This window comes from Xenopus laevis, chromosome 1S, assembly GCF_017654675.1.
Source record: "Xenopus laevis strain J_2021 chromosome 1S, Xenopus_laevis_v10.1, whole genome shotgun sequence".
Classification (NCBI taxonomy): domain Eukaryota; kingdom Metazoa; phylum Chordata; class Amphibia; order Anura; family Pipidae; genus Xenopus; species Xenopus laevis.
The window spans coordinates 172,437,292-172,581,470 of NC_054372.1; the positions used below are offsets into that span (position 1 = coordinate 172,437,292).

A 144,179-nucleotide genomic window follows, 5' to 3' on the forward strand; every position below is an offset into this window, starting at 1 on the left:
ATGTGGGGAAAAGTAGGTAGAACTGCAGCTTGTCTAGGGGCACATGCCACCCCTCCATCTATCTTCAGCCGTAAAATGTCAGACTTTCAGTAATGGCAGCAGAAGTGACACAATATATGAGGTGGATGTGGTGGGTATTGCCCAAGCCTGGGAAAGTTCTTCAGTGGAGCACATTTGTGGTCAGTAATCCTAGAGGGGGCACAATTCTGGGGTAACACTTAGCAGGGGGGAGGCAGGGAAGGAGGCCATTGGGGACATCACCGTGGGGGTTTAGTTCTCCTTTAAAGTCTTTGAGGAAGTCCGGAGTGACGAAACGCGTCAGATGGGGCTTAGTTACATATACAGGGTGCACCCAGGGAGAAACTTGCTGTGAGCAGAGAGATATGCCGGCATAAGTAATTGAACTCTTAATGCAGCAAACTGGGGAACCTCATGAAAACCTGGAAAGACCGATAAACGCCAATCTGCTTTGTTTTATGTGAGTGTAATTTTAAATCTATAGATGTAGATTAGTTTTTTTACACTATATGAAGGGCATTTTCCTTAGTAAATCCAGAGCGGAATCTGGATACAAACATTGAGGTGAAATATCTGAAAGGCACATTCGCACTTAAACATTTGTGAGTGTAAATCTTCCCTTGGTGTTGGATCACTAAAAGTAAAGGAAAAGTGTGACCATGATCCGCTGAATGAAGGAGTGGGTTTCACGTGAAATTGTGGTATTATAGAGTGTTCAGACAGAGAGGTGCTGAATAGATCACAATTTACTACACTATATTTTGACATTTTTGTTTCATTTTTTTCTGTCTTCTGAACTTCCTTGAGAAGTTATGTTTCTCAGTGTTTGAATTTGAAACTATGTGTATCATGTCTGATGAACTCTTCATGGATCCTGAAGACTGTTCTCTTAGACCATAAAGCTGCCAGGAAGCCAGCATTTGTTTTTTATAGTTTTTTTTAATTATTATTCTGATTATTTCTAGCTCTCAAATAGTGGTCACTGACCCCATCTAAAAACAAATACTCGGTATTGTAAGGCTACAAATTGTTATTGCTACATTTTATTGCTCATCTTTTTATTCAGGCCTCTCCTATTCATATTCCAGTCTCTTGTTTAAATCAATGCATGGTTGCTAGAGTAATTTGAACCCTAGCAACCAGATTGCTGAAACGGCAGACTGGAGAGCTGTTTAATAAAAAGCTTAATAATTCAAAAACCTTGAATAATAAAAAATGAAAACTGAATGCAAATTGTCACTCTACTTCACTCTACTTCATACTAAAAGTTAGTTGGTGAACAACCCCTTTAATATTGTAGACTTATATACTTATATACTTATATACTTATATACTTATATACTTTAGGGGCTAAGTCAGAACCTTGTCAAGGGGAACATTGGGTCTGACACTTCAGGCTTTAGGCAGGACAGAAGCCTCTGACTTTATCTTTGTGTGATAATATCATATTTCCATAGAGTGTCACCTTTATAATGTCACTAACAGAAGTGTGTTGGCATCTGTGTATCTGTACTTACTGTATCTACTGCTGATAAAGGTTGTGGCACATTTTCAGAAATAAACACATCTGGTTCCCTTTCAATGTTTCTGTTACCGTTGATCATTTACGTTCAGATGAAAGAAAGTCGTGAGTCTCGTGGTCCCTCCTACCCCTGTGACTATTTACTGACTCCTCTCAGCAGAGGTGTGTGAGCCAATAGCTACTCCTGACATCACATCTCCCCAGCTCATGTCTCATCCCTCAAACTAACGCTCCCAATTTTCAAGCACAACCAACTCATTATGGGGGGATAAACACTTTCTGAATTTTGAACCAAAACAAGCTGCAGTTATAGAATAAAAACAGAACACTAACTGTAATAATAAAATCACATAGAATACCAGTTTGTTAGGTGATCCCCTCACTCATTTTAATTACTAACCAGCTGGGGACAAGGGTATTTTTTTCACCACCTTATTCCACTTTCTTGGACATTTCCTGTGCTGGTGATGTTTATTACACTCAGTATTACACATGCGTCCAATTCAATAGGCTCAGGGAACCTGGTAACAGCAAGGAAGATGGTAGGATGACACTTAGAAGAAAGTACCAAAGCCGGTACTTTTTTCGAAGGAAAGGAGATACAGACCAGGGTGGTGGGTTAGCAAATAAAGTCAGTGGGGGAATGGCTAACCAATTGGTCCCTGAGATTTTACCTTTAAAAGTAAATAGATTAGATGATAGATATAGATAGATCGATGATAGATAGATAGATAGATAGATAGATAGATAGATAGATAGATAGATAGATAGATAGATAGATAGATAGATGATAGACAGACAGAGAGACAGACAGACAGACAGACAGACAGACAGACAGACAGACAGACAGACAGATAGATAGATAGATAGATAGATAGATAGATAATAGATAGATAATAGATAGATAAATAACTAGAGAGACAGACATAGATAGATAGATTAGATAGATACCAGGATAGATAGACAGACAGACAGACAGACAGATAGATGATAGATAGATAGATAGATAGATAGATAGATAGATAGATAGATAGATAGATAGATAGATAGATAGATAGATAGAGATAGATAGATAGATAGATAGATAGATAGATAGATAGATAGATAGAGTATTTTTAGATAGATGATAGATAGATAGATAGATAGATAGATAGATAGATAGATAGATAGATAGATAGATAGATAGATAGATAGATGCATAGATAAATAACTAGAGAGACAGACATAGATAGATAGATTAGATAGATACCAGGATAGATAGACAGACAGACAGACAGACAGACAGACAGACAGACAGATAGATGATAGATAGATAGATAGATAGATAGATAGATAGATAGATAGATAGATAGATAGATAGATAGATAGAGATAGATAGATAGAGAGAGAGAGAGAGAGAGAGAGAGAGAGAGAGAGAGAGATAGATAGATAGATAGATAGATAGATAGATAGATAGATAGATAGATCATGCCACAGGTGTTTCCAAGCCTGAAATTTAGACTCAGTCCCCTTTTTGGGAAATGCTGTTGGGTTACATATTGTGAAAACTGGACTATTAATGGTGTTCCCTGTCAGCTTGGGGAATGCAGCAACTTCCATAGGCCCCTTGGGTAGAACAGGGTGGTGACAATTAAATTTGTCAATATTATAGATTTTCATTTTAAAACATTGACCTGACAACCTTGTCCAAGCTGCAGTCTTACATAGATACATAGTAAGTCAGGTTGAAAAAAGAGACATGTCCATCAAGTTCAACCTTTATGCACCATATCCTGAATCAACCACTGACTAGATTGAGCTGAGCCATCATTGTCCTTATCTGGTGGGTCTTGAGACTCCTCTAGTGTATGTTCTCTTTGTGTCTGCATGGGGCCCTCTGAGTATTCTGGTTTCCTCCTGGCTCCTAATATGTTTGCCCATAGTATGTGTGAATGTGAAAGGGACTTTAGATTGTAAGCTCCACTGGGACAGGGACTGATTTGAGTGTTGTAAAGCACTATATAAGCAAATTAGTAACAGGCAAGATAAGGCAAGACTGAAAATGATTGCAGACAAAGTAAGTGATGTAGGTTCAGGACACAGGCAGGGCATGTAAGGTAAGTGTTACTGGACACAGGGAAAAGTCCACAGCATACAACGTAAAAGTCTATTGTATTTTGTAAATGAACCAGCGCTAAAAAGCTTGAGGATAGACAGAGGAGGAAATAAGTGTATATAGTGTAGTTATTTTTATTCTATAATACACCCTTCTGTGGGATCATACTCATGTGCTCTTTTATTTCACCTGCAGGGTCAATTTACCCTTTAACAAATCATTTAAAAATCAGTGACACCTCCTGGGGTTTGAGATTGGATACTCACAAACGTTTAAAAATCTGTAATCTTGATATATTCTAGCTCCACAGTTGCAAACACCAATAGTTCTGGAAAGATGTGCTCAAATAGTGTAAAATATTTTTAATAAATAGACGTGTATACACTTTAAATTCCCATTTAGTCAGTCACTCAGCAGTGTCCTGCTCCAGATTTCACTATGCCAAGTTGGTGATGGTGGAAGATAAAAGTCTATGCAAGGGTTAAGCAAGTTGAAGGTGAATCAAGCTGAATTCAGGGCAGGACTCAACCTGGACTCAACACCAAAGAATATCACCATTATCTTATGGGTTCCAAGACAATGACAGGGGAGGTGCTGCTCATGCGTTATGAAATACAGATGTTTGCCAGCTCGTGTATACATAACCAGTGCTTATAAATTCAATCATTCAGTAATTGGAAATATATATGTGTCAGCAGCTAAATCAGCTAAACACTTCAATAAAGATGCTTCTCAGGCGCCTCTTCTACATCTGCTTAATTACTCATATTAATTAAGTTTTTGCTTATTTAAGGCAGCTTAGTTTTTGTTTTCCTCTGCAGGGTTATAACCTAGATCAGAGCAGAATCAAAAAAAAAGGAGAAGGAAAGCTAGCAAAGCAGCTTATTGCCAATAGATTAGCCTCAATAGTGCAAGCTATAACACTATATTTATTCTGCAGAATGCTTTACCATACCTGAGTAAACAGCTCTAGAAGCTCTCTCTGTTTGTTTAGGATAGCAGCTGCCATATTATCTTGTTGTGACATCACTTCCTGCCTGAGTCTCTCTCAGCTCACTCATAACTCTGGGCTCAGATTACAGGGCGGAGGGAAAGAAGCAAATTGAGCATGCTCAAGCCCTAGCCCTGGAGGTTTATACTGAAAAACAAGAAGTCTGATACACAAGTCCATGAGTACACAATAGAAGGAAAGAAATGCAGTGTTTCTTTTGACAGGGGACTCAGAGCAGCATTACTTTGAGGGTTTACTGGTGTCTGATAAAGCTTACTTAATTAAATTTTTTCCTTCTCCTTTAAGGAGGCTTCAAAGAAGCACAAAGTACAGAACAGAATGTATTGATTTCTATATATATATATATATATATATATTATATATATATATATATATATATATATATATATATATATATATAGAAAATGGCAGAAAGGACCAGCACTCCGTGTTTCAAAAAAGTCAAAATGGTTTATTCAAAACTCACAGTGTCTCCAACGTTTCGACCCTCTTTGGGGTCTTTATCAAGGATCCTTGATAAAGACCCCAAAGAGGGTCGAAACGTTGGAGACACTGTGAGTTTTGAATAAACCATTTTGACTTTTTTGAAACACGGAGTGCTGGTCCTTTCTGCCATTTTCTATATAACCGTATTTGACCATGCACCCGGCATAAAAACGCATGTGAAGGAGTGCGGGTATTTTTCTGTAATCCTGCTATATATATATATATATATATATATATATATATATAATATATATATATATATATATATATATATATATATATATATATATAAATACATTCAATTTCAAAATGGAAAAATAGAATCAGTTTGCAACATATTTTGATGTGTTTCTATATTTTACCTCATTTGTTTAAACTGCATTCTATATCCCACAATACATCCCACTTCCTTATAAAGAGAACCTCATTTTTTAAATAAAAATATCGCTTAATAAAATACCAGGATAAATATAAAATCATGCAGAACTACCCATTACTTGTGGCTCACTCCAACCATACATAATATACTAATGGGGGATGCAAAATGTTTTGTTGGCACAAAAAACATTTACAAAGACCATTGCAAATGTTAGAGACAAAGGGGTCCGTTTACTAAATCGGGATAAAAATATTCGCACAAAATGTAGGCAAATTTGTCGCCAAATATGTTTTCGCCAGTTAACTAACCTGTGGTAAATATAAATTTGTGAATTTTATTGCGCAAAAATATTTTTTCGCCAGTTATCGCATTCGCTGAAAATAACTCTACGTATACATTAACGCCTGGTTTACTAAACAGCAAAATGTGCAAAAGACTTTACGCAAGAATATTTGCAAATTATTACCGCCACCTATGTAGTGGCGTAAAAGTATTTTCTCGCCAGAAAATTCTCAAGGGGCAGGAAATATCCCATAATACTTTTTTTTACCCATCATTCTTTTGGCTACATTAAACTGTGCATTTCTATGAAGCAAAGAGATTGACTGGTATCATTTCTTGTTCCTATGATTCTTTTGGCAGAAGGGTTTATATGATGCAGACATGTTTGATTGGTGTTACTCTGGTGATGTTGTTGGATGGTATAATCATCAGTCAATAACGTTTTTGAGTTTTGAAGATGCATTTCTGGCCGTAAATGTCACAGTAAAAATTGCCATAATAACCGCCATAAAACAAGACCATTTTATAGCATAAATATTCACAAAAATGTAATTTGTTGCCATAAAATTCACAATTCACTAAAATTACCGCTAACGTAAGCTGGTTCATTAAAGTAGTTACCGCAAGTGATCGCAATAACTTCTGAGCACATCGCTGCTTAGTAAACTTAGTCGCTGCGAATATTCTGGCGGAAAAATATTCTGAGCGATAACATGTGGAAACTTAAAGTCAGATTTACTAGCATTGGCCTTAGTTAATAAGTGAGACCCCATTGCCACTTGTTAGAAGTGTTGTATATATTAGTTTTCCTTTTACTTCCCTTTATTTTGGTTTCCTAGTGGGGCCACCCATAGGTGCATTCTCGGATCCCACTAGGCGGGGGCACTGCACTAATAAGTACCAGGTACCTAGTCTCTCCCAATACCACTGCAGAGTGGCTCAGGTTTGTCCCATTTCATCAGGTAAGTGCCCCATGCAGAGTGTAACACCAACAGAAGGGTTGTCAAAAGGGTTACACTTGTTTTGAATTTTATTCCAACACATTTCAAAAAAGTTGGGAAAGGGGCTACAAAAGACTTGTTGTGTAATGCTAAAAAAGGCGGATCCCAGAGAGGCTGGGCCTCCCAGATTAAAAATGGAGAGGCGTACAGGCCCGGATTTACAAACCGGCTGCCCCTAGGCAAGCTCTGCTCCTCGCCCCCTTCCCTTGCCGGTTCCCTCCCCCTCCACTGTCCCCTCCCCTTCCTGTTACGTCCCACTCCGCCTTGCCACAAATCCGGGCCTGGACGTGTACCCCACTCTGTGACACACAGTGCGGGGGGAAATATTGCCACAATTTATTAATAATTTTCCTCATTGTTAAATTGCAAAGAATTTGAGGATTTCGTCATCTACAGAACGTAATATCATTAAAAGATTCAGAGAATCTAGAAAAATCTCTAGAAAGTCAATATATGATGGGGGTGGTGTTTGGCCCTCAGGTGGCACTGCATTAAATCTGGATGCAATTCTGTAGTGGAAATCACTGTATCGGCTTAGTTGTAAAAACTAAAGGAAATAATTCCAAAGAATCATTTAGACTTATATGAGTTCTGTGACTCTAATACCAGAAGTCAAATATCTCAGTTTCTTCAATTGTAAAATGTTTCATGGGGGGGAGGGTTATCTGACATTCCCAAGACAATGGGCTTTTTCTTTTTCTTTTAAGAATGTCTATGCGTCCACTGGCTTAGTTAGTGATAGTTAGTTCTTGTTCGTTTCTATTTTATTTTACATATTACTTCATTGTAAGTTGTACATTCTGTATAATATGTCATTGTATTAATCTTCTTATTCTGCCTACTATTTGATTTTTATGGTTTGTTGTGAAAACCAAATAAAATATTTCAGATCGGAAATCACTGTATGGGCTCAGCGTGACAAGAAGCAGAAAACTGTACCGTTGTCTGACCCATCAAAATTTGAAATTCTTATTACGAATCGTGGATGCCACGTCCTCATGGATAATTTCTTGAAGAATTTTAAGCCTGATAAATGTCGAGGCTACAAAATTGTTTATTTATTGGTACTGTATCTTAGGTACAGGAATGTTTGTGGAGATTGCATAGGGCCAGGGTCTGTTTTAGTAAAGATGTCTGTATATATGCCTGTGAGTTGTTCTGCACAAGTGGTTCATGTATCTTGGCATTATTAAGACCTTGTCTTTAGTGACCAGTTGGATCTGAACACTTACAATGTTTAGTTTAGCGCTGTTCAGTTATGGGGCAGCCAGATGGGCAGACAGTATTTGAGACCCCAGGGAATGCTGCAGGTTGCCTATCTGGAACCGCACTCAGGGGTAACTCTTTATCCTTTGGCCAGCGCTGTACATCAGTCAGTTGCACTGGAAGCACCACATACTTTAGATCCTCCCAGAGACAATGTCAATGGCATCCAGGACTTACCTACCCTCTGCAAAGGGAACGAAAATTGTCAAGGCTTTATTCCAGCTTTATCTGATAGGGCCATACTGACTTACCTAGTTAGAAATGTGGCCCAGCCTTCAGTTAGCTAATAACATACTGGTAAAATCTTACTTCTTTGGTACAGGTATTGGACCTATTATCCAGAATGCTTGGGACCTGGTGTTTTCCGGATAACACATCTTTCCCTAATTTGGATTCAAGCAGGGTCGGACTGGGGGCTTGGGGCCCATCGGGGCTACTGGCCCAGGGCCCCCGCTCCGGCGCCCCTGCCGCTTAAGCGCCCCGCGTCTGTGCATACATGCGGTGCCAGGTTGTGCGTTTGCATGTCAGTTACCGCATTTTACCGCAACCCCCGACAAAGAGGGGTCACGCCACTGAGAAGCGGATCTGGGCTGGCGGGTCCCACAAGAGCCTGGGGCCCACCAGGTTTTTTCCCTGTGTCCCACCGGCCCAGTCCGACACTGGATTCAAGTCCACAAGAAAATTATGTAAACATTAAATAAACCCAATAGCCTGTTTTTTACATAAATACCTGTGCTGGGTTTATACTGTATATTATTATTAAAATGATTCTGGTCCCTGTTTAAGAAGGATACTTTCTATGAGGTTAACATCTGTTTATGGTTATGAAACATCTTCTGATAAACTCCAGGGAACCTCAATAATAATACATACAGGTATTTTAATTACGCTTACTGGGAGTTTCTATGAAACATTTTAATTAATCTTCAAGGGAACACTTGGCTTTGAGCTGTATCTGATGCCCTCTTACAGAAAGAGATTAATTCAGGATAGTACATCTTCTTGGAAGCAACCATTCTGCCATGGGTGGTGCTGCCTGGAGATACTATCCAGTACAAACAAATGGCAGAAAGTGGAGCTGGAACTGTATGTTCTGGTGGCAAAGGAAATTGGACAAATTGTGCCACCACCTTCTCAGCAGATAGTGCAGACAAGCTCAAACTCATCTCACATCTCATCAAATGAATACACGGCGGTAGCTGGTTCTGCCAGTGCTCAGTGTGTGCCCAGCTCAGGGATCTCTCTCTTGCCATTGCCTACAGCTGATTAAAGGAGAACTAAACCCTGTTTACAAATAAAGCTCAGCATGCTGCTACTTATGTCAAGAGCTACTTACCAATACCTTTCCTTTCTTCTGTTCTTCTGTTCAAGCATTCAAAAATTGAAGTTAAAAATATTGTAAAGCGCTTCGATATAATCCAGCATCCCTGTGCCATAGAAAATAACAAGTTGAGGCCTCACACATGCGCACTTTCAATACCCCAATATTGTCCATTGTATTGGGGAAAGATCTGTTTGGCCACCTCCATAAACAAGCAAATCTTTCAATGTGTGGCCAGCCTTACCCAGTGTATGGACCCATAGGTCTAATGGCCCTCATGGCTTCTGCCCCTACTGGTGCCTCATTTCTGTGTTGCTAGGTTAAAACCCATGTAGCATATTGGTACCTTATTTGCATACCCATTTCATTGGTGATGACCATATTCTGCATCACTATAACAAAGTGCTTTGCAGGGGGAGGTCCTTCCTCTTTGGCCTGCAGGAGTTGATCTGGTGGAGGTGTCCATTGAGCCTGGAGTCAACAAGGCCCCAGATGTGTTAGGCCCTAAAGAGACAACCCCTTTAGAGAAGTCGGGGTACAGGGACCCAGTAAACAAGGTTTAGCTAGTGTGCAGGATAGCCACTGTTATAGCACTCTTTAGAGAGAGTGAGTTAGTGAGCTTCATTTAGTAAGAGCAGCTTCAATCTCCACCAAGGATAGAAGGGAGTAGCTCTCCCACAGGCCCTGCTTTGTCTGTAGTAAGGGGCCCCAGTACTGACAAGGGAATCAAGTTATTGTTCTATCCCTGTTCCACGTCTGCCGTGAGGATCCGGCCAACATGAGGTACTGACACCCTGGAAGGTGTATTCTTTCAATTTCCCATGCTATTCCTTCAATGGTGCCATTTATGTTGTGTCTGCTACATCCTTCATTGTACCTGGCATTTATTAATCTACTTCACGTGTGAGTATTATCAATCCTGTGGTGCTTTATAATTGAATAAAGACTGTTCTATTGTTTTTCCAAGAACCCCATGCATCCTTTTTCTATTATTTTACACTTTTGGCAGTATAGAGTTGTAGTGCAACAACACCATCACATGCTCTTTCCACTTAGCTAAAGCCCATACTGGTGAAAGAGGGTCCAGTGTAGCCAGTGCTCTATCCCTCTAGTTGGTATTTGTCTATTTACACCAGATTAGGGTTACATCAGTATCAGACATGGCTGGCTTTTCTAAGTGGATATGAAGGTTCAACATTCAAATAACAGCGCTTAGTGGGATTGGGAAGATTCCTACAACTTATGTTTTATATATTCATACTTTTTTAAAACATGTATTAAAATACCTGCAGTCATATTACAACTATGTCTGACACCCTCAACAAAGCCCCAGTGGTACTGGCCATACGGATCCCCCCACACATATAACCTTTCCAATTTATAGATTTCTTCCTTTCCAAGTGCAACTATAAATTAGAAGGATTTAGACTCTGGGTTTGTGGTTTGAGTGCTCCCATTACAGTATTTATGTACACTACATAACACAATAATGGATTTTACAAGCCTGCCATCTAGTGGCATTATAAAACTAAACTCAGATTAATATTTATCAGAAATAAAAGGTTATTTGCAAAGAAGACAGAAACATTTTCCAGTAGTATTAGGCTATGGGCACACAGGCTGAAGGCTCCGGCTGTTGTCAGCTTACATATCTTTACAGGCTGAGGGAAGCAGATCTGCTCAGTGTCCCTGCTCCATTGATTTACAGTAGTTACATAGTTAAATCGGGTTAAAAAAAGACCAAAGTCCATCAAGTTCAACCCCTCCAAATGAAACCCAGTATCTATACACACACACACACTGGCACTGACCTCTCCATACACTCACATAAACTATTTATACTCATACATTAACTATATATTTAATATCACAATAGCCTTGGATATTACCTGTATGTCTGTCCAAAAAACCATCCAAGCCATTTTTTTTTTACCAGAGGAGCACAACAGTATATTGTATTTCCATAACTTTAGGACACTTTCATTTTTTGTTGTTACTGTTCCTTTAAATTGAGTTAAGGTGGCCATAGACATAGCGATCTGCTCGTTTGGCAATGTCAACAAATGAGCGGATCTCTCCTCGATATGCCCACATTGAAGTGGGCGATACTGGGCTGATCCGTTCAGAACGGTGGCCAAACTGGCAGTTGGATCACGGGACCACATCAACAAAAGGATGTGGCCGCGATCCGACGGGGGTTTTTTAACCTGCCCGATCAGCATCTGGCCGACTTTCATCCAGTTTGCTGCCCAGTTTTCCAATTTAGTCAAATCATTTTGCAAAGTGGCAGCATCCTGCATGGAACCTATAGTTCTGCACAATTTAGTATCATCTGCAAAAATAGAAACAGTACTTTCAATGCCCACCTCCAGGTCATTAATAAACAAGTTGAAAAGCAAGGGACCTAGTACAGAGCCCTGCGGTACTCCAATAACAACACTGGTCCAATTAGAAAATGTTCCATTTACCACCACTCTTTGTAGACTATCTTTTAGCCAGTTCTCTATCCAGGTACAAATACTATGTTCCAGGCCAACATTCCTTAATTTAACCAGTAACCTTCTGTGTGGCACTATATCAAATGCTTTAGCAAAGTCCAAGTAAATCACATCCACTGCCATCCCAGAATTGAGGTTCCTGCTTATCTTCTCATAAAAGGAAATTCAATTAGTCTGGCAAGATCTATTATACATAAAACCATGCTGGCACAAACTCATAGTATCTTTATTTGCAGTGAAGTCCAGTATCTTATCCCTTAATACCCCTTCGAAAAGCTTTCCTACCACTGACGTAAGACTAACCCGGCCAATAGCTTTGAGGTTGAGAATGGGATCCCTGCCAATCACAGAGCCAAGCTCATTTAGTACCCTGAAATAAATACCATCCAGTCTTGGACCTTTGTTTATCTTTTTCTTGTGCGTAAATCATGCAACATTAGTTGTATAAGGACTATTAAAAAGGAAACCTTTATCAACTGGTTCCTCATTTGTGTAGACAGATGAAAAATAACAGTTTAGAATCTCAGCTTTTTCTCTGTTCTCTGTTTTTCTCTGTTCTCATCAAACAGCTGACCTCCAACTGATATTAAGAGTCCTTTCCAGCTTCCGTTTTTATACACTATATGCATATTTAAAATAAAAGCTCAATTATTTTTACCTCTTGCTGCAATACCCTTTTCCATCTCAATTTTAGCTTGTCTGATAGCTTTTTCTGAATGGTTTTTTGGCCTTCTTGTACCTTGTAAAAGTTTCAGCTGTCCCAGCTAACTTGAAAGCCTTAAAAGTACGTATTTTCTTACCCACCTCAACACCAACACTATTAAACCACAACGATTTTGTTTTGCGACAATGTCCCAGGCTTACAAGGGGAATATACTGACATGTTTATTTACTAAGCAGCATTTTTAAGACTTCCCATTTTTGTTGTGTGTGAAAAGCATTTCCCACTTAATATGTTGCAAAAGTTTGCATATCTAAAAATTGGTGTTTTAGTTACTCCCTTATAAAGTTGTTTCTGCAACAGAATCTCAAAGGAGACCATGTTATGATCACTATTAGCTAAATGCTCACCCACACAAATGCTCGAGATGAGTTCAGTATTATTAGTTATTACAAGATCCAAAGGAGACTGATTCCTAGTAGGTTCTTGAACGAGCTGAAATAAAAAGTCATTCAGCATATTTACAAACCTACTAGCCTTTTCTTTCTTGGCAACCCCATTACCCCAGTCAATGTCTGGATAATTGAAGTCACCCGTAATAATAACTTGACCTAGTTGTGAAGCCGTTTCTATTTCTAAGAGTAGCTGGGCTTTCTACTCATCACTTATATGAGGTGGTTTGACACCAATGGTCATTTTCTTTATAACCTTTGGCCCAATTTTTACACACTCTTCTACCCTTTTTAATACCAGGAGACTTCAAAAGTCAGAAAGTAAAAGGTTAAAAAAAATCTTACATTTTTCCAAAAAATAAGAACCAATCCTGACGCGCTTCGTGTCTACCAAGGACACTTAGTCATAGGCTCCAAATGACTACGTGTCCTTGGTAGACACAAAACGCGTCAGGCCTTGGTTCTTAATTTTCGGAAAAATAAAATGTAAGCTTTTTTTAACATTTTACTATCTGACTCCGGCTTTACTTTTTCGGGAGTCCCAGGCTTGTGCCAGCCTCTTTTGAAGTCTCCTGGTATTTGCTCCCTTTGCTGAAGGTCTGGGGCATGTGCACCCGGGCCCACCATATACAGCGGTAAGCTCATTCAACACATCTAAACATAGCATATACTGGTTATATATTTGTAAAGTTTGTTCCCTTTTTAATACCTCTGTTTTAGCGATACCAATTAGATCATAATGTTTAGAGCATGAAATTCACTCTAGCTCTCCCATTTTACCTGACAAACTCTGTGAATTTTGCCAGTATACAGCAGTTACTACTTTTCTTTTTAAGATTTACATTACTTATCTTAAGTTAGTATTAGTTTGTTTTCCTTGTAACAGAAAGGCCTCCTTAGCAGCTAAACTGTATGCCCCCCCTCACTTCTCCCCCATGACCACTGCCCAGTCTATCCGAGCTTCCCCATAATTCTCTCGTTCACCCCCCTGCCTAACACTCCTCCAACCTCTTGGGCTATTCTTTCCTGTAGCACAGTGGACCCCCTTCAATTGAGGTGCAATCCATCATGACTATATAGATTGTACCCCAAGATAAAATCAGCCCAGTGCTCTAGAAACCCAAACCCTTCCTTCCTACACCAAAACTTGACCCACACATTTAGTTCCCTAAGCTCCAGCTGTCTTATTAAACTTACACGTGGCACAGGCAAAATTTCAGAAAAAATAACAGACCTTCCCATTGTATACAATAGAGGAGTCTGGGTTCACAGGCTCACTTAATAACTGCACGAATGGTTCAGCTCAATCTAGTCAGTGGCTGACTCAGGATATGATTCAAAAAGCTTTAATACAAATTAATGTAAACAAGGCTCCAGGGCCTGATGGCATACACCCCCGGGTTCTAAGAGAGCTTAGTTCAGTTTTAGACCAGCCCTTATTTCTGATTTTCTCAGATTCACTGTCATCTGGTATGGTGCCTATGGATTGGAGAAAAGCTGATGTTATTCCAATATTTAAAAAGGGATTACGATCTCAGCCTGGCAATTATAGGCCAGTAAGCTTGACATCTGTGGTGGGCAAATTATTTGAAGGCTTGTTAAGGGATCACATTCAAAATTTTGTCCTAATGAATGGCATTATGAGCAACAATCAGCATGGCTTTATGAAGGATAGGTCATGTCAGACGAATTTGATTGCATTTTATGATGTGGTAAGTAAGATTCTGGATAGTGGGGGGGCAGTAGATGTGATCTATTTGGATTTTGCCAAAGCGTTTGATACTGTGCCCCACAAACGACTGCTTTCTAAACTAAGGTCTGTTGGGCTTAATGAAGTCGTTTGCACGTGGATAGGAAACTGGCTACAGGATCGGGTACAGAGGGTGGTTGTTAATGGGACATTCTCTACTTGGAGTAAGGTTCTTAGTGGGGTCCCCCAGGGCTCAGTATTGGGTCCACTTTTATTTAACTTGTTCATTAATGACTTAGGGGAGGGTGTTGTAAGTAATGTATCAGTGTTTGCAGATGACACAAAATTATCCAGCCCAATTAATTCCATCCAGGATGTGGCATCCTTGCAACAGGATCTTGACAAACTGGCAATCTGGGCAGCTAAGTGGCAAATGAGATTCAATGTTGATAAATGTAAAGTCATGCACCTGGGATGTAAAAATATCCAAGCCACTTATACCCTTAATGGGACTGCACTAGGCAAATCCATTATGGAAAAGGACCTTGGAGTCCTTGTAGATGATAAACTTGGCTGTAGCAAGCAATGCCAGTCAGCAGCATCAAGGGCAAATAAGGTCTTGAGCTGTATTAAAAGGGGCATAGAGTCACGGGAGGAGGGGTCATTCTTCCACTGTATAGAGCACTTGTAAGGCCCCATCTAGAATATGCCGTACAGTTTTGGTCTCCATCACTCAAACAGGACATTATTGAATTAGAGAGGGTACAGAGAAGGGCAACTAAGCTGGTAAAAGGTATTGAAAATCTTAGCTATGAGGAAAGACTGGCCAAATTGGGGATGTTCACGCTGGAGAAGAGGCGCTTAAGGGGTGATATGATGACTATGTATAAATATATAAGGGGATCATATAACAATCTCTCTAATGCTTTATTTACCAGTAGGTCTTTCCAGCTGACACAAGGTCACCCATTCCGATTAGAAGAAAAGAGGTTCCGCCTAAATATTCGGAAGGGGTTTTTTACAGTGAGAGCTGTGAAGATGTGGAATTCTCTCCCTGAATCAGTTGTACAGGCTGATACATTAGATAGGTATAAGAAGGGGTTGGATGGCTTTTTAGTAAGTAAGGGAATACAGGGTTATGGGAAATAGCTCATAGTCCAAGTTGATCCAGGGACTAGTCCGATTGCCATTTTGGAGTCAGGAAGGAATTTTTCCCCCTCTAAGGCAAATTGGAGAGGCTTCAGATGGGTTTTTTTGCCTTCCTCTGGATCAACTGGCAGATAGGTAGTTAATAAACAAAAAAGGTTGAACTCGATGGACATGTGTCTTTTTTCAACCTTACTTACTATGTTACTATGTTCCCTTAATCTTAGAGTCTAGATACCTGAACTCACTCTTTAAGGTCTTCCATCTAAAATTAAGTTTGTTGTTCATACCAATATACCAAGACAGCTGGGTCATGCCCAGCCCCACCCAATAATTTGTATACCCAATCAACCACATGCCGAACACTGGCAGCAGGAAGACGGCAAACTGTTCGGTTGTAGTGATCCAGATGACAGGTTACCCTATTCACTTTCCTAATAATTGAATACCCTACAACCACAATCTGCCTGCCACTACTAGAGAAACTGGTCTCCTGTCAGAGATCAGTCCCACCTAGAACTGCTAATTCAGACTTCCCTTTCCTTTTGCCAACACTTGATTTTCTTACCGTCACCCAGCTAACTGCCTAATCATGCTGCTGCTGTTCTCCTCCCCCCAAACTATCTGAACCCACTAGGTCCTGCTAAGCGAGTGACTCCTCTCAAGATTGTCAATTGGCTGCAGTGTTGCAATTTGTTCCTCTAAGGCCCCAACACGAGCCTGTAAAGTGGCAATTTGCTCACATCCGCCACAGAAGTAAGCAGTTTTGAACTCTTGCTCCAAATCTGCTTACATATGGCAGTGCACTGGGTTGGCATCCAATGGTGGTGATGGCAGACACTTGCCAGCCCGATTGTGTGGTTATATTAGTCATAAATCCAGAAGCATCAACCACCACAAAGAACTGGACTGTGGCAGCGAAAGGAGACATTACAGTACAATGGATTCTTTAGTGTAATACATTTTATTTACAGAATAACAAAAAGTACATCACATTTAGTGCAAATGCAACTAATAGTATTAAGATTTACAGTTTTCTTTTTTGTAAACTTTCCACAGGCCTTTGTAAAAGAAAGCTTTTCGTGTAGCCTTCTCAATGCCGGACAGGTCAGCGCGGTCACATAAAAGTTGCCGGCTTCTTTGGAAGCAAGAGCCAAAAAAGTTCTTATCAAAAGTAACCAAACAACCAACATTCAAACTCTGTGGAGCTCAGGTTTTTTTTTTTTGCGGGTTTTTCACATAAAAAAAAAAAAAGCAACCTGAAATAATTTGTATTAAATCTATAAAAAAAAAAAGCTTGTGACGTAGTGATTACTTTCTGTGACTCCTTAGATGCTCGTTACCGCTGAGGCACTTCTACAGCTAACGACCAATGATACAGCTTATTTTGTGGCAAGGCAAATTTTAAATTAAAAAAAAAAAAGTGCGTTGTTGGGTGTTCCGCCAGACGACAATGGTGATTACAATAATCTGGACCTTTGTCCAAGCCCAAGGCAACAAAATCCATAGGTAGGTAGTCATTTCATCTTTCAAAAACGTTGGGACATTTGTACACAAAATTCTGATTATATACATCTGTTTCAATATATTCTTTCATAACTATCCATTTGGTATACAACAATTTGATATATATATATATTTGTAAATCTTTAATATTGGATGTACACGACGTGGATTTATTCTATTTGAATGTGGACGGCGACATCTGCTGAAACAAATGGAGAATTTTTATGGATGCGACACAATTGTAAATATTTAACAGCAAATTTGCTCTGTATTTTTGGGCCAACTTTCCTGCTGTATAATAAGAATAATAACTTTTTGATCTTATATCAAAACATGGCATTTGAAAAAAAACAATGGCTATAGAATCCAGAGAAATGTCAGGGTGATGCGCTGGCTCCATGCTGGGAATGGGAACCATGATTTTAAGGTGCCTAGGTGATTGGGGAGCCATGATAAATATACCCTGAACTAAAAAGCGACCTTGGTGGAAAGCTCTGTAGCCATTCCCTCGGGATGCAGTTGGTTGGTTTGAGCTACAGAAGATGACCCTACCTTGTGCATTACAAACCATAACCCATTCGTAGCCTTATAAAAACACTCCTGACCAATTCAATCATATATTAAAGGGATACTGTCATGGGAAAAAACATTTTTTTTTTCAAAATGCATCAGTTAATAGTGCTGCACCAGCAGAATTCTGCACTGAAATCCATTTCTCAAAAGAGCAAAGAGATTTTTTTTATATTCAATTTTGAAATCTGACATGGGGCTAAACATTTTGTCAATTTCCCAGCTGCCCCCAGTCATGTGACTTGTGCTCTGATAAACTTCAATCACTCTTTACTGCTGTACTGCAAGTTGGAGTGATATCACCCCCCTCCATTTCCCCCCCCCCAGCAGCCAAACAAAAGAACAATGGGAAGGTAACAGATAGCAGCTCCCTAACACAAGATAACAGCTGCCTGGTAGATCTAAGAACAACACTCAATAGTGAAAACCCATGTCCCACTGAGACACATTCAGTTACATTGAGAAGGAAAAACAGCAGCCTGCCAGAAAGCATTTCTCTCCTAAAGTGCAGCCACAAGTCACATGACCAGGGGTCAGCTGGGAAATTGACAAAATGTCTAGCCCCATGTCAGATTTCAAAATTGAATATAAAAAATCTGTTTGCTCTTTTGAGAAATGGATTTCAGTGCAGAATTCTGCTGGAGTAGCACTATTAACTGATGCGTTTTGAAAAAAAAAACATGTTTTCTGATGACAGGATCCCTTTAAGAATTCTAAAGTGGGGGCCGGCAATGACTTGTGTTTATATTCGCCAAATATTTAAGATCCAAGAATTCTTTGGAGCAGGCACTCAATAAAGGCGTTGAATCAAAGTGATATAGTTTATTGTGTCCACAGCCTTACACGTTTCGTGTTACAAACACTAAGTCATAGGCTAAGGTAAGTGTTTGTAACACGAAACGTGTAAGGCTGTGGACAAAATAAACTATTTCACTTTGATTCAACTGTCTGGTGGAAGATTGCCTTTATTGAGTGCCTGCTCCAAAGAATTTTAGTTTTGTCCGCTCCCCGCGATGAGGGCTCAGGGTAGTGCACCTGGGCCTCTTCCTTGTTGTGGTGAGTTACCATTTACTATTTGGAGACCCCACCTCTAGAATTAAAATACTCAAGATCCAAACAAAATTTCCATAACCCACTCCGGCTTTATGGAACAAGTTACATGTTCCTCAAGCCATTGGATGAAGCCTTGGGCCTTGCCTAACTGAACTACCAAAGCCAAAGAGACACGTTTGTCCACCCAAGTAGATTGCCATCTCCTCAAGAATTATTAACACTTTATTAACACAACTAAAAATACATTAGAAATATATAGATTTCTGGAAAAAAATAAAGCTTTCTTAGATTTTTTTGTTGTTGTTGATGATGATTTCCTCCTTCAGACGTCACGTCTTCATAGGAGAGACACCAGGAAAGGCATAGTCAAAGATTAGAACAGCCCTCAGATATTAATGAGAAGTTTTACAGAACCACGGAAAGGACTAGTGAGAAGATAGCCAAAAACTATTTTCTTTTTTTTTTTTTACAGCAAAACTGTCTGCTAAACAGTTTTGTTTTTTAACATGAAATGGCTGACGAGTTTTGTGCAGAAAGAGCATGGTGTATGTGCGTTTGGGGGAATCCTGCTCTTTAAATGCGCAAAACTAAAAACATTATGGCTTTATTAGTCATCCTTATTACATACCTGCATGGCGACAGGTTTCACTTACCAAACCCTCAACCCATTTGTATTTGTGACACTTGTTCTCCCATGAGCCATAAAAGCAAAGAAGCAGAGGAAAACTAAAGTGGGACTTGCGGCCGCACATTACGTTAGAATTACATACAGGTTCGGCGACAAGGGGTTTAAAAGTAGAAAAACAAAATAGAAAATTAAAAAAAAAACCCCCACAGCTAGTGTTTGACGTTCCCTCTTGTGTAAGTCTCCACCCTCCAATGATAAAACTAAATGTCTCAGTAGCAGAGGGTATTGAAACTCCCACTGAAATGGAAGGGCTTTCATTGTAGAGAGTTGGTAAAGGCTGTAGATTCCATGTCGTGTGATACTCTCTCATCCAGTGTGGAATGTTCATACCACCTTCATTTCACTGCAATTGGAACAGAACATCATTAGAGAGGGGATAAAGGCCAATATGTAAAAACACACAGAGGACCTATGTGCTACCAGGAAAGCCATCACTCTAAGTGCCTGGACTGTTCCTACTGAATCAAATGGGAAATGCAATGTTTTGGGTGATAATCGTGTAGTCAAGGGAATCCAAGCGGTGCTTCCATATCAAGGCAATACAAAGAGATCCATTGCTTTTTCCTGCTATTTTATGGCAGGATCATATGGCAATGCTCATTCTACAAGAGTCAGTTTTCAAGGATAACTAAATCGCCACCCTGAGATTTTAACCAATCTGAACTGATCTCTCTTGTGCTGCACATGCTCTTGGCTTGGGGATTGATGATATGGGGGTGCAGGGACTTTTAAGGGCAGGCAATGAAGTGGGAGCAGCTCTTAAAACTAATTTTTCTTCATTTCCACAGTTGTACCCTACAATAGTAAAGCCTTGTAGCCTAGTACAACATTATAATGTTACAGAGCTACGGTAGCCTATTAGAACATTATAATGTTACGGAGCGATATCATTATGTAGCCTAAAGAGAACATTATCATGTTACAGAACTAGATCAGCCTGTAGCCTATTACAACACTAGAATGTTAAAGAGCTATATCAATGTGCAGCCTATCAGAGCTTTATAACGTTACAGAGCTAGATCAAGTTCATACATGCAATTTCTGGACCCTCTCATAAGATTTTCCTGAAACTACATGAAGTAGCTCCACAGAACCAGCCCTGCATTCTTTTTTTAATGGCTGAAGCTGATAAACTATTGCTTTTAAAGGAGAATTTAACCCGTAGTTTAAAAAAACCCTCCCCTACCCTGGGTAGACCCCCCTCCCTTCTAACCCCCTAGGCAAATGCCCCTAATTTTTTAATTACCCCTCAGATTCTGGCCTCGGAGTTCACGGCAGCCATCTTCTTCTTCTCCGGTAATCTTTGTGCATTGACAGCATTTTCGACATATGCGCAGTTGGAGTAAATTTCCCGTCCTGAACAACCGAGCATGCGCTGAAAAGTCACGGACATTTCCAAAAATTTTTCAGAAATCTTGCGATTTTCGTGAATTTATTCCAAATGTGCATGTGTCGAAACTTCTGAAAAAGGCCGAAGAAAGAAGATGGCTGCCGTGAACTCCGAGGCCAGAATCTGCACGGGTGATTTAAAAATTAGGGGCACTTGCCGGGGGGGGGGGTGCTGGTAGGCTGGGGGGGTTGGAGGGAGGGGGGGGTCTAACCAGGGTAAGGGGAGGGTTTTTTTAAACTACAGGTTCAATTCTCCTTTAAGAGTATAATACAACTGTAATTTCCTTTGATGGTGAGTTAATCCAAGCTAACTAGATTTTTGTTACATATTTGCATGCGGAATATGCAATGTATTAAGTAGTAACCAAGGAAACACTCAAGCACGTGTCTTAAAAAAATAAAAGTTTTGGGTCCGTGTTGCTTTGGTGTTCAACAAAAACAAAATTCTCGTTTTAAACTATTCAGTAACTTAAAATCAATGAAAAATGCCCAAACATTTCAAACCAAATCTTACCAGGCAGCGGCTAGAAAAGAATAGACTTGCCAGCGGTTTTCTCTTGCACATATGATGTAAAGCGTTTCAGAAATTTAGGATATTCCCGCTTTGCTACCGCCCGAAGTACAGAGGCAGGAGCCCATCCTCCCGGATTAACTGAAAGCAGAAGGGTAAAACTGTGGTTACTCCACAAAGAACATCTGAAGCAAATATTTCATTTAAAAGGAAAGGTGCCATTTAATAAGCATTTAGTGTTCATGAATTTGATTGGCCCTGATAAAGCTCTTGCAGATATGTTCTACAGAGACTTTAGGGTGGTATAAAGTAATATTCCATACCCAATGTGAGGTACCGCAAGCAACAACATTGATATTCTGGAATGAAAGGGAGATCTGTATGGTCCTCTTACCATTAGCAACATATGTTATCTTGCACTGAATGTTGTCTCTGCTTATCTCTTTATTTCCTTCTGGTGGGCTGACCAGAGTCTGACAGATCAATGCGATATTTATTTTGGCACGAACACATCGGTTTAGCTGAAACAATATACAAAGAATGCCGATATTAGAATACAAAAGGGGTGTGCTAAATTCACTGGCAAATGATAAATGGAAACCAATCTGCGCAGTTTAGAGGTTAGTATCAGAGTATAGTTATACTTTATTGGGCCTAAAAAAGTGATATGTTAACGGTTTAAAGTAGGGATCCCCAACCTTTGGAACCGTGAGCAACATACAGAAGTAAAAGGAGTTGGGGAGCAATACAAGCATGAAAAATGTTCTTGGGGTGCCAAATAAGGGCTGTGATTGGCCATTTGGTAGCCCCTATGTGGATTGTCAACCTACATTGAGGCTCTGTTTGGCAGTGCACCTGGTTTTTATACAACCAAAACTTGCCTGGAATTCAAAAATAAGCACCAGCTTTCAGGCAACTTGGAGCAACATTCAAGGGGTCGGAGAGCAACATATTACTCATGAGCCACTGGTTGGGGATCACTGGTTTAAAGGAACAGTAACATCAAAAAATGAAAGTGTTTTAAAGGAATGACAATATTATGTAGTGTTGCCCTGCACTGGTAAAACTGATGTATTTGCTTCAGAAACTCTACTATAGTTTATATAAACAAGCTGCTGTGTAGCCATGGGGGCAGTGATTCAAGCACAGGTTACACAGTAGATAACAGATACGTTCTGAAGAATCCCACTGTTTACTGCAGCGCTTATCTGTTATCTACTGAGTATCCTGTGCTTGAATGGCTACACAGCAACTTGTTTATATAAACTATAGTAGAGTTTCTGATGCAAATACATCAGTTTTACCAGTGCGGCACAACACTACATTATATTGTCATTACTTTAAACCATTTTCATAATTTAATGTTACTGTTCCTTTAACTCTTCACTTTGCAGCATGCAAACCCAACAGAGTCCTAACTGACAAGGTGCCATTATAATGCAGTAATGCACTGGAACCAGCACTGTGGGTTCTGAGACTAATTTAAATCAATATGTGGAGAATCAATCCAAGCTGACTAAAGGGAACACAAGATTGGCCTTCTCATGAAGGACTTTGCTTATGTGGCGTACAGCAACTTTTTACACAAATACAGCCTGGCTGAGAGATACAACTGTTTTACTATTGAAGCACATTCTGAAAAGCTGCTCTGTTTGGGTTTCCCCACCAAGGGATAGACCTAGAAGCTACACAATCTACTACTTACAGGGGCATCGTCATGGTCAACTGAGAAGTTGCAGACGATCCAAGTGTCCATTTCATTCTCGCTGGCAGCTGGTACCATTCGAATAGCAGATAAATACAAAACATCCCGCTGGGAAGCAGGCCACACTCTCTGCAAAAGAACAAAAAGGTCAACTATTAAAGGAGAACTAAACCCTAAAATGAATAGGGCTAAAAATGCCATATTTTATATACTGAACCTATTGCACAAGGCTAAAGTTTCAGCTTGTCAATAGCAGCAATGATCCAGGACTTCAAACTTGTCACAGGGGGTCACCATCTTGGAAAGTGTCTGTGACACTCACATGCTCAGTGGGCTCTGAGCAGCTGTTGAGAAGCTGAGCTTAGGGGTCGTCACTAATTATCCAGCAGAAAATGAGGTTTGTCTGTAATATAAGCTGATGCTACAGGGCTGATTATTAAATTCTGATGCTAATTGCACTGGTTTTTGTGCTGCCATGTAGTAATCATCTGTATTAATTACTAATCAGCCTTATATTGTGACATTTCTATTCTATGTGTACTGTATATTGTGAGTGGGTCCCTAAGCTCAGTGAGTGACAGCAGCACAGAGCATGTGCAGTGAATCCTGCTGTTTTCCTGGCTTTGGGTCTTTTCTCCTCTTCGGGACTTCGGCTGTTCGGCACTTCCGCATTCAAGATTTTCGGCTTTTCGGCACTTCTGCATTCAGGACTTCGGAAGGAGGCGGCACGGCTTCGGGCTTCATCGCTGTCAAGGGGGCCCGATACACTCGTACCCCCTGTGCCCCCCTGATGGCGGCCCTGCCTACCTGCACATCACTAATATATATAACTTCTAAAATGCATCTATATAAATGGTGTTTTGTGATGTAACTTCTGTCACATGACACTTTAGAGTTCCATGACCAATATAATGGCACTGTCACTGTCATTTTTGTTTGCACTCTTCTATAAAAGGCGGTGTATTATTCTCTTTTTATATAATTTAACTGTGCCTTTCAGAACTACAAAACATTGTACAGCCGACACAAAACAACAGGGAATTGTGAAGTAGCCCCATGCCAGTGCCTTACTGGGGGAATGCTACAAAATTACCTTGTGCGTTTGGTATACGATGATTGCATTTGTAGATAACTTTTCAACAACGCGGAAATTTTCAATGGTTGCTGCAAAACAAATTCAGTGAATGTTATTTAGTAGTCAGAAGGTAAAAAACCCCACAGGATTGTTGAGAAATGAGATTTGCCTTACTTTCCCAGTCATTGCGCACATCAACGTTCCAGAAGTGCTGGCAGACCTCATGGCCAGTCACCCCTTTCACAGAATGCGTGGCCTTTAGGGGATCCAAGACGATTCCATTTTCTTCCACTTCTCTCCTATAAACCTGTTGGGAAACACCAAGTGGACAAAGTGAGAAAAGGTACTGAATGGTAAGGGGAAGATAAACCTAATTCATCTATTCAGACATCAAAAGAAAAGTTTGACAGACCGCAGGGTTCATTAACTCCGAAAAAGCCTCTTTGATCTCACCTTCATTTCCCCTTCTTCAACAACCAGCTGCCAGTTGGCATCACCCCCAACATCTTGCAGAGAATAAGTCATGTGATTCTGTACCATTTCTTCGACCTTTAAAATAAAAGAAGATGATGGATACTGAAGTGCTCAGATTAGATCGATATGACCACACAAAGTGGCATGTCAGATGCAAAACATGCTGCAGTCCAAACAGAACAAGGTTAAAAGGAGATTAAAGGAGGTTAAAGGAGAAATAAAGCTCAGCACTGAAATGGTCTAGACATGCTGCACCTATTGGATGGGTACAGAACATGCCCTAAAAAGGGGAAATTTACCTTTAAGTTAACTTTTAGGGTCAGGGCACACGAGCAGATTCGGGGACATTGGTCGCCCGGCGACAAATTTCCTATTCTTCGGGGCGACTAATCTCCCCGAACTGCCTCACGAGGAAACTTCGGGCGACTTCTGAAAACGAATAGCTCCGAGTGTCATCCGGCCGCCAATTTACATTTAAGATGGCAGGATGGTGTGCAGAAGTTGGCCAGAACCTGCCTAACCCACGGGTGTCAGGCAGGCCCGCACATCACTACTCCCCATGAAAATGTAGCATTTTTAGCCTTTAGTTCTCCTTTAACCTGTATAGTATTTGTTGCAAAAACCTGTATTAGTGAACTGTTAAGAGTAAACTGATCTCTATGATTTCATGCAAGCCACCATGTGTAGTCAAGGAAAATGGGCACATTTCAGAAGTGTGAAGTCTGCTCCCCCAGTGTTTGTACAACCAAGTGATGTACAACTGCCATATGCATTATTCAATTGCCATTCCAGGCAGTTACTTTATATTAGGGTTCTTAATAGTTTGGTATTATCTCTTCCATCATTCATTTTAGTTTCAACCAAGGATATAGGGTTAAAATGGAGTCATTACTCCTCACAGTTATACAGTACCTGAATCCTGAATCTGTGTTCATCTGAGGAACTGACTAGATCAGTGGGAGGAGGACAACTAGGGGGCTACCACAAAGACAAAGGAAAACAGGCTGGTGAGAAGAGACAGGGAACTGCACATGCTCTAAGCAACAGATAAGAGAACAGAGCGGAATAGAGAAATGAAGAAAATTAAGTGATGATGCCCTTGTGGTGGCCTTACAGGCTTAATCCATTGATACTTAAAGAAGAACTATCATGAAAATTTAATATAAGCTTCATCATACAGAAATAAGAAAATTTCTAAATACAATCAATTAAAAATCCTGTATCGTTTATCTTCACTCAGCATCTGTTTCTCTTTATTCTGTCTTCATGCAGGAGTTAGTTGTCAGATATTCGTTGACAGTTAGATCCAATAAATCTTATAGGGAGGCTCCTTTTGCCTAGATGATGTATTAGAGCTCACTCTATTATAATCACCAGATATCATGTCTCTCTACATGCAGGATTTGTGCAAAAGGCAGTTATTTTGTTAGATTTTTGTTTGTACTGGAATCAGTTCTTTGAAGGCCAGGAAAGGAAGCCCCCCTATAAAATATATTGGATCTAACTGTCAATGAATATCTGACACCCAACTGCTGCATAAAGACAGAATCATGAAAAAAAGATGCTGAGAGAGGGACAGTGAATATAAACTTGATTATTTCAAAAACAATGCAGAATATTTAATTGATTGTATTTAGAAAGTTTCTTATTTCCGTATGATGAAGCTTATATAAAATTTTCATTTTTGCGATATTTCTCCTTTAAAAACATAACTTATGCAAGAGATTTAACTAGCCGAAAGAGCTTGGTCTTGGGTGGAAAACCAGCTTACATGCTAATATTTTCTTCTTTAGAAAACGATTCTTTAGAAAACGGTTAGTTGGTTGCTATTGCAAACGACGAGGTTATAATTTACCGCCTAACTTTAGGAGTTAATGGGCTCAATGAGTCCTCCAGGCTTGCCGATGCTGCTAGGCCATCAATATCGTATGTCTCTTATATTTTGCAATTATACGTCAATTTTGCTCTGGTCTACTGAACAGGTCTTCAAAATAGACAATATTATATGTGCTTCAACCACCTTATTTAACTTTCTAGGTTGGGGGCAAAGCAGTCCTGAAACCCTTGCCAGGCGTTTGCATAGACATACAGGAAAAAAATACCGCTGCAGCACTTCTGAAAAAAGTGAAAACTTGAACTTATTAGGTCAAACAACCAGGCAACGTTTCGGGTTTACTCTTGCCCTTTCTCTACTGGTCTGGTGTACTGAACAGATCTTCTTGAAACCTTGTCACTCCAGCTGAACTACAAAACCAAAGCAACAGCCAACAGCTGAAAGTTGTAGTTTAGCAAAGGATAACAGGATGGAGCTCAAGGGCTCTACAGGAACAGCAAATAGAACATTACTTACTGCTTGGACAAATCTGTGACTGCCCACAGCTGTGTATGCTTCACTTGAAGGAAGAGAGGATGGCCAATGGGATCTGCCCTTTTCACTCTGAGACTTGGAAAGGAAAACATTTGTCAGGTTACAAATCAATTCAACAAACATGTACTGAACACAGATTCTGCTCTAAAGCTGGACATACATATATAGGAGCTTAGTTAAAGGGGAAGTAAAGTCTAAAATAGAATAATGCTAGAAATGCTGTATTTTGTATACTAAATAAACATGAACTTACTGTACCAAAAGCCCAATTAAATAAATAATTTATGCTTTCAAAATTGGCCACAGGGGGTCATCATCTTGTAACTTTGTTAAATATCTTTGCAAGACCAAGACTACGTGCATGCTCAGTGTGGTCTGGGCTTAAGTTGGGAGGGGTAAGTTTAGGGATTGTCATAAATTATCAAAACAGCACAAGTCAAATAATATCTGCCAGAAGCCGATACAGCAAGAAAAAATTCCAATATGCAGACTGCACTGGGTCTGTAGATCCGAATCTCTACATGGTCGCAGGCTGCTCTACAGGGAAACAAACAAAGCTGCTCAAGTTCTAGGAAGTAAGGTGGGGGGAGCTCCCCCTTGCTGTTTGAAAGTATCTCTGCAGAGCAGTTAGGGACCATCTGAAGTTTCCTATCGGCAGCAGTTAGAGCAAGTAATAGAAGGGAGAATTTCACTGCATACAGTCAGGTTTCTCAAAAAAATGGTAGACATTTTTAATTAAATTATATTGGAGATAGATTTTTTTTTTCATTAAAGAAAGTAAAAATTGGATTTAATTTTTTTGCCTTTACATCCCCTTTAAGTGTCCTTCTGTTATAACTGTTACATTTTGTAAAACAGGGCATTTTTTAAACTTCGAATTCAGCACCAAAGCAATGGATGGGGCATCTGGGGAATCAGGAGTAAAAGTAGATGGAATACTTATTTTCTGTTCTGAATACTCTCTGCATATTACAGAGGGTCACTCTTTGGGTGGGTGCAGGAGGTAATCTTGAAAAATAGTTTGGAAATATTTGCTTTAGGACCTTCCCTGGTCATTTTTACCACTTGTACGAGCATAAATAGTTTCTGCATAGAAGCAGTGTTAACAGTTACTGGATTATGAATATCATATCATACTTCATTTTTTGTATCTCAAACGATGTTGCATATCTCACTGTTCTCAATTTGTAACAAGAGAAAATGATTTAAAGGGATCCTGTCATCAGAAAACATGTTTTTTTCAAATCGCATCAGTTAATAGTGCTGCTCCAGCAGAATTCTGCACTGAAATCCATTTCTCAAAAGAACAAACCAGATTTTTTTAAATTCAATTTTGAAATCTGACATGGGGCTTGACATTTTGTCAATTTCCCAGCTGCCCCTGGTCATGTGACCTGGTCATTATTCTGAGTTTAGAAATACTATTAAAGCAATTCTAGGACTCCAATTCAATTATTAAGGAGCTGGAGGTTTGGCATTGCCACCATTTAACAAAATACAGTATAAAATAGCATTTTATGTGGATTCAACAAATACCTGTTCAATTTTGTCTTGCCTGTCCAAAGCAGCTTCAACTGCATCAAAGAATTCTTCTTCATTGATGAGGCTGTTGGGACCTTCCTGTCATAAAGCATAAAAGGAAGATAAGTTTAAGTACACACAACATACCATGGTTTGGAGCCAAATTTATATGTATCAATACAATGTATAGAATCACAGACACATTGCTTAATAGTGTACTGTACAATGATAGTAGGAATAGGCATAGCAACATTAGTAAGTACACAAAAACGTGTGTGTGTGTGTGTCTCTGATTGGCTCACTCACCAATACTTTCATAACTTTGGGTCAGGACCCAAAATTCGGCTGTTAAGGTTGAGTCTCCCTGACAGTGACATTTTACCAACATTTACATATAGTGATTAAAACAAGGTACTAATATTTGGGTCACAAAGCAAATTCTGCAACATAATATGGATCTTAGGAGAAAAACTGTTAAAGGGGACCCGTCACCCAAAAAAAATTATTCCAAATCTTATTTTATCACATTAGCCAAGCAAAATGAACTTTAATTACACTATATAAATTATTTGAATCTTGTTTCCTTCAGTCTGGGAATCATAATTATAACAAGCAGGCAGGAGCCATTTTGTGGACACTGCTTTTAAGGAAAGTCTTGTATCATCTCAGAATCTTGTTTGTGCACCAGAATGGGGGACCCGATATCCATTCCCATGTCCTGGTTACACAATTAAATGGTAAAGAGAACTGGGGGAATGTGTGGAGAGCAGTGACATCTAGGAAGTGCTGAATGGAAAGTGAAAGTTATTGTCTGCCCCGCCTCTATGCCCATGGCATAGAGGAGGGGCAGACAATATTTGATTGACAGCTGAGATTTTTAAATGAGCTTACAACAGCTATGAATGCTTAAATAAAAAATAGAAATTTGATTTCATGTTTAATTTGAAAAGGACTTTTATTACACAGATTTTTATGTCTGGATGACAGGTCCACTTTAAGAACCACTGTTCTACAGTAAAATGACTGTATTTGAGCCTCTCCCCCATTCGCAGACCAAAGCCGTGCAGGGAACCCGAGTATTGTGGTCAGTGTAAATGTTATGGTTTTGTCGCTCCTTACACCAGATAACATATTTTAGCCATGTATCACCAGTAGCAATATCAACAATCAATAACATCATATCTATACAGCCACGACTTTACATTTCCAAACGTGTTAACCTTTTAGGTGCCTCGGGGGGAAAAACAAACAAAACAGCCATAGGAAATCTATAGAAACAAGAAATACTTTACAATGTAGGAACAAAAGCCACTGCTTCAGTGTTCCAAAGTAAATCACACATTGAACTTTTGCATTTTCTCCTTAGATTGTCTCCACCTGCCCCATTACTTACTTTTCTGTCCTGCAGCGGGGGAAGCCTTTCTCTCTTGGCTAATCTTTTGCTAGAATGGGCCTTTAGCCATGGAAGGAAACTCATGGGTTCAGATTGTGCACTTCTGCTACCTCAAAAGTCGATTGTTTGGAATTTTCTTGCCAGAATCGAACATGCTAGGAGTCCGATAAGAACAGAAATTGTCGTCCCTGTCACATTTGCTTATTCAGGAACGCAATAGCCATGCGACCTTGCCATGAAAAACAGGAATACCAGCTCCTGGGTCCAGTAAGTTCATTTCTATAACAACCCTGTTCTCACAAACCAACGCTCCCAACACTCCCTCTATGAACTGCTACACACAAACAGGATTCCAAGCCCTTGTGTCTCAGGCACCTGAGTTGAAAATGCACTGCCCTGACAACCAGCACCACACAAAGAACTACAGCAAACAAGAAAAAACCCAGCTAATCTGCACAAAAACAACCAAAACGGCACTGCGTGGTTTTACCTGATCTTATCCAATACCATAGCTTAGAGGGATTTGCTCTTTTTGGCTTTAACTATTCAATAAAAGTGTTAGAAGCCTGTATAAGTTTTATTCAGGACCATGCACAGAGGCAAAGAAAAAAGTATGGTAACTAGTTATAAGACAAACACTACTAATCTAGTAAACAAACCTTAGCATTTTACTGTATGACTTTTTTTTCCAATGTCACTTATTAATAGAACATTCCAATATATATCCTATATGTGTGTTTATGGTGTACAGGAACATTATAGCAGGAGTAAGTAAATCCGTGTGTGGTCACAGTGAATGAGCAACTTTATGAAAACCCCTGCATTATATATATATATATATATATATAATTTCCACTGATTGATTGAAATATCACTACAAAATATATATGTTGCAACGTGAAGGCAGAAAACAAATGTGTGTACTGGTAATTCATGGTGAAGAATGCATTTATGTATTTAGAGGCCAGATCCTACACTCACTATATATTTCACCATTACAAGTCTGTAAAGTACCAATAAAATACATTTATGGAAAACTATAACAGTATATACCATCAGCAGATTTGGAAGAACAACTCTGTTACAGACTAAAAAGAAGGTCTACCTACCTGAGAGTGTGTAAGCTTTTACATGGGAAAGAACATTATCTGGATTACTTGGATCTAGGGTATGGTTTAAACTGATCCTACAGGAATAGTGGCAGGTATACACAGCAATATGTAGCTATTTCACTTCCCTGCACACCAGGGATCCTGTGAGTTGTAACTGTGAGAGTATAAGAGCAAGGAGCTATGAGGGTACCACTGCTACATTAAAAAAAAACAAAAAACAATCTGCCTTATCCCATACCTCATAATCTGGTCCACCGAAATGGGATTTCTTTTTGAGTTCAGTCATTGCACTTTTATAGGCTTCCTCTACTCGCCTTCTCTTCTCAACTTCCTAAAAGCAATAATGTTAAAGGCTGGTTGTGAGGAACATTGGATGGCAGCTTTACATATATTCAGAGCAATGCATTCTTTTCAGAGAAGAGAATATCATTACACTTACAAATAAATACAGTTGGTCTAAATGTCGAGAAAAAAAAAAAACAAAAAAAAAAAACCACGTGGCTGATACGAAATAAAATAGAATATAGAAATTGGTACCCGGCAGGAGATCATTATTTTTTACTATAGTAATATAGGGTCATTACATGCCGGCAGGTTTATTGGCTCCTGGCAAAATTGTATCTTGTCAATGAATATATTGTGTGAATTGAAAGGATTTGTAAGCTCCAATAAGTTAGGAGCTGATGATTAGTTTCTGTAAAGTGCTGACAGTATGTAGTTGCTATATAGTGAATAAAGTACACCGTATTGTAAATTATAAGGCTTTTAAGTCACCAAGGAGTTCCATGACCATATAAAAGCACAAGGCTGAAGAAAGGTCATGAAACTACAAGGTTACTTCTAATATCCTTATATTTTATAATAAGGGGTTCTTTATTTATTATAATACACAAGTCAGTAAATGACATCTATGAGCCGTTTATAAGGATCTAATTTACAGGATATTCATGGCTTTTGTGTATTATATGAAGATTATTTTGGAAATGTAAATAGAAGAGCTTCACCATGCCCCGTTTTATGTGTAGTGTGAAACACATGAAACGTTTTCTTTTGGTAGCACTCAAAATAAACATAAAAGCAAACCAAACGGACTGTAATTGACTGTATATAAGTTGTGGTGAATTCTATGAAGCCAAAGCCGCTTTCAAAAACTACAAGTCAATGCCAACATCTCACCTTATCAAGTCGTTTCTGCCAGCTGTCTTCTCTCTTTACCATGAGATCAATGCAATGCGACAGAGTAGACAATATCCCCGCGGTGGTAGCTTTAAATGTAATGGCTTCTCCTTTAAAGTCAATGCCATTGATGCCCTTTGGAGTCACATGCTGGAATACTAAAATACAAGATAAAGAAACATCATGAGATTGATAATACATTATTATACAAGATATTCTATTTTTATGATTATATCCTCTCTTTCGAGAGAGAGAGAGAGAGAGAGAGAGAGAGAGAGAGAGAGAGAGAGAGAGAGAGAGAGAGAGAGAGAGAGAGAGAGAGCGAGCTTATTGAACCCCAGACTGGGGTTGTGCACTGTGGCTCCAGTGATTGGAGCAGAACCATGACTGTATATTGTATTACATGGATTCCCATTGAAAAAAGACAATAGGTCACGTCTATTCTACAGTATGCCTGCAAAATCCTATGTATTGTCTTGGGGTGGTGCAAGGGATCTCTGGAAACAAGAAGATGGCAGTGCTGAAACAGAAAGTTTCCTGGTTGTATGGCTTTTTACAGAAAGCTATTGGCCAAGGATGAATAGGAAGCAATTTTCTTCACAGGGAGTCGCCTACAAATTAGCACCCACTTCTGAATTTGACTTTTATTATTCAGTAAGTATTTAAAACACAAAGTATAGCAGGCATACTTAAGCTGGCCATAGTTGTAAAGATTTTTAAAAGATCTTTTCGTTATCGTGAGACCACGATTATCTCGAAACAATTGTAAATGTACGATTTGTGCATCAACTAAAAGACCATTTCAAGCGAAATTGCCAGGAAAACTGAGGGTAGCTGCCTGTTTGGTTCTGTGAACAATGATAGATTGCACTGGGACCGATCGTGTGTGGCGTGTGCCGACATCTTTCATCCGGCTGAAATCGGTCGTTTGGTCGATCGGTCAGGTTTGATTTTGACCCGAGCGATCCCGCTGGAACCCAGGGCACATCGTAATCGGATCGTTTCGGCCATATGGCCGAACAATAAGATTACACCCGATATAGCCATGTTTGTTAATGGAATATCGGGGAAAGATCCGCTCGTTTGGCGATGTTGCCAAACGAGCGGATCTTTGCATCTATGGCCACCTTTAGACTGAAAAGCCTTGTTATATACTGCGGCTTTTCATTTGCTATGATTTTCTACTATCTGAACCAGCTACATTGCATCTGTGCAGTTACCCATAGAAGCTCCAATGGGATTTGACCGCTAGAGTTTCTAGAGCACGTACCAATAATCAATACCAAAAAAAAAAAAAGAATCATATGGTTATTGGTGCAGGTATAATGGCCAGCCAATCCCAACCAATATATATGCACTATGGATACATAGTGCCATTGCCCCAAAATATTATATTACACTAAAAACTTATAACTTGAATGACAGAGAAAATGATGTTAAAATACATCACTTTTAAATTATGCTTTAGAATGTCCAATTCTAAGCAACTTTTCAATCAGTCTTCAATATTTATTTGTTATAGTTTTTGAATTGCCTTCTTCTAAGTCTTTTCAGCTTTCAAACAGGGGTCACTGACCCCATTTAAAAAACAAATGCTCTGTAAGGCTACACATTTATGGTCATTGCTACTTTTTATTTCTCATTTTTCTATTCAGGTCTCTCTCTCCTTTTCATTTTCCAGTCTCTCATTCATATCATTGTCATTGCATGGTTGCTAGGCTTATTTGGACTCTAGCAACCATATGGCTGAAATTGTAAATTGAAGAGTTGCTGAATAAACTAAATAACTCAAAAGTCACAAATAATAAAAAATGAAACCTAATTGCAAATTGTCTCATAATATCACGCTCTACGTCATACTAAAAAGTATCTCAAAGGTGAACAACCCCTTTAAGTAATAAAAAGTCGCACACCACTCACAATACTATGTGATGCTATTCCATGAAAAAACAGTTACATCTGACAGTTGATGTTTCTTGCACATACAGAACTTCATTAAAAAAAAGCACATTAGACATCTCAAGTATTGAAACACATATAACAATCAATGTGTTATCACAATAAACGAAGAACGTACGTTTTTCTTTATTCCCAATACTTTTATGAATGCAATCTCCATTGGGATGGTTATGTAGAAAATCATCTTCGTCGTCTTCAACTACTGAACAAAAAGATAAGTGTTATTATACCTAGGTTTATAGGCTAAACATCAGCAATAGAAAGGATCCTGTCTTTTTGTACAGACACGGTCTGCAGCCCACAGAATGACAAGGGGCGAATAAATGACACTCAACTCAGAATTCACTGTATAGAAAACAAAAGAACAGAAGCACCCAAGCAAACAGACATGCTATTCTGCTATAGATATAAACTGGACTCTGATCCTACTAACAGAGCTGCTCACAAAGCCAGAGCTTGTGTAGACTCTCACTCACGCTTACACTACCAGGAACTACTCGGTTTTGTTACTACAGCCAATGATGGGTTGTATTAGTGCAGGTAATTTTTGCACAAAGAGGGTCCAATGTATTTCAGTTTCTGACTTGCACACCGGTCCAGACTGAGAATCTAAATAGGCCCTGGCATTTTAGGTACACAGAGGCCCAATCAGCCCATATAGAGGCCCAATCAGCCCTCACCAGTCCACTAAATACTGACTTTCTATGGGACCTTACAGCAGCCCCTCTGGCATTTGTCAGAAACCACAGATTGCCAGTCCGGGCTAGGGTTGCCACCTTTTCCCAAATGTTTTACCGGCTGGTGGGGGCGGGAACAAAAATGGGCGGTTAGTGACGTCAAAAGAGGCGGGACCGTGACACAAAAGGGGGCGTGGCTATGGCGCCAAGATTTTCAGACGGGGGACAAAGTCAGCAAAGCTAAGTTTACTGGGGATTGGGGGCAGGCTGAGGGGTCTTTTTGAAGGGTATTACAAATTTACAAATTTATAATACCGGCCACCGGCCGGGTGGCAACCCTAGTCCAGGCCTGCTTGCAGATCAGAAATAAACTCAGGGCCCCAGCAACACAAGGAAAGCATGCTAACCACAGAGCAAATTTTCATCCTAGCCAGTCATGATGTTCTGTGTTATTAATTCATAATACCCACGTAGAGTGCCCATACTCAGAAAAGCTCTTACAACTGGCAGCCGGCTTTGGACTTGTGGCAACTCATTTATATTTGTCAAAGCAATCTATAATAAAATATAACAGCAATGCATACAGCAGCTCTATCCGAGCAGTACAACTTAAAGGGAAACTATCGCGAAGATGAAAATGTAATATAAGCTTCAGCATACGGAAATAAGAAACTTTCTAAATACAATCAATTAAAAGTTCTGTACCGTTTCTGAAATAATCCAGTTCATCTTCACTATTCCTCACTCAGCATCTGTTTCTATATAGCTTACATTAAATTTTCATTTTCACAATAATTACCCTGTAATATTGACAGCAATGTTCCCCATTTTATCCCAGAGCCAGTCATTCTGGTGGCTTGCCTGAAATAGAACTTGTACTGAGCCGAAAGGTCGCCACTTAAATCATCTGTATAGCAAAGCACTGGATCACAAGAATCTTATTTTTAAAGCAAATACATCTAAATCTATTGGTAAGATGGAATCATTGAGCTCTCAGAGACCAATCAATTAACATTGCTTTTAGCTTTCTAAATATGGGCATTCCGAACGATGGGGGTTTATGGATTTCCCAGCAAACATACAGTACCTTTATCCCTTTCAAGCTCATCTTTGGAGACTGCATCCGCACACACATCGAAATATTTCTGCAGCGTGTCAACCTGTCTGCATAGGATGTCTCGGAAAGTCTCCATTTCTGCAAGTTTCTCTCGCAGGCTGTGTCCTTTCTACATGAAATAAGAACGCACGCTATCAGTATATAGATTACATTAGCCCCAACGGTCAACCCCTTTGAAATGTTGCCGACATAGGTATGTGCATCATGCATCTAAATGAATTGCTAATTAGCCTTGCAGGCTGTGGATTCCATATGTGTTCGGTTTTAAAGGGGTGAGGGGGCAATTCTAGTCTAAATCAAAACCAATTGTATACACGGTGATAAACAGAAGAGAAAAATGACATGTTGAAAAGTGAAATGCAAAATACGCCTTTTTTGTCTTTATTTCCTTTAAATACAGTGTAAAGAAAAGGCATGTATCTCATATACATAGGACATCTAGTGAATGTAAATGTGTATCAATTCACGAGTGGCAGCTGCCATATTGCTTGATGCTGCATACAGAATAAACAATAAACATCTAGATCATCATCTAAGGGCCATAAAGCTCTGGCTTAGCTACTGCACTGAAAAGAATGTACAATTTTCAGTCTGTAAAATACACAAATACAGCTAAAATATTCTTGCAATCATTATACAACACAAACATTTTGCATTACTGACCTTAAATGATGACGTGGATGTGGCAGAGTAACCGCTTGCACCAGACACAAGGGACACCATTGAGCCATGCCGCCGTAAACTGGACTCAGATCCATAGCCAGATTCAGACTATACAAAAAAAAAAAAAAAAAGGAAACGATCAGAAAAGAAAATGCAATCATCTTAACAGTACAAATTATGCAATTTAATCATATCTAACGGTACACTAGGCTTACAGAATTGCTTCTCTTCTACTCACAAGGTTCAGTTTGTAACCACTAAAGAATAACGATTGGTTGCTTATTGTGGCTGCAGCCTCTGGCTATTGCCTTCTATTTCTCAGCACTGAGTATTTTAATGTACAGTTTACTACATATCACATAAAGGTATGGAAGGCGGTTATCCAGAATGCTTGGGACCTAGGGTCTTCCAGATAACGAATCCTTCCGTAATTTGGATCTTCATACCTTAAGGGTAAGGCCACACCAGGAGATTCTGGGAGATTTTGTCGCCTGGCGACTAATCGCCTTGTCTTTTGAGCGACTATCTCCCCGAACTGCCTCAGCGTTTTTCCCCATAGGCTACAAAGTAAAGTCGCTCAAAAGACGAGGCAATTCCTCGCCAGGCGACAAAATCTCCCCGAATCTCCTCGTGTGGACTAGCCCTAAGTCTACTAGAAAATCATGTAAACAATAAATAAACCCAATAGGCTGGTTTTGCTTCCAATAAGGATTAATTATATCTTAGTTTGGATCAAGTACAAGGCACTATTTACTGTTACACAGAAAAATCGGATTATTTGGATAAAAAGGAGTCTATGGGAGACGGCCATTCTGTAATTCAGAGCTTTCTGGATAACGGATCCAATACCTGTACTGTATGCTATTTACTCTATCATGGGCCTGAAGCAGATGTCTTATTACCTATCATATTAATCATATACCGTGGAACTTTAATTTTACATCCCCTGATTTTAAGTTCTCGCATTTAACATAATACATTAATACATTTCCCTGATTTTACATTTTCCTGCATTTTACATAATTTTTTCTGGTTCCCTAAAAAAACGTAAAATGGGGGTTCTTCTGTATTCTAGGGAGATGCACAGTTGGGCAACAAAATAACAGTTAGTGAGACAGAGAGTTAAAAAGGTCCTTTTCCAAAAACATAATCTAAATCTGAGGAGCTTATTTGGGCATTAAGAAGTATTAGAGGTGTCAGCACTTTAGAGATACAAGTCTCCCATGTGCCATTCCCTCTGTGCCACTGATAGATTCTTGTCCCTGTTAGCAGAATATAATTTTCAATCAATGCAGTGAGTTCTATAAATTTATATTCATCTATCAAAGCCAAAACAATCAACATCCCATTTACTTATACAGATATTTTTCTGCATATGGAGCAGTCCTGTCTAGGAGGAGCAGCACTATAGACATCAATATAACATGTTGTATACAAAAAAAATACATAAGTTGTCTTTTTGCCAGATTCCTACTCAGTTTTACAATATTTTATTTAATTTTAATTTGATAGAAATCTACAAAGAGATATTTAACTATCAGAGCTGTACAATTGTGTTACTGTGTAACCTTAACTGCAAGCTATGATCCTCTCTTAAAAGGCATTATAGCTCAGAGTGGACACCGTGCTGTCCTCAGAAAGCTTAACGCTAGGCAAACTGGCATAAGTAGGATGAAAAGCCTTAATGCTTATGTATCTTGTCTTGCTAAGCACCTTTAGGCTGGTGCTATAATGACAACTAATTCTTCACACAATAACCCATTATACACAATGCAGCAGGGCCAGAACTAGGGGTAGACCGGCGCCTACAGAGCAGTGAGGATGAGGGCAAAGTAGCAATCGGGCAGACGCTGAGGTGCATCTTCTTGGTGTGTGGATGAGAGATTTGGATGTTCAAAAACACCCAAGTGCACCTTGAAGTGATCCAGGGCCTGGAAGTGGTTATCAGCAGATATGTTCAGATCCATTAGTGACAGGGGGGATTGGGTAGGCAATGGTGACAGTGGGGGATTTTGTGAGGTTGGACTGATTAAGTGCCGCATTAAGTAGTACTGCCTTACTTATTGGACCTGCTCTACAATCAAGTCACCATTTGGATTCTGTATGCAGATGCTAGCGCCTAATGCATTTGGGGTTCCCAGTCCGAAGAAGTTGCTGGACTGGTCAATATTGGGGTGACCACTTGGTTGTGAAGGCCACATGATTTTTGATGGTGGTCCTGTGTGATAGTAAGTTACTCTCAGCTGTAAACTGTGCACATATATGGTGATGTATACGCTTTTTACACTAGAATATAATCATTTTGCATATAGAGTGCTGTCCGTTCTTTTGTACTGATCGGATAACTGGAAACCTTGTTGGGACATATATATATATATATATATATATATATATATATATATATATATATATATATATATATATATATATATATATATATATATATATATATATATATATATATATATATATATATATATATAAATAAATTTGCAAAGTAGAAGCCGCACTAACAGGTCTTATGAAGAGGAAATCAAGTTTATTAGGCACGACACATCTTTATCACTGAGGACAGCACCCAGGCATCTCCGAATCCTGCTGAAAAAGGCCGAATCCTGGATTCGGTGCATCCCTAATATATACACATATATATTTATGTAATTTTGCCTCTTAACTACGTATACTGTTCAGTGTTCCATGCAGAAGAAGGCAAATACATCACAATCCGTGGAAAACCAAAACATATGGGGAGAGGTCACAACGGATGTTCTATTCCCCCAGAAGCGACGGCTGATAAAGACAAGTGCACATTTTTACTGCACCTAACCGGACGTGATTAACACTTTCTTAAGAGCAGAGGCCTGGGCCAGGAGACAATTCCAGCATCACCCTGAAAGCAATGGCTGAGGTCACTTCTATAATAAGAAGCTGAAGTAAGCATGAGCTGCAGGAAGAAGAGCTGAATGGCTGCCATCCAAATGAGCCATAAACCACATGCAGATGCACACTGACTGTCCGCTGGGGAAACTACAGCAGCCATCATGGAAGGAAAGTATTTCAGCACGGCTATGTTCACACCACCAACCCTCCAAACAATGGCTACCTACCTACAACTTTGAAAGCTGCTGATATAATGTGAAAGCTGTATTAGAACATCACCTACAGCAATGCCATTTGCCTGTTACTTGTATTGCATAAATTCCCTGGCTTTTAGCCGTAAACTAACAACTTCCAGCATCAATGCTGGCTCACAGCTGTGGATAAAAAAAAAACTAAATAAAAAACACAGGTGCAGGACTGGAAGAGCAACAAAATAAAATCACGAAAATGTATATGTTAGGGTTTCTATTTCAGTTGTCATTAACTTGTTGGTTGCAGTTCACTAAAGGCACATCACAGCTAGCCCATCTGTCATGAGCATGCACTGATCCCCAAAACCACAAGTGCCTCCCCTTCAGCTCTGCCGCTGGATTTAGGCAAGTATCCATTAGTTAGCTAGCATATCCATTAGTTTTTTCTACCATATAGGCTCCTCACTAAAGCACGCACCTTAGGCATGGGCCCACAGATGCTTATAAGCACCCACTAAATATTCACTGAATGTATACTGAACTGAATCTCAAACCTAATGTATAAAAAAAAATGCTTCATAAATTAAAAGAAACAGTCACCTTCCAGTTGCCCAGTGTTCTCTAGTTGCAATTGAGTGTTTGGATTAAGTTTGGCCAGTCATTTACTTGGCCAAATCGGACACCAATAAAAAAATCTCCTGTAGGGCTGTGGAGTTGGTAAATAAATCCTTCAACTCCGACTCCTTGGTTTATGGTACCCCCCGGCTCCTCGGTTTATGATACCACTGGCTCCTCTATTTTCAATATACTATACAGCAATTTCAATGCTATATGAATATGGTGTCTGCTTTTGGGAACAACCCAAAGGACTACAGGCTAGGAAGCTGATACGCAATCCTATTGGCCATCCAAGCCTGTAACTGCCAGGGCTGCATTTACATAGCGGGCACACCTAGGCCCACTGCCATTCGTCACCTGTGACCCCCCCCCCTTTATTCATGGAAATTTTCATAATCGGGACCTGAACAATGTGGATTGGGCATGGGAAATTTACAAAATTATTGTATCTTCTGCGCATCCCCAGTGTTTTTGAACCAATGTGGTTGGGCAGCATGCAGCCCCCCTAAAATCCTGCCGCCCTAGGCCCGGGCCTGGTAACTGAAAACATGAATGAGGAAACTGTTTGGGTCTAAATCTATAACTAGAAACTAGAAAACAGTCCTTAAACCTAAAGTTAAAAAAAATAAATAAATAAAAAAATTAAAACAACAAGTTTATAATAGTTTAGCTGGACAAAAGTGAAACAACTATGCACTGGGCTTTAGTTTTTTTTTCCATTACAATTTAAATTCATTAGGAGTATGAACATTTTTGCTGACTGAAATCGTCAACAATACTAATAAATAGATTTTTTTTTTAAGTGAATTCAAAACTGTCAATTTCATGTGACTTTAAAGCTCCGGCCAACTGAATGTGACAATTTGCTGTTCAAAGATGCAATTTTTCATATTTGAATATGCTGATTGATTCTTTTGTGGAAGGTTCAGTATGTGATTAAAGCCAAAAATTATGGACTTGGTTCCTCTCTATATTTGACTCCCCAACAAAGGAAGACAGAGGAAAGATGAAGAGTTTCACAAAAAAAAGAAGATATGTGATATAAGTGCATTTGCCCCTTACTTTACCAATGGGAATAATAGATAATTACTCCATGTTGTGGCCCATTACTCCACTGCTGTGAGATGCATTACAGTAAGGGACGTCACACCAAACATATGATCAGCCTTGTAGCTATATGTGTACTAGAGCTGACACTATCCAACCATCTGCAACACAACACCCAAGATCCCACATCTTTACACCCTGCTCACTACAGCATTACAATGTTTATTTGAAACACTCGCCCAAGACAGAAACATTTTTCAGCTGCATTTTCCACTGAACAGACTGCAATGACAAGTGGCCCCTTTCCGCACATGTGTAAATAGCACCCTACACTGCTTTCATGGCGTTTTAATGGAAAGGACAGCAAGAAATATACATAAACTAAAGATGTTGTGCATTTGCGTTCACTGTGATGGAGTCTTTATGTTGTGTGAGCTACATAATATATAACCGAAGGTATCCGTTAAAAAGTAGAAAAAATCGTTATTTAGACAATCATGTTGAGCTATACGCGTTTCGGGTCCATCTGACACTTAGTCATAAGCTTATGATTAAGCGTTAGATGCACATGAAACGCGAAAAGCTTAATAGGATTGTCTAAATAAAGATTTTTTTGTACTTTTTAACTGATACCTTCGGTCTGATCTGCATGTGAGTCTCAGAGCGCCCTATACCTTTTAAGCTTCTATACGGATTGACCGGCCCCTGAGCTGAGGGCCTGGGGCAGGAGCACCTGGGCCACTGCTTTACTTTGGTGAGTTTTCTACATTAAATAGACAGATTTGTGCTTGTATCTGCTTTTTTTTTACTACATAATATATACCCTTATGTTATGCACATGGCACCATGGAGTGCCCTGCCGAGCCACAGAACCTTCATTCCATCAACGTAAGGAAGAATGAAGTACAACAAGCTCTCTCTTTCACTTGGTTCTACCCCGGCCATCTATGTAACCACAAAAGCACACACGCTTAACATATCAGCAGGATACTCAACTGGCCGCTCCCCTAAATCTGCGAATAAATCAGTCTGAAAACAGAAAAGGTTTGAATAACTGGTCCAAATCTCAAAGAAAGGCAGGACATAATCCACAAACACTGCACAGTACTGGAACACATCATCATTAGCAATTTGCTTCACTCATACACCCGTCCCATGGCTCTACAGCAAACCTTGCCCAACACAGCCTTACTTAACCCCTTGTATGCCAGAATACAGCACAACAGTTTACATATGCATTAGTAAAAGACTGGCCGTTACCAGCCTTAGCCTTAGACCTGCTGCACTGCGTCACCTTCTCCAGCACTTTTGCGATCAACGCCTGATCCATGGTCCTGCAGGACGGTCAGAGCGATAAGAGAGGAGGAAAGATGCACATGAGTCCCACCCAGCGCTCTCAGCTCATCGCCGGCAGAATAGAGAATTAGTCTTGAAAAGGATGAATCTGAGGACACGGGTGAAACAGGCAGCACTCGCTCAATCTGTCAGCTTGAAATGGGTCAATAATTTTCAGGCAGAGGCTAATGGGAAACTCCTCTCTGATAGATTATTCACCACTTTTCTCCACAAACCACTGGTATAGGATTTACATTACACTTCTACTCACTGCCTTGTTTATTTCTCATTACACTTCTACTCTGCTGCTTCAAATGGCTTCACCATAATTGTGTGTGTGTGTGGGGGGGGGATTATGGAAATACAGCATTTAACTAACAGAAATGTGCTTCTTATTACCGATTCTTAAAAATTGCAAGACTGGGAAATTCTCCTAAAGATTAGTTTTAGCAAAAAACATTGGTATTCTGAGACATCTGTAAAGTTTTGTTTTGCAAAATAACCACAAGTCACAACGAAGCAGGCTGAACTCCCGGGCTAAATTCATTGGCACATTTGTACTCTTGTACAGTAGTGCAGTCTTGCATACGCCAAAAGCTCAAGTGTAGGCGCTCACTTCACAAAGAAATCCGAAGTCTTTATTTAAAGGTAACAGGCAATATGCCATTCATATCACTAAACACATAGAATAGGGTTACCAACTTCAGGATTTGACCTGGACAGCCTGGTTTTCAGAAGGGTTGCTTGGGTCAAGACAGTCTGCCCTGTCTCCAAACAAGGAAACCAGGCAGAAGCTCCCTTTATTGACATGGAGATCAGCCAATCGTTGATCGCCATGTCATAGCCCTGCCCCATGATGGCTCTTGCTTTTTATGCCAAATATGATGTATTTATGCGTGTCGATCAAACATATTTAAATGTCATTACAATATTTTCACTATAAAAGTAAAACTGACTGTAACTAGAGAACCCAACCCCTATGCTGAATTTAGCCTGGGAGTTCAGCCTTGGTTGTGACTTGTGGTAATTTTGCAAAACAGCCCTTTGCAGATTTCTCAGAATAACAAAGTTTTTGCCAAAACAGATTTTTAGGAGAATTTCATAGTCTTGCAATTTTTAAATATTATTAAGGAGTGCATTTCTACTACTCCATTGTACCATTTGTAGAACTCTTAACTCTTCTGCAGAATTAGCACAGAACTTGATGGAAAGGTGTGGGGGGGGCACAGAATTGCTAACACTTACAAATGGGAGTTGTAGTACAGGTATAGGACCTGTATCCAGAAGGCTTGGAGCCGGGGGTATTCTGGATAACAGATCTTTCCATTATTTGGATCTTCATACCTAACGTCTACTAGAAAATCAGGTAAACATTAAATAAACCCAATAGGCTGATTTTGCTTCCAATAAGGATTAATTATATCTTAGTTGGGATCAAGTATAAGGTACGGTTTTATTATTACAGAGAAAAGGGAAATCATTTTTTTGGATTATTTGGATGAAATGGAGTCTATGGGAGACGGCCTTTCTGTCATTCGGAGCTTTCTGGATAACGGGGGTGGGCACTATGCTGCCTATTCTGCATTTATATCTTCAGTATTTCGTCTTGCTCTGTTCACTTAATTATTTATGGAACAACAGAAAAGGGATGGGCTGAGACACTGGTGCTGAAAATCTCTAGTGTAAATGAATTGCAAGAAAAAAAAAAAAGTATGTAACTGTAAAATAGCATAGTTCATTTAGATGTAGTCATGAAGAAGAACTCCCAGCATTCTCTAACAGCCAATGCTGCAAATGACAAGCAGTGGGAGGGCTTCAAGCCACCTCCCACTCCACAAACAATGAAGTGGCTTTGCCTCAGTTTGCCCAGTGTGCCGCTCAAATGAGGACATGTTATTGCATTATTGATGGCCAGAGAGAGCAGAGTGGGTGCATTTCATAGTCCAGCTGCTAAAGGAAAGCCCCAGCTCTTTGAAGGAAAACAAGAAAGAGCAGTTTGCCTGAGCGGGGCCGGTGGGGCTCCCACGGAGCAATGTGCTGCAACAGCTGAGCTTCTTTTGGCAGCTGCACAACATGACACACCCTGAGCCAGCACATGCCGAGAGGCTGCAATCCATCCAGACACACAGCCAAACAGATGCTCACACTGGACTCATCACACGGACTCAAAGAATTGTTGTGATCCGAGCTGAACACTTGTGCACAATAACACTCACACAGCACCAACCACCCACATATTCCTATTTATATGGGCAGGAACAGCACTACACATGAGCACTGCGTTACCCCGTGTGGTCCCAGAGGAGAAACGGGGGGCCCTGCCTGAAAATCTGAGATTTGGAGAGAAGTCCTATATGATCTCATAAGGGGTATGCACCAAATCCACTATTTTGGATTCGGCCAAACCCTTGATTCCTTCGCGAAAGATTCGTCTGAATACCAAACCCTCATTTGCATATGCAAATTAGGGGTGGGAAGGGGAAAACGTTTTTTAACTTCCTTGTTTTGTGACAAAAAGTCACGCAACTTCCCTCCCCGCCCCTAATTTGCATATACAAATTAGGATTTGGATTCGTTTCGGCCGGGCAGAAGGATTCCTGCTGAAAAAGGCCGAATACCGAACCGAATCCTGGATTCGGTGCATGCCTAAATGTAAATAAAAGGTGCAAACTTTGCTATAGGTCCATTCACCTATATCAGAATAGACTGATCACCTGTTTGTATGCAAAGAGCTGGTTGGTACCTATGGGTTACTATCTGTGGCCAAACTTTACTCCTAGAAAACAAGTCAGGTGAGATTTTGGGGGTTAAAATAAATTTTTTATGGTAGATATTACCAAATGTTTGCAGTGTTTTCATTTATTGCACTCGTGTTGAGAAGGGGATATACTGTTCCTTTATCGAGAGCTTGGCAAAATACTGGCCTGCATAGATGAGTGGTTCAAAAAGTACCATGTGCAATAACTTCCAGAGTTTGCCAAAAATATGAGAGTGACTCAGTTGCTCAGATGAGACCAAAACAGAGCTTTTAAGCAAACATTTAAAGCGACGTGTGGTACTACCCATTCCACATTAAACACCATATCTATAACAATCTTATGCAGTTTTCCCAACAAGTCCCTTAACTTCTTATTAAGGTCAGTTAGGTCAGACCATAAAGGCCAATTATTCGACAATTCACTTAGTATGAAGGAGGCCACAAACATCCGCAGTACTGTGCTGCAACTTTTTATTCCAAATTCGACAACATGTTTCGAGTCGACAAGGACCTCGTTGACTCGAAACATGTTGTGGAATTTGGAATAAAAAGTTGCAGCACAGTACTGCGGATGTTTGTGGCCTCCTTCATACTAAGAGAATCGACCATATCTATAACATTACCGTACCTTCCAAAATTTTAGAAATATAAAGAGGGACAAAAAGATTTGCCGTGCAGCAAAATTGTTCTGACCACACCCATTTTGTGGCTTACCCCCTAATTACCATGTCCATTTTACAAAATTTGGCAGGTTATGACATTTTTAACACATTTCTGTGGTTTTTATGTGTTATTACAGTTTTGCTAATGAAGGGGATTTGCCCTTTCAACTGTGAGTCTAAGTTCTCCCTAGAGACCTGCTTATCTTAGATTGTTACAAAAGTATCTAAGTATCTTTTGGGCTCTCTGCCAAAAGCCAATTAAGTTAGAAATGTTGTATCTTTTTCTGGCTGTTCAGTGCAGGAGATCAAAGAGAAAGTTGGGATATTTCAGTAATAAACCTGTCAAAATCGGGACTGTCCCACGAAAAAATGGGACAGTTGGGAGGTATACATTATAGTGGTGGCAGCATGATGCTGCAGCTGGGCATCTAGAAGAATAAATGGTGCAATATACAGTGATACTTACAGCAATAGGACCTGTTTAAATGGCAGAAAAATTTAATGTTGGGCGTTCCACAGGACAATGATACTAAACACAAGGCCAAACTAACATTGGAGTTATTTTACAAACCCCTGATTTGATTACAAATAAGAAACTGTGGCTTTAAATGAAGTGAACACGCATCACCCAATTAAATCAAACAACCTGCACCACATCACTTGGAAAAAAAGGCCATAATCACCAAAGCTAGTACTGTACATACTTACACCAACATTCTTCCTATAGTTTTGGATATATAGAGGGTTGATAAGTATACAAGCTCAGCATACATTTTTTCCTGCTGCAAGCAACTCAACCATGCTGTGTGTTAGTACTGCATTGCATATTGCTGCTTCTTGCTGGAATCAGCCAATTACAGCATGGAAATATGTCACTCACAGCATAAGCAGTTGCAGACACCCAGAAAAAATATGCTAGGCTGAGGAATCTACGAATAAATTGTCAAATAATTCAAACTATTTTTTAACAAAAAAAAATTATACACCCACTACAGCAGGGGTGTCCAACCCGCGGCCCGCGGGCCCCATGCGGCCCGGAATGGAGATCCGTGCGGCCCAGCAGGAAGCGCAGGTCAGAGGAAAGGCACGCCTCCTCTCCCCACAGCTTTGCTGGCTGCAGCCTCTCTGTGCTGTGCGTGCGGTGCGTGTGACGTCAGCGCCGGCGCTCTGCGTATGACGTCACCGCCTGTGTTCTCCAGTATCCCCAACGGCTGCTAGCTGCTGCTAGCTAGCAGCCCGTGTTTTTGGCGCCAATTTCCTGGCTTTGCTGGGCCCTGCCCCCTCTTGTCTGGCAGCGTGATAAAAGGCACAGAGAGAGAGCAACTCCCAAAACTACGTGGCTCTTCTCCTGCCTAATGAAAGGCTAGCTTCAGCCTGCAGCTTACTGGCAAGTCTGGCACTCTTGCACTCCACAGCAACCAATTATTATTACCTCAGCTCCCCTGGTTCAGCACAATACACCTGCACAGTATTTTTACAGGTACAGAATTTTTTACTGTTTTAGTCTGGCTTAGTGCTTTGCATTTGACATGATAAATTTGGAAGTAGGGATTTGTGTAATAACACCCCTGGGCCATATACCTATTCCACAATTTTCTGGAATTATTATTTTCACTAAATTCAATGTGTGTAGGTCTGTAGGCTAATTAAAGAGCAGTGCAATAAATGAGAATTAATACAAAAATTAATTAAAAAGAAATGAATTCCCAAGCCCCCTGTGATTCCCAATAATCAATTGATTTGTTTTTTAAGATAATTAATTATGTGGTAAATGTACTTAATAGCTTATAAGTGCATTGCAATGAATTATCACTTCTTAATTAAATTCACAGTTCATAGTATCAAAAATAGAGAATTAATTTTGTAACTGAAAAATGAATTATAAATAAATTGTTTATTCAACTTCAAAAGTAGCCCAAACATAGCACAATATGTGCAGTGAAATAAATAATTTTTTATGAAAATACGCCAGTTACAAATTGGGCCTCTTTTAGTTACGCCCCTGGTGATGGTCAAGTCTGTACCTACCTTTATTGGAAAATTAGCAAAACAGTGAAAATTTAAAAAAAGGCATATTTTCACATACATTCATTTATTTTTTAGACTTTTTTTTTCCTGCAAATATTGAGCTATTTTTGGGCTACCTTTGAATGCCACTTGGCTAGTTTTGGGCTGGTTTTGAAAATTAGACCTGGCAACCCTGTTTGTATGCGATGTGTGCCATCCATGAACGGGCATTTTACATAGCATTCCCTTTTTTAAACAGTTATTTGTTCCTGTGAGGTGTCCACAGCTTCCTACAGCAGAAACACTGAGCTGATCAACCTGAAAGTGAGCGTTCGGTGGTTATTTGGAAAGGTAGGTAAGCATTTTTAAGTGGCACCTCTCCCATCGCCTGCTATGTTTTACATTTGGCAGCCATAAATGGTAATATAGTACATATTTTCCTTATAGCTCTTGCTATTCGTTCCCGTGCAGCTTCCTATAGCAGAAACACAGAGCTTATCATTTTTAACCTATCAACCTGCAAGTGAGCCTTGGTTGTTATTTAGAAGGCAGGTAAGCATTATTAAGTGGCACCTCATGCATCACCTGCTATGCTTTTTTACAGTTGGCAGCCATAATTGGTAAATATAGTCCCTATTTTTCTTCTAGCAAACTCTTGCTATTTGTTCCCATGTGGTGGTGTGCAGCTTCAAAGTGCAGAAAAATAGCAGTCATCAACCTCCTACTACAGTCCTGTTATTAGGAAAGGCAGGTAAGCAGTACATCTGCAGCACATTAAGTATTGCTAGCCATGCTTCACAATTAACAACATAATAAATATAGTCCCTATTTTTTTAAGCATGGCTTTCAGAATCTCTGAATCGAAAAAAGAACACAGAAAAAGAAAAGTTACAGAGTTACAGAGGAAGGAAGAGTGTTTAAAGAAAATTGGACAGAAGAGTACTTTTTTGTTGAGGCAAACAGTAAAGCACTCTGCTTAATTTGTGGTGAATATGTGCAAGTTTTCAAAGACTATAATTTAAAAAGGCATTATATGCAAAAACATGCTGCAAAATTCTCTGTGTATCAAGGAATGTGTCGTAAGGACAAAGCAATGGAACTTAAGAAAAGTCTGTCTTCTCAACAAAATTTATTTAAAAAAGTTATTACTCAGACAGAATCTATTGTAAAAGCTAGTTATGTGGTAACATATTTAATAGCAAAAAAATCAAAACCATTTACTGATGGTGAGTTTATTAAGCAATGTATGGAAAGTGTGGCAGACATAATTTGCCCTGAAAAAAAGGGGATATTTCTAAAATTAGTTTGTCTCACCAGACTATAGCCAGGCGAACAGAAGACATTGGAAAATCTGTTGAAAGATGTTTGAAGAGTAAAGCTGCTAAATTTAAATATTATGCTTTGGCAGTGGATGAAAGCACTGATGCTACAGATATGGCTCAACTTGCCATTTTTATGAGAGGTACTGATAATGAATATAATGTTACTGAAGAGATGGCTTCTTTAGTGCCATTAAAAGACACAACTAAATCAAGAGATTTATATGAAGCAGTAAAAAATATGTTAAATAGATATTCTCTGTCTTTTGTAAACATATCTGGTATAGTTACTGATGGTGCCCCAGCAATGGTAGGTAGAAGGGAGGGACTTGTAAAATTAATAGAAAATGATGCAATTGCTGCCAAAAACTCACATTTAATGAAGTATCATTGCATAGTACATCAAGAAAATTTATGTGCAAAAGCTTTAAAAATGGATAACCATGCAAATAGTGATAAAGGCTGTGAATTTCATAAGGGCCAAGGGCTTGAATCATCGCCAGTTCCAGGAATTTCTTAGAAGTATAGATGCTGACTGTGGTGATGTCATTTACTTCTCAGAAGTAAGATGGCTAAGTCGAGGCCAAATGTTGAAAAGATTTTATGATTTGCGACATGAAGTAAAGTCATTTATGGTATCAAAAGCAAAATGTGTGCCTGAACTTGATGATGAAAACTGGCTTACAGATTTAGCATTTTTAGTGGATTTGACCTCCCATTTGAATGACTTAAATATGCGTCTTCAAGGTAAAAACCAGCTTATCAACACAATGTTCCAAGGCATAACAGCATTCCAAACGAAACTAAAATTATGGGAAGATCAAATTAAGGCAAACAATTTTATGCATTTCAACACATTGGCCAAACGTTCCTGTGAACACTGAAAAATATGCAGCCTTGCTTTATGATTTGATACAAGAATTTGAAAAACGTTTTCAGGATTTCAGGGAAAATAAACAACATTTTGCTATATTTGCAACACCATTTTCAGTTGACATAAATATGTTACCTGCCAATTTTCAAATGGAATGCATTGAGCTGCAATCTGACTTTCAGCTTAAGGAAAAATTTGATCATGTGTCTTTACTGGACTTTTATAGGTCTTATCTTCCCAGAGATAAATATCCCTCACTGCACAACCATGCCTTATTCATGTCATCACTTTTTGGCAGCACCTATATTTGTGAGCAACTTTTTTCAAGAATGAAGCACACTAAGGGGCCGATTCATCAATAGTCGAATATCGAGGGTTAATTAACCCTCGATATTCGACTGGGAACTAAAATCGTTCGACTTCGAATATCGAAGTCGAACGATTTTGCGCAAATCCTGCGATCGATCGATCGAAGGATTTTTCGTTCGATCGAACGATTAAATCCTTCGAATCGAACGATTCGAAGGATTTGAATCCAACGATCGAAGGAAAATCCTTCGATCAAAAAATCACAGGCAAGCCTATGGGGACCTTCCCCATAGGCTAACATTGACTTCGGTAGGTTTTATCTACCGAAGTAGGTGGTCGAAGTATTTTTTAAAGAGACAGTACTTCGATTATCGAATGGTCGAACGATTTTTACTTCGAATCGTTCGAATCGTTCGAATTCGAACGAATTTAACCAATTCGATGGTCGAAGTACCCAAAAAATACTTCGAAATTCGAAGTTTTTTACATTCGAATTCTTCACTCGAATTTTGTAAATCTGCCCCTAAGAGTAAAATTAGAACCAAATTATCTGATGAGCACCTTGAAAATTCACTGAGAATTGCAACTACTTCAATGGAACCAGATATTGATGCATTAGTAGTTTATCAAACACAATGTCAAAAATCCCACTAGGATGGCTTAATTTGCTCTCTTTTCTTTTACTTTTTTGTAAACTTTACTCTTACAGTTATCTTTTTTGCATTGTAAAAACATATATTTGCTTCACATTGCATGTGTAGACAACTTAAGGAAAACTTTGACTATGTGTCTTTACTGGACTTTTATAGGTCCTATCTTCCCAGAGATAAATATCCCTCACTTCACAACCATGCCTTATTCCTGTCATCACTTTTTGGCAGCACCTATATTAGTGAGCAACTTTTTTCAAGAATGAAGCACACTAAGAGTAAAATTAGAACCAAATTATCTGATGAGCACCTTGAATATTCACTGAGAATTGCAACTACTTCTAATTTAATGCATCAATATCTGGTTCCATTGAGCAGTAGTTTATCAAGTCAAGTGCAATGTCAAAAATTCCATTAGGATGGTTTATTTTGCTCTCTTTTCTTATGAATGAAGAATGAAGCACACTAAGAGTAAAATTAGAACCAAATTATCTGATGAGCACCTTGAATATTCACGGAGAATTGCAACTACTTCAATGGAACCAGATATTGATGCATTAGTAGTTTATCAAACACAATCTCAAAAATCCCACTAGGATGGTTTAATTTGCTCTTTTCTTTTACTTTTTTTGTAACGTTTACCAGTAAGCTGCAGGCTGAAGCTAGCCTTTCATTAGGCAGGAGAAGAGCCATGTAGTTTTTGGAGTTGCTTGCCACAAAATTAGAACCAAATTATCTGATGAGCACCTTGAATATTCACTGAGAATTGCAACTACTTCTAATTTAATGCATCAATATTTGGTTCCATTGAGCAGTAGTTTATCAAGTCAAGTGCAATGTCAAAAATCCCATTAGGATGGTTTGTTTTGCTCTCTTTTCTTTTTTTTGTAAAACTTTACTTCTATCTTCTTTTTTGTGCATTGTACAACCATATATTTGCTTCACATTGCATGTGGAGAGAGAAAAGGAAAGTAAGTGAAAAAAAGAAAGAAATGAACAATTAATAAAAGGTATGGAGAAAATAAAAGAGTGAAATAACATGTTGTTGTTCTGTTTTTTGTCCAAACACATGATTAGCTGGCATAGTAAGCCTATTCCTAACAATATGACAGACTGAGGTGGTAATGATTATCATTACCGGGTAATCATTACCACCTCAGTCTGTTGTCTTGTTAGGAATAGGCTTACTATGCCAGGTTGTAACAATGTGGTGACCTAGGGCGGAGGGGGACTACCTATTGCCCAATTAGTAATCATATAGCAGAGAAGGTTGCTTTATATTTGTCCCATATTCCAGTGTATAGCTCAATATGGTTATCTAGCTGGTATTGTAGTTAATTTCTGTGTATTTCCTTTATTTTTATAAATCAAAAGTGTTGTGTATTTCATGTGCGGCCCCAGAAAATTTTTCTTCTTCAAATGTGGCCCAGGGAAGCCAAAAGGTTGGACACCCCTGCACTACAGTTAGGTAGGTTTTATAATAGTAAAGGTTCCCCTTTAAAATGTCAGATTAAATATATTTACAGAGAGCATATTTCTGTATTGTTATTGATCTTTACTTTTTTTTTCTACGACCACAAATCAATGTCACAATAAAAAAAAAAAAAACTGGGCATCAGCTCTTTGCAACAGAAATATTGATGGGTCTGCTTGTTTGCTTTGCCCTTAAGAGCCCTTGCACTGGCAGCTTCCAGAACCATGGAAAGCAGGAATACATGGCATAGGCTATTCTCTCATACCTTGCTGCCTGTTCATGGGAAAATAAAAGTAATCAATAGATGGACAGAAGTTAACCTGGTAAATGGATAACTCTTCTAATAAAATAGCAAACACTGTAATAATAAAAAAACTAATTCTGCAACTGTAATGGTTTTTGGGTCAAGTAAGTGGATATCAGTGCTAAGAATCACTGAAAATGCTCCCCTAAATGCATACAGTACATAATTACACGTGAATTATTTATTTTGCAAAAGATTTTAAATAATGAAGAGTAAAACCCACAATGCAGCACTAGAGGGAGCTAGAAGCCGAAGAGAACGTGCTCTTATGCTGAAGGTTATGGTTGGTCAAAGACCAAAAGTAACCCTTCTCTAAAACAAACCAAACCGGTTTCGCTAATTAGAGAAATTTAATTACAAATCATTTGTTCATACAAAACTGGGTTTTAACTTTTTTCAGTCACACAGTTCAAACAGAACATGCATAGAGCCAACGACGTATGGTAGAGAATGCTGTGATTTATCAACACTTCCATTGCAAGAGGTTAGCAAGCGTGTCAGTGATGGCAGCCATAGAACTCACAGATATAGTCAAAAGCAAACCAGTGCAGTCCTTTTATATTATTATATATGAAAATTAAACTCCTTGGAGTGCCCTCTGCTGTTCTGCTGGGCTCCCCCATTGAATCCAGTTACCCCCCATCTCTCACCACTTCTTTCCCCCTTCTCCTCCATTTCCTTCTCCTCCTCCTCCATTTCCTTCTCCTTCTTCTTTTCCTTCTTCTTCTTTTCCTTCTTCTGTTTCTCCTCCGTCTCCTGCTTCTTCTCCTCCGTCTCCTGCTTCTTCTCCTCCGTCTCCTGCTTCTTCTCCTCAGTCTCCTGCTTCTTCTCCTCCGTCTCCTGCTTCTTCTCCTCCGTCTCCTGCTTCTTCTCCTCCGTCTCCTGCTTCTTCTCCTCCGTCTCCTGCTTCTTCTCAGTCTTCCCTAGTAATCCCACACTTATACTCAAGAATAAGTATAAAGTTAATCAGGCTTTCCTTATTATTTAAATTATTGATGTAAGCATCTACCAACACTTCTCTGCTCATTTCTATTACTCCTGTCACACTGAACAATAAATTTGAGCTAGGAAGCATCAAGAGACCCTTCCTGCACAGTACATTTTAATAAGGTATATGGGTCTGTATATGTCCCTTCAACAGTATCAATGAGTGCGGTTTGTGTGCAAAACAGTGAGCACTAATAGTATAACTGATGTTTTAGCCTCAAATGCAATGGCTTCCACAGTTATTACTGAAAGTTTGGGATCACAAGTTTATTAAAGGGGACCCGTCACCAAAAAAAAATATTCAAAATCCTATTTTATCACATTAGTCAAGCAAAATTAACTTTAACTACACTATATAAATTATTTGAATCTTGTTTCCTTCAGTCTGGGATTTCAAAATTATAGCAAGCAGGAAGCAGCCATTTTGTGGACACTGTTATTAAGACAAGCCTTGCATCATCTCAGAATCTTGTTTGTGTACCAGAATAGGGGATCTGATGTCCATCCCCGTGACCTGGATACACAATTAAATGGTAAAGAGAACGGAAAGTGAAAGTAATTGTCTGCCCCGCCTCTATGCCTATGGCATAGAGGAGGGGCAGACAACATTTGATTGACAGCTATGAATGCTTTAATAAAAAATAGAAATTGGATTTCACGTTTAAATTTGAAAAGGACTTATTATACAGACTTTTGTGTCTGGGTGACAGGTCCACTTTAAATTCTACAAGACTGGTAACTTGATAGAATTATATACTTATCCCCAATGAAACAATGGTATGAAGGGCAATTTTAGAACTTTTTCTGCAGAGATTTCCTTTGGTAACTAATTTAAGTAGTACAGGTATGGGATTGGTTATCCAGAATGCTCAGGAGCTGGAGTTTTCTGTAGTTCGGGTCTTCATACCTTAAGTCTACTAGAAAATCAAGTAAACCTTAAATAAGACCAATCATCTGGTTTTGCTTTCAATAGGGATTCATTATATCTTCATTTGGATCAATACAAGGTGCTTTTTCTATTTTTAAAGAAAAAAGGAAATCATATTAAAAAATTTGGATTATTTGGATAAAATGGAGACTATGAGAGGTGGCCTTTACTTAATTCGGAGCTTTCTGGATAATGTGTTTCCGGATAATAGGTCCCATACCTATACTGGTGGATGAGAGTCTTATCAGCCTTAGGTAATATGAACCATACTACGAAACTAAAAGGGCACTGTGAAATAGTCAGTATTATTGTGCCAAATAGTTTGAGCTGTGTGTAAGCAGGTAATGGCTGACAAATACCTTTTCACATGATTAAGAGCTGGCAGCATCTGTTGGCTGGTGAGCTCATTAGCAGCTCTGTATTACTGCGCGGGTACCATGCAAGAGAAAGCCATGCAGGATCTGATGTTCACTAGGAAAGCTGATTAAACCCATAAAATCTGAATAAAGAATGATGCACCATGCATGTGACACTAGGGAATCAGTTTGGATCAGCAGTGGCGAATGACTGTCAGCCGGCAACTTTACCAGGTTATGCACATTAACACCTAAACTGTGCAAACTGTAATGATTACTTCCACAGCACAAGCCAGCTGCCCCTCATTTCTAGTAACAGTTCCTGGTTTTTGATGGTGCCCAGTTTTTAAAGAAGGACTAACATTAACATAAGAGATAAAATAGGACTGTGGCCAGTCTGCCATAGTTTGCATGTAGTGTACTTTGGCACAAAGCAGCAAAAGATATGGGACACTGTATGCACTGTACCTATAAACTATGTAAATGCAAAAACCTCTAACATAAAGAGGTGGTTCACCTTTAAATTAACTTTTCGAATGTTATAGAATGGCCAATTTTAAGCAACTTTTCAATTGGTCTTCATTATTCATTTCTTAGCGTTTTTGAATTATCTGCCTTCTTCCTCGGACTCTTTCAGCTTTCAAATGGGGGTCACTGATCCCATCTAAAAACAAATGCTCTGGGCAGAGACACAAGCTCAGATTTGGGGAGATTAGTCGACCATCGACAAATCACCTCTTCTTCGGGCAATTTCCTTCCCGCCGGCTACAATGTAAATCGGTGACGGGATGGCACTCTGATTTTTTTCCCCCGATGTTGCCCCACGAGGAAACTTCGGGCGACTTCGGAAAATGAAGCGCTCAGAGTGCCATCCCACCGGCGATTTACATTTTAGCCAGCGGAAGGCAGTTCAGGGAGATTAGTCAGCTGAAGAAGAGGTGATTTATCGCTGGGCGAATAATCTCCCCGAATTGGAGCATGTGTCTATGACTTGCCGCTACAAATGTATGGTTATTGCTACTTTTTATTGCTCATCATTCTATAAAGGCCTCTCCTATTCCCGTTTCTTATTCAAATCAATGCATGGTTGCTAGGGTAATTTGGACCCTAGCAACCAATTTGCTCAAATTGTAAACTGGAGTGCTGCTGAATAAAAAGCGAAATAACTCAAAAACCACAAATACTAAAAAATAAAAACCATTTGCAAAGTGTCTCAGAATATCACTCTCTACATCATACTAAAAGTTAACTCAGAGGTGAACAACCCTTTTAAGTGGAACCTTGAATAAATTAGTTAGCTGGCAGGGCCCCCTCTATCACATACCGCACACATAATGATATCAGTTATCCTGCATGATTTTCAGAGTCTACATGGTTTAGAGAGTGTAAGTAGAAGAGATCCACTCAGGCAACGGGGGAACATACAAACAAATTGCAGATAGTGCCCTGGCTGAAATAGAACCTAAACCCCAGAGCTGCAAGGCAGTAGTGCTAACCATTTGCACAGAGTAACGGAACATTATATATTAAATGCAAAGAGAACCCTTTCATTACTTGGTGTTACTGATCCTTTAATTCAACGATATCTGGCCTACCCCATGCAGAGGGAAGACAGTTCTGAGTCAGCGTTTGCAAAAACATTGAATTAGACCGTAGCAACTGCTGCTAAATAAAGAAAAATAAAAAGCACATGAAAGTGAGCACACTGAGTCATGGATGGGAAACTCTGCTCATTCAAGGATACAAGTGCCGTTGCTCAACACTCACCACTCCCTGACGTGCACTATTCATTAGTCACGTGGACACACAAAGATAACGAATAACCATTCCTTTTAGTACAGTCACTCATGTACTAGGGATTTCCTCCAGGAAGGGGGGTTACATCAGAGACAGCTACGCTCATCATTTACAGTCAGGCTTAGATTCATGTACAGAACAGCGGATAGCATGGCCAATAATGCACAGAAATGTTCAGTGTGTCCTTGATTGATTAAGTCATTTAAAGATGTCGAATATTGTAACACAAATGCAGATTTCCCCCTAACTGCAGCCAAATAAAATGCACTTCTTGTAGGGAAATGTACAAACTGTGTCATTGTGTTACAGTCTATAGCCAGATTAAGCCTGTAGACATCCCGTGTAAAAAAGGGAGTAAAACAGATTGAGTGTCTGTGGCATGGATTAGGGAGATTATCAGAGTTAAATCAATTCACGCAGATTTGTCATACTAACTAGGGTAGGATAAAAACGTATCATGGAAATGTGCACTATTTAGGACAGGGCTACACACACACACACACCTTAGGACAGGGCTACACATACACTTTAGGACAGGGCTACACACACATTTATAAACAGTGGGTACATTTGCACCTGGGCAATAACCCATAACAACCAATCAATGATTAGCTTTTTTCAGCCAGCTGCAGTTTGAGCACCGAAAGCAATCATCTGATTGGTTGCCACAGGTTACTGCCCAGGTCAGGGTCGGACTGGAGCCATGGGGGCTCACAACGAAGGGCTCTCCTGGCAGCCCCCGGAGGCCCCCTCCCGACCTCTAAACTTGAGTGCGCACGCATGCATGAAAAATGTGACAGAGCAGCCGGGGAAGCAGCTCTGGGCCGACCCTGGCCCAGGTGCAAAATTTATTCATAAATGAGCCCCAGTGTCCACAGGGATACCAGGAAAACTCTCGGTGGGCCCAAGTATCAGTGGGCCCTTATGCTAAAACATTTGCATAAAACATCATGGCCATTCCCTGTTTCTATGAGAACAAAGAGGCTAAATAGTTGGAATAATACATTATAGTATTAAGTAAAGAAGAGAGGTTTCCCCTAATGATATGGTACGCAGGAAAACTTTTCTGTAGTGATCTGTTAGGCATTTTCAATCGCTTGTGTCTGGTAACATTCCTTGTTGGAGTCCTCTGTTGTACGTACTCATATGATGCATTGTATTTTCATATAAGTGTATAGTGAGACCTGGATATTATGTACTTTGGCTCAGACCTACCCCCTCCTCTTCCCCCCCCCCCTTTTCAATTCTGTACCCCCCCCCCCCTGTTTTGCTTTTCTTCAGAAACCAATAAAAATATATTTCGAAAAAAAAAGAAGAGAGGTGAGTGAGAAGAAGAATAAAAGTACCGAGAGTGGGCCCCTGGCCTAAGGTTTTTTTTGGTTGGCCCCTGGTCTAGGGTTTTTGGGTGGGTCCCTGGTGTCATAGTCCAACACCACATACACAATGAATAGATTTCTATTTTCAAGCATCCTGTAGCTTTATTTCTAAAGGTTTCTTATGTCCCCATAGTAGGCCAAAAGCCTGAAAGGACATGGCAGACTGACACCTTTATAAAGTACTGTGTCACTGTTAAAGTTGTAGTGGTTTTGTGGCAAAATTCTCTTAATTGATTCTCAGCCCAATCAGTACGGCTTATGAAATAGGCTGTTTAATTCAGTATGGCAGTTTAGTATCCTCTGTTAGTACAGTATCTGTGTGTTCTGTATCAGGCTGGGTATGGCCATATTCTGTATTCTGATGTTTTCCGCTCAATTATAGTTGTGGACATGCACCATCGCCCTAAAACTAAAATTGTATCTAATTAAAGGGGTGGTTAAGCTTTCAGCTAACTTTTAGAAAGCTATAAAACATTCATTTTTTTTATAGCTTTTTAATTATTTGCCTTCTTCTAGCTCCATCCAGCTTTCAAATGGAGGTCACTGACACGGTCTAAAAACAAATGGTTTGTAAGGCTACACATTTATTGTTATTGCTGCAAACTGGAGAGCTTTTGAATAAAAAGCTAAATAACTCAAAAACCACAAATAATACAAAATGAAAGACAAATTGTCTCAGAATATCACTCTCTATAACATACTAAAAGTTCATTTAAAAGGTGAACAACCCCTTTAAAGAAAATATTATTTTAAGCAACCTCCCAATATACATTTGTAAATGGAATTGCAATTGAAACCAGTATCTAGCTGTCCCTTTCTGCACTGCTGGTTCTGTTTCTGTATCAGACTCTGCCTTTCAAGTATCAGCAGACGAATACTACCTTTGAGCATTTGATACAAGCTATACTTACTTTTAAAACAATTGAGAATACAGTTAGGCCCATAAATATTTGGACAGAGACAACTTTTTTCTAATTTTGGTTCTGTACATTACCACAATAAATTTCAAATGAAATGACCCAGATGCAGTTGAACTACAGACTTTCAGCTTTAATTCAGTGGGTTGAACAAAAAGATTGCATAAAAATGTGAGGAACTAAAGTCTTTTTTAACACAATCACTTCATTTTATGGGCTCAAAAGTAATTGGAAAAATTAAAAAACTGAAAATAAAACCCTTTGCTGGCAATGACGGCCTGAAGTCTTGAACTCATTGACATCACCAGATTCTGTGTTTCCTCCTTTTTAATGTTCTGCCAGGCCTTTACTGCAGCGGCTTTTAGATGCTGTTTGTTTGTTGGCCTTTCTGTCCAAAGTTTAGTCAATTTTTAAAATCTGGCCAATAGGATGGGGAATCGCACTGCCTCACTGTTTTATTAATTATATATTATTTATCTTTCCGCTTTATTCTGAGTCATTGGCACTTTTGCACTTATTTTGGGATCGGGTGCAATAGCCCTATCGGTTAGAAGCACAGAATTGGGGAATTATGGGGAATCCAAAGATTCCTGGGTCATTTTTTGTGCCGTTTGGACAGAAGACCCAGGAGACATGGCCATACACAGAGATCCACTTGTTTGGCGATTTTGCCAGATCTCACCCCAATATGCCCACCTTCAAGGTGGGGGATATCGGGCTGATCCCATTGTGGGCCCTAGGGCCCAATGATCGGATCATAATGAAAGGAATCAATGAACAGATGCGGTCCACGATCCGAAGGCCCCTGCTCGATATGTATCTGTCGGGAAGCCCATCGGAGAGCCCCACACAAGGGCCAATAAGCTGCAGACTCTGTCGGCAGCTTTTATCGGCCCATATATGGCCACCTTTAGCCTTTTTTAAGGCTTAAGGTGGCCATACGTGCACCAATATTATTGTACGAAACACATTTTCGTGCGATATTCGGTGCGGGTATGGTGGGAAACGAGCAGACCAACATGGGCAGAAGGCTTGGATATTGGTCGTCTCATCGATCGGCCCAGGCAGAAAATTTTCATTGAGCGCCTTTGAAGGCACCAGTCATCGGCCGCTGTGTTAGTGCTGAATCCTTTAGATACAGGTAGAATTCTGTTGTTTCTCCATGTATAGCGGAGTTTCAACACGTGTGTGTTGAAATGAACAATTTTTCTTGGAAAGATCTTTTTCAGGAAAGATTGTAATTGTAGGGTATATGGCCACCTTAAGTCATGCACACTTATCTGCACCCGTGGTGAATGGAGCACACGTAGGCTTCTAATAAAAACAAATGTTACCATATTGGTAATTTTTGTATATATCTTTGGCAATGTGTTTCATGGATTAGCTCAATTAGGCAGTGCAGCAGCTCTAACATGCTAAAAACATTAAGACAGTGCTTTGGAAGAAAAGAGAGAGAGAAATAACTGGCTTTAAAAAAAAAAAAGCTGAGCACTTTCGATCACTTCCATGAGAATCCTGGAACACAACCTTTAGGCCAACACTACCTTGTTTATTTTCTCTACACCACTTCAAAGTCAAACCTTTTGGCAGCCTCTGCTAACTGAAGAACTTCTGAAAGACAAACACACAGCAGAGAGCAGCCTGAAAGCAGAGCAAGCGGTGGAAGGCCTCCCCTGAGTGCTTTTAGAGTAGAGATGTTACAAGTAATGGATTGTCACACAAAGCTTCTGCTTCTGGCATATCCCGACAAAATATTCCGCCAGGTCCATTACTGACATTTTATAAAGGATTAGTTATATTACAGAGGATCAAGACCCAGCACTATGCATTTTATAGATATGTAAGGCACAGTATACATTATTTCATGCCGGTTATTTGAAGAGTCACATCCACCAAGCCTGGCGTTAGCAGCATTTTACTATTTATTCTAAGGGCAGCTCTTTGGTTGCTAGGGTATGCATTTACCCTTGTAACCAGGCAGTGGTTTGGATTGACTGGCCCAAGGGCCAAGCCAGTCAATAATAATAATAAAAATGTATGTTTCAGAGTATTATATAAATATGTATCTTTGCTTGCAAGTCAACTTGTCATTGTTGAAACTTTAAAAGATTATTGAAAAAAAAAAAATAATAAGAAAACTTGGTTGATGCAATGAAAGCAGATGCACTGTACCTATAAACTATGTCAATGCAAAAACCTCTAACTTAAATGGGCGGATCACCTTTAAATTAACTTTTAGTGTGTTATAGAATGGACATTTCGAAGCAACTTTTCAATTGGTCTTCATTATTAATTTTTAGATTTTTTTTAACCATTTGCCCTTTTCTTTGGATTCTTCTCAGCTTTTAAATAGGGACAACGGACCCCATCTAAAAACAAATGCTCTGTAAAGCTATACATTTATTGTTATTGCTACTTTTTATTACTCAACTTTCTATTCAGACCCTCTCCTATTCATATCCCAGTCTCTTATTTAAATCAGTGCATGGTTGCTATTCTCATTTGGACCCTAGCAACCAGACTGCTGACATTGCAACCTTAGGAAACCTCATCTAATAGTGCTATACACTAAGCAAAAAAAGGATCCCGACATTCATAAAATCCTCCCTGTGACAAGCACTCGGTTCCTATCAGAAACAAGATTTTTGCCGCTCCTCTACATAATCTCACATCACCCATAACAGCACAGTGCATTTTGGCTTTACCTTGTGTTGTTCAATAGAATCTATCCATCTTTGCCGATGATCTGGGTCTTGGGCACGGAGATACCACACACTGTCATTAACACTGATGTCGAAACGGCACTCATCGAATTCATGAGGCTAGGATAAGAGAAAGAGAACAGAAATGCCATTAAAAATACTGCCAAGGTCATGTGTAATCATTAAAGTATAAAAAGCAAATCTGTTCATGGAATATTCTGTAGCAATGCAGAAAAACACATATTCAAACAGAGCAAAGGATTAAAATTACACAATAAAAAATTGCAAAGTATAAAAATTCCACACACCAAAGAAATTTTAGTTCTAGAGTGGGAATATTGCAGCGTTTTTTGCCCATTACACTACACTTGACATGCTGACTTTAGAGGACCAAATGACACTTTGGCTGCTTTTCCCAAATGCACAGTGAACCCACTTCTTCCACTTCACCAGGGCAGATAACAGAAAAGCATAGACAAATGCGGATTTCTGTTGCAATGAAACTTACAAACGTTAAAACTACATACTAAAATACTATTTTAGGATTTACATTCCAAAATAATAATTCATTTTTTGGGGGTTTAAATTCTGACAAAGGCTCTAGTTCTACATAAGCGCACACAAACACATACAAAATCATATCCTACATTATGACATTAAGGGGCCATTTCACTAAGGGTCAAATATCGAGGGTTAATTAACCCTCGATATTCGACTAGGAATTAAAATAATTTGACTTCGAATATCGAAGTCGAAGGATTTAGCTCAGATAGTTCGATCGAACGATAATTCCTTCGATTGAATGATTAAATAATTCGAATTGAACGATTCGAAGGATTTTAATCCAACGATCGAAGGAATATCCTTTCGATCAAAAAAAGTTAGCCAAGCCTATGGGGACCTTCCCCATAGGCTAACATTGACTTCGGTAGCTTTTAGATGGCGAACTAGGGGGTCGAAGTTTTTTTTAAAGAGACAGTACTTCAACTATCGAATGGTCGAATAGTCAAACCATTTTTACTTCGAATCCTTCGATTCGAAGTCGTAGTCGAAGGTCGAAGTAGCCCAAAAAAACCTTCGAAATTCGAAGTTTTTTAACTTCGAATCCTTCACTCGAAGTTAGTGAATCGGCCCCTAAGTCTCAGCATTGTCTTCCCACACACACTGAATATATTTGAATGACAGAACACATTCGTCTCCAGAAAGGAACACATTTGCACAACAACGATGTACTTCTTACCCTTCAAAGAAATCTTAAGAGAGTTTTATATGGTCTCATACTGAGGAGGGGATTGTGGGTAAGAAGTATGAAAACAAGTTATTATAAAGACTATACATATAGAGGAGTTATAATCGTCAGGAGATCCGACAACGGAAAGGGCTTTGGGAAGCTCTGAAGACGTTGAAATATGTCTCCCAGCATTTCCTAGCTGGAGGGTTAAACTGGGAGTTATTTCTAGGTTTTAAACTAAACAAAAATATGCAGAGATAAACTGCAATTACCCAGAGATTAAACAGTGAAATCAATAATGTACCTTGTGGGCTGCTCTGTGAAGTCTACAACTGAAATGTTTGTTTGCTGCAAGCATACGTTCCTGATCACTTCAAGATACACTTTCCTAATAATCTCTCTTGCATTGTGTTCTCTGTTTTTCATTTGATCCCTACCAGTCTGCACAGTCTCAGCTCCCACTTCTCACATCTGTTTATTTTTGCTCGCAAGCGCCTCAGTGCAAAGGTTAAATGGTTCCTTGCAGGTTACAGCATGCAGACACTCATTTGGGGGCTCCTATAGCCACGTTAGTTATTACTTTTAGCAAATGCAAAATTCAGCAGGTATTCACAAAATATTTTGCTTGTAATCAAGCAGCTGCAAGGAGGCATTTAAAGGGGTGCTTCACCCAAAACCTGTTTTGTTTCCATACTGAAAGAAAATGTAATTCTAAGCAACATTTAACCCATTTCTCCAGTTTCTATCCATTCCTTTTCTTTTTCCTGACTACTCATACCATTGCAACACTGTATCAGTAGTCATCTCTTCCTATCGCTACAATGCCTTAAATGTTCGGTCATTAACAGACTTGCAAAAAAGAACAACAAGTATGCAAAGCATTGTGGGAACGATAGTTGTATCTAGAGGAGAGAATTCCTGATACACAGTTACTTTAGCCAGGCAAACCTAAGCTGGTCATACACATACCAATAACATTGTACAAAATAAGTATTGCTGTGTATGGTAGCCCTCCATTAATTCTCTTAAAATTTTAAAATTGTATGCCAATGCATGGTGTATCTGCAGGAAGAGAAGAGGAGCAGCATAAAGACAAGTGTGCGACCCTTTGGTACTATCTCTGTCTATTCAGTGTACCTAATATGTCTTAAGAAGGCAATAGCAAAGGACATTAATGCATTTACAAGTAACTTACTAGTAACTGTTACTTAACGTGTGTGTGTATATACACACACGATTTTTTCCCCAATCATTGTTATTAATATTTTTCAATTTTTGGGTGACCATCCCCATTTATCAGTGCCATGCCTTGAATTTAAGCAAAGAAAAAAAAAAAAGAAGAGACGTTTTTGACCGAGAGAGAGAGAGAGAGAGAGAGAGAGAGAGAGAGAGAGAGAGTTAACTGTAGATTAAATAAATATATATAAATATATAAGAGGATCTATAACAAGCCAACTAATGACTTCATAATTCAACAGCAAGTTTTTCTAGTGGACATCCCACTACTTTTTTTAAGTTGCTCCTCGTTGAGGTGGCCATACTGGCAGATTAGATAGTTTTAAGGTGTCTGATGCTTTTTCACCCGGTAACTAGAATTAAAACTCTTAGCGCAAAGCAGATCTTGATTTATTTTAATGTCAGTTAGGAACTTTTTTGCCCCCCTCCGAGGCAAATTGGAGTTGGCTTCAACTGGGATTTTGTTTTGCCTTCCTCTGTTTTATATACTGTAGACGTTAGGCAGGATTTACTAGACTGTTTGTATTTCCTCCTAGGTAACTAGGTTTAATACTAACACTATACATACATAAAGCACATAGCAACAGAATGCTTTGAATAATAAAAAAAAGGGTGAAGGGGCTGTGATTAAACTGGTTACTAAAACACACATTAAACTATATTCTGAGGTTTAGTCTGTATCATACAGACCACTCCATGGTGTTACCTCCTGCTTTTGTTGAGGTCAAATCAGGCTTCTGTCAGCAAAGCTATTTGAATACATCTGAAATGTACTGCCACCCAGTCTGCACAGACTCCGCATGGAAAGAGAACTCAAGCCGCAGCCTATTAGACGGCTCATCCTAGCATACAGGAAACCACAATTTGATATTGCAATTTACATTAATATAAGAAAAACAAGAATAAGGTTATGTAAAGAGCTGTTTAAATGAGAACCAGCCCATCATTTAGTAATAAATGGTATAGCACGTCAATAAAACAAATCAATTCAATAAACAAAGAATAGGATTAGATGGTGCTTCCCTGGGATGCTTTACAGCCTGGGCTTTCTTCTTTCAACAAATTAACGTCTCTAAAGGCTGTAGTTGATGGGCATCAGATAGGATCTATATTTAGTGTGGTTGGAATGCACTGGTACTGGATAACGATTGCTAGAATATCAACCATAAAGCAGGACAGAAGTGCTGCACCTTGAGAAGAAGAAGCTAGACAAATATCCAATCCATCAAGCACAACACCGACTATAAACATTGCCAAAAAAAAAAAAACAGGCGACTGCAACTCTCACCAGAATTTTTGCTTCTATGTTACACATGAGAGGACTGGTTATCATCAAGTGCAGCACTGCTTACTCTATAAATGTATGTAATTATAATAGTATCCATATACTGCAAGAATAAATTGCTGTTTCAGCATGCAGTTACTGAGTATTTTCACAGTATAATGAATGGCTACCCAACGCCTACCAATATTGATTTATGATGCAGAACCCTGTTTTTTTTTACACATAACTTATCTATACTGGTCTTTCAGACTACCATTTATTTCCTTTGCAATCAATTTTAAACTCTGCTGCTAGAAACCTCCTGCTCTCCCCTAAGGGAACCTTTTCGCTCCCTGATAAAATCGCTATCATTCTGCCTTTTAAAGGGGTGGTTCACCTTTAAGTTAACTTTTAGTATGTTATAAAATGGCTAATTTCCCTGCCCGCTTCAATGATTGTATTTTAAATGGACTAATAAAGCTACATTTGTTTCATTCAAGTTTGGTTTAGTTGCCGACTGCGGTCCGGTAAATTGATCCCTACTGCAATACATTGATGCTAGACGTTTGTTTCCATGGCCAGAGTGGATGAGAGTGATTAACTTTTAATTGTAGGCAACTTTTCAACTGGCCTTCATTTTTTTTTCTTTTTTATAGTCTTTGAGTTATTTGCCTTCTTCTCTTGACTCTTTCCAGCTTTCAAATGGGCTTCTAAAAAACAAATGCTCCTTAAGGCAAAACATTTATACTTATTGCTGCTTTTTTACTCATCTTTCAAATCAGGCCTCTCCTATTGATATTCGAGTCTCTTTTTCAAATCAATGCATAGTTGCTAGGGTAATTTGGGCACCAGCAACCAGACAGCTGAAACTGCAATCAAATAGCTGCGGAATAAAAATCTAAGTAACTAAAAAAAAACAAAACATTTTTTCTCTTGTGAGCCACATTCAAATACAAAAAAAGTTGGAGAGCAACATACACATGCAAAAAGTTCTTGGGGGTTCCAAATATGGGCTGTGAATTAAAAAATAAGCACCAGCTTTGAGGCCACTGGGAGCAACATCTTAGGGGTTGGTGAGCTCACGAGCCACAGGTTGGGGATCACTGCTCTACATCAAACGAAAAGTTAATTTAAAGGAAATGTTCAGTGTAAAAATAAAAACTGTGTATATATATATATATATAGGATGTGCAAAATAAAAAATGTATCTAATATAGTTAGTTAGCCAAAAATGTAATGTATAAAGGCTGGAGTGACTGGATGTCTAACATAATAACCAGAACACTACTAGACCCCATTTTGAACAGCAAAATGTCTTTCTACAACAGAAGTAGTGCATTCTGCCATATAAAATCGCAACCCTGAGACTTTAATACAAAGGGGTACTTATCTTGTCTTGAGCCTTGAAACTCTATAGACTTGAGTGATAAAGTAAGAGGAAGAAAACAAAGTCACAGGATTCCCAGGAAACAGATTTATTTCCAGCAGGAAATTTGTCTTTTATTTCAAAATACAAACAGGCAGGGGATGCAAAACAAAAAAATGCATAGTAACATATTCTACCATGTTGGGCACTCAACCATTGACTCCTGTTGTACAACACTGCTGTCTCATTTGTCCAGGGAAAACACCTGCAAACTTCTAAATCCCATAAGATAAATGTGGCAAGCTGCCAAGTCCACCCAAGTGCAGAGGGTCGCCTCCTGGGAAGGTGCTGCTGGCTGCACCCACAGATAAATCAGGTAGAGCAGAGCTACACAGAGGGAGAAAGAGTCCTAAGCAACAGAATTACCTGGAACTGGTGCAGTGAGTACTTTAAAGAAACAGTAACACCAAAAAATTAAAGTGTTTTAAAGTAATGAAAATATCATAAAGTAATGTTGTCTTGCACTGGTAAAACTGATGTGTTTGCTTCAGAAACACTACTATAGTTCATATGAACAAGCTGCTGTGTAGCAATGGCTATAAAAAGCTATATGGTACATGCTTAATAGTTGATAACAGATAACACGTTTATATGTTCTACAGCTTATCTGCTGTGTAACCTGAGCCTTTTCCTTTGAATGGCTGCCCCCATTGCTACACAGCAGCTTATTATAAATAATAGCAGTGTTTCTGAAGCAAACACACCAGTTTTACCAGTACAGGTCAACACTGCATTATATTATTACTTTAAAACACTTTAATTTTTTGATGTTACTATTCCTTTAAATTAGAGATGCTTTCGTCAGAAGGCTAGACATCTGCTAAGTACACCTTAAAAATGCATTTTCCTAAATAGCTATAGCAATTTAATTTTTTTTTTCAATGAAAAGGCTTTATTTATATAAAATAACAGTCCTACTAAGGAAGAGCTGTCCTACATGTGCCCATCATGTCCAAAAAAATCTAGTCAGTCAGTTTCTCCAATCACCACATGATGAGGGTCAGGACACACCTTTCTCAGAGCTTACTTAGAATCAACATCAGCCCTATCATCAAAACTAGGGATGGGCAAATTTTTTCGCCTAAAAAATGAGGTCCATAGACTTGTATGGCGTCCTGCGTCAAAAAAAAAGCTGCGCGTAAAAAATTTAAGACTTTAATGGGTGTCTGCGACATTTCGCCGGCGGCAAATTTTATGCGAAACGAAACGGGTCAAATTCGCCCATCCCTAATCAAAACAAATGCAGACTGAACATCACATTGCGTTGCCAGATTTCACTTTCACACCAAGGGCAAAAAACTAATCTGTGTATGGAGGTGTACTTCTATTTATGAGTGTAATTACGGTGACATCAGAAAAATAAGGCTTTTTTTATTTTCATATTGTAAACTAATCTTAATTTTCCAAGAATTCTGAATTGTCCCTTTGATTTATAAAATGTTTTGTGGCAGCAAAGAGTGGCAAATCTGCTGATCCAAAATTCCAGAATCCTTAGCATCTGGGCTGAATTACCTTGGATGGGAGTGGTGCAGGGGCAGCAGCTGGAAAGCCACTGTTTCCCCGTCAGACATTCTGCAGTCTCTGTGGGTTGCTTCCAAAAAAAAAAAAAAAACCTAACAGGAAGCTTTGTTCTTTCGTTAAACATGGCCAACATTAATCCCATCTTGTGTCACAGTCTACTTGTATTTAAACACCCAACAGCATGCGCTTCCTTCCTGAAACTGAACAAATTCATGGTTCTAAATCAAAAACAGTTAAAAGAAAAGTGCATGGCTGTGAAAAGCGAGACTGTGCTGTGCCCAACATCTGTTGACCTACAAAATACAAACAAAACATTTTATAATTTTTTTTTGCTTGCTCATCATTACATGGTCACAAACAACCCCAGTGCTGTTGGCGATACATAAAGATAATACAAAGCAAATCAAACTGTTTTTGTATAAAAACACTTCTGGGTGTTAATCCATACGGGGTTGCTCTAAAATACATTGCTTCCTGTGTAACAGGGACCAGGTTGTGGGCAGTAATTTAGTGCCCCCCTGGAACACAGTGAAAGGAGAAGGAAAGCTACGGAGGCATTTTATTGCCAATAGATTAGCTGCAATAGTGCAAGCTAGAATGCTATATTTATTCTGTAGAATGTTTTACTATACCTGAGTAAAAAGCTCTAGAAACTCTCTGTTTAGGATAGGAGCTGCAGTATAAATGTGGTGTGACATCACTTCCTGCCCGAGTCTCTCCCTGCTCTGGGCTCAGATTACAGTAGAGAAGGCAGGGGGTGGGGGAGAGGAGCAAACTGAGCATGCTCTTGCCCAGGGCAATGAGGTTTAAGCTGAAGGCAGGAAGTCTGATACAGAAGCCCATGTGTACACAATAGAAGGAAAGAAATGCAGTGTTTCTTTTGACAGGGGACTCAGAGCAACATTACTTTGGGGGTTTACTGGTATATTTAGATGGACCTTTCTGATAAGGCTTACTTAGTTTTAACCTTTCCTTCTCCTTGAAGTGCTATTTGCAACCTGCAATGTATATAATAGAACCCACTCCCTGGGTTGATCCACAGGTAACTTTTAATGTGCATTAATATTTTGAAGAGTAGTTTTTTTTTAGTGTCCATATCACTTCAATGTTCTAATGATTTCATTGTTTTAGTAATTGTTGCCACTTAGAGCCAATGCACAGAGAGAGCACTTGGGCCTAGTTGCATTGGCTCTAAGTGGCAACAATTACTAAAACAATGAAATCATTAGAACATTGAAGTGATATGGACACTAAAAAAAACCTACTCTTCAAAATATTAACGTACAATATCAAGGGTCGAAGTGAATTAGAGGGAATTTTCTAAGTAAAAAAATTCGAAATTCAAAGTAATTTTTTGGATACTTCGACTTCGAATTTACTTCGACTTCGATTTGAAGTAAAAATCGTTCGAATATTCGACCATCTAAGTACTGTCTCTTTAACAAAAACTTCGACTTCAATACTTCGCCCAACTTGAACCTGCCGAAGTGCTATGTTAGCCAATGGGGACCTGGCAGAGCATATTTCTAAGTTTTGGGTTTCAAAGGAAAATCGTACGACAAAATCGTTCGAATCGTACGATTCGAAGTACGATCGGAATGCGATCGTACGATGAATCTGCGAATTCAAATGTCGGAGGATTCTATTCGATGGTCGAATTTCAAAGTATTTTCCACTTTGAAATTCGACCCTTGATAAATCTGCCCCTAAACGTTAGTTGTTGATCAACCCAGGGAGTGGGTTCTTTATAAACAATGTGTTTCTGTACTGTAGACCTGTAGCACCAAGTTCCATTCTGGCCTTGACACAATTTATCAAAAATCTAATTTATTTTCCATGATTCAAATTTTTTTTGCATCCAAACTCACACATTCAAGTTATGTTTTTGAAAACTCGAATGTCTGTGAGGTAGTAAGAAATTTTTTTTTGAAAATTTGAATATAAAAATGTGATTTTTATCTGACAACTATCAATTCAAGTTTTAGGACATAATTTCGATCAAATGCTTTTTCCCTGTCGTTTTTCATGCAAGTTGTTGACATTCATATTTTTCTATAAACGTGCAAACGTTTAAAAGTCGGGTTTATCCGAGGAAGAAAACCCCTCACACAACTCACAAATTCGATTCTTGATAAATATGCCCCTAACTGTATGGAGTTTGCATGTTTACCTTGTGTCTGTGTGGGGTCCTCCCAATACTTCAAAAACTACAAGTAGATTGATGAAAATGAACCCTGTGATTTTACATGTTGTTCACTAGTAATGATGTCACAAAAGGGGCGTGGCGAGTAGGCGCAGCGTCTATAAAAGAAGAACCCGGAAGTCGGCATTTGACCCGGAGAGAAGAGCGCTAGGTCGGCCCAAACCCATCCGAACCGCGGTTCCCACCGGTATCGGGCCAGCCCACACATTACTATTGTTCACCAACCCCTTGGCAGTTGCTCTCAGTGGCCTCAAAGTAGGTGCTTATTTTTAAATTCCTGGCTTGGAGGAAAGTTTTGGTTGTATAAAAGCCAGGTTATTGCCAAATAGACCTTCTTGTGGGCTGCAAGTATACACAGAGACTTCCAAATAGACATTCACAGCCCTTATTTGGCAGCCCTAGGAACTTTTTCATGCTAGTGTTTAGGGATGCACCGAATCCACCATTTTAAATTCGGCTGAATATGCAAATTAGGATTCAGATTCGGTTCAGTGGGCAGAAGGATTCGCCCGAATCCTGCGCCTCCCTACTTGTGTTGCTCCTCAACTCTATTTACATTTGTCATGAAAAAAGTTGGGGGGACTCAAAATTTACCAATAAAGGTCCAACTTGTCGTGAAATTCAAAAAAAGTTCACAGCAAGCACAGGAACCCATAGCAACCAAATATAAGCTTTTATAATTCTAAGTCAAATGTGATACTGCAAGGGGTCTATATGCTCCACGTTACTGCATAAGCCAAGCTAGTGTAAAACAAACACTAGCCTAATGGGCAAATGCAAACATTAAGGCTTAATTATGGCAGAGGAGAAACAAGCCAAGCTAAGGTTTACATTACAAATGACGGTAATGGAAAATGTTCCAACTCCAAACACACCCAGCAAGGAATGGAGGATGTTTGCAAGGCAAAGATAGTGTCACATTCTACACAAATCAAACTGACAGTTTTATAACCAATCTACAGGCAGTTATCTATCAGAGTAATGCCATGTTCCTACAGCTACATAAAATTAGCAGCCACAACAATGCCACAATTACTCCGTTAACAAATGAGCCTTATGCAAATATTTACTTTTCAGGATTAAGAATGAAGTGTTACTGCCTACTATCAGCAAGCTAAAGAAACCAAGGGAGGGTGGTGTGAGCCCCAGGAATGCAGAAAATAAGATGGTAAGACTGTAAAATGCCATATAAAATACCATGCTATGTAGCTGCCAAGGACAGCTGGTTATGCACAGAGCAATCGGAGTTCATGCAAAAGCACACTGAATTATGGTCACTATGAAGTTGCAATAAAGTAATACTGCTTCCTAAAAACTCAATTTCTCCCCCTAAAGATTCTTAACCTGTTGGTGAGGACCCAAATATGTGTCACTATGCTGTCTAGGGTAGGTCACTATGAACCCACTTATTTTATTCCATAAAATCCAAAAAAACATTGTTCTAAATGTGATGAATTATATTTTCTTTGCCCGCCTGAAGACAGCAGCAGCACTGATGTCCTCTGATACGCTATGGAGGATCTGTCAGATTTCTTTCTGCTCTTCCCAAAATTCACCCCTCCCCCATTCATTATTTAATTGGTCACGTGATTACTGCTAAATGATCAGATTGCTCAGAATTCAGTGATTTAAAGTGATACTGACACAATGAAAGTAGGGTGTGCTTGTATGTGCAGAGGTACTTATAGGAACCCCGATGTAGAGTCCTGCAGGACAGGTACCCACAGGCTCCCACAAAAGTATTTTCAAGGGTGGAGGATTGGAACTAGCAGTGTTTTTTTTCAAAAGTAGCTCTATTCTGTTGTTCCTTCCTTCCTCCTACCCCCAATGCTGAAGTCCTTTATTGGTTTTGGGAAGGGCAGAAGGCAGAAATTCAGAAAAGGCGACACAGCGACGATCAATCGTGCTGCGCTTGTTTTCTCCACCCTGGGTATCTCCTTTAAGGAAGGCAGGGAGGAGAAATCGAGCTCTGCACGATGGATCTCCTGATCGCTTTCTGAAGAGGAAGCAAGCGGAGTTTCAGTAAGTTATTTCTTAATAAAGACTTTGCGATTTCAAAGTTTAATTTGTCTTGGTGTTTTTTTAATGTATACTAACAATTTCTAAAAAACTTTTTTTGATGTTACTGGTCCTTTAAGAGTACAGGTTGCTAAATTAGACCCAGACAAGACTCGCTTTGAAGCAGCCATTTAAATCTATCTTGGATTTCTCTATAAGGATAGGTATTCTGAAGGGTTACTAGTGGTAAGTACCCAGAAATACATTACTGAAAATGGATTATTTTAAATTGTCACTATGAACCCACTTATTTTATTCCATAAAATCCAAAAAAACATTGTTCTAAATGTGATGAATTATATTTTCTTTGCCCGCCTGAAGACAGCAGCAGCACTGATGTCCTCTGATACGCTATGGAGGATCTGTCAGATTTCTTTCTGCTCTTCCCAAAATTCACCCCTCCCCCATTCATTATTTAATTGGTCACGTGATTTCTGCTAAATGATCAGATTGCTCAGAATTCAGTGATTTAAAGTGATACTGACACAATGAAAGTAGGGTGTGCTTGTATGTGCAGAGGTACTTATAGGAACCCCGATGTAGAGTCCTGCAGGACAGGTACCCACAGGCTCCCACAAAAGTATTTTCAAGGGTGGAGGATTGGAACTAGCAGTGTTTTTTTTTTCAAAAGTAGCTCTATTCTGTTGTTCCTTCCTTCCTCCTACCCCCAATGCTGAAGTCCTTTATTGGTTTTGGGAAGGGCAGAAGGCAGAAATTCAGAAAAGGCGACACAGCGACGATCGATCGTGCTGCACTTGTTTTCTCCACCCTGGGTATCTCCTTTAAGGAAGGCAGGGAGGAGAAATCGAGCTCTGCACGATGGATCTCCTGATCGCTTTCTGAAGAGGAAGCAAGCGGAGTTTCAGTAAGTTATTTCTTAATAAAGACTTTGCGATTTCAAAGTTTAATTTGTCTTGGTGTTTTTTTAATGTATACTAACAATTTCTAAAAAACTTTTTTTGATGTTACTGGTCCTTTAAGAGTACAGGTTGCTAAATTAGACCCAGACAAGACTCGCTTTGAAGCAGCCATTTAAATCTATCTTGGATTTCTCTATAAGGATAGGTATTCTGAAGGGTTACTAGTGGTAAGTACCCAGAAATACATTACTGAAAATGGATTATTTTAAATTGATAAAGAGACTGTGCTCCAGGAACAAGCTCAGCAGAACAGGAAGTGGTCCACTACATAATTATTCAGTTAACCAATAACAGGAAAGTTGAGCCTCTGACTCATAACACCGCAAATGTGTTTTCACCTGAAGCATTCCTATTTCTTACAAAATTGCAACAGTCGAGTGGTTTATTTTTATGAACAGATAAATGCGTGATTAATTTAAATACAGCCCTCGATGCAGGATCACGCATGTGCTAGCTGTGTGCCTCAGCACATGGTAACACGGAGTCAAACACCCATTTTTTTCAATATGACTTTCGTTAAGAGCAGAAGAGGATGTTTGAAGCACAATGGAAACATCTCGGCTCAGGATACAAGCCAGTAAATGAATCCAAGAGCTGCACAGGAAGAGTCCTGCTTCCAGCACAATACTTGGACAGCAAAAGTGTGCGGCAATCCACACAGCGAGTATGCGAGTGTCGTAGGGTTAACTACTTGAGTTTGAAATAAAAGTTAAAGGGATCCTGTCATCGAAAAACATGTTTTTCTCAAAACGCATCAGTTAATAGTGCTACTCCAGCAGAATTCTGCACTGAAATCCATTTCTCCAAAGAGCAGATTGGCTGCTGGGGAGGAAAAAGGAGGGGGGTGATATCACTCCAACTTGCAGTACAGCAGTAAAGAGTGATTGAAGTTTATCAGAGCACAAGTCACATGACTTGGAGCAGCTGGGAAATTGACAATATGTCTAGCCCCATTTCAGATTTCAAAATTGAATATAAAAAAAATCTGTTTGCTCTTTTGAGAAATAGATTTCAGCGCAGAATTCTGCTGGAGCAGCATTATTAACTGATTCATTTTGAAAAAATTTTTTTTCCCATGACAGTATCCCTTCAATAGAAGTACACAGAATAGAAAATCCTGTTATTTTTTTCATATTGTTTGCCTTCATTCCCACAGAAGTAGGGATGCACCGAATCCAGGAGTCGGTTCGGCCTTTTTCAGCAGGATTCGTCCGAAACCGAATCCTAATTTGCATATGTAAATTAGGGGTGGGAAGGGAATTCGTGTGATTTTTCGTCAGAAAACAAGGAAGTAAAAAAATGTTTTCCTTTTCCTTTCCCGCCTCTAATTTGCATATGCAAATTAACATTCGGATTCGGTTCGGTATTTGGCTGAAACTTTCCCAAAGGATTCGGGGATTCGGCCGAATCCCAAATAGTGGATTCGGTGCATCCCTACACAGAAGCCAGTAGGAAATAGGGATCCCAGTACTTTTCAGGAAGCCTGACAAGTACCAGCATTAAAGGAATAGTAACACCAGAAAATTTAAAGTGCTTTGACGTAATTAAAATAGAATTTAGTGTTTCCCTGCACTGGTAAAAAACTGTTGTGTTTTGATCAAAAATACAACTAGCTTTTCTAAAAAATGTGCTGTGTAAACATGGGGCAGCCATTCAAGTCTCAGTTTACATAGCACATCACATTCTGCAGAATACCACTGTATTCTATTACAGAGCTTATCTGTAAGTAACCTGTGTCTTTTCTCCTTTTTCAGCCTAAATGACATCCCTCGTGGCTACACAACATATATATTCATATAAACTATAGTAGTCTTTCTAAAGCAAACACAAACTTTTACCAATGCAGGGCAACAGTACATTAAATTTTAATCACTTTAAAATGCTTTGCTTTTTGGGTGCTACTGTTCCTTTAAGTGGTTTACTCAAGTTTGTTTGCCAAGACAACTGGTAATGTTTTACCAGTTATACAATCAAACATTTCTCAGGGTTGATAAATTGGCAACTATAAGTCTGAGTGTTAATCCTGTTGGGTCATGTCTGTATTGTTATATTGCTGGATTGTTTTGAGTTTTTATTGTCATCTGAGTACAATAGAGGCCAAGCCCTTGTTGGCTTCTGGGGTTTTTGGCAGACAAGTTGATAACAATGGCTTTTCATGCAAGACTGAACTTATAAGTAGAGTGAGCAACACCTTTTAGTGAAACTAAACAAACGAAGAGGAAAGAATTATACATTCATCTATTAGTAATTACAGTACTTATCGTTAGTACTTTAATATTGGCTTCCCCAGCCACAAAGTGCTACAAATCAGCCTTTTAGATATACTGTCGATCCTGCCAGCATACTAACACTCCTACTAAAGTATTGCTCAAGCCCAGTGAATTCTGTAATGCCGAGGTTGTATTTTAACAGTTTCAGTCCAAGTTGAGAACACACAGGCAATGACAACAAAAACAGTGATTAAACCAAGGAAAGCATATAAATGGCACAAGGTGCACAATGTAGACCAAAATATGTACAGGGCTTCTCTTCTTTGCCTATTGTGTATCTTCTGCAAATAAGACGTACCAGCTTCTGCAAGAAGAATTCTAATAGGGCGTGTGAGATGAGAGCCAGCGGGGAACCGTGCAATGAGGGAAAATGCAGGGTGGCAAAAAGGGCCTGTTGGGAACACAGATAGATAGTTGGGGTCACTTACAAAGGACCTGGATGCAAGTGCTAAAGCACCAAGGGACACAAATTCGCATTTGTATTTTGGACCCTAACAACCAGATTGCTGAAATTGCAAACAGTAGAGTTGCTAAATAAAGAGAGCGGGTGCCAGTAACACCAAAAAATGAAAGTGTCCTAAAGTAATGAAAATATAATGTGCTGTTGCCCTGCTTTGGTAAACCTGGTGCGTTAGCTTCAGAAACTCTACTATACTTTATATAAACAAGCTGCTGTGTAGCCATGGTGGCAGCTATTCAAGTTGAAAAAGGAGAAAAGGCACAGGATACACAGCAGATAACAGATAAGCTCTGTAGTATACAATGAGATTCTTCAGAACTTGTCTGTTATCTACTCTGTGTCCTGTGCTTGAATGGCTGTCTCCATAGCTACACAGCAGCTGGTTTATATAAACTATAGTAGAGTTTCTGAAGCAAACACACCAGTTGTACCAGTGCAGGGCAACACCACATTATATTGTCATTCTTCAAAAACACTTTAATTTTTTGGTGTTACAGTTCCTTTAAGAATGTCGGCAGCACTGTAATGAAAAGAGAAGCACAGGTCTTTGAGCCCAGGATGCAAAGTGTGGGACAAGCCGCAAATGTGCAAAAAAAAAACCATGATGATCTTTGTCTGTATTTTGCACAATCCCCTTAGTAAATACGACCCAGTATTTCAGCCACCTGCCGTAATCATGACTGGGGTGACTTGTGGTAAATCTCATTATGGTAAATGGGAAGGACACCATGAGTTATCAGGCAACTTACGGAACCTAGGTCAGACACTTCAAAAGAAACATATTACTACATTCAATTCATAGCGTTTCCATTCAGTTAACAGAGTTGTTCACCTTCCAAATACTTTAGTTGAATTGTTTCCAGATTGCTTGCAGTAAACAAAGACTATTTCCAGTTGCTTTCCATTTTTTACCGTAATCTCAAAATTTAAGTTTAAAGTTTAATGTTCGTGTCTCCAATGTTTCAGTCTGACAGCTCAGTGATCAGGGAGCATCTGAACTGTTACAATTTGCTACATTTAGTTGATACAATTAATTATTACATTTCTCAGCAGTGTCTGCATAATATTAGCAACTATTGTATCAATTATAACAGCTGCCTTTTAAAGAGTTGTTCACCTTCCAAACACTTTTTTCAGTTCAGTTGTTTTCAGATTGTTCCCCAGAAATAAAGACTTTTTTCAATTACTTTCCATTATTTATTTTTTTACCGTCTTTCCAAAATCTAAGTTTAAAGTTGAATTTTCCAGTCCCTGATGTTTCAGTCGGGCAGCTCAGTAATTCAGATGCAGAATCTAAACGGTTACAATTTTGCAACATTTAGCCGATACTCAGCAGCTGTTATTAGCAACTATTGTATCAATTCTAATGCCTGCCTGTAATGAAACCCAGAGATTCTGATCAGCAGACAAAGATAAGAAATGTATCAACTAAATGTATCAATTTAGAACAGTTTACAGGGTCGGCGACCCCCAGAGCTGCTTTAGAAGGTGAAAAAAAGACACTTTACACTTCAATATTAGAAAAACGTTGGCACATAGAAGGGTTAGTTCACACGAGGAGATTCGGGGAGATTGTCGCATGGCGACTAATCGCCTCGTCTTCTGAGCGATAATCTCCCCGAACTGCCTCAGCATGTCTTCCCATAGGCTATAATGAAAAGTCACATGCGCTAAGCACACGCGGCGATGCGTTTGCCCGAAGTTGTCTCACGGAGCAAACTTCGGGCGACTTCAGAAAACGCATTGCTGCGTGTGCTTAGCGCAGGCGACTTTTCATTATAGCCTATGGGAAGACACGCTGAGGCAGTTCGGGGAGATTATCGCTCAGAAGACAAGGCGATTAGTCGCCAGGCGACAAAATCTCCCCGAATCTCCTCATGTGAACTAACCCTTAGATATAAAGTAATTGGAAAAAGTTATTTCTGGTGATCTATCTGAAAACAACGGGTTGTTTGAAGGTGAACAACCTCTTTAATGAAACTCAGGGATTCTGCTCAGCAGGGACAAAGATAACAAAATGTACCAACTAAATGTATCAATTTAGAATAGTTAAAGCATCGTGACCCCTCCCAGAGCAGCTTTAGAAGGCGAAAAATTAAACTTTTCAATTTGTGACCGTATTGAAGTGTAAAGAGTAATTGGAAAAAGTCTTTATTTCTGATGAACAATCTGAAACCAACTGAACCGGAAAAAGTGTTTGAAGGTGAACAACCCCTTTAAATTCAAAATGAAATTAGGGGCAGTGCATCAATATCCCATATATTTAAACTGCCACAGACTTCAAAGGGAAGGGCATAATTGCCATCTGGTTATTCTAATTGGAGGTGAGACTGCACATCTCACAGCACAATCTCCAGAGAGAGAATTCATACTGGTATAAATATCTTGGAATTCACAATACATTGTGGCAGCAATGCTCAAGGTCAAAAAGCAATGTTCTCAATACACCGTTCCATGCAGAGACAGCACTGATTACATACAGCTAGAGACAGTTGTGCACATACAACTCCTGGTAGCTACACGGATACTACTCAATAACAAAACACTTTCCGAACAGACATAACGTAGGGCCCCTAATTCTCACTAACGCCATAAAAAGAGAGTTACGCTTAAAAAAAAAACCCCTCGACCAGGTCTGGACTGAGAATTAAAATAGGCCCTGGCATTTCAGGTACACAGAGGCCCAAACAGCCCCCACCAGCCCACTAAATACTGACTTTCTATGGCACCTTATAGCAGCCCCTCTGGCATTTGCCAGAACCCACAGATTGCCAGTCCGGGCCTGCACCCGACCTACTATGATGTCACGGAAGGGGGCTGAGCATGCAAGTATATAAAAAGTATGAGGTCCAGGCAGAAGTTGGGCACTTAAGTTCAGCCTGCACCCGATGCGGCCTGCAAACTTTGTGCAGAAGTGGGCCCAAACCCGCCCCACCCCGCAAACTTCAGGTCATCACTAATGGGTACATCTATTAAAAAAAAATGTTTCTATCATGAAGCATGAATCAGATAAGTTGTTGCATTTAAACAGACATTTAACTATTTGGAGTGGGGATACACACAACCTACAGATATAGCAGATCCAATTCAAACTGCCATGTATGGAGAATGGGTAGCAAGTTGTTTACGACAGTTAGCATTGATGCTTTGCAATGCTGGGATCCTAGGTTTGTCTTTCCTTATCTTTTATTCCACTTCTTTTTACTCTGTTATTAAAAAATCTGAAATATGTTTGGTTATGGATATAGGTTTCAATTCTGTGGTCTGTAAAATAAACCAAGAAAAAATAAAGTAAAAAAAACAACATAAGGCACTATCAGCAAGGAGTTTGTAGGTTCTCCCTATGCTTCTGTGGGTTTTCTCTGGGTACCACAGTTTCTTAGAAAAAACCCCAAGGCACACAGGATCAATGCAAGCAAGCTGCCTTGCGTGTTTATTACTACGCTCCTCTACTGACCTGCTACTCAACTCTTCTCTCATTACCTCCTCACATGCTCGCATTAAAGACTTTGCAAGGGCTGCACCCCTCCTCTGGAACTCTCTCCCACGGTCTGTCCGACTTTCTCCCAACTTTTCTGCTTTCAAGAAATCTCTGAAAACGCACTTCTTTCGAGAAGCCTACCCTCACTCTGCTTAACTACCAAACGCAACACCACATACAACACCACATTTCTCACCCACTTACTTCGATCTTGTCCACTCCCACACCTTGTGTATTACTCCCTTCCCTTTAGACTGTATGCCTATGCATAGGGCCTTCCTCACCTCTTTGTACCTGTATTGATTGTGATGTTTGTTACTCCATATATTCTATATATGCAATTCATGTGATGTAGTTGTATAATCACATTTACTTTACAGTGCTACGCAATATGTTGGCGCTATATAAATACATGTTAATAAATAATAAAAGTGCAACATTTCGGGGTCACAACCCTTTGTTAAGTATACGGATCCACCAATAGTGGAACATCACATCCATTAGGTGTGCCTCCTCATTGTGTCAGTGATCCTGTGAAAAATCAGTGCAAGTATTCTTCAATGTAAAAAATTTTTTTCATCCATTAAAACCATGAAGATTATAAATAAAAAGAATGTTTTCTATAGATCCATTTTATCGTAAAAGGCGATAAAATGGATATATAGAAAACATATTCTTTCTCCGTGGATCTGGCACTGGGACCCCAAAGGGAAAGGGGCCCAGCAGGATTTTTCCTGGAGTCCTGGTGGCCCAATTGAAACCCGGACTGTAAGCTCCATTGGGGCAGGGACTGGTGTAAATTATGTATAGGTATGGGATCCATTATCCAGAAAGTTCAGAATTATGGACAAATAATTCTAGCTTTTAAAATGTTTTCCTTTCTCTCTGTAATACATTAGAACCTTGCACTTGATGGGTAACTAAGGTACATGAATCCATATTGGTGGCAAAAAATCCTATTTGGTTTATTCAAATCATTATTACAATTGTTTAAATGATTTTTAAGGTACGGTGATCCAAATTATGAATGCCTTAGCAGGAAAAACCCAGGCTAAGGGATACATAATTTGGATCACCATAGCAAGCATTCTCAATCATAGATCCTATACCTGTATAACCTCTATAAAGAGCTGCACAACATATTCAGCACTATTTAAAAAATAATAGTATAAAGATGACTTTCCTTGTAAACTGATTAACTTATGTACACAAATTTAAGGAGGAAATAAATACCATAACACGAGTACTGACATTTTTTCTTTAAAGGCAAATGGAAAGCCTTTTTTTTTTTTTTTTTTTTTTTAACAATAAAGTAGATGGTGTGAAAAACAAAACATAGCAAATGTATTTAGTTTTGCATAAGCAGCAACACTTCAACTACTATAATAATAATAACAACATCATCTATATAATGCATGTTCATTTTACCTATATACTGGCTCACAAATATCCTATCTCTCCAATGAATCAGCATCGAAAAAAATTCCAAATTAGTGCAATCTGGGCCATTAAATGTGGCCTAATTCGGTAAAGCTCTTCTAGTTTGGTTACCCTGGCCAACGAGCTTTAGAACTACAACAACCTGGATGTCATGGTTTATTTTGGGGCTGAGTGAAGGAGAAACGTGGCAGCTATCACAACTTCTAAACACACATTTTATGTGAATAAGGCTTCGATTTCAGGTCAAATATGTTGATAATAGAATGCAGACATCCAAAGCTTACCGTGATAACAGCTTTGCTAAGGCAAATGGATCCCCTGCAACCATACTCTGTCTCATCCTCGGATTTGTAGTAGCTTAATGTGTTGTTTTTAAGGACTACCCATCGATCCTGCCAGCCATGAATATAGTTGGTCCACTGAAAGGATTACAAAAAAAAAAAAAAAGTCATTACAATGTATGACATGCAACAAAAATTTACATATTTATGAGAGGAAATTAAAATGTGGCCTATGTGTGGAGTTACTACCAACAGCATAAAATGAATACGTATATGGATAATGAAAAAAATATATAATGCATTTGAAAAGCATTGTCACCAGAGAATACGAGCATCTGAACTCGGCAGATCAACTAGAAAAGGGATGTCCAACTTGCAATAGAGGATGCTGGGAGTTGTAGTGGTCAACTGATGCAAAGGGCATGTGGGAATTTTCTATCTAAAAAGTTATTACATATAATATTACCTACAGTTTCTGTGTGCCATAGTTAGCGAGTAAACAACATCTCTCTCTCCTGAACAAGCCCTGAGCAAGTTATGTCTGCGCATTCCAGCCTTTTTGGTAGTTTACTAGATTCCAAACTGCTGGTCCTTCCACATTCCAAGATTCCCTATCTTTAAAGGGGAACTATTGCAAAAATGAAAATTTAATATAAGCATCAGCATACTGAAATAAGAAACTTTTGAAATACAATCAAATACAGATTTGCATTGTTTCTGAAATAATCAAGTTTATCTTCACTATTACTCTCTAAGCATCTGTTTCTCTTCATTCTGTCTTCATGCAGCAGTTGGGTGTCAGATATTCATTGACAGTTAAATCCAATATATCTTATAGGGGTGTTCCCTTTCCTAGCAGATGTATTAGAGCTCACTCAAATAACTGATTCCAGTACAAACAAAATGTAACAAAATAACTGTCTTTGCACAAATTCTGCATGTAGAGAGACAGGATTTCTGGTGATTTTAATAAGGTGAGCTCTAATACATCTATTAGACAAAAGGAGCCCCCTTATAAGATATATTGGATCTAACGGTCAATGAATAGCTACGAGAGGAATAGTGAAGATAAACTTGATTATTTTAGAAACAGTAAAGAATATTTGATTGTATTTAGAAAGTTTCATATTTCAGTATAATGAAGCTAATAAAAGCTGCTTTGCCGCTGCTGACCCACAGTTACTATTTCAGTTTCAGACATCTCTTTATAAAGCCTTCAAAACTGCTGCGTGCACAAACCAGAGACCAGCGGTGAATTAAAAAGCAACTTTATTTCCCCAACATTTCTCCTCCTAACGCGTTTCGTGTGTTAACACACGTAGTCATAGGCTAGTCTGCTGACATCTAGACATTTACAGGGTAAAAAAAAGAAATAAAAAAAAGAGGCAAAACAGAAACACGAAGGATGTATAAAAACACAATATAGATTAAAGTTTCCTTATAATAGGTCTATCTCCGACATGCTAAAAGTTAATATAAAGGTGCACAGGCACATTAATACCATATTGCTAACACAAGAATTAGTCAGAAAGCAGATGCAATTGTGGGGCCCCAACTTAAAGGAGAACTAAACCCAAAAAATTAATATGGCTAAAACTGCCATGTTTTATTTACTGAACTTATTGCACCAGCCTACAGTTTCAGCTTGTAAATAGCAGCAATGATCCAGAACTTCAAACTTGTCACAGGAGGTCACCATCTTGGAAAGTGTCTGTGACACTCACATGCTCAGTGGGCTCTGAGCAGCTGTTGAGAAGCTAAGCTTAGGGGTTGTCACTAATTATCAAGCAGAAAATGAGGTTGGTATGTAATGTAAGCTGATGCTACAGGGCTGATTATTTGTATTAATTATCAGCATTATATTGTGATATTTCTTTTATATGTGTACTGTATATTGTGAGTGGGTCACTAAGCTCAGTAAATGACCGCAGCACAGAGCATGTGCAGTGAATCAGCAGAAAAGAAGATGGGGAGCTACTGGGGCATCTTTGTAGACACAGATCTTTACTGTTAAAGGGCTGTGGTTGCCTTGGGCTGGTACAGAAGCTCATAACATAATGTACAACATTTCTAGCTACTTCTTTAGTTTAACTTTCCTTGTCTTTTAATCAAGGAGAAAGACAAAGAAACAATGTCACACTAGCACTGTATGGAACGGTCATTGTGTTTTATAGTTACATAAATCTGATATTTTGTTTCCACTGAGTAGCATGGGTGCTCTAATAACAGTGTATATACAAGCATGAACAGCTGTGCGTCAAACTTTGAACACACCAATGTCCGGGGGGGGGGGGGGGTGATGTGTGGAATGATATTGAAACAAGCCACTGGGCTTTCTGGATAAGATCTACAGAAATTCTAATTACTTTTCCCTTCAGGATTCATTTGCTATAAACACAAGGGGATGGTTGCACAGGAAATCACAGAATAAAGGTATTAGAACCTGGACAGCGTGAGAGTGACTAGCAGGAACAGACTGAAAATGTTTCGCTCAGCTGTGCCTCTTTGGGCAACGATCCATGTGCCGTTTGGTTTTGGAAGAAAACATTACAATAATAGACATAGGATATCTGTGACTCAGATCCTATAATACAGTAAAGGGGAATCACAATGCTTGTGGCTCATGAGTGTGAATGTCGACAAAACAATGTGTCATGTTTTCACATGCATTACTGTATTTGTTTCACAACTGCTGCACAGATCAACTAATTGCCTTGTATTGCTGAACTAAACAACACAATGCCTGTGCTTTCCTATAATGACTGGCCTCAGGGAGTGTACAATCTTGTGGTTGCCATTTAAAGGACCAGTAACATCAAAAAATAAAAGTGTTTAAAAGTAATGAAAATACAATGCAGTGTTGCCTTGCACTGGTAAAACTTAAGAAACACTACAATTGTTTATATAAATAAGATGCTGTGTAGCAATGGGGGCAGCCATTCAAAGGAGAATAGGCTTAGGTTACACAGCAGATAGCAGATAATCTCTGTCTAATGGTGTTATCTTTTATCCATTATTTAACCTGTGCCATATAGCCATTTTTCAAATTCCGCCATTGCTCCACAGCAGCTTGTTTATATGAACTATAGTAGTGTTTCTGTAGCAAACAGATCAGTTTTACCAGTGCAGGGCAACACTACATGATATTTTCATTACTTTAAAACACTTTCATTTTTTGGGGTTACTGTTCCTTTAACAAGGAAAAGATTATGGCTGAAGGCAAAGGGCTATATAGCCCCATGGTTCCCAAAAAAATCCTCCTTCCTACAGTCCACAAAAAGTTGCTTGATAATTTTCATGCTCTGGGCGGGTAAGGAAAACTTGCAGTGTGCAGAGGATGTCGAAGCCATGAAAGGAGCCATAGCTACAGACCCAAAGCCACAAATTCAGTTCTACTGAACACCAATGTGTTTTATTTTTTTATTTTATAAAATCCATGACCACCAATGTATTATTTTAATACTCTACAGTCCCTGCCACCAATGTTTTTAGGGCCCCAATGTTTCTTTTTAACTAGTAAGAAGGGGCCATGACCACCAATGTTTTTTTTTTTTTAAACTTTTATGGGGGGGGGCTTGGCGCCAATTTTTTTTTTTTTTTTAACTTACAGGGGTGTCCTGGTCACCAATTATTATTATTTTTTTTTTTTTAACTTTTAGAGGGGGTCCTGACACCAATGTTTTTTTTTAACTTTTAATGGGGCCCTGAGCATCAATACTTTTTATAACTTGTGTGTGTGGGGGGGGGGTTAGCATTTTTTGAGCCGATGTCTGTGTGGCCTTTTAACTGTGGTGTGGGCAGGATCTGGGGTGGGTGGTGCCCAGAAAATTTTGTTGTACGGGGCCCCATGATTTCTAATGGCGGCCCTGATAAGGACACGGGGATTTAGAGTTTTTAACTTGAGGAGGAGAGCTATCTTCCGCTACAATAGTAATAGTAAGCGCTGAGAATAGTAAGCGGCAGACAGATATTGCTTTCAGTAGCAATTACATTTACAATGAACTAAAAGCTTGTAATTATGAATGTGAAAATTGCATAAAAATGTATTTTTCCCCCATTAGGCAAAATTGTATTTTTTAGGATAAGAGTTCCTATACAAAGAAAAATTTAATGTACAAATGGCTTAAGGCAGGAGTGATGTTTTGGGTGTAACTAAAAAAACAAAACAAAAACTGTCACTACAATTTCAGCTAGGAGGAAAAAATTTGTTCTGAAAACCAGTTAGCTAGGGTAGGAAGCAGTTCTGTTTATTTTATCAAGTACAGTCCTCTTTGTACAAGCCCCCAGGGAAGTGTGTTTTGGCAGAAACGTTAAATATAACTTTCTATACGACTCACATATTAAAAAAGACATACATTTAATATAGTAGGGCTTAGCTATGACTGTAAAATGTACAATATATAAATACACACATCTACATTCCCACAAGTCTCAGTAAGGGAAATATCTGAAAATCCCAAGTATTCAACTAAAATAAAACGCTATGCTATGCTTTTGGTGTCAGAGCATTCACAAGGTTCTGATGATAAGCTGCTTTCTAAACAGTTGGGCGAATAACAAATGGTCTAATCCAAGTGAGGCTTTCCTATAGACAACCAACAAAAATATTTTTTCAGAAACTTTGATAAATGCTGAAAGCCAGCCACATTTTGGAGATTGGTTACAATGGTTTATGACACTTCAGAGTAAGTGAAAACTTTGTAGGTGAAAATGCAAAACTTTTACTTTAAAAAAAGTGGCTCTACATAAATATTCACAGTTCACACACTTTTGTTTCTAAATAAGAATGAAGAAACTTGTACAGAGGATAAAAAGCCAAAATTCTGTTTTTACAATTTCCAGAAATTCAGAGCCTATCTGGGGCCAACTTAAACTGCTACAGTAAAATACAAAAATACTTCCATATTATGACTTTTCCGTTTTCTGAAATCCTGACTTCATAGTCCTATTCCAGTTGTTCATATACATAATTTATTTTTGAGGTCAACCTAAAATTTTTCTACCCTGGCTACAATCAACACAGACTACAATCAACACGCTCATGCTGTGAGTCACTGGCAGATATCATATGAACTAAATGGCAGATTAAATGGCAGATTCCAGTAATTTGTAAAGGTGGCCATACAATATTGCCAAACATGCAGATCTTGCCCCTGATATGTCCACCTCCTGATGGGATTTTTAAACCGGACTCTGAATCTGATTTGACATTTGGCCCATTTTCAGACAGATATTGATCGAGTAGGCCAATCGGAGGGCCCCCATAAGCTGCCGTCTCAGTCCATTAGCAGCTTCTTTTTTTAGTCGCTCTATGGCCACCATAAAGGAAAACTACACTAGCAATGTAGGTCTCTATAAAAATATATGGCATAAAACAGCTCATATGTAAAACCCTGTCTGATCTGAAGCAACCATTTTCATAAAAATATACTTGTTTAGTAGTATGTACAATTGGGTAATCCTAATAAGAAAATTGCCATTTTTAGAACGAAGGGCTACAATTTACAGTGCACACAACCAAACCATAAATTTGAGGTCACATGAGCCAATTGGACAAAGTTCTGTCTTTTGCTTGCAAACTTCTTCCTGTTACAGTAAGAGCTGCAGTATTTGTGAGACAACATCATCAGGGGTAACAAACGATGGGGGACTATCTAGGGTAGAAGTAGGGGCTTTTCTTATTGGTGGAGGGTTTATTTCTCATTTAATTCAACCATTCAAGTTTAAAAAAAAAAATAAAAACTAAGAAAAATAGCTGGTATGTGAAAAATAATCATTAAACATTCACTATAGTTTAGTGAACATTTTATAAAAGTTCCCAGCCTTTGCATATCCTTTACTATCTTGTCAATCTATTTTTTTATTACAGGTATAGCATCTGTTATCCAGAATGCTTGGGACCCTGGGCTTTCTGGAAAAGGGATCTTTCCGTAATTTGGATCTTCATACCTTAAGCCTGCTAGAAAATAATTTAAACATTAAATAAATCAAATAGGCTGGTTTTGCCTCCAATAAGGATTAATTATATGTTAGTTTGGATCTAGTACAGGGTACTGCTTATTTATTACAGAGAAAAAGGAAATTCTTGTTTAAAATTTGGATTATTCGGCTAAAATGAAGTCTATGGGAGACAACCTTTTCATAATTTGGAGCTTTCTGGATAACAGGTTTCCAGATTACAAGGTTCAATACCTATACTTGCAAAAATGGATTGGCAAAATATTAAAGGATATGGAAAGGCTGGGAAATGTGTGTGCTGCTTTTTAATCTATAGAACACACCAAAGCACTTTGTAATGTACATGAGTTATTTTTCTCAAGGCTTTGCATAATAGACCAGCTTTTTCTATAGAACAATTGTGCAGGGAATTATCCCACCTTTTATTTTTCTCTGGGTCTCACACCTTCACTCTCCAGCACAACTGCCGAATGTCCTTGCAAGGAATGGGATCGCAATTTGCTATGTGTGTGAATGAAGCTGTTCTATTATCATCATCATCACCATTTATTTATATAGCGCCAGCGAGCTATGCAGTAGTTTACATTAGTTCATAACAGGGGTTTTCCAATAACTTTTACAAGTAAGGGTTACAGAATAAAAATTGGATCAGATGTGCCCTGCTCACAATATTATGCCAATCATGTTAAACAAAATAATTAATGTACATTATAAAGTGTTAATGTAAAGAGCGTAAAGAATCAAAAATGGCATACTTGTTTTCAGGAAATACGTATATATCATATTATAAAATGATACTGAATTTCAGTGTTTTAAATAAAACTATCACAGAGATGGTTTCAATGACAGATTGCAGTTATGCAGTAAAGTGAGAAGACAGATCAAGTGGCTACTTTTGCAAGGAACTATATTATCTATAGGGTAGTGCCACGGACCATGAACTAAGCAGCTCTTGCCGTATACTGAACGATCTTGAACTACTTCACAGCATCACAGACACACCCAAGTGGGCTTGACACATTCCAAGAGAACTATGAGGACAGCTGATTATTTCCAACTGTGAAAGGGAAGGGCCTGTGTCTTTCCTAGAACAATACGCCTATATTATCCATTCATCATGAACAAGGCCAAAACACCCTGCACAGTATTAAGTAAGGATTACCCAAAAGGTTGCTCTTAATAGACAAGTCTCGATTTGTAACCCTACAGTAAAGGGGGTGAAACCTAGATTTACAGTGCTAATAGGATGTGTGTATGGATATGTCGCAAGTCTTTCCCCACTGTATTTCATCATACCAATTGCTTGAATAGTTATTAGGACACTAGACAATTGCATAAGGTAGTGCTGAAACTTCAAGTCTGGCCTCTAATCTGTGAAATACACGTGTTTACAGTATAGTAATTTTAAGACGATCTATATTATAAATGATATGCTTATAAACACTGCGTTCTTATGTCAGAATGTGTCACTTAGAATTTAAAGAGGCATGCACAGTAATGCAACATACAGCTGCTTCTCTTTCATGTGGTCTTTTTACCGCTGCCATCCACAGCACCAATTCTCCCCCCCACCCCAAAAAAATATGCCTGATATAGGCCACCTGTAGGTAATGAAGAGATAGCTCCCTGAAGAGACACATTTAGGGCCCTTACACATGGGCGTTTTGAGGTGCGCTCCCCTGCGTTCCAGTTTCATGTGTTCTGCCGCAGGGGAGCGCAGGAGTAAACGCACGCCATTACTGTCAAGGGGGCTGTACACAGACACATGTAAGCACCGAACGCAAGTTGAGACACAGCATGTTGCATTTTACCTGCGTTCGTCGATTACATGCATCTGTGTGAGTACAGCCCCCTTGACAGTAATGGCGTGCGTTTACTTCTGCACTCCCCTGCGGCTGAACGCATGAAACTGGAACACAGGGGAGCGCAGCTCAAATGCAGGTGTGTAAGGGCCCTAAAATACAAACAGCGGTTGATTATAATGCAGAACTATGTGACCAGTATAATATATGGTCATGTAACTCCTCTGTGAGAATGAGTATCTTATAGTAAGGGATATATTAACCACTATACAATACATAATTGTCACTAAGTTATAATAATAATACAATAATATAAAAAAACAAGAGATGGATAAAGAGCACCTTGGGCAGTTAATTGCCCCCACCCTTACAATAACATTCATAATGATAACTTACTGAAAGGGCACCGGAGATGTAGTCCATTTGTGTTAGTGACTCTGTAGGTGACTAAGTGAGTTTAGGAAGGAAATGGGTGGGGTGGGAAAGGGACTATGAGAGTGCTGGTACTTAATAATAATACTAATAATAATAATAATATTAATAGACAAAGTAGTAACCAGGTGTGAACTAAGTCTCTTGCCCTCCCCTGTAAATACATCCTCAAACGTAGAAGGCAGGATAATCTTTTTTGCCCAGTGCAGCATTGATTGGATCAGTTACTTGTGCCACAATCAGACATCAGCAAATGAGCTTCTCCTGACAAAGCAGCAGTCCAATATCCAAGTGGATCTCACCTGTCACTTTCAGCAGCTTCAAACCATAAGCCTAAAGGCTCCTTTGTGGTTAGACAGACCAATGCTTTAGATCTGGGGTCCCCAACTTTTTTTACCCTGTGAGCAACATTCAGACGTAAAAGGAGTTGGGGAGTAACACAAACGTGAAAAATGTTCCAGAGGAAGCCAAATAAGGGCTGTGATCTGGGGTCTGGCAGCCTAAAGGAGGCTCTGTTTGGCAGTACAACTGGTTTTTATGCAACTTAATGTTCAAGCCAATAATTGAAAAATAAGCACCTACTTTGAGGCCAGTGGGAGCAACATCCAAGGGGTTGGTCTATAACACGTTGCTCATGAGCCACTGGTTGGTGTCCACTGCTTTAGATGAAACATGTGACTGACTGGTGACTTTGGGCCCTGGATTACCCCCTAAAATGCTAATAATAAACTGAAAGACTGTTGCAATCTCTTAACTATATGGGGGAACATTTAGTTATATAAGTTGTGCTTATATTTTACATTAGTGGGAACAAAGCTCTGTATGGTCACAAAATGACTAATTATTTGGCCACCAAAAAACACTTGAAATTTTCCTTTGAGGTTCTAAGGCCCAATGATCGGATCATAATGCCGCCAACACGGGCAGTCGGATCTCGGGAACACATCAACGAATAGATGCGGCCGCAATCCGAAGGGATTTTTGATCCTGCCTGATCGACATCTAAGCCAACTTTTGCCCAGATATCGATCGGGAAAGCCCGACGGAGGGACCTACACATGAGCCGATAAGCTGCCGACTCAGTAAGCCATGTATGGCCACCTTTAGAATTACTGTGATTACTCTGAACCAAACATCTCAGAGATATGGGTGCTTTTAAGAAGTCAGTAAGTCTTTTGCACCTTAAGGTGGTCGTATACGAACAGAATTAAAGGAGAAGGAAAGTGATAAAAATGTAATATTATCATCATGCTTCTGCCTCCCTAACCGCAATAGTAGTTCATCTGGATGAGCATGCAAGTGTTGAAAGTGAGCCCTCTCTTCGTTAGATAGTGGTCGCCATTTTCTCACCGCATCTCCTGCATATTGTGCATGTGCAAAGATTTAGGGAGGGAGTCTGTGCAGGACAGTGTTTAGTGTAGTGATAGAAACAATAGGGGCAACATCCGATTGGACACTGTGATTAAATGGGCAGGCTTACAAGCTCAAGACTTTCAGCATGTACAAGCTGAATATGCTAAGTCAGAAAGAAAAAAAAAAAACAGCAGCAGCTCAACATGTACGCATGTGTTTGCCCAGGGAAATCTCTATTAGGGGAGAAAGGAAAGCAGCGCTGGATTGAAACAGGTACTTTGTTGCAGGACCAGACTTTGCCATTTCATAGGCAAACTGAGCAACAGGACACTGAGCTGGGGGGAATATGTGAGAGACTATAATAAGACTGAGATTTGTAGTGAATGTTGTTTAGAGACTTTCCTTCTTCTTTAAAATGCCAATTTGGACCCTTCTGACAAATTTGGCAGCTTATCTGTTTGTGAATGGGACCCAAGATCGGTCAAATAGACAAGTTTGATTCTCCTAACTGTCGAACTGTTTCACATCTGCTTGTTGACGCAGTCCTCGTTCTGACCGCTGATTTAGCAGCATTTATAATACAAACATTGGCCCAAGGGCCAAACAATCAGGTCAGCCAGAAATTTCTCATCTCAATGCTGGCATATGGGTGAAAGATCTGCTCATTTGGCAACCTCATCAAACGAGCAGATCTTATAATGCAGTGATCCCCAACCAGTGGCTCATGAGCAACATGATGCTCACCAACCTCTTGGCTGCAGCTCACAGTGGCCTCAAAGCAGGTGCTTATTTTTGAATTCTTGGCTTGGAGGCAACTTTTTGTTCCATAAAAAACATTTTACTGCCAAACAGTCTTCTGCCCGCTGCCAGGTCAGACAGGGGGTACTAAATAGCCAATTACACCTCATATTAGGTATCCCCAGGAACTTTTTGCATGCTTATGTTGCTCTCCAACCTTTTTTACATCTGAATGTTGCTCACGGGTGAAAAAGGTTGGAAACCCCTGTTATAATGTATGGCCACCATTAAACAGAACTTTACAGAGGCACCAGTGAGGCTTGGGAGGGTTTGTACCAGCAGAAAGGTGATAAAGACGCTGTATTTCAAAGTACTATAACGTTTAGAGAGTAAGTCATTATTTTCACTTATGCCAGGCTTGCATTTTATTTTAATGAAAGGCTACACATGGACAGATATTCTTCATTCTTATTCCTTGGCCTCAAACAGAACTGCTGCTCACAGACACCATGTAACAAAGGGTGAATTTAATTAAGTATTCACCACCTATCTACAGCATGCAGTCCAAGACAGATGGCACACGATACCCTGAAATATTATGCCTGCACTTTGCATATGCAATGCAACTAAAGTGGTCACTAAACCTCTCCTACTTCTGTGTATGAGCCCTTCTGTGTTGTTTATTTACACTCCTGGGCTAGCAGCAGGCTCAGCAACAGAACCTTAGTGACAGCTAGTCTGCCTTTCTGATGCCCTGCTATTGATCACAGTTTGAGTGGTGACAGGCAAGGCATTCATCGAACACAACATGTACATTGTTAGAAAGAAAGCGAAGAATTGCTTTAAACCGACACTACTTGAGCTAAGGTGGCCATACACGGATAGATCCGCTCGTTTGGCGATGTCGCCAAACGAGCGGATCTCCCTCCGATATGCCCACCTTGAGGTGGGCAATATCGGGCTGATCCGATCGTGGGCCCTAGGGCCCAACGATCGGATCCTAGCGTTCGCCAAACGGGCGGTCGGATCGCGGGACCGCATCAACGAACAGATGCGGCCGCGATCCGACGGGATTTTTAACCCCATCCGATCGAGATCTGGCCGACTTTCGGCCAGATCTCGATCGGGGAAGCCCGTCGGGGGCCCCCATACACGGGCCAATAAGCTGCCGACTTGGTCTGTCAGCAGCTTTTATCGGCCCGTGTATGGCCACCTTTAGTGTGCAACAAAAGTACAATATAACAGAACATAACCTGCACTTTGAGCTTTTATCATACTTTGCCTCCCAAGGGGTACGTGTGATATTGGCCAAATGACCCATGGCCCCTCCCCTGAGCCCAACAAAGCAGCGCATAGCTTACTGGTGACAAGTATATACACAATGATACATCTTCACCCATGACTGCTCCAATGGCTAGGTAACTTTGGGTTACTTCCCATACTAATGGCCTCAAGCTAAATTACATAGGAAATTTTGTTAAATATAAACTGGAATCACCATTTACTGGCAGGTTGAAATAAAGGTCAGCAAAAGCGAGCCCGGTTGCCCTTACAGGGGTTGTTCACCTTTTAGTTAACTTTTAGTATATTATAGAATGCTAAGCAAATATCCAATTTGTCTTCATTTTTTAGTTTTATGTCTTTGCCTTTTACACATTTGCTAATAGAGCTTTTTATTACTCATCTTTCTATTCAGGCCCTCTCCTATTCATATTCCAGTCTCTTATTAAAGGAGAACTACACCTTAAAAATTAATGTGGCTAAAAATGCCATATTTTATATACTGAACTTATTGCACCAGCCTAAAGTTTCAGCTTGTCAATAGCAGCAATGATCCAGGACTTCAAACTTGTCACTGGGGGACACCATCTTGGAAAGTGTCTGTGACACTCACATGCTCAGTGGGCTCTGAGCAGCTGTTGAGAAGCTAAGCTTAGGGATCGTCACATATGATCAAGCAGAAAATGAGGGTTGTCTATAATATAAGCTGATGCTACAGAACTGATTATTTAATGCTGATGCTAATTGTACTGGTTCCTGTGCTACCATGTAATAATTATCTGTATTAATTACTAATCAGACTTATATTGTGACATTTCTATTCTATGTGTTCTGTTAATTGTGAGTGGGTCCCTAAGCTCAGTAAGTGACAGCAGCACAGAGCATTTGCAGTGAATCAGTAGAAAAGAAGATGATGAGCTAATGGGGCATCTTTGGAGACACAGATCTTCCCTGCTAAAGGGCTGTGGTTGCCTTGGGCTGGTACAGAAACCCAAAACATAATGTACAACATTTCTAGCAACTTCTTTAGTTAGGCTTTAGTTCTCCTTTAAAAGTAATAAATGGTTGCTAGGGTAGTTTGGATCCTAGCAACCAAATAGCAGAAATTACAAACTGAAGAGCTGCTGAATAAAAAGCTTAATAACCCAAAAAGCATTTATAGTATGAAAACAGATGGCAAACTCTCAGGACATTGCTCTCTACATCATACTAAAAGGCAAAGAAATAAAGATATTTATTCTCTGCCCACAATATTAAAGCTGTTTCTTTCTACCACTCAGGCTGTCACTGGGAGATACTGGGAGTTGTCCATTGAAAACAGTTGTAAGTCTATCAGACGTCTTAAATGCATATAATGAGTGATAACAGGAAAGTTGAGAAATGAAAGTTGAATGAGCCCTGCACAGCTTCAGATCAGGGAGTGTAGTATGGCTGCTGAGTGACCGAGAAATCAAGAGCATAAACGCGGTCACTAGAAATGCCCGACAGCTTTCAGGGGACTGGCAACCTGCGAGTCTGACTCCAGAGACCGCTGTAGGTATGAAAACACGGGGCTGACTTGTCTCATTCGCTTCTACAAGTGCTGAAGACCTGCTGCAACTCCCAGCAGGAATACGTGGAACAGGGAACGCCGGGTGTTGCTGTCAAAACCCAGAGCGGCCGGGATGGAGCTGCAATACAACTGACTTACCTTAGACAGGACTCCACATCGCTCAACCGGCGGCCCGGACTCAGGCTCCTGGTCTTCCTCCGAACCCGAGGAGTTCCAGCTCTGATTATCCGACATGAGAAGGGACACGGCAAAGCACCGGGCGGGATAAGAAAAGCAAGTTTCCCTTGCACCGCTCTACGTGACACAGGCACACACCCGGAGATCAGGGGGAAAGCTCCGTGTAAGAAACCCGGATGTATAAGCACCGACAGCTGAGCTCAGAGACCAGCAGTCGAGCTCACAAACCCACCATCTTCCTTCTGGAGAGGTTACCGCCCCAAATGAAGGCGGAGACAGCAGGCTGACACCTAAGGCCGGAGCCACGCCCATGACATATACAGGCTCCTCCCGGAAGGCATGATCTTGGAGTGTTTACGTTGACGTGTCAGACTCCGCCTCTATAGACACCTGTCACGTTGTTAGGCAACACTCATTCTAGATTCATTTTGTGCGCAGAACGCTGCGCCTACGGCACGCGTTTTAGGACATGATCAGGAGAAAACACGCTCCTGCATGCGCTCTCTTAACCCTTTAAGTGCCAGCAGAATTTCACGTTTCTGGTACGCGAAATGCCAGACGTTTTTTAAGCATTTGGTACTTGTTCAGTTTAACAAGGTTTTTCTGTAGGAAAACCTCCATGAAACTGGGAAAATGATATATTGTTTTTTTCGTTATAAATTGGACTTTGACATGCAAGTGTAATTTTGCAACTTTTCTGGAGATTTAGTGTGTATTTTGGGTGAAATATGTAAAAAAAAATTATTAAAAAAAAGTATATCTTGAGTTTTTTTTTTCCACAGAAAAGTTAATTTTACGAGCATTTTTTTTGTGTTTGTAAAAGCCGTGATCCTGCCAAGTCCAACGATACCAAATATGTATCAGTAACCCACTTTTTTTGTCCAGCAGTAACCCCCAAACTAAATCAGCATTTTCTAGAATTTTACACCAAACTTTACAACAAAGTAGATAAGCACATGTAACAGTTGATGCAGCATAACTTATATGTACATTTAAATTATCCCTTCAAGTTTGGTATTTTTAGAAACAACAGACCTTCAGGTTTCTAGGGGTGCTGTATTTTTTTCTCAAAATTCAAATACATTTTACCAGTGCATCATGAAATTTAGAGCTTTTTTGTTGCATTTTTAGTTTTTCTCTAAAATGTAAACTTAGACGCAGGATCAAATGTAAATCTGACAAAACAACACTGTTATAAATGTTGTAACCACAGACAATTTGAAAGACAAACTTCTCATGAATAAAACAATACCCCATATGTATGGATACACATAGAGACGCAGCCACCAAACACCCCAAAACAGGAGCAATGCATAAGGGCAATTGCAGTTGAAAATCTGGGGGCTGCGCTCTATGTGTACTACTTGCGGTTTTTCCATCTAAACACCCCCAAAATGTGAAATAACCCCCACAAACCATACATTACCGAAAAGTACACTTCTTCAGCTATTCAAAGATGCCATTCTTGCTTTTCTACATGGAGAATTGTGGCCGCAGTCCTTCGTAGAAGTCCGAGACTTGGTCTGAAATAAAGGAAAAAAGATATACAAAGCTAGATTTCTCCCTAAGTATCCATGGTAACTACCAAAAACCTGCTCAATAACAATCTGCAAGTCCCCCTGAATGAAATGATACCCCATATGTATGGATACACATAGAGACGCAGCCACCAAACACCCCAAAACAGGAGCAATGCATAAGGGCAATTGCAGTTGAAAATCTGGGGGCTGCGCTCTATGTGTAGTACTTGCAGTTTTTCAGTCTAAACACCCCCAGACTCTGAAATTACCCCCACAAACCATACATTACCGAAAAGTACACTTCTTCAGCTATTCAAAGATGCCATTCTCGCTTTTCTACATGGAGAATTGTGGCCGCAGTCCTTCGTAGAAGTCCGAGACTTGGTCTGAAATAAAGGAAAAAAGATATACAAAGCTAGATTTCTCCCTAAGTATCCATGGTAACTACCAAAAACCTGCTCAATAACAATCTGCAAGTCCCCCTGAATGAAATGATACCCCATATGTATGGATACACATAGAGACGCAGCCACCAAACACCCCAAAACAGGAGCAATGCATAAGGGCAATTGCAGTTGAAAATCTGGGGGCTGCGCTCTATGTGTAGTACTTGCAGTTTTTCAGTCTAAACACCCCCAGACTCTGAAATTACCCCCACAAACCATATATTACCGTAAAGTACACTTCTTCAGCTATTCAAAGATGCCATTCTTGCTTTTCTACACGGAGAATTGTGGCCGCAGTCCTTCGTAGAAGTCCGAGACTTGGTCTGAAATAAAGGAAAAAAGATATACAAAGCTAGCCAGTTCCTTGGGCAGTCCTCTGCGGTTACGCCTAACAGTGCCACAACCTGGGGTGTCCAACCAGTAAAGGGTTCTGAATAAGGGGATGCTTGTGTAAAAGTTATCCACGTATAAGTGGTAACCTTGGCCCAACAGTGGAGTTATGAGCTCCCAGACAATTTTACCACTGACAGTCAAGTCAAGGGGACAGCCGGGGGGGTCCAAATTAGTTTCCTTTCCCTCGTAGATCATGAAAAAACTAGTATAGCCCGTGCTGCTTTCACAGAGTTTGTAAAATTTCATCCCATATCGAGCACGCTTACTAGGGATGTATTGGTGAAATTTTAGGCGCCCTTTGAAGAGCAAAAGGGACTCGTCCACACATATATTTTGGGAGGGGGAGTAGACCTCTGTGAAGCGCAGAGACAGGCTATCTATAAGGGGCCTCAATTTGTAAAGCCTGTCCTGACCGGGCTCATTAGGGGGAACAGCCGCTGCATTGTCGTTAAAATGAAAAAACCGCAGTAAAATTTGATAACGGTTTCTTGGCATAACAGCTGAAAAAAGAGGGATGGAAAGGACTGTAGTGGTATCCCAGTATGAAGCTAAGGTGTTGCATTCTACGTGTCCCATTGCCAATGTGAGAGCCAGGAATCTTTTGATTTCATTTACAGTAGTGGGATACCACGCCTGGGCTCTTGAATATCCTGGTATAGGGTGGCTGGCAAGATACTGCTCAGCGTATACATTTGTATAGTGGACCATGTCCTGTAGGATGGACTCTGTGATAAAAAGATTGAAGAAATCTATGATTTCAAAGTTAGTGGTGTCCACCTTGACGCCCGTGACTGCATTGAATGGGGGAATTTCGGGGGCATAATTACAGGGATGCCCCTAAACAGGCGCTCCAACTGCTGCATCACCACTACCCTCACCCTCTTCTACCTCCATGGGTGCATCTGGCACACTGCCACCAGCCTCTGCCTCTTCCTCTGCTTCTTCAGCAGTAAGTGTGCTGCCACTACTAGCCTCTGCGCTAATAGTGCTGCTATCACCAATCTCTGATTCATCAGTAGAGTCATCAGATGGGACATACTCCGAATCAGAATTGCTAAATTCCTCTGAGCTGGAGTCCTCACAATACCTAGCCGCTTCTGCAGCGGTATAAAACCGTTTGGCCATTGTGCCAGAAAAATACAGACCACTGCAAAACTAGTAACAACTGCAAAGCTAGCAATCAATAGGCAAAGCAAGAAGCTCCTAAATCCAATCCAGCAAGATTTGACCAACTGCTAATACAAACAACCAGAGGAAAAAAAAAAAGAAGGCAGCAAGATCTGACCAACAGGTAACCACTGCTAAAACAAACAACCAGAAGAAAAAGAAAAAAAAGAAGGCAGCAAGATCTGACCAACAGTTAACCCCTGCTAAAACAAACAACCAGAAGAAAAAGAAAAAAAAGAAGGCAGCAAGATCTGACCAACAGTTAACCCCTGCTAAAACAAACAACCAGAAGAAAAAAAAAAAGAAGGCAGCAAGATCTGACCAACAGTTAACCACTGCTAAACAAACAACCAGAAAAAAAAAAAAAAGAAGGCAACAAGATTTGACCAACAGTTAACCCCTGCTAAAATAAACAACAAGAATAAAAAAAAAAAGAAGGCAGCAAGATTTGACCAACAGTTAACCCTTGCTAATACAAACACCAAGAAGAAGAAAAAAAAAGAAGGCAGCAAGATTTGACCAACAGTTAACCCCTGCTAATACAAACAATCAGAAGAAAAAAAAACCTAGAACTTGAACTCCTAAACCCTTCCGGAAATCTACAGAATAGATTACAGACAAGACACTGCACGTGCCTAAAATCAAAAAGAACCTTTTGGGGAGGCACTAAACAAGCAAACAGGGCAAAGGAACAGTCTGGAATAAAATCACCCAAAGCACTAAAACCAACAGCTATTGGAATGAAATCAGGGGCCAGAAACCTAGACCAACCAGCGTCACTGCAAACACAACTTTTTTTGGGGCACTAAACAAGTAGCAAAGGGCAATGCAAATGAAAAACAGAATAAAACAACAAAATGTAATAAAAATCAGCTAAAGCAATAAAAACCAACAGCTATTGGAATGAAATCGGGGGCCAGAAACCTAGACCAACCAGCGTCACTGAAAAGGCAAACTTTTTTGGGGGCACTAAACAAGCAGCAAAGGGCAAAGCAGAATAAAACAACAAAATATAATAAAAATCAGCTAAGACAATAAAAATAACAGCTATTGGAATGAAATTGGTGGTTAGAAACCTTGATCCACCAACGTCACTGTAAAGGCAAACTTTTTACTGGTAATAACAGGCAACAAACAGCAAATAAAAGTGAAAATGCAATATAATAGATATAAAACACAAAGCAACAATGAAAATGGTAAAAAAAACTGCAAAAATACAATAAAATAAAGCAGATAATTATAGAACAAGAGTAGAAATAAAGTTTTAGCAAAAAAAAAAAAACAACTACTAAAGAAAGCAAAGAAAGAAAGAAAAGAAAAGAAGTATAGGGGAAAGAAAAAGTGTATAAGTGTGAGTGTGTGTGTGTGTGTGAGTGTGAGTGTGTGCTTGGCAAAGATGCCTGTAAGTGTGTGAGTGTACAAAAGTGTGCTAAATGAGAAAGACAGAAGAAAAAAAACAAAACAAATTTAGAGAGATTAGAAGGAAACAAGTAAAATAAACAATGTAAGGGTGTTGTAGTTCAGCTCACTGAATCCAAGGCAGGCAATCAAGGCGACCAAACCAGCAGGAGAACCGCAGGAAGGCAGCAGGAGGGCTCCAACAGACACATGTGCGCAGTAGGAGTGAAAGGGGAGGCGTCAGGAGGGCTGGATTTATTTGGGCAGCCAGAGCGCGTCACAGCCATGCGCCCTGCATGCGCCCTGCACTCCTATTGGTTCCAGCGACGATCGGTGGGGAGACCGGTAAGCATGACCGGTTTTGCTCATTGCCTACGGGGTTCTGCAACGATGTAACGTGCGCTTTCGGTTTTAAATCCAACCGCAGCGCACTGGAACCCGGAAGTGCTGGAGATCGTAGAATCTACGATCTGTGGCACTTTGGTCCTTTGACCCACAGAACGTAGATTCTACGATCTGTGGCACTTAAAGGGCTTAAAGAAGAAGTATGAAAGTATGCAGACTCGTCTTTTATTCTACTCTCTTATCCGAAGAAACTGCAGCCACACCTCCATGCTGCCCACATTTGCTGTTGCAATCTCCCTCCCTCATTACAAAAGCCCTCCCTCCTCAGCCCTCCTTCCTCAGACCTCAGCTCGTAAGCCAGGCCAGGGCCGGAACTAGGGGTAGGCAGAGTAGGCACGTGCCTAGGGCGCAAAGCTGGGGGAGCGCCAGGCACGTACCTGCTCTGTCGCCTACCCGTGTCCGGTCCCGTCTCTCCCAGACTGCCGAGTGTAACTTTTCCGAAAATGCGCTTCTGCGCATGCGTGCTGGAGTGCAGTTATGCGCGCACTGAGCCCGGGTTGGCCCGGCTCTGAGCCAGGCTGATAGTTGAGGAGGGAGGGCTTTTGTAATGACGACAAAGGAGGGAGGTCTGAGGACCGAGGAGGGTTTGCTGAGAAATGAGCCACGAGGGGGTTTAGTGCAACTGCAAATGCCCCTCTTTTGACAGTTAAACCCGCAGTCCCTCGTTTGCACTGGAAAGTCCAGTTTTTCTCTGCACTGAACAGCCAGAAAAAGAAACAAAGTTTCTAACTTATTTGGCTTTCGGCAGAGAACCCAGAACAGCCACAACGGAAGATAAGATCCATCTGTAACAATTCAAATGTATCTAGATAAACAAATAAGTAATTCTAACAATATAAGACAGGTCCTTCGGGAAAAGATAGATTCACGGCTTAAAGGGCAATTCATCTTCATTAGCAAAACTGTAATAACTGAAAAAATCCACAGAAATATGTTTATAATCAGCCAAATTTTGTAAAATGAACATGGTAATTAGGGGGTGTGGCTACAAAAGGGGCGTGGTCGAACACATTTCACCACACTATGCGCGGCAACTTTTTTTGTCCCTCTTTTTATTTCCAAAACGTTGGGAGGTGTGACTGCAGTTTCTTCGGATAACAGTAGAATAAAAGACGAGCCTGCATACTTCTTCTTTACGAGAGCGCATGCAGAAGCAGGTGTTCTCCTGATGATGTCCTAAAATGCATTCCATATGTGCTTGGCATTAGGATTCATGTTTAAAGAAACCCAAAATCAGGAGCACTCACCGGATTTGTCCTCCCTCCGTGCTACCACCTACAACCCACAGTGTCGGACTGGGATGCCAGGGGTCCACCAGAAAACCTTAGACTGTGGGCCCACTTTCCAAACTTTTATTCCTTCTCTCCTCACTCAACCTCTTTATTCTCCTAGTCTTTTATATCTACTTACTATATTGTTTCATTATAAAGCATTTTTTCCCATAAAGAAATAGGGATTGACCATGAAATAGACCAAATGTTTAGAAGCAAGAGGGCCCACTGACACCTGGGCCCACCGGGAGTTTTCCTGGTATCCCTGTGGGGAAACTGGCTGGTCTTTGATATGTTCCTGAAGTCTCCTTGATTTTAATGAAATCAAAAAAGGATTATTTTTAAGAGATTTTGTCCCACTGGCGCTTCATTCACGTGCAGCATATGTCTTAAGTGGCAAAAAATATGTTTTTTGCCTAATAAAAGAAAATGTCACTCCAAAGAAGTAGAACTGGCATTACTGACAAATGACAAAGTACCAATGTCTATCTGGAGAGATTTCTGGAGATGTTGGCCTTGGCAACCAATCAGCAATTAGATTTAAAAAGCCATCTTTATGTTAGAAAACAAAAGCAAAGATCTGATTGGTTGCCATGGGCAACATCTTCAGGAATCTCTCCAGATATTTATCTCCAATGTTAGTAAACATGCCCCTATGTTTTAACACTCTGTTCTGATCAATGGGGTGGTGTAGCTAGCTGTTCCAGAGTTGCTATGGTGGCTGTCAGGGAAGGGGTTATAAATTACATACTAAAAGAAACTACCCCTTAAAAAATATGCTATGTTGCCAATGTAAATTATTTTTAAAACGTCACTTGATAGAGGCATAAATCAATCAATGCACTTTCATGTAGAGGAAAAGTGACAGGTCTGTATTTATTTATTTATAGGCACAGAGGGCCTATGGTGCCTATACGTATATGAAAAAAAAACTATGAAAAAGTAAATCAAAAATACCCTCAAATGATGGTTGAGGGGGACGATAGTGGGAGGTCCAGTGCTTGGGTCACACCAGCCAGAAATACATTACAGAATAAGGATGCTACAGTGCTACAGACAGAAGTGCTGGAGTGCTAAAGAAGGCAAATTGCACCCTATAAGACCAATACAGGACCTTATCTTTGGCAGGTGCAGTCTTGCATACATACAGTGGCGTAACTGGCCTAGAACAAGAATGTACCTTTATCAAACCCCTGGACCCTCCCTGTATCTGCAATCAAAATACCTGCAGCTGGCACCCATTTTACATTTTCAAGGAATCATGTTCAACATTTCAAAAGGCAACACTGCACACAGAATACATGCAGCTCATTGCTCTTCATTCAAGGGGCACAAAGAATTGCACATCCGGGCACACCATACAGTTCAAAGTGAAAAGTGTAAAAATAAGTGTGCTTATTGTGCTTGTTTTTCACTTTACCACTTGTCCCCCTTTTTTTTGTTAATCATCCATGGTGTATCTGGCAAATGTTACAGCTTGATTTTCCCAGGTAGACAGCACCACACATCCAGTCAATTTTCTTAAAAAAGCCTTTATTGGCAAAAGGGCTTTAATAGGACAGAAATACAGCGACGTTTCAGGCCGACAGCCTTTCCTCAAGCTGGTTACAGCTTGGCCCACTTTGCATAGCAGATAAGAGGTAAGCTGTTTAGAATACAATTTAGAGAAGAGCATTACTGCCCAAAACTATGCTGCAGAGACATTTATCCATTCAAGTATACAGTTATAAGATCTATTATACAGTATGCTTGGGACCTCGGTTTTTTCGGATTGGGGATCTTTCCATAATTTGGGTCACCATACCTTAAGGCTGCTAAAAATCTTTTAAACATTAAATAAACCCAATTGTTTTGCCACAAATATGGATTCATGCAACTTAATTAGGATCCAGTACACTTTTATTATTATAGAGACAAAGTAAATTATTTAAACATAGAATTATTTGCTTAAAACTGACTCTATGGAAGATAGCCTTCTGGCTTTCTGGACAATGGGTTTCCAAATAAGGGATTCAATTCTTATACTTAATAGATATTCACTTTTCTGTTTTACTGACCCGTTAATTGATATCTAAGGCTAAGAAAATTTTTCATTTGAACTGGTATAAGTTAAGAGAAAGGTAAATTGCACTCATGTTCATGGCAAGTATTATTGTTTTCAAATAAAGTAGATGATCAGTGTATCTGCAGTATTGTGCATTGGGACCTACTGTGGACTATGCTGGAGCATTGTAAATATGTAATTAAAATATTTTGAAGATTTATTATTAGTAGTGTTTCTCTTGTACTGACCAGAATGTCACTTTGGTACAATAGCAGACAGCGACGATTGATAATTACAATTCCCTGAACTCATGAAAGAAATTGTTCCATCCAATATAATTCTGGTATAAATGGTAATGAAATTCTCATTAAAAAGTAATATCAGCTGTTTTTATTATGATCTATTTTCTTAATTAAAGGTGATTAAAACCACCTACATTAACTTTTTAGCAGCCAAATAACTAGTTATTGGGCCCCACAGAAAGATTATAGGTCCCCCTAAACTTTGGGAAGAAGACATTTTCCATAAACTGCTGCTTATCAGTCACTGGGCCACTTGCTGTTCCTGGGGCCCCCAGCAGTTGCAGGGTCTGTTTCCTGTATTGTCAATATATATATGTGCTATATGTTCTATAAAAGTAATTAAACCTGGATAATAGTGACCATAATGTGATCTCATTTAATGTCTGGTGCAAAAAACAAATATACATTGGGGCAAAAAAAAACATGAATTTCAAAAAAGCTAATTTTAGTGCTTTGAGGGCTGCCCTTCAGAGCATAGATTAGTGCATTATGTTTTCAGCTAAAAACACAGAACAGAAATGGTTGTCATTTAAAATTATATTAAATTGTTACTGTTCTCAATTTATTTCCTTAAGGAGTAAATGTAGAAGCACTAAGAATCACCCTATGTGGTTTAAAATAGCAGTAAAGAAGTTAATAGGAAAGATGAGAAAGGCATTTAAAAACTACAAGTCTGTTGGGACAAAAGCTGCATTTAATGACTATAAACACTATAATAAATGTTGTAAAACAGCATTTCGGAAGGGAAAGAAAAGAAATGAGGAGTGTATTACGGCTGAGGCTAAGACTAACCCCAAAAAGTTTTTAAGTATATTAATAGTAAAAAGAAGTGGGTTGAGAGTGTTGCTCCCTTAAATAATGGTACTAGTATTGTTGTAACAGATACAGAATAGGCAAATGTGCTAAATCAGTTCTTTTCTTCAGTGTATACAATAGAGGAGTCTGCGTTCCCAGGCTCACTTCATAGCTGTAATTATGGCTGAGCTCTGTCAAGTCAGTGGCTGACTCATGATATTCATAAAGCTTTAATAAAACTTAATGTAAACAAGGCGCCAGGGCCTGATGGTATACACTCCTGGGTTCTACGAGAGTTTAGTTCAGTTTTAGACTGGCCCCTATTTCTGATTTTCTCAGATTTGCTATGTTATGGTACCTATGGGCTGGAGAAAAGCTGATGTCATTCCAGTATTTAAAAAGGGATTACGATCTCAGCCTGGCAATTATAGGCCACTAAGTTTGACAATTATTTGAAGGCTTGTTAAGGTATCACATTCAACATTTGTCCTAGTGAATGGCATAATGAGCAGCAATCATCATGGCTTCATGAAGGATAGGTCATGTCAGACAAAATTTGATTGCTTTTATGATGAGGTAAGTAAGATGCTGGACAATGGGGGGGGCAGTAGATCTATTTAGATTTTGCCAAAGCGTTTGATACTGTGCCCCACAAACAACTGCTTTCTAAACTATGTCTGTTAGGCTTAATAAAGTTGTTTGCACATGGATAGGAAACTTGCTACAGGATCGGGTACAGAGGGTGGTTGTTAATGGTACATTCTCTACTTGGAGTAAGGTTCTTAGTGGGGTCCCTCAGGGTTCGGAATTGGGTCCACTTCTATTCAACTTGTTCATAAATGACTTAGGGGAGGGTATTGTAGTATTGAAGTAATGTATCAGTGTTTGCAGATGACACAAAACTATCCAGCCCAATTAATTCCATCCAGTATGTGGCATCCTTGCAACATGATCTTGACAAACTGGCAATCTGGGCAGCTAAGTGGCAAATGAGATTCAATCTTGATAAATGTAAAGTCATGCACCTGGGATGTAAAAATATCCAAGCCACTTTTACCATTAATGGGACTGCACTAGTCAAATCAATCCAGCTGTATTAAAAGGGGCACTGATTAATGGGGGGAGGAGTTCATTCTCCACTGTATAGATCATTTGGTCTCCATTACTCAAACAGGACATTATTGAATTAGGGAGGGTACAGAGAAGGGCAACTAAGCAGATAAAAGGTATGGAAAATCTTAGCTATGAGGAAAGACTGGCCAAATTGGGGTTGTTAATGCTGGAGAAGAGGCGCTTGCTCTTAAAGGTAAACTATATCCCCCAAACAATGTCTCTATAAAAAGATATTGCATAAAACAGCTCATATGTAAAACCCTGCTTCATGTAAACAAACCATTTTCATAATAATATACTTTTCTAGTAGTAGGTGCTATTGGGTAATCATAAATAGAAAATTGCCATTTTAAAAAATAAGGGCCGCCCCCTGGGATTGTACAATTCACTGTGCACACAAACAAACTATACTTCTTCGGTCACATGAACCAATTAACAGACAGAGTTGTGTCTTTTGCTTCAACACTTCTTCCTGTTACAGTTAGAGCTGCAGTATTTGAGACAGCACACAGACCACCACAAAATGGGTGTTCAACGCAAGAGATGTAAAAGGGCAATATTTACTTAAATATATATTCCAGTTTGGTAAGATTCTTTAATATGCCACTTAATATGATATAAACTATCTGTTGCTTAAGTATTCATTTATAATAATCTCTCTAAAGCTTTATTTACCAATAGATCTTTCCAGCTGACACGAGGTTACACATTTCGATTAGAAGAAAAGAGGTGCCCCACAAAGTTGGCCATGATATTTCCAGATCTATCGGACAGTTAGATGTGGAAAGCCGAAAGGGACATTGACACACATCATGTGGGAATGTCCGAAGATAAAACCCTACTGGGCAGCAATTAAACAGCTACTTCCTAATTTTACAGACATGATAATTACTGATTCAGCCACGTTTTTCTTGTTGCACAATAACCCAATGCCTACTGCTCAATACAAAAGCTCTATTATCTCAACTTTGATAAATGTGGCCAAGGCTTTGATTCCCAGATACTGAAGGTCTGAGAGGATTCCATCAGTTAAAGAATGGGCCCTTCAAATCCAGGAAAAATATAAATTTGAGAGACTTAAAACCCCCAAAAGTAAACAACACCAGGAAGACAGGTTCAAACAGAAATGGAGTCATTGGCTTATGTTCACCATGTCTCAGGACTATGTAGCCCTTACAAGCTAAGGGAATTACTAAGAAACAAATTGGTATACTTAAGCTATGGTTAAAGGGGAAAAATAAAATGAATAGATAAAAACCAAAACATAAACCCATTATCATGCTCTTGCATACCCAGTGACCTCCCCCCCTGTAGTGTAACTGCTTATGACTTCATAACACTTCGAGGTACAAAATGTGTGTTTGATATTATTTATTGTTACAAAAGTGTTTTGTTTAAAATTTTCTTTATTTGTTCTCTCTATTATTTTATATTCTTTTGTCACCGCTTTTCACATTCATCTTGTGAGTTGTTCAAGACTAAGACCATAGCGAAATTATATGTAATATTGTGTAACATGCTGCACGACTTGTGGAGTGCAAAAGTACTTGAGGATTTGCTTGATGTTGAGCTACAAAATAAAGAATTTTATAAAAAAGAAGAAAAGAGGTGCTGCCTAAATAATCGGAAGGGTTTTTTTTTACAGTGAGAGCTGTGAAGATGTGGAATTCTCTCCCTGAATCAGTGGTACAGGCTGATACATTAGATAGCTTTAAGAAGGGGTTGGCCGGAATTTTAGCAAGTGAGGGAATACAGGGTTATGGAAGATAGCTCATAGTACAAGTTGAACCAGGGACTGGTCCGACTGCCATTTTGGAGTAAATTTTTTTCCCCTCTGAGGCAAATTGGAGAGGCTTCAAATGGTTTCTTTTGCCTTCCTCTGGATCAACTAGCATTTTATTAGGCATGTTAAATAGAGTTAAAAGTTTGAACTTGATGGACGTGTCTTTTTTCAAACTAATAGACTATGTTACTATGTATTTTTCGGACTGGTGCAGGCAAGTATAGTTTGTTTTTTCTCACATTTTACGTTTTCCTGGATCTTACATTGATTTTTTGTGGCCCTGGGAAACTGTAAAAGAGAAATTCTATTGTAATATGCTTTGCTGTGTAGCAAAACTCTGCCAGAACCCGTTGCATTTTTAAATGGGATACATATTTTATCCTACTTAATCTGAGCTCTGGGAAAGGATTTCCTGTTAATGATACGCTTAAAATATTGAATCAAGGTGAATTGGAAGGATGGAATGGTAACCGTGCCCAGACCACTAGAATATCATTTTTTAGGAAAACATTGCAGACTGCTGTTCTTTCTGTTGCTATTCCAATAATAATCTTTTATTGAGTAGGGGAGGAGGGGCTGTAGATTATGTTACAGATGTTATCCTGTGGAAATACTCACTTTGAAGAAAATAACTTGCCAGGTTTACAGAATGATTTTGAGTGCTTGGATCCTATAGGAGTTTTGGTACCTGCAGAAGTCCCTCAGTGCAGGCAGGATTGTAGATGTGGGTTGAATTAACCTGCTTTTTACAGTGGGTTTCCAAAAAAATCAATCCACACTTGAGTCCCAAATACAATATATTTGCAATACAGCATAAGGGCAAACACTTCCAAGTTTTTCTTCTGTCTGTGCAGCTGACAAACCATTTAATTAAGGTTTTCTTAAACCAGTTCAAATAATTAGATGGCTGGTTAATCGACGGAGACTAGAACTTGTGAATGTAAACAAAGCTCTAGGACTGGTTGGTCCCAGGGTACTAAAAGAACTCTGCTCTGTGATTTGTAAACCTCTTTACCTTAACTTCCTGGATTCTTAGATATCTGGCATGGTGGCGAGAGATTGGAAAATTGCTAATGAGGTGACATTATGCAAGGAAAGCCGTTCTCAGCCTGAAAACTATAGGCCTGAAAAGATGACATCAGAGGTAGGAAAGCTTTTTTAGGGGATAATAGGAAATAAGAGGTGTCTCAGGATTAATGTAGCCATATGCAGGTCAACTCTAATATTTAAATCCGATCCTTGCGGAGGCCTGTATAGCGGTTCCTAGTTTTGGGGATGAAATCTGGGTACTGGTGTTGTACTGGTGTTGCTTTGTATGCCCTTAGACTTGCCCTGAGGGACCATACATTCACTGAAGTATATGTGGTAAGATTGGAATTGGCTAACCTACGTGGCCAGAACTATGCATGTACGAACACTGATGCCACTGATTTTTATAAGTAAATATTAATCTAGTTATTTTGTGATTTTGCATTTTGGTTCTTATTAATTAGGGTTGCTGAATGAGGCCACACCCCTGACCAGCTCAAAACCTGCCCATGATTCCCCAAAACCTCACCTCTTTTGCAATAAACTCAACTCTTTATCAATTTATTGCACGTGTTGTCTGGCAACATGTGGCCTGGAAAGAGACCATTGGGGAAAGGGTTTGTAACTTACTCGTATATTAGGAGCCTTGGAAGTGGTGGGTACACTCAACCGAAACAAAAAGCTAGTTCAATATACAGTATGTTTGAAAACAGAGGTCACATTCTCAAATATTGGGGACTCAAAACATTTTTGCTGTGGGGCCGATGAACTATAACTGAACTGTAACAGAAAAATTATGCCACAGCATTTACATTGTAAATTATTTATATTCAAATTTTCTACCTGCAAAATTATTGATCCAGCATGATTACTTGTTAAGGAAACAATAAATCAGCATACTAATAGTTCATTAGTGCAGCATGAAACCTTTCAAGGCCCTGCCCGATGGGAGTCAAGAGCAGAGGACATGTGGATTGCTCTCGCTTTCCTGGCATTCAGGCAGAGGATATATCTGTTTATGAAACTGTACAGGCTGAGCACTTTGGCTAAAAGCTTTGTTTATATCTTCTGCTCAGATTGGCTTCTACTCATTTCGGTGTTATATTGCTCTGTTTTGTGTTCTGATGGATGGGTCTTATTTTTGAAAGCAATCTTAAACTTCCATCTGGGCTTTGTTGTGTTTAAACCTTGTGTATTTCCCTTTATGCTGTACATATTCCTCTCTTGCCATTGTTTTAATACTGAGATATTTTCCACTGCTGATTTTCTACTTGGCAACTTTAACTAATGAAAGCTTAACTATTTTAATGCAGGGCCTTAGTCAGTGCCCAGATTTTCACTGGTTTTCTCTTGGTTCAATTGTAATGGTTATATCACCCATGAAGCAGGCTGTTCCATTGTGACGTCAAAATAATCCATTCATAACTTGGGATGTTGTACCTTGTGTAAGGTAAGATTAAAGAGAGCACTGGCACTTTCAGGTAATCACAGGCCACCAGCCCTCCTACATTACAACAGACAGATAATTCAACATATCCCCATTAACATATTATACCTCCCAACATTTTGGAAGTAAAAAGAGGGACAAAAAATTTTTTTCCGCATGTAGCGCAGCAATTTTTTGACCTCACCCCTTTCTGTGGCCACACCCCCTAATTACCATGTTTGTTTTACAAAATTTGGCAGGTTATGAAAGTTTGAAAATATTTCTCCTTATCTAAACTGTGTTTTTGTGTCTCAAAATTGTTACAAAGTATCTTATTTGCACCTGTTAACTGTTCTGGGCTCTCTGCTAAAAGCCAATTAAGTGAGAAACTTTGTTTCTTTTTCTGGCTGTTCATTGGAGAGAAAAGAGGGACTTCCCAGTACAAATGAGGGACTGCAGGTTGAGCTGTCAAAAGAGGGACTGTCCCTCCGAAAAAGGGACAGTTGGGAGGTATGACATTTTACAGGATTAATAAGAAAAAAAGTATAGCTGATATACATGACACATTACCATATTACAACCTCAGCACATTTCAATAGGCAGATTACCACAATCAGGTAATAGTGTGAGGATTAAAGCACACAGTTTTTTCCATGGCAGACATTTTAGATACATGTAATCTGCTCACTGAGGAGGGACAAATGACAGCACATACAAGGGGGGTTAGGGAAAGTCCATTAAGGCAAAGGTTCTGCTCAGTGTGTGGCTATGGTTTTCATACAGAAGTTAGCTGGTCAGGAACTATTTATTACTTGATTAGAACCTAATAAACAGCAAAACATACAAACTTATATGTTGCACTCCTGGTCAGTATATTGGTACAATCCTATATGAATCTTCCTGTAAGGAGTTTAACCTTTTACAGATCAAAGACATTTGGTGAATATTCACATATTTAAGTTAACTGTGTTACAATTGCTTTAGGCCAAACTGACAGTCAGAGTTCCAGAACAATGTTCACTTAATGACAATGTTGCACATATGAAAATGAATTCAGAGTGCGAGGGTAAGGTAAGAGAGAAGTAATTCCATTTATTGCAGGGAGCTGAAAGACAATAGGAACATTCTCTTAGTCCTGCACATGGGAACTGGTGCATCAAGTAAAAGTTTCTAAACTAAATAAACATATATACTTCTATACAAGCAATTCAGTATGCAGGTCATATAACATTATGCTGTTTTAACAATACTGTTCTGGAAATACAAATAACATAGCAATTCTATAAATATCATAGTGTGGCTTTTATGAAACAGTATTCTTTATATGAGACAACATAAAGGATCTGTAATCAGCATAAACTACCGTGCAACATGTGCACTGATTCTGTCTGTCTGCTTTAGTTCACTGCAGGCTGTGTTTGCTGTCGACAGTATTAAACTACTTTGCAGTGGCATATAAACAGTTTTTAACAAGTTTATAAAACATTTAACTAAGGATCACAACCTGAAAGACAATAGGAACATTCTCTTAGTCCTGCACATGGGAACTGGTGCATCAGGTAAAAGTTCCTATCTTGGCTGTGCACATTAGTTCCCTCTGCAGTAGCAAAGCAGGAAGTGTTCCTGGAAAATACAGTCTTACAGGAAACAAATATAAGTAAGTGCTGAACTTGTTCTATTGCACAAATTTTATTAGGGGGTGCTTAACTTTATACCTCTTACAACAATGTATAGTGAATGTATAGTGACTAGTGTAGGCTTCAGGATGGCAGAAAAGATCAATAAATGTTTTTATCTACTTTTTATCTACTTTTTATGGTTGTATGAAAGGTACCATATAGATGTTGGAGTGGATGGTGGTGCTTTTTATCATTTGATGACATATAATTCACTGGCACTGAACAATGGGTGCAGGCATTCACCCATGTTGTATATTTACTAGTGCTCTACAAAAGGAGCTTCATGCACCACATTGCTGACTGTTCACTGCCACCTGCACATTTAATACTTGTTTATCGCAGATCTCTCCTGCACTTATAGGCTGTGCCAGACTCCTCTTCCCTCAGCTTCCCTTTCTCAAATTCACATTCACTCCCCTACAATCTCTCTGCCACTTTGACCAGAGGTAGGAGGAGGCAGAATTAAGCATGATATTTCCAATGGCTGATAATTCCAAATGTAAAATGCAATTAGTCCTACACTACTCAGAGCTTTGATGTGCTCCATCTGTATCTTTGGCTCTAGTCATTCTTTGTTTTTCCAGTATGCTCTCTACTATAGCACATGGGGCATTTTGTCAACTAGTGTTATTGGCTAGAAAAGAATCTTCAGTCAAAACATATCTCTCACCACTTAAGCGTTTTATAAGGACTCCACGTGCATTGGCTGGGCACTTGCTAATTAGAGGACTGACGGGTGTTTTGTCCACACTTGTTTTCCAAAAGAAGGCAGTCGAGGACACATTGCACTGTGTACTAATGTCTATGAAGTTGCAGGTATGTGGATACAGAAGCAGGTACAGGCATGTGTTCTTTAAGCTGGCCATAGATGCAAAGATCCGATCGTTCGAATCCTCGAACGATCGGACTTCCCCATCTCCTGACCTGCCACTAACCATTCAGATCAAATAAAGTAGAAAAGAACAGATAAACCGATGTTCTGCCCCTGACAGCAATCGTACGAAAGTTATGTCTGACAAAAGCTAGTGACAGTCTCCCTCTGAAAATCGCAGGATTGGTAATACATGCAGGGATATTATCGGCAGCCGACAATTTTTTAACCTGTCCGATCGACCAAACAACCGATCTCTGTGGGACGAAAAATGTCGGGACTCTCCACACACAGCCTGAAAATCGTACAAATCCTCGATTCGTACGATCGGATATTTGCGTCAGCTTAAGACTTCTTCAGTTCAGCCCCACTTGTGGTCCAGGATTTGGTCAGACTCACTCCTTACCTGAAAACAAGGTTACAGACTTATACAAAAATTGTCGTAAGAGCCACTCTAAGGGCTAGTCCACACGGGGAGATAGCGACGCATTTGCGGTCGCGGCGACAAAGCGCCGCGACAGTCGCCGCGACCGGCGCAGGCGACAGTTTTGTATGGGCGCCTATGTAAAAACGCCTGTGCTAACCACACGAGGCGATGCGCTTTTCAACAGTCGCCTGAAAATGCCTCGCCAGGCTTTTTCAGGCGACTGTTGAAAAGCGCATCGCCTCGTGTGGTTAGCACAGGCGTTTTTACATAGGCGCCCATACAAAACTGTCGCCTGCGCCGGTCGCGGCGACTGTCGCGGCGCTTTGTCGCCGCGACCGCAAACGCGTCGCTATCTCCCCGTGTGGACTAGCCCTAAAGGTGGCCATAGACACACAGCTCCTATGGTACGAATCGAGGATTCGTACGATTTTTGGATCGTGTGTCGCGTGTGCCGACATATTTCGTCCAGCGGAGCCCATGGCACATCGTAATCGGATCAGATTATCCCAGATATAGCCATGCTCGTTAATGGCATATCGGGGAAGGATCCGCTCGTTTGGCGATGTTGCCAAACGAGCGGATCTTTGCGTCTATGGCCACCTTTATAGTTCAATGAGTTTGAGGATCAGTACAAAACAATTCTCCTTCAAATATCATCCTAATCACTTATTTGGGCTTGAGCCACTGCTTTGAGTCTTCCAGTTTGGCAAAATGAATTCAACTTTATGTAGCACTAAAAAGTAAAATCCCACAAATATCTTCTCTTTCAGCCATAATTTAAATTTCTCATGTGTATGTGCTTCTTAGAAATCATTTTGGGCTAAGTTATGCACTCAACCCGACTGTAACGGATCTGACTGCTGAGCTTGTCTGACAGACTGCTTTGTAATTCCACTTGAGAAGCCTCAATTGTTCTGACATCTGATTTTGTGCGTTAGACATCTTACCCTGCAGTGTATCTGTGTGCTGGCAACGAATCTCTCTGTGTTGTGAAAGGGCAATCAGATACATTTGTGGAAGAAAAATAATAGAAACAAGAAGTACTGAAGGTAGGAAAGCTAGCAGGAAAGGCAGGCCAGAATATGTTCTCCTCAGAAATAATCAGGGTCACAGAGGAAATACTCAGCCGTTTGCTTAAACCTTTGCTTGTTTTTATTGGTAGTTAAAATAAATATTACACTGAATGAATTAGGGTTGAACTACACAAGGGATTTCCGTTAAGAGTCAGCCTGCAAAATGTCACTTTGAGGGCATGTCACATGCCGTGCTTTAGTTGCATGTTCCAGTTCTGTTTTCTCTAGACCAAGTATTTGGGTTCCCATTCAGTTTAAGGTGGGTTCTGGTGATTCCTTTTGATACAGCGGCATTTCTTTTGCAATAGACAATAGTAATTGAAATGTGTCTGGAATGGGACCTGTTATCCAGAATGCTTGGGACCTTGGGTTTTCCAGATAATGGATCCTTCTGTAATTTGGATCTTTATACCGTAAAGTGATATTGACACTAAAAAATTTTTCCCCAAAATATTAATCTACATCAAAAGTTACCTATAGGTCATGTTGATCATTTTTCGCTGATAGTTCTGCTTTTGTCTATTGCAAAAGAAATGAAGTTCCTAAACCTGACTGTTTTGCCAACCTGACTGTCCCTTCTTAAACTGTCAATTAGAGTTTCTAATGCTAACGGACTCCTGCTGCACAAATATGGCAGCCCCCCTCATAGAGGAACAGGGTAGGAAGAAAGGTAATGTAAAAGCATCAGGCAAATACAGTACATATATGGCAAAATTATTAATAGCATTCAAAGACAATGTTATGGTAGAAAAAGGTTATTTTCTGATGTCAGTATCTCTTTAAGTCTAAATCATGTAAACATTAAATAAACCCCAAAAGCTGGTTTTGCTTCCAATAAGGATTGTCATACTGTATCTTAGTTTGGATCAAGTACACGGTACTGTTTTATTATTACATTGAAGAAGGAAAGAAAAGGAAACTTTTAAAAATTTGGAATATTTGATCAAAATGGAGTGTATGGTAGATAACCTGCCCATAATTTGATGCTTTCTGGTTTCCAGTTAACAGATCCCATACTTGTATTACTACTACAACTAATACAAGCAGTATTTGTCTCTTCTTTATTTTTCTCTGCACTGCTGGTTCTGACTATAGCAGAAGTTGCCTGATTAACAGCCCTATAAAGAAATATGCAACATATCGCTGGAAATGGGAGTCATGATTAGAGAAGAGCAGATTTCTGCCATGGTGTTTCAAGAGCCAGAATATTAGCTATTTAGAAATAACTGACTGCTTTAATAAATAATTAACAGCCCTAATGGAGTCTATGGGAGACGGCCATTCCGTAATTAGGAGTTTTCTGTAACGGGTCACATACCTGTTCCCAGAAACTCAACTTTTTCAAGCACATTCCACACAGTTTTTGCACAATTTCATCTACTCTGGTTTAATTTGCTGCTGATGCGTGTGCACTGGTGAGTAGTGATGAGCGAAGGTTTCGCCACAAAAAGATACCCATAGAATCCAATGGGTGAAAAAAATTGTTGCACATCAAAAAAAAATTGTTCCCCATAGACTTCAATGCATTTGGTGAAATTTTCATCATTCCACAATTTTTTTGCCGAAACAGGTCACATTCACCCATCACTACTGTTGAGTGTACTTGCTATTCTCCATAGAAAAATATGTATATATTTATAAAAAATTTTTTATGCATGACTAATGTTCCCACGTTTATTTTCACAATGTAATTGAGAACTTTTTTCATATTAAAAACAACAAATAAAATCAATTTCTTTCAAATGCAGGTTTTATATTTTCTGCCAGCAAGCTTTCTCTTCCTTCTTTCATCTCTTTCAGTTAGAAGAAAGCCTGCGCTGTTGCCTTGTTCTCCATTTGGCAATGTGTTGCCTGTACCTCATACTATTTGTGCTGTGAAGCATCACATTAGCATTTTTGGGTTTTAGCAGTGCCTGATCTCTTTTTATGTACATTAAAAGCTAATGCAATTCTTTGTTACCGAAGGGGAATCACAAATAGCGATGTGGGGATTTGAATGCAAATGCTGCACAATAATGTGCAGGCAAATGGAGCACAATAATGTGCAGGCAAAAGGAATATAATCACAGTTTAGAATTAGAGTTCTGCTTTGGTTTTCTCTTAAAGGAACAGTAACACAAAAAAATTAATGTGTTTAAAAGTGATGTACTGATGCCCTTCACTGATAGAACTGGTCTGTTTGCTTCAGAAACACTACTGTTGTGTATATAAATACTACTGTGTAGCAATGACGGCAATTAAAATAGGGCTAAATGTACAGGTTAAACAGTGGGTAACAGATTAGCTCTGTAGAACACCATTATATTCTATAGAGAGAGATTTGGTAGACCATATGTACACCTGTTTTTTATGCAATTAAAACTTTTCTCCAACCCTGGATTAGCTTTGAGGTCACTGAGAGCAACACCCAAGGGGTTTGTGAGCAACATGTTACTCACAAGCCACTGGTTGGGGATCACTGCTTTTAGGTAACTGTTAGTATTTATCATTTTTGCGTCATGCTAAAAGTTAATTGAGGTGAATTACCTCTTTAAATAGAATTATAAAGAATTAAAGAATACTTTAAAGAATTAAGATGCTGTATTGGTAGAACATTCCATCTATGTGTATTTTTATTTTTTAAATATGTTTGGAACTGGCATATTCCTTTGCTTGGTAGAGGACATCTTGAAAATGTTCTATAGGCAGTAATCACAACTATCACTAGAGGCCCAATTGCTATAATATCATTCTGTTCAAGAGTGTTCAACCTGTTGTGAACTGATGTCCAGTGTACTGTAGTTTATATTGTGCTAAAGCTGATTTCTAAGTGATCCAGTATTTCAACTAATCTAAAATAAAGGATGTCATGCCATAGACTTTCAAAATGATCTACTGTATATTTGAAATATTCCCAGAGAGAACTTTCAAGATATACATTAGTGAAGTCAAATTCATTTTTTTGCCACTATTTTTTCACAAACCTGAATCCTATCACTCTAGTCTTACCTGTGCCCTTTATCATGAAGGAGAGGATCTCATATTTACTGCAAATTTGATCCCAGGTTATGAGCTAAATATTTGCAAAATGGATAACAAGCAAGAAGCAGAGATTGCTCCCAGCAATGAAGCCTTTCAGTCCAGGATGGGTCTCAATGACAACAAAGCTAGGATGGAAGGGCAGGATAAGAATAATGGATGCAACCAAGGTAAGTGGAATAACTATAAATATGTTTAGACTGCATAGTTGCACAGATGATAATTCACTGATTTGTGTCTTTACCCAGTTTCATAGGTTTCCTTTTCAGACATAGCTGTCTTCCTGCTTTTGCTGTTACGCATGTATAAATGGATGTTATTATAGTTAATGGATTCTTAGGCTTAGTACAGTTATGTGTCTTGCAAGTCATAAAACCTTATTTAAATATTTCACTAACAAGGATGATTTCAATCACAAATTCTTAAACCATGAGTTGGGACCCAAAAAGGTGTCCCTTGCAGTTTAGGAAGGATTTTAATGATCCCCATGAATACAGCAAAATGCAGGTCATTACTGTTTAAAAATCTAGTCACACAATGACAACAAATTCCTGTGGGTGTTAGTTTGTTAGGGGTTTGTAGGTTCTGCAGAAAGTGCAGCTGACTTTACTGTTCTTTCCAATGATCCCCTCTGCTGCCCTGGGCCTGTGCAGTACAGAAAATCCCAGACAATCTCTGTACTGCTCATTTGACACAGGGGATCTTAGAAGAATAACTGAAGTGAAGATGACTCTATAGAACATACCTTGGGCCAGTGCATCCCAGTCTAGCAATTAGAATCACAAGCAAATTGTCATTCTCGCAGTGATTTTTGAGTTTAGCTTTTTGAGTATCATGCTGCTATCTGTTGAAGCATAATAAGGCCAGTAGGCAGGGCAATGCCATTACAAAAACAAGGAAGTCTACAAGGGAGTAAGTGATTACTTTATTCAATATTAAAGAATTACCAGATAAAATATCTTACTTTTCTCAAATATAATTAACAAAACACCCTGAAATTGAATGAAATTGCAGTTTATAGATCATAGTAAGGGCTCTTACAGACAAGCGTTTTTACCTGCGCTCCCCTGCATTTTGGTTTCATGCGTTCAGACGCAGCCAGGGGAGCACAGGAGTAGACGCAGCATGTTGCATTTTACCTGCATTCTGCGCTTACATGCATCTGTGTGAGTACAGCCACATTGAAAATAATTCAGTGCGTCTACTCCTGCGCTCCCCCTGCGGCTGAACTCATGAAACCAGAACGCAAGGGGAGCTCAGGTAAAAACGCTCGCCTGTAAGAGCCCTTAGACTTTATTTTGTATGCAGTTATGCTGGACATTTATTCATGCTAATCTAATGAATGTATCTGTATACTATAGGGCTCAACATTTTATGACAATGAACTAAAGAAAGACTAGCAAGTTAACCAGTGTATTGAAAAGATGATGCAACAATAATTGCAGGTGACCGGCCTGCAAATAGAGAAAGCTCAGATTCAGGTATTTTTGCATCAGTCACATTGCCCAGTTTGCTACGTCGTGACCTGACCATCAACTTTATAGAGCTTTATCATCATATCACAATCAAATGACGATATGACCCAAAGAAGACTATAGGGTCATTGGGCAGGCTGGGGGCAGATAACTCTTTTGGAGGCCTACAATTGGCCTGTGGGCCTCCAGGTGAACAAACATGATCTGGTAGGTGTATTTGTCTCATGCCTTCAATGGCAATTTAATAATTTGCTTCCCTGTTTTTTTGACAGATTCAGATTTCTGTTTGTTCTTCCTTAGACAAGACTGTCTTATCTATTCCTTCCTAAAGCTGGCCATGGACTTAAAGATCCGCTTGTTTGGCCACATCGCCAAACGAGCGGATCTTTCCCCGATATGCCACTAAAGGTGGCCATAGACGCAAAGATCCGCTCGTTTGGCAACATCGCCAAACGAGCGGATCTTTCCCCGATATGCCATTAACAAGCATGGCTATATCAGGGGTAATCTGATTGTTCGGCCGTATGGCCGAACGATCCGATTACGATACGCAATGGGCTCCGGCGGGATCGGTCGGGTCAAAATCAACCCTGGCCGATCTCCGCCGGATGAAAGATGTCGGCACACGCCACACACGATCAGATTATGATATGCCAAGGGGCTCCGACGGGGTAAAAATCAAACCTTCCCGATCGATATCGTGCCCAGATATCGATCGGGAAGACCTGTCGGAAGCCCCCATACACGGGCAGATAAGCTGTCAAATTGGTCTAAACGACCGATATCGGCAGCTTCATCTGCCCATGTATGGCCACCTTAAATGTTAGACAAATACAAGAGTCCTCTGCACTCAACCCATTATCAATATATTTAAGACAGAGACATTTTGTGCATACTTAATAAAAATAATTAAGCAATTGAATTCTTAATGAATCAAATGAAAATTGAGCATAGGACTGGCCAGATGTGGGATGACTTTGACGTAGTTGGCCAGCTTAAATATATTGCAATATATGGACAAATGATTCCTGTTTTGTTTAAAGGTTAAGGCATTTTTCAGTAGCAGTATGCACAAAAGGTCTCTGTCTTAAATATATTGATAATGGGTTGAGTGCAGAGGACTCTTGTGTTTGACTATATGTATTTTGTGGTCACAGCCTCATTGCACCCCGCCTAATGTTTTTTAAAAATTAGTGGTGAGCAGAACTTTCTCTTGTTTTTTACACCTTAACTGTTAGATCATCCACAGGTATGACTAAGTACCAGATAAAGGAATGCTAATTAAAAAGTATTGTCATGTCATTGGGATCCATTTTTTTTTCAGAATACTCAGTTTTTGACAGTACTACCACCTGAAAGTCCTGACCTCTTTGAATGTTTCCAGCAAATCTTAGTAGGTGAGGTCTATAAGTGTGGGCTTCTTTATTACGAAAAATTATCTGTTTGGGGGGAAAAAACTGTAATTCACAGGATATCAGGTCCTGGATATAACACACAACTGATTTTTAGATAGTATCCCTTTTTGGATGAAGAAGTCAAGAGCAGCCACTGCTCCTTTGCATTTCATGTTGTTCCAATTACTTGAGCTTGTGGCCTGAACAAACAATAGGAATGCATCCATAGTGCATATTACCCTTCATACCTTGCCCATGCAGTTGGCCTGTCGTCTGATCAGCAAAAATGTGGAAGCTTAACACACAGTAGCTTTAGAACAATGTATGCTTCCATTTCTTGCAATTCACAGTTAGTATCCAATAAGTAACTGCTTGAATTTAATATACAATCAGAGGCAAGACTCGGGTACAATGTTCAGATTAAACAGTAACACTAGAAATTAATGTTCCTCAGAGAACCGAGTTAGAACCAAAGCATATCTTAGAATTTCATTTTTAGGTGTCCTTTACATTTGATGAAAGCTGAAAATACCCCCCCCCTATTTTTAAATATAGATTATATATACTTTATTTACATATAAATGTATATGTAAACATATTGGTATATTTTTTTTTCACAGGGAGCCATAGCTATCTGTGTTTATGTTTTGAAGCTGTTGGCTCTGCCAGGTCCTTGATCTGTGCAGCACAGATGCTTAAAGGAACAGTTCAGTGTGAAAATAAAAACTGGGTAAATAGATAGGCTGTGCAAAATAAAAAATGTTTGTAATATAGTTAGTTAGCCAAAAATGTAATATATAAAGGCTGGAGTGAACAGATGTCTAATAAAACAGCCAGAATCCAACTTCCTGCTTTTCAGCTCTATAACTCTGAGCTAGTCAGCGACTTGAAGGGGGGCCACATGGTACATTTCTGTTCACTGAGTTTGCAATTGATCCTCAGCATTCAGCTCAGATTCAAAAGCAACAGATATGACCCATGTGGCCTCCCCTCAAGTCTCTGATTGGTTACTGCCTGGTAACCACGGTAACCAGTCAGTGTAAACCAAGAGAGCTGAAAAGCAGGAAGTAGAGTCCTGACTGACATGTTATACATCAAATCTCTCCAGCCTTTATACATTACATTTTTGGCTAACTAACTATATTAGAAACATTTTTTATTTTGCACAGCCTGTCTATTTACACAGTTTTTATTTTTATACTGAACAATTCCTTTAAAGCAACAGTAACACAAAAAAGTGTCTTATATGCATTTAAATTGAATGTGCTGTTATTGTGCACTGGTAAAAGTTATATATTTTTTGGTAGTTTATATAAATAAGATTTATAGCCATGGGGCAGCCATTCAAGCTGAACTGGGGCAAAAGACTTATGTTTACAAAGCAAAAAGCAGATATGTTTTGTAGATAGTTTAATAAGTTTAGTTGTTACACGGGAAGATTAAAGCTAATGCCACACAGGGGCTGAAAATGTCCAGTGTATTTCAGCAGTCCAATTTCAGCACTGGTGTGGTACTGGCCAAATGGACCCAGTACCTTTCATGGTTCTTTACTAGTGATAGGCAAATTTGGGGCGTTTCACTTCTAAACGGCGAAAAATTCACGAAACGGTGCCGGCATTTTGTTTTCGCCCGTCTTTTTGGACGCGGGTGTCCGTTATTGATGTCGGCGTCTGTTTTTTTGGACGCAGGCGAATTTTTCGCAAATTTATTCGCCGGCGGCAAATCGCAGGAATTCACAGCGAATTTGCGCCTGGCGAATAAATTCGCCCATCACTATTCTTTACAGGACCGCAGATCAAAAATATCAATCAGCTGCTCATGGTTACTTGTAAACAAACATCTGGTTGCAGTGGCTTGCTAGACTGGACCAAACTTTATGAATCTATTCCATAACCCTCTTATTCTTTAGTAATTAGATAACTGACACATTTAGTGGGTTAAGAGTAATGTGTGTAATGGGCAAATTTGCCCCATTTCAAAAGCCAGTAGCAACAGATCAGAGATTTGATTTCTTCGTCTGACATGCAGTATCCCACAGCTACCCACTGACTGGCTGAGCTTCTGCACTGGGCACAGTCACATGGATGTTGGTTATTTCAACATAAATCTCAGAAAGAAACATGAGGTGAGCATTCCTTGGCAATCATAACTTCCACATCACTGAAGTAAAGGGAAAGTGAAGAAGGGTATTTTAATCCCTGCATTTCTCCCTGCCAACCATAAATATGTGTAGCATGATAATGTCTTGCCTCTTTAGATTTAGATTTTAGAATGTTGCCTGTTTGGAATTCACTAATATGGTCATTTTACAACAAGATGTTGCAAAATAAAGTTGTTTGCATATTTTTAAATCATGAGACTGTCCCATAAACTACGCCTATAAACATTGTCATTGTTTGCTAAGTTGATCCAAGAGAGAAATCCTTCAGTATTAGAAAAGGCTGTAGGTTCTACTTTCACCTGTTTAAAACGTCTTGATAACCCTGGACTCAATATTGCAGTGTGGCAGAACTTAATGACAATGATTATGTTAAAAATATATGCTGATGTGATTTGGGGACTGTGCATACCAACTGGAATGGCCATGTATTCTATGTAGCTGTTATTCTACAGGATTTTGGATCTACACTTAGGAAATCTCAGTTATATTTCCGTACATTTTTCATGTACCCCTGGTTTTTGTCAAGTGTGTAGTCTGTTTTTTTTTTGTACTATATTTGATGTCAAATTGATTGGATCCCTCTTACATCTAAGGTCTATGTCTCATAGAGTGTTAAAGGGGAACTAAAGCCTAACTAAAGAAGGAGCTAGAAATGTTGCATATTATATTTTGGGCTTCTGTACCAGCCCAAGGCAACCACAGCCCTTTAGCAGTGAAGATCTGTGTCTCCAAAGATGTCCCAGTAGTTTCCCATCTTCTTTTCTGCTGATTCACTGCACATGCTCTGTGCTGCTGTCACTTACTGAGCTTAGGGACCCACTCACAATATACAGTACACATAGAATAGAAATGTCACAATATAAGGCTGTTTAGTAATTAATACAAATAATTACTACATGGCAGCACAGAAACCAGTGCAATTAGCATCACAATTTATTAATCAGCCCTGTAGCATCAACTTATATTACAGGCCAACCTCGTTTTCTGCTTGATAATTTGTGACAACCCCTAAACTTAGCTTCTTAACAGCTGCTCAGAGCACACATGTGAGCATGTGAGTGTTGCAGTCAGTTTCCAAGATGGTGACCCCCTGTGACAAGTTTAAAGTCCTGCTATCGAGAAGCTGAAACTTTAGGCTGGTGTAATTAGTTCAGTATATAAAATATGAAATTTTTAACCATATCCATTTTTGGGGTTTAGTTCTCCTTTAAGACATCTGCCTTCCATAGGCCACTCTGTTGTTTAATTCTGGAGCACTATATTGTAAAAAATGTACTAGACATAATACATGTTTTTTGGTTGTTGTTACCTGCAAAAGAGGAATGTTGCACTCACCCTTATTCATTTTAAACCATTAGGTAGGGGTGAACTGAAGGCATGACCACAAGAGGTCCCCTGCACCCACCTATTATCAAGGATATTAAGACATTTTGTGCATTAAGCTGATAAAAATGTCCTCCTCTATAAACAAAACGGGGATTGTTTGTACATATATTCCATTAAATTCAAGCTAATTACATCAAAGTTACCTTCAGTCTGGCCAGTGCTAGACTCACTTTCATCAGGTTCATTAAGAATTCTGTTGCTTCATTATACAAGTTTTACCTGCTGTATTGCTTTCTGAGGTTAAAACTCCCAAATGGTTGCCCTTTTCTTGGCCACCACTGGGTTCACCTGACTGTAGTTAATGTCCTTGATGATGGGACCTATTTCTTTGTGTGAATTTTGTGGTCCTACCCTCATTGCACCCCCCACCTAATGGTTTAAAATTGTTTAGTGGTGAGCACCACATTCCCTTTTTGCTATAGCGGCAGTGGCAAGCTTCATGTTGCAATAATCTGCTCATTTAATCCAGAAATTACCAGAAAGATGGTAGGTACACAATAAATATACCCTATCTGCCATACTTTACATAATGCTGCTCATGGTTTTCAAGCACATATATATTATTCAATTGTATCACAGTAGGCTAGGGATGCACCGAATCCAGGTTCGGGATTCGGCCTTTTTCAACAGGATTCGGATTTGGCTTGAATCCTTCTGCCCGGCCGAACCGAATCCAAATTTGCATATGCAAATTAGGGGCAGGGAGGGAAATTGTGTGACTTTTTGTCAGAAAACAAGGAAGTAGAAAATGTTTTTCCCTTCCCACCCCTAATTTGCATATGCAAATTAGGGTTCGGATTCGGTTCGATATTCGGCCGAATCTTTTGCGAAGGATTCGGGGGTCCGGCCGAATACAAAAAAGTGGATTCGGTGCATCCCTACAGTAGGCCTCATTTAAAGTGCCTTAAGCAAGTTGCAAAGTGCCAAAATAAAAGGACCCCATCCTAATGCAGTGCTATCTACTTACAGTGGTGCTACACAAGGCCATGCCATGAAACATGCTCTTGCTTGCCCATCTTTCAGACATAATAATAAGGGAGCACTTGGGAGTAAAATTGCTATGCACAGTAGCTCATACATTGACCATTAGCAAGAAATGGAGATGGAATCCTTTCTATATTGATGCATTATATATCTGTAAAAGTAACAATAAACATCAAGAAATTCTTAGTTGTGTTACTATCCTGTAATATGAAATGTAATACATTTTGTTTTTTGTCCAACTCTTCAAAGCCTTTGTTATTTGTTTTTCAACAGACCTTGTAATTATGTGGCATAAAGGGTGTCAATAGGAATTTGGAAAAATGGCCTTCTATGTGGCTTCCTTAAATGACCAGCTGTTTACACAATAACATTAAAGTTAAAGCTGAAGGGCTTATATTAGATCTCACTCAACCTTCTTAAAGATTCTAAATGGGCAGTCATCAGTCTGTGGTCATGCTTATGTCAGGAGCTTTTCTAAGGAAAGCATGAGACTGTTGGACATCATGCGCTTGTCCTGGAATGCATGAAATGTGTAAAACAAGACTAATGAGGTAATCTGTTTGCTTAGTACAAAAACAACTCAAAATTATCTTCATGTTATGTCTGTGAATAATTACAAAGCAGTGCCAGTTATCAGAGATGATATGGCAGCATCTCCTCGTGTGAGTGGATACAACTATAAAAAAGGCTCTCCAGATAGATTTTTGTTTTACAAAGCTTATAAACAGGGCATACATTGTATGTCCTTTAGGGCAGAGACAGACGAGAAGATTCTGGGAGATTTAGTCGCCCAGCGACAAATCGCCTTTTCTTCGGGCGACTAATCTTCCCCAACTGACTCCCAGCCGGCCAGAATCTAAATCACCGGCGGGATGGCACTCGAAGTGCTTCATACTCCGAAGTGCCTGCAACAAGTGACTAAACACAATTGCTCTACACCTTTTGATGCAGGGCAAGAAAGGAATCCTGAAGCAACCACCTGGAAGTGCCGGTAGCTCCAGAATTCATCTGCATCAATAGACAGAGTAGTGTTAGATTCAGAACGGGAGTCAGGAAGGACAGAGCGGCACCAAGTGCAACTATATGGAAGTACAATTTTGACACAAGTACCTTTAAAGAATGGGGTTTAACATGCACCTACAGATTAAAAGGATAACCAACAATATAAATTATGGGGCACATTTATCAAGGGTCGAATTTCGAAGTTAAAAAACTTCGAAATTCAACCATCGAATTGGGCAATTTCGATAGTCGAACTTTTGAATTTTTTGGCCGTTTTCGGTCGAAGTAAAATCGTTCGAATCGATCAATCGATTTTCAAAAAAACTTCGACTTTTTAAAACGCAGCCAAATTTTGGCTCTAGGTTCTAAGAGGTCCCCATAGGCTAACATAGCAATTCGACAGGTTTCAAGTGGCGAAATGTCGAAGTCGAAGTTTTTTAAAGAGACAGTATTCGAATATTCAAAGTATTTTCAATTTGAACCGGTCGTAGTCAAATTTGTCCTATTTGATGGTCGAAATTTGAAATTTTTTAATTCGAAAATTCACTTCGACCTTTGATAAATCTGCCCCTAAGTGTCCTGTATGCCCACTCCTGGGCTCCCACACGTAATTAAAGAAAACTGTGTATTTAACTGCACCATCCTCTGGGAATCTGCAACTAACCTGTGGAATTCTCTGTTTAGGATAGTCCATACCTTCTAAAACTGAACTTTTATATGTCATTTAAAGTATTGATTATGGGGTCAAGAGCTGAAAAAAAATTATAAAGATTAAAATTGAGATAATTTTGCTACTTTATCAAAGTGTAAGTGGTGGGGCAGGTTTGGCAGTTGCAATAATCCTGACCAGAAAGTAATAATACAATACAGCCCTACGTGCTTCACCTTATCAAAGTCATCGACTGGATAGAGATTCTCATGTCATGGTAGGCAGAATACCAGTAGGGCTATAGTAAAGCTATAAGTCATTAATAGTCAGGCAAACCATGCTGCAACTTGCGAGGACCCTACCTATATCCAAAGGCCCGGGCCTGGGGCGGCAAAATTTTAGGGCTGCCCAGCCGCATCCTAAAGTGTATGGGGAACGCATCGTTCCCCATCGCTATGACGCACACTTGCGCGGGGAGGGGTACCAATATCATTCGCTGGGACCCAGAGGCCTAGGGGCACCCGGGAGAGAAATTTGGCGCTGCATATATCTGTTCCTAAGCCACGAGACTTTGGCCTCAAAGGAATGACTGTTGTCAGTAGGTATGCACCGAATCCAGGATTCGGTTCGGGATTTGGCCAGGATTCGGCCTTTTTCAGCAGGATTCGGATTTGGCCGAATCCTTCTGCTCAACTGAATCCGAATACTAATTTGCATATGCAAATTAGGGGCGGGGAGGGAAAACGTGTGACTTTTTGTCAGAAAACAAGGAAGTAAAAAATATTTTCCCCTTCCCACCCCTAATTTTGCATATTCGGTTCGGCATTCGGCGAATCTTTCATGAAGGATTCGGGGTTCGGCCGAATCCAAAATAGTGGATTCGGTGCATCCCTAGTTGTCAGCAAGCTATAGCCACTACAATTTGTGCCCTTTAACCAGCCTACTTAAACCTATTGCTGGTAATGTATAATGCCCTGGAAGTCTTATCCACCTTGCATCAATCACAAAATAAAAGCACCAACATGCGTTTCCCCCACAGCACCTCGGGCTTTGTCAAGCAAGATTTATTAAAAGTATTCATTGATTATTAGTGGCATACTCCTCATTTATGTTCAATTCTATTAAATTAGACATTGGAAGAGGAGCTGATTCTCGGAAATGCTAATGTGTGCCTCTTTAAATATCAAAATCCTTTTGGTCATATTATAGGGGTAGATATAAAAAGAATGAACTCCGGGATTTAAATTGCAAAATTGAAATTATAGGTAACATGCCTACAGCATTTGTCATTAGTCACAAAATGTTATGTCCTTTAGTTTACCTCCTGCGTCAAAATCATTTCTCATTGGTGTATCTTGTGGTTGCTGATCTACTGGAAAGCCAGGTGCAGCCATGCACTCACATTGTGATTTTGTGATATACCATACAATGAATCTGTTTATGATTGCAAGTTCTCCCTTTGCTCGTGGTTCTCAGTGGCAGGAAACTGCTTGTAATGTGCTTATATCCATATTTATATTATTACCCTGGTTAGATTGAAATTGCATGTTCCTTTCAGGGGAGGAGAACATTACTGAGTTTTCAAGAGAGCAGTTTCAGCAGGTTATTATGGCAGGCATATGATGAGAACAGAATGATCAAAGCAGTATCTGAAAGTGGAGGCTTTGTTATCAAATACAAAGTAAGCACAGAAACAGTACCCACTTTGATTATTGCAGTCGATGGAAGAAAGATGGGCGTATTTTGGCTAGATTCTGTTTTTAATAATTACAGAAATTGAGAACAGTATTGATACAGTTTTAAAAGCAAAAGTAGGTTTCACTGTCCCAGTGCCAGTATTTTATAGTCTGTGGCTTCAGTCTTGCTTTGGTAAAGAAGCCAGTTATATTATTATCACATATTAATTTGAAGTGTAAAAAAATTAGTAGTACGCAGTTCAGTAATCCTCAAACTCACCATCATCAGAGCTGTTTTGTGCACTGTTGGTTTTAAACGTTGAAACAATTTAGCAGAAGCCAGCTGACTAACAGACCTGTGTAGCAGCATGCAAGTTTTTTAAGGATAAGAGGTTGCCTGGAGGAGAGCTGACTTCTGCTATATTATTTCAAGAAACCAGAACCAGCAGTGCAAAAATGTACTAACCAATATTGGTTTCAATAGAAATTACATATATAGGGGGCCCATTTTCTTAGCTCGAGTGAAGGAATAAAAAACTTCGAATTTCGAATGTTTTTTTTGGCTTTTTCGACCATTGAATGGGTTACTTCGACCTTCGACTACGACTTTGAATCGAACGAAAAATCGTTCGTCTATGCAACCATTCGATAGTCGAAGTACTGTCTCTTTAAGAAAAAACTTCGACCCCCTAGTTCGCCACCTAAAAGCTACCAAAGTCAATGTTAGCCTATGGGGAAGGTCACCATAGGCTTTGCTAGCTTTTTTTGGTCGAACAAAAATCGTTCAATCGATGGATTAAAATCCTTCTAATCGAACGATTCGAAGGATTTAATCTGTACGAATATCGCTAAATCCTTCGACTTCGATATTCGAAGTCGAAGGATTTTACGTCGACAGTCGAATATCGAGGGTTAATTAACCCTCGATATTCGACCTTAAGTAAATTTGCCCCATAATGTTAATAATTTATGATCATTTAAATGTATTGTGGAATTTTGATTGGAATTACATTTTCTTTCATTAGACACAATGAAGAGTACAGTTCTGCCCCCCCCCCACAAAATTGTTTTTTTTTCTTATTCAGAAAGAGGGTTACAAAAAATATGCAACAACTGGCAATTTTATTTAGTAATCATTAATATATTTGCCATATTTTCTCACTGTAAAAAAAACCCTTCTGAATAATTTGCTCACCATAGATGTCAAATCTATTGGCCTATAATTGCCAGGCTGAGATTGTAATCCCTTTTTAAATATTGGAATAACATCAGCTTTTCTCCAATCCTCATTCACGGGGTCCTTGCTCCCCGACTTCCACACTAGAGGTTCTGGTCCCTGTAGGGCAAACTGCCTTTAATGTTAAAACACTTTTGTTTTTCATGTTACTGTTCCTTTAAATAATGTTCAGAAACATGGTAACAGGAGAAAGAGAAGCTGGATTGCAGAAAACAAGACTGTGGGAAAAGGCTGAATAAAGTAGTGTGGGCCAGCCCGATACCCGTGGGTCAGGCGGGTTCACTAGAATCAAATCGACGGCGCCCGGCGGGAGTGCTTCGTTTTCCGAAGTCGTCTGAAGTTTCCTCGTGAGGAGTTCGGAAACAACAGACTTAATGAGCATGCCATCTGTAGTAATTATATAAGGTTGAACCTGGGTCTACATATCAATGGTTAGTGAAGGGGTATCTTAATAAATCTATACATCATCTGCATGCAAGTGATATTTATTGCCAAATGAATGGATGTAGCCTTCCAAAGAGAGAGACAGTGAACAACAAAGTGCCTGTAAGAAAGGTAACATAAAAAAACAAACAAATATAAAGGTATTGTAGAAATGATACCTATATTGGCTAACAATAAAAATACATTGCACGCTTTCGGAGCACCAAGGCCCATTTGTCCGGCAGGGAAAGGCACATTATAAAGACATATATTCTGTTAGCTTAGTGAAAAGTTTTCATGGGCAATAAGCACTGATGGGCAAAACTTACAGATAGATAAAGATAACTTGTAGAGATAATAGATGTAATTAGGATGGGTTGTAAATAGTCCAGGGTTCTGGAGTCAGTCAAGGTCACATAGTGTTACTTGAAACCTGACCCTAACTTAAGGTCCTGTCTAAAGCTGGCCATAGATGCAAAGATCCGATCGTACGAATCATCGTACGATCGGACTTTCCCATCTCCCGACCCGCCACTAACCATTCAGATCAAAGTCTTACCAGTCAGATTAGTTAAAGAACAGATCAGCAATGTTCTGCCCCTGACAGCAATCGTACGAAATCTATGTCCAACCAAAGCTAGTGACAGTCTCCCACTGAAAATCGTACAATCGGCAATACACGCAGAGATATTATCGGCAGCCGACAGAAATTTTCTAACCTGTCCGATCGACCAAACGACCGATCTCCGCCGGACGAAAAATGTCGGGACTCTCCACACACGTTCCGAAAATCGTACGAATCCTCAATTCGTACGATCAGATCTTTGCGTCTCTGGCCAGCTTTAGGGAGCTAGCACACGGTCAGATTCGGGGAGATATAGTCGCCTGGTGACAAATCGCCTCTTCTTCTTTGATTTCCGAAGTTGCCCGAAGTTTCCTCGTGAGGCAACTTCAGACAACTTTGGAAATCGAAGTGCCGCTAGTGCATTGGCGCTGGCATTTTCTCATTATAGCAGGTGGATGGCAGGGGGAAGGCAGTTCGGGGAGATTGTCTCCCCGCAGAAGAGGCGATTAGTCGCCATGCGACTAAATCTCCCCGAATCTGCCCGTGTGCTAGCTCCCTTAATGTGTTAAAATAATTCCATACATTTGAATTCATAGATCTTCCTTTCCCTATTCAGTTTTAAAGTTCCATTTTAGAATTAAAGTCTGAAGACTGTGATTTAGATTGCAGAAGTGTTGCCCCACTGGTTTGGTCTTAATCTTATGTCAGTGATGACCCATACTTGTGTGTAGTTTTTGCCCTGTTTCTCCAATGTGTAGGCCTCCTGTACATCACCTAGTACATGTAATCATGTATACCACATTGGATGAAGCACATTTTTTGTTTTTTTTTTAGAAAAAGGTAAGAATAGAACTGTGAGGTAGTTCAACTGCATATACAACGGGAATGGAAAATAAAAAATAGAACATGTAGCAGTATTAAAGATAGAGGAAGGAATGCAGGTGATTACATAAGAGAAGTGTCCTGTTGCCATGGCAAGGTGGAGACCATTTGCAACTCCATGTAAGTAGTGTGCAGGTCAAAAGTCAGATGGTATAGGGTTTAGCAGATTGTGGGTGCATTATTTACTACTGCATTTAATATGCGGCTATCAGGGTTGCAGCTTTTTCTTGCCATTTTGCAAAATCTTTGTACATTTATGATACAATGGAATGGCTTATTAATAATTTGCGGTCCCTTTTAGAGCCTTTAGATATGTGATAGACACACATAAAGAACTTCACAGTGGTTTCACAAAATTCTATTTCTTCTTTGGGCCACCTGCTGATCCTCACATACTGTGATTAATTTGACTTTTTTGTCCACTTATGCAATGAAATATGACCAAACATGACAAGTAATCAGTTGACAGAAGCTGACACAAGTCACATGAAAAACAGGAAGTAGAAATGCAAAGTAAACAATAAAGCATTTGTATATCAACTGTGACATTCTGAATATTTTCATTTGAAGATTACACTTTCCACACAGTTAACACCAATTTATTGATTTATATTTAAAATAGAGATAGCCACAGCTTTAGTTGTTTATTTTATTGTTACCCATTGCAGATTTCCCCTCTTGTCTTATTTGGACCTTTGCCTTTTACCATCTTGCCCTGCTATGTATCTCCTTTGTCTCATAGTCCCTTCCCAGAGACTATTATCCCCACTGTTACTATAGGCACCATCTCCCCCTACTATACCTGCTATCCCACAGTCACAGTCCCTTCCCTACAGACTATTATCCCACTGTTACTATAGGCACCATCTCTCCTTACTATACCTGCTATCCCACAGTCACACTCCCTTCCCTACAGACTATTATCCCACTGTTACTATAGGCACCATCTCTCCCTACTATACCTGCTATCCCACAGTCACAGTCCCTTCCCAGAGACTATTATCCACTGTTACTATAGGCACCATCTCTCCCTACTATACCTGCTATCCCACAGTCACACTCCCTTCCCAGAGACTATTATCCACTGTTACTATAGGCACCATCTCCCCCTACTATACCTGCTATCCCACAGTCACAGTCCCTTCCCTACAGACTATTATCCCACTGTTACTATAGGCACCATCTCTCCCTACTATACCTGCTATCCCACAGTCACACTCCCTTCCCAGAGACTATTATCCACTGTTACTATAGACACCATCTCTCCCTACTATACCTGCTATCCCACAGTCACACTCCCTTCCCAGAGACTATTATCCAACTGTTATTATAGACACCATCTCTCCCTACTATACCTGCTATCCCACAGCCACACTCCCCTCCCAGAGACTATTATCCACTGTTACTATAGGCACCATCTCTCCCTACTATACCTGCTATCCCACAGTCACACTCCCTTCCCAGAGACTATTATCCCACTGTTATTATAGACACCATCTCTCCCTACTATACCTGCTATCCCACAGTCACACTCCCTTCCCTACAGACTATTATCCCACTGTTACTATAGGCACCATCTCTCCCTACTATACCTGCTATCCCTTAGTCACACTCCCTTCCCAGAGACTATTATCCCACTGTTACTATAGGCACCATCTCTCCCTACTATACCTGCTATCCCACAGCCACACTCCCTTTCCAGAGACTATTATCCCACTGTTACTATAGGCAATGAATTAAACTTTTGGGATCACATTACGGTTTAAAAATATCTTCTTGTATTTTTCAAATTTCCCTATTTTAACTTTTTTAGAAACTGTGTCTGCTGGTGCACTGAGCATGGTCACTATATCTTCTTTGTCACATATTAATTACATGCTGGCAGCTGTAATCCGTACTGTGGGTACAGCAGTTTGCCTCATTTATACTTACCAGGAATATTCTATTACAGTCTTTCTTACCTACTGTATAATATGAGCTTTAGTATAAGCCCAGAATTGTTCCCCATTGATTACACTTGTGGTTCAGGCAATTTTCACTGGAAATGCTGGCTACGTTTCTGAAAACTGTCACTGGGATCCACAAGTGCACCAATGGGTCTGGGCAATTGCCACTGAAATCAGTGAGGAATTAGCCCTGATATTTTGTTGCATGTCCAGGACAAATCACCCTTGTTATGCAGTGTGACATTACAATACTTTTTTCCTTCCATTAACGCAGGGGCCCCCAACCTTTTTTTTACCTGTGAGCAACATTCAAATGTAGCAAGAGTTGGGGAGGAAAACAATCATGAAAAAGTCCCTTGGGGTACCAAATAAGGGCTGTGATTGGCTATTTGGTAGCCCCTATGTGGGCTGGCAGCCTACAAGAGGCTCTACTTGGCATTATACTTAGTTTTTATGGAATTAAAACTTGCCTCCAAGCCTGGAATCCAAAAAATAATCACCTGCTTTGAGGACACAGAGCAACATCCAAGGGATTGGAGAGCAACATGTTGCTCACGAGCTACTGGTTGGGGATCACTGCATTAAGGTATTGCTCCAAACACAATGGTGGCAAAAGTTTGCAGTGACCCAATGGACAATACAGAATTGACAGGCAAGCCAATAAGAACTTTATTAAAGGCTTGCCAATTAGTATTCTTTAGTATTTAGCTACCTAAGTTGTTACAGCAACAAAGATATTGCTCCCCTTATATTTAAAATTGGTGTCAGTTCCCAAAGTGGATCTGAATAATTGGAGAGGAAAAGAGATTTTAACAGTTGTCTGCTTAAATAACTATAGTATAATGTGGTTAATTTGCCTCCAATGTACAAACTTGCTTATAAAATGTTATAAACACTTTTGTGGGATTACAGTGTAAGTGGGGTTGATTTGGGGTTTAGTGTTTAGGCTGCTCAGTGCTCAAACTGCCCTATATTGCTCCATGTGCCTTTACCCCAAATGTTTTATTTTCTGCTTTACGGGGTATTTCACTTTTTTTGTTAACAGTTAATGGGTAATTCAAAGCAACTTTTAGTTTTTTGTTTTTTTAATTATTTTTCTTCTTCTTCTATTTCCAGCTTTCGAATGGGAAATCACTGATCCCATCTAAAAACAAATGCTCTGTATATTATACTACCCATTAACAGTTATTGCTACTTTTTATTACTCATCTCTCTATTCTCTATTCCTATTCATATTCCATATTTCATATTGCTCCGGTAATATGGACCCTAGCAGCTAGATTGTTGAAATAGCAAACTGGACAAAAGCTGCATAAAAAGCTAAATAACTGAAAAACAACAAATAATAAAAAATTAAAACCAGTTGCAAATTCATAATATCACTCTCAACATTATACTCAAAGGTGATCAACCCATTTAATGAAAATTTCCATCAAACTTCTACATTCCTTTCTGGTTATTATTTTATCTCAGCAGAACAATACATCAATAGATAAAGTGATAAAACTTTATGTAAATATTTTGTAGAAACCTTGGGCTCTTATCTCCTCCCTTCCCAAACACATCGCAATTGCTTCATGCTGTGTCTATAGCTATGCAAAGGGTTGGCATCTCCATAAATCTCAGTCTGCAAATCACCGATAAGAGACCAGAGAATGCTGAACATAACTGTACAAATGTTAATGCTTTAAAATTCTATTTACTCTGTCAAAATGTTACAATGAATAACATATGACTATGAAGATTTAAATTCATCCAGGTCATGATATATCTAATATGAGTAATTAAAAAAAATAAATAACATAGGCAGTATGTTTGGATTCTAGGTACCTGGCATGGAAAAGTAACAGAGAAAATGTTAAAAGCTCTCGGAATTACGACTTGTGCAGACCTCTACCAGGAGAGGGCACTGCTCTCTTCTCTGAGACGTCATGGCAGAATTTTGTACTCTACACTATACTACTATATCACTGGGGCTTGATTCAATGCATGTAGAAAGGTAAGTGTTTTCTGTGGCTGTGTCCACAGGATTCCATCAGTCTTTCTCTTTGGTTTGTCAGTGCAAGGCCAGAGACTATTATCCACTGTTACTATAGGCACCATCTCTCCCTACTATACCTGCTATCCCACAGTCACACTCCCTTCCCAGAGACTATTATCCACTGTTACTATAGACACCATCTCTCCCTACTATACCTGCTATCCCACAGTCACACTCCCTTCCCAGAGACTATTATCCCACTGTTACTATAGGCACCATCTCTCCCTACTATACCTGCTATCCCACAGTCACACTCCCTTCCCAGAGACTATTATCCCACAGTTATTATAGGCACCATCTCTCCCTACTATACCTGCTATCCCACAGTCACAGTCCCTTCCCAGAGACTATTATCCACTGTTACTATAGGCACCATCTCTCCCTACTATACCTGCTATCCCACAGTCACAATCCCTTCCCTACAGACTATTATCCCACTGTTACTATAGTCACCATCTCCCCATACTATACCTGCTATCCCACAGTCACACTCCCTTCCCAGAGACTATTATCCCACTGTTACTATAGGCACCACTATAGGGCTTGATTCAACGCATGTAGAAAGGTAAGTGTTTTCTGTGGCTGTGTCCACAGGATTCCATCAGTCTATCTCTCTTTGATTTGTCAGTGATAGGCCAACAATAGAGAGTAATCATTTTCTAATGTATATCATTTTCCTGTTTACTATCCATATAACCATCTGTATTCTGTGAAGCAAAGTTACCAGTGTTTATTCTTTAAACACATGCACACAGTTGTTTCCACATATGCACAAGGAACATAAATGATCCCTTGTGACGCACATAAAATTGGATAATTGCCAGTGACTTTGAAAGCCATGGCAATGCTAAAGTGTTGAGCTGCTCCATATGGAATTTAGGGAATCTTGCTACAGGGCAACCCTTTTGAAATAAAAAACAACAAAGTGGTATAAAGGTTTATCTTGCTGAAATTGCACTGGACATTTGTTTTTAAATTGGGCTGCAGTTTTGGCAGAACTATGTTTTAGAGTCTGGCCACAGGGGCAGATTCAGGTAGATTAGTCGCCAGGCGACAAATCTTTTCTTCTCGCCGCTAATCTGCCTTCCCCTGGATAAAATGTAAATCGCCTGGGGGCAGAGCGCGTCGCAATTAAGGGCGACTTCGGAAAACGCCCCCAGGCGATTTACATTTTAGCCGGGGGAAGGCAGATTGGGGAGATTAGTCGCTGCGAAGAAGAGGAGATTTGTCGCCTGGCGACTAATCTCCCCGAATCTGCCCGTGTGGCCAGACCCTTATATGCCCATTCCTTGGGTTGCCAGACAAAGCCATGCAAGCCGATTTATTTTATTAATTAATTTGAACACATGCTTTATTCTATGCAAAAAACCCAAGAAAGCCTGCATTAAGAACCAAAATGAATAAGCCGCGCAGGATGTGGATTTACTGCGGGGTAAGTTTGCAACCCTGCTTCTTTCTCTAATGCATCAGGTTATAGCTATGTCATTTTTATTCTACGTTAATCTTTTATTAAGCAATGTATTTCTTGTAAATAGACTAACCCTTCGATTGCTTGTGACATATGGGGCTCTGCACTGTTTGCCAGTGAATGGTCTCTAGATTGATGTAACCACTGGGGAGTGCTGTCAATCGATATGATGATGGAAGCCAATTGCAAGAACTATTAGGACTGCATCTGAGTGTTTTAATAACAAGCTCTTTCTAAAGATGTTTTCTTTTGTAGCCAAGATTGATCAAGGGCATAATGCAATTCCAATTGAGTCACACATAAACTTTGAATAAGAATGTGCTGTATACTGAAGAATTCTCAAAGTGACGATACCACTATAGCCATTTGTTGCATTGCTAATAGAAGTCACCTATGCAGAGCGACTAGTAGTGGCTAGTAGTACATTGATGGTAACGGCAAGTAAATTAAAGTGACACTTTAAAATGCGCTTTTTATAATTTCTATAATTTCAATTATTATATACATCTCAAGATCTGTAACCTATATAATCAAATTGGTAAATGAGTTTTTACTAATCTAGTGCAGTTACAATAACATAACATAAACAAGCATATATCACATGTAATGGTATGGATTACTAAACAGAGTTTTTCAATTTTTTTCTAAATTCCTCCAACATTTGAATTATTTGTTGAAATTATATTTCAAGAATATAGAAGAGTATAAATGAAAGCTATAATCGTAGCAGCCCCTAGTGCTTAAACTCACACTCTTGAAACTCTGCCTACCTACTCTTATATGGGGTATACCTGTATTTATCAAAGAGTGAAATAAGAGATCGCCGAGTCCTCTAGTGTGAAATTTTGCCACTATCCATTCATATCTATGGGATTTCTAAAAGAGTATTTATCAATGGGTGAAAGTTCATCCTTTGATAAATACGCCTTTCAAAATCCCATAGAAATGAAAGGAGAGGGGCAGAATTTCACTCTAGAGGCAATCTCTAACTTTTTGATAAATATACCCCCAGGTCTATTTTCCTAAATCTATATTCCTAGGAGTCTAGTAAAGGCCTTCCTTGCTTTATATATTCTAAGAGCAAACAAAATTTTCCCACTGAGAGTTTTCTATTGACAGGGCTGGAATTGTTGTGTTTCCAAATTCAGATTCAGGAACACGCTTACGCTAAGGTTTCTCTCCCCGTTTCCTGTTGTTTTTTTCTTGCCCACAACTATTTCTTTCTCTCAGTCTCTGGAATTGCTGTCTCATCAAATACTGAATTTATTGGTTACAGGTCCTAAGCTCAAGTTAAAGGGGCAGTTCATCCAGGGTTTATCACATCCAGGGCTTTTTCAGGTGCTTTGAAGGAAGTAGTTCACATTTAGTACTGTATGTTATACAATGCCCTTTTTTGTTAACATTTCAGTTGGTCTTAATTTTTTATAGCTTTGAATTATTTGCCTTTTTCCAACATTTACATGGGGCCACTGACCCTGGCAGCCAAACAGTGGTTACTTTTAATTACTTATCCATCTGTTTTGGCCATCTCATGTTTATATTTAAATCTATATTCTTCTTCTAAACTGCTGTCTGGTTGATAGGACACAATTAACTTCTGCTACACAATTATCCCAAATACAGACAGGGCATTAATGTGCCCAAATCAGACGTATGTGACAGCATAGGGATATTTTATTAGGCTGCTTTGGCCTGACAAGTGTACTTGCCCTATGTCTGCTGTTTTAGTTTGTGGTTCTCTAGTGCCTCATGTGTTATATTTGTAGCACTTAAATGACCCCATGTGCCATTGCTTTTAAAAGTAAATGTTTAGTATAATGCAGACAGTGATATTCTGAAACAGTTTGCTACCTGCCTTCTTATTCCAGCACAAAATGTAATTGCTATCTGATAACAAGCGTCACTGACATGCACTCTGGGAATCTCTAATACTTTTGCAATAATGAAGCCAATTTGCTATCTTATATCCATTTATAGGAACCGTGGCTAAATTGTACTGTATCTGACCTCTTCTTTTTTGGTAAGTTAAAATTTTACATTTAAGATACAGACCAGTCACACCACCAGTTTCCACGGAAAAGATCTTTGCTGTGGCTAAATAAATTCTTAAAGCAGAAATTGATTTGACATCACCAAAGCCATTACGGCTTAGGCTAATGGGTAACTGTTTACTATGGCAAAACCCTAGTATAAAGCTTAAAATGTATGTTTTCAGAATGAGGAGAGCTATCTTCCTTGGGATCCTCACTATATGTTAGCAGAATAGTTTAATTTCCTGGGTCACAGGTTGAGGGGTGTCCAACCTGTATAAACCTCAAACTGTCATTGACTACAGGTTTAGGGGGATACTGGGAGCTGTAGGACTACAAGTTGTACATCCATCATTGAAGTATATACTTAGGGGCAGATTTACAAAATTCGAGTGAAGAATTCGAATGTAAAAAAATTAGAATTTCGAAGTATTTTTTGGGTACTTTGACCATCGAATTGGTTAAATTCGAACGATTCGAAGTAAAAATCGTTCGACTATTCGACCATTCGATGATCGAAGTACTGTCTCTTTAAAAAATACTTCGACCACCTACTTCGGTAGATAAAACCTACCGAAGTCAATGTTAGCCTATGGGGAAGGTCCCCATAGGCTTGCCTGTGATTTTTTGATCGAAGGATTTTCCTTCGATCGTTGGATTAAAATCGTTCGAATCGTTCGATTCGAAGGATTTAATCGTTCGATCGAACGAAAAATCCTTCGATCGATCGATCGCAGGATTTGCGCAAAATCGTTCGACTTCGATATTCGAAGTCGAACGATTTTAGTTCCCAGTCGAATATCGAGGGTTAATTAACCCTCGATATTCGACTATTGATGAATCGGCCCCTTAGTGTACATGTCCAAGGATGCACTACAAGTTGGATATCACTGTTGTTATGTAAGTCTGGTAACAATTACAGTATCATAACTATACAAGAGACCACAGGAGGGCATTTATTGTGGTGCAAAATGTCAGGTTGCACAGTGCTAGTCTAGCTAACTGGAAACATGAAGGTACTAGGTTATGATCCTGCCATTCTGTGCATGAAGTTCCATGTTTGTGTTGGTTTCTACAGTCTCACAATCAGTGTCAGACTGGGACAGGGCCCACCCAAAAACCTTAGACCAGGGGCCCACTCTCAGTACTATTTTTCTTCCTTTCCTCACTCAATCTCTATTCTCCTAGTCTCTTTTCTTTACATACTATAATCTATTATTCCATCTATTTAGCCACTGACACCTGGGCCCACTGGGATTTTTCCTGGTATCCCGGTGGGCCAGTTTGACACTGCTCACAACCTGCAGGTTAATTAGATTCTGATCTCTAGTATGTGCATGCCCCTGTAGAGAATTTATATCTTAAGCTGTGCTAAGACAGATACGCTAGCTTTCATGTTGTTTTTATCCATAATTTTAGGTGTTTGAGTCTCAGGTTTCTTCGACGAAGCAAAGAAAAAACATCACCAGAAGAACATTACTAGTTTTTTGCATGCGGGCTAGAAAGAAAGCTATGTTTCACTGGGGCAGTCCGTTAAAGTAAATCCATCCACACTGCTCCCCGGTCCTCAGAGAGAGATCTTTATCAATCAGAAACGAGCAGCGAGGGAACAGATAGTACAAGAAAACAATTCCCTTTGTACTGGATGTGTTAGAAGTGAGGATGCAACAAAATCAGACTCCAGAAAAACCAGAAACATCAGTCACAGAAAATGTGAGCCAAAAGCCAGAATTTACTTTTTTTTTAAAGAAAGCAACTGGGATCGTGCAGCTTTAATAAGCACATTAACAAATGTTTAAGTGGACCACCTATATCTAGTGAGCTTTAAAGTCCATATAATGAAGGTGCCGTTATGGTGAAGAATGAAATTGCCAATAAGGATAGCCAGTGTGATGCCATGCAATATGCTGATGTTTGCACTAAGAAGCCAATTGGAGACAAAAGGTCACTGGATGCATTAACTGACTTTGTTATTAACAAAACAGTTCAAGATGTTAAATTGTGTTAAACCTAGACCAATGTCAACACTCGATTATTGCCACCAGTATATATATGAGTACAAGATGGCTCCTGAGCCTGTTTGTGCAGAAAAAGCAATGGAATGTATTGTGAACCTCGATGATGAAGAAGTGACCCCACCAAATTCAGCTGCTGCCTGTGAAGAACAATGTTTCATTTGTTCAGTCTGTAACTTAAGACAAAACATGTCAGATCTTACAGCATTTAACAGACATGTAGATGTGTGTCTTAATAAAGGAATTATTCAAAAAGTTACTGAGGAAACAGTGGTTATTAATCACCCGGCACCAAGTTCTCAAAACACATGTGAGTATTTCACCGTTTGCTTACAGAGAATCACTGAGATCTTATGATCATAAGGATTTTATGTTTATTTAGAGAACTTTATTATCTAACATTTATTCATCCATTATTTGTTTAATTTAGCTTTTATAGTATTCTAGATGGATTAAAAACTAGCCAAATTATATCACACTAGCCAACACCTGTACTCAACTCACTCAAGCATGCAGGCAATAACAGTGCTAATGAGAAGCAGGTATCAAAATGTGAACCTTGCATCCAAACCCTTTTAAAAAATTATGCCTGCCCACAACCACACAAATATATCCAATAAATGCAAGTTAAGAACATCTGACAAAGGATGGCGTCATTGGCAACCCTCCCAGTGTGTGTGTTACCTGGTGTGCCTATTGGCCTAAGTTGTGTGAGTTTCAAAGCAGAAAAAGTTTGGCAACCCTTGTGGTTGATGCTGTTCTTGGGCTGTGGCACCTAGGCACAAATTGGCACAATCCCTTTGCAGCAGGAAGTAGATATATAAGATGGCTTATCTTATACAGCAGTGTTTTTTTTTTCAGGCGCCCCTTTGAGATCTGTTCTTTGTTCAAGATCCCCTCAACAACATTCAGCCTTAGTTCCAAACATGACTAGCACAGCAAATAAGTTATCATCTGTATTGACCTTAAAGGATATATATATAAGATATGAATCTCTACATGGTCGCCAGCTGTTCTACAGGGAAACAAACAAAGCTGTTTGAGTTCTGGGAAGTCCTTCCCCCCTGCTGTTTGAAAGTATGATCCTTTCCCTGCAGAGCCATTAGGGACCATATGAAGTTTCCTGTCCACAGCAGTCAGAGCAAGTAAAATGAATTGGGAATTTCACTGCATACAGTCAGGTTTCTTATAAAAACGGTACACATTTTTTAATTAAAGTATATTGGAGATAGATTTCTTTTTCATTAAAGAAAGTAAATATGGGATTTTATTTTTTTTTTGCTTTTAAATCCCCTTTAATGCTTTGCTTTCAGGTTTTTCCAGGGCCGGATTTACATAGTGGGCGCCCCTAGGCCCACTACAATTCATCGCCCCTGTCCCCTCCAGGGGGACAGGAGCAATGGGGATTGGTGCATGGGAAATTAAAAAAATTATTGTATCTCCAGCGCATCCCCAGTGTTTTTGAACCAATGTGGGTGTGGTTGGGCAGCATGCCGCCCCCCTAAAATCCTGCCGTCCTAGGCCCGGGCCTAGGTGGCCTTTCCACAAATCCGGGCCTGGGTTTTTCTAGGAGAGCCAAACCCACCTGCGAAATGAGTACTGAAGTTGGCCGAACCCACCTGACCCACGGGTTTTGGGAATAGGCCAAATGTTTAGCTGCATGAGGGCCCACTGACACCTGGGCCCACTGGGAGTTTTCCTGGTATCCCGGTGAGCCAGTCTGACCATCTAAAGCAACAGTCTATGTGCAGCGCCATAAAGTCTAATCTATTTTGGGCTGTATCAAACAAACCTTGGGAAATAATGACTGAGAGGATAATAAAAGCACAGTATCAAAAATTCATTACTGTCATGTATCTTGGGAGCTATAAAGCTGTAGTTATCTGTACTGCTTGAGTAAAAGCATTAGATTCCAGCACAGAAACTCAGTAAAAAATGTCATAAAAATGATAATTCCCCCATTGATTGCCAGTCCCTAAATTAGTAGTAATTTGTATAGTACGCAAATAATGTAAGTACTGTTTGTACAATCACTTTCTTTTTCCTGAAGGTCATGTACCTCTGTCTTATCTGTGTTCTAAATTTAAGGCACCTAGACACAGTTTTTGTTACCCTTAAATTTATCTTTCTATAAATGATGCTGTTTGCTGCATACGCCTTTTTACTAGACTTCTGTTTGTCCTACTCAAGCTGAAGGTATACAGTGCAGTACATTTGTGATGTTTCATTTATTGAATGGTTATTGCTGATTTGATTTTGTGTTTGCAATGATATAAACTGAAACAAAGTTTAATACAGTTGATCCACTAATACCTAGGATTTCACCTCCCATCTTATAATGTCTTTGAGGCTGAGTTCCACCATCCAATGTTTTGGACTTCCCTCATAGGAGGCAAAAAAACAACCCCATGTATTCATGATTAGGGGCTGCAGGTTATTGCTGTCTTGCTCTTTCAAACCTACTGCAGCACTTACAAGCAAGATGGCATTGGCACCTCCTAGCTATTTGCCTATATTGTCCTCAGTCTACCTGGGCATATGCAGAGGAGCAGTGTTCTGTACGCCCAACCATTTTTGCCCCTTGTAATGTTCCAGCTGTACAAATAAGATGCATAGATGTTTCTGTTCAAATTTTAGCTGCAGTGCTTGTTATACCTGCCCAGCAGCCTGAGGCATAGAAATACTGTCAACTGCGTCAGAGATGCTTCTTGGTGTGACTTTGTTTGATCACCGACTTACAGTAAAGGTTATACTTTATGCTCATTCCGTTTGTCTTTCAGTATATCTTTGCAAGTACACAAGTGCCAGTGCTGCTATGAGCAATATACTTTTAGCAACCCAGTTCACAAGTTTGTAAAACTGTGTCTTTACATTCAGCTACAGTGGATGTTCTAAGGGTCTGAAAAAGCAACGGAGCCATATAACTGTAAATCTTGCAATACAGGTATAGGATCCCTTATCCGGAAAGCCGTTATCCAGAAAGCTCCGAATTATGGGAAGGCCTTCTCCAGGGTCGACAAGAGCCAGGGACCCACTGGGTATTTTCCCGTTGTCCTACCAGCCCAGTCCAACCCTGGCCTTCTCCCATATAATCATTTTATCCAAATGTTTTAAAAAATATTTCCTTTTTCTCTGTTATAATAAAACAGTACCTTGTACTTGATCACAAAACAAATTTATTAATGTTTAAATATTTTTTGTAAACTTAAGTATTGAATATCCAAATTACAGAAAGATCCGTTATCCAGAAAACCCAAGGTCCCCAGCATTCTCAATAACAAGTCCCATACTTGTGCTGTGCAAACCCAGTGTTGAATACAAACA

At 39.5% G+C, this 144,179-nt stretch overlaps 1 protein-coding gene, 1 long non-coding RNA gene and 1 pseudogene across 7 annotated transcripts; 2 read left to right on the forward strand and 1 right to left on the reverse strand.

The window, feature by feature from the left end:
• Nucleotides 1–19,164: 19,164 nt before the first annotated feature.
• Nucleotides 19,165–95,647, reverse strand: cert1.S (ceramide transporter 1 S homeolog). Of its 6 annotated transcripts, none has more exons than XM_041580509.1 (18): nucleotides 95,323–95,647; nucleotides 82,072–82,206; nucleotides 62,281–62,397; nucleotides 36,787–36,894; nucleotides 36,094–36,232; nucleotides 34,448–34,531; nucleotides 32,371–32,528; nucleotides 31,433–31,525; nucleotides 28,705–28,788; nucleotides 27,151–27,237; nucleotides 25,713–25,778; nucleotides 24,780–24,875; nucleotides 24,501–24,633; nucleotides 24,345–24,415; nucleotides 23,252–23,380; nucleotides 21,941–22,067; nucleotides 21,550–21,687; nucleotides 19,165–19,989 (listed from the first exon to the last, which is right to left on the reverse strand). In XM_041580509.1, exons 1-17 carry the CDS (start codon nucleotides 95,416–95,418, stop codon nucleotides 21,560–21,562), a joined length of 1,851 nt encoding a protein of 616 aa, XP_041436443.1. In that variant the 5' UTR covers nucleotides 95,419–95,647; the 3' UTR covers nucleotides 19,165–19,989; nucleotides 21,550–21,559. The 6 variants fall into 6 exon arrangements, with proteins under 6 accessions (XP_041436443.1, XP_018099925.1, XP_018099926.1 ...); XM_018244436.2 differs by having other exon boundaries at nucleotides 27,151–27,243; nucleotides 95,323–95,646; XM_018244437.2 differs by having other exon boundaries at nucleotides 27,151–27,243; nucleotides 34,448–34,528; nucleotides 95,323–95,645.
• LOC121399514 lies at nucleotides 48,551–49,180 on the forward strand. The gene is made up of 4 exons (XR_005965103.1): nucleotides 48,551–48,635; nucleotides 48,732–48,836; nucleotides 48,915–49,035; nucleotides 49,123–49,180. It is a non-coding gene; the product is annotated as an uncharacterized LOC121399514 (long non-coding RNA).
• A 39,585-nt stretch (nucleotides 95,648–135,232) lies between the features above and the next one.
• LOC108705356 overlaps nucleotides 135,233–144,179 on the forward strand; it is a 9,944-nt pseudogene continuing 997 nt past the window's right edge.

What these genes read in the sequence shown, in the direction of transcription:
- cert1.S (XM_018244436.2), bottom strand. Translation starts at nt 95,418, where the DNA reads ATGTCGGATAATCAGAGCTGGAACTCCTCGGGTTCGGAGGAAGACCAG. An exon ending in CATCCACGTCATCATTTAAG is followed by an intron (nt 36,233 to 36,786) that starts GTCAGTAATGCA and finishes TATTTCATGTAG; the next exon opens with AAAGGACACAGCCTGCGAGA. An exon ending in AACACAGATTCAGGATTCAG is followed by an intron (nt 24,876 to 25,712) that starts GTACTGTATAAC and finishes TTTATTTTAAAG; the next exon opens with GTCGAAGAAATGGTACAGAA.